Source organism: Rutidosis leptorrhynchoides, chromosome 3 (assembly GCF_046630445.1).
Source record: "Rutidosis leptorrhynchoides isolate AG116_Rl617_1_P2 chromosome 3, CSIRO_AGI_Rlap_v1, whole genome shotgun sequence".
Lineage (NCBI taxonomy): Eukaryota > Viridiplantae > Streptophyta > Magnoliopsida > Asterales > Asteraceae > Rutidosis > Rutidosis leptorrhynchoides.
Window position 1 is genome coordinate 254,331,414 of NC_092335.1, and position 144,179 is coordinate 254,475,592.

At 34.2% G+C, this 144,179-nt stretch overlaps 4 non-coding genes across 4 annotated transcripts; all 4 read right to left on the reverse strand.

Annotated features, from left to right (window-relative positions):
- Positions 1-56,148: 56,148 nt before the first annotated feature.
- On the reverse strand, positions 56,149-56,230 carry LOC139903678 (small nucleolar RNA SNOR75). The gene has a single exon (XR_011778484.1). It is a non-coding gene; the product is annotated as a small nucleolar RNA SNOR75 (small nucleolar RNA).
- A 48-nt stretch (positions 56,231-56,278) lies between these two features.
- LOC139903706 (small nucleolar RNA SNORD14) lies at positions 56,279-56,402 on the reverse strand. Its single transcript, XR_011778506.1, has one exon. It is a non-coding gene; the product is annotated as a small nucleolar RNA SNORD14 (small nucleolar RNA).
- Positions 56,403-56,430: 28 nt separating this feature from the next.
- On the reverse strand, positions 56,431-56,556 carry LOC139903666 (small nucleolar RNA snoR99). The gene has a single exon (XR_011778474.1). It is a non-coding gene; the product is annotated as a small nucleolar RNA snoR99 (small nucleolar RNA).
- An 84-nt stretch (positions 56,557-56,640) lies between these two features.
- Positions 56,641-56,764, reverse strand: LOC139903705 (small nucleolar RNA SNORD14). The gene has a single exon (XR_011778505.1). It is a non-coding gene; the product is annotated as a small nucleolar RNA SNORD14 (small nucleolar RNA).
- Between the last annotated feature and the right edge of the window lie 87,415 nt (positions 56,765-144,179).

Sequence of the window (144,179 nt, forward strand, 5' to 3'; positions counted from 1 at the left end):
ATATTTATAATTACTAAGATGACATTATGATAAAACGATAATTCTAATTATGATAACTTTAATATTTACGATAATTTTTAATATTATCTTTAAAATAATAATTCTATTTAAAATAATAATAATAATAATAATGATATTTTATAGTAACATTGACATTTCTATTAAAATGATAATTTTGTTAAAATGATAGTTTTAATACTAACGATACTTTTAATAATAATAGTAATGATAAAAATAATAAGAAAGATAATTTTATCTAAATCAATATCTTATAATATTTTAATTTCATCATGATACTCTTACTCATTATTTCCTAATCGTTTCGTTTAATAGCTTTTAATCATCTTTTATATCGTTTTCATAATAATGATAATAATAGTAATCAAAATAATTAGGTGTTACAAATATTTGTTTTAATTACACTAATATTAACAATGATATTTACTATAACATTATTAACGATAATACTAATAATTATCTTAATGATAATATAGTAATAATAATAATAACAATAACAATAACCATTTTTAAATAATGATATATATATTAATAATGATAATAATGATAATAATAAAAATACTAATACTAATACTAATAATAATAATAATAATAATAATAATAATAATAATAATAATAATAATAATAATAATAATAATAATAATAATAATAATAATAATAATAATAATAATAATAATAATAATAATAATAATAATTGGATAATAATAATAATACTAATTATAACTTTAACGATAATAACGATAGTAATAATAAAAAAATAACAATTTTTAATGATAAATCTCTTTTATTGATAGAGATAATAATAATGATAATAATAAGATAAAACTAGAACGACGATAATAATAATCATTTTTAATAAAAATATCAAAAATTCAATTGATTATAACTTCTAATCCGTTCATCGAAACCATTCGATATCTAAAGGAAAAGTTCTTAATTTTTCGCTAGCTTTCTAAGGACATGCATATCTTATACCTTATCTCAACCGCAAGTGTAACTAATTCAAGATTCAACCTAACCTGTCTAAGGGCAATATCAAAAGTACAAGCATGCATAATCCTAAATACTCGAGCACTAGTCAGGGATACACTATTAGTATGTAAAAGTTAAATTATGAGTACTCACGTATCAATATTGAGATTCAATATTGCAGGAAAGGTACGTAGACGCAACGGAAATGATAAACACTATATTGACCTCACGAGCATACCCATGAACCATACTTAATCACCTCCATAGCTATAACCCATAATTTCCTTAATCCTATCCTACTCGAAAAACAATTTCGAAATCACTCGGACAGCACTCCGTCGTAATATTTTATGTATACTAATAATATCTTGAAATAATACGGAGTAAATATATATATGTAAATCGATTGAGAGAGTTTAGAGAAAAATATTTTCAAGTTTCTATGAAATAATGAAACCTATTGAATTCTATTTATAATAGATTTTTGAATTATTAAAGTGAATTATTAAAGTATGAATTATTAAAGTGAATTATTAAAGTATGAATTATTAAAGTGAATTATTAAAGTATGAATTATTAAAGTGAATTATTAAAGTTAAAGTAAAGTAAAAATAAAGTAAAGGTAAAGTTTAAGTATAGTAAAAGTATAAAACTATGTACGTATAATACGCGTATAAATATATATAATATTAATTTAAATCGTTATATATATTTAATAAAATAAAATATAAATATCGTTATCTTTATCATACTAGTTAAGTAATGGGTTGTCAAAAGTGGTTCTAGATATTTATAAAAGTTATATACATTTTAATAATAAAGTTCTTTTTAAACTGAAAACGTTTTTGTACGTTTGAAACTAAATAGATCAATCGAGTCTTTATGAGATTCAATCTTCCACTATCCTTTGTCTAGTTCTCAATGATTGACAATTTGTTCTTATTTATAAATCACTTTACCATTTTCCGAATATTGTTAAAATGGAAAGATTTCTCAAATCAACGTGGGCCTTTCAACAGAGACTTGTAATCATAATTCAATATATCTGATAATTCAATCATTTGATCTTATCTTCTAATTCCATTGATAAACATTTTGAAACAGATACAATCATATAAAGTATTTAATCTAATATTTTGTTTATGTTTCAAGTTATAATATATATATATATATACACATATACATATATAATCATATTTGTTTAATGGTTCGTGAATCGTTGGAACTTGGTCGAGGTTGAATGAATGTATGAACATAGTTTAAAATTCTTGAAATTTAACTTAACAAATATTGCTTATCGTGTCGGAAACATATAAAGATTAAAGTTTAAATTTGGTTGGAAATTTCCGGGTTGTCACAATATAGACAATTGACCACCCAAGTTGACCGGTGATTCACAAACGTTAAAAATTGAAAAAACTATATGATGACATATATATGGATATATATATATAGTTAACATGATACTATGATAAGTAAACATATCATTAAGTATATTAACAATGAACTACATATGTAAAAACAAGACTACTAACTTAATGATTTTTAAACGAGACATATATGTAACGATTATCGTTGTAAAGACATTTAATGTATATATATCATATTAAGAGATATTCATACATGATAATATCATGATAATATAATAATTTAAAATCTCATTTGATATTATAAACATTGGGTTAACAACATTTAACAAGATCGTTAACCTAAAGGTTTCAAAACAACACTTACATGTAACGACTAACGATGACTTAACGACTCAGTTAAAATGTATATACATGTAGTGTTTTAATATGTATTTATACACTTTTGAAAGACTTCAATACACTTATCAAAATACTTCTACTTAACAAAAATGCTTACAATTACATCCTCGTTTAGTTTCATCAACAATTCTACTCGTATGCACCCGTATTCGTACTCGTACAATACACAGCTTTTAAATGTATGTACTATTGGTATATACACTCCAATGATCAGCTCTTAGTAGCCCATGTGAGTCACCTAACACATGTGGGAACCATCATTTGGCAACTAGCATGAAATATCTCATAAAATTACAAAAATATGAGTAATCATTCATGACTTATTTACATGAAAATAAAATTTCATATCCTTTATATCTAATCCATACACCAACGACCAAAAACACCTACAAACACTTTCATTCTTCAATTTTCTTCATCTAATTGATCTCTCTCAAGTTCTATCTTCAAGTTTTAAGTGTTCTTCATATATTCTACAAGTTCTAGTTACATAAAATCAAGAATACTTTCAAGTTTGCTAGCTCACTTCCAATCTTGTAAGGTGATCATTCAACCTCAAGAAATCTTTGTTTCTTACAGTAGGTTATCATTCTAATACAAGGTAATAATCATATTCAAACTTTGGTTCAATTTCTATAACTATAACAATCTTATTTCAAGTGATGATCTTACTTGAACTTGTTTTCGTGTCATGATTCTGCTTCAAGAACTTCGAGCCATCCAAGGATCCGTTGAAGCTTGATCCATTTTTCTCTTTTCCAGTAGGTTTATCCAAGGAACTTAAGGTAGTAATGATGTTCATAACATCATTCAATTCATACATATAAAGCTATCTTATTCGAAGGTTTAAACTTGTAATCACTAGAACATAGTTTAGTTAATTCTAAACTTGTTCGCAAACAAAAGTTAATTCTTCTAACTTGACTTTTAAAATCAACTAAACACATGTTCTATATCTATATGATATGCTAACTTAATGATTTAAAACCTGGAAACACGAAAAACACCGTAAAACCGGATTTACGCCGTCGTAGTAACACCGCTGGCTGTTTTGGGTTAGTTAATTAAAAACTATGATAAACTTTGATTTAAAAGTTGTTATTCTGAGAAAATTATTTTTATTATGAACATGAAACTATATCCAAAAATTATGGTTAAACTCAAAGTGGAAGTATGTTTCCTAAAATGGTCATCTAGACGTCGTTCTTTCGACTGAAATGACTACCTTTACAAAAATGACTTTTAACTTATTTTTCCTACTATAAACCTATACTTTTTTTGTTTAGATTCATATAATAGAGTTCAATATGAAACCATAGCAATTTGATTCACTCAAAACGGATTTAAAATGAAGAAGTTATGGATAAAACAAGATTGGATAATTTTTCTCATTTTAGCTACGTGAAAATTGGTAACAAATCTATTCCAACCATAACTTAATCAACTTGTATTGTATATTATGTAATCTTGAGATACCATAGACACGTATACAATGTTTCGACCTATCATGTCGACACATCTATATATATTTCGGAACAACCATAGACACTCTATATGTGAATGTTGGAGTTAGCTATACAGGGTTGAGGTTGATTCCAAAATATATATAGTTTGAGTTATGATCAATACTGAGATACGTATACACTGGGTCGTGGATTGATTCAAGATAATATTTATCGATTTATTTCTGTACATCTAACTGTGGACAACTAGTTGTAGGTTACTAACGAGGACAGCTGACTTAATAAACTTAAAACATCAAAATATATCAAAAGTGTTGTAAATATATTTTGAACATACTTTGATATATATGTATATATTGTTATAGGTTCGTGAATCAACCAGTGGCCAAGTCTTACTTCCCGACGAAGTAAAAATCTGTGAAAGTGAGTTATAGTCCCACTTTTAAAATCTAATATTTTTGGGATGAGAATACATGCAGGTTTTATAAATGATTTACAAAATAGACACAAGTACATGAAACTACATTCTATGGTTGAATTATTGAAATCGAATATGCCCCTTTTTATTAAGTCTGGTAATCTAAGAATTAGGGAACAGATACCCTAATTGACGCGAATCCTAAAGATAGATCTATTGGGCCTAACAAACCCCATCCAAAGTACCGGATGCTTTAGTACTTCGAAATTTATATCATATCCGAAGGGTGTCCCGAAATGATGGGGATATTCTTATATATGCATCTTGTTAATGTCGGTTACCAGGTGTTCACCATATGAATGATTTTTATCTCTATGTATGGGATGTGTATTGAAATATGAAATCTTGTGGTCTATTATTATGATTTGATATATATAGGTTAAACCTATAACTCACCAACATTTTTGTTGACGTTTTAAGCATGTTTATTCTCAGGTGATTATTAAGAGCTTCCGCTGTCGCATACTTAAATAAGGACGAGATTTGGAGTCCATGCTTGTATGATATTGTGTAAAAACTGCATTCAAGAAACTTATTTTGTTGTAACATATTTGTATTGTAAACCATTATGTAATGGTCGTGTGTAAACAGGATATTTTAGATTATCATTATTTGATAATCTACGTAAAGCTTTTTAAAACCTTTATCTATGAAATAAAGGTTATGGTTTGTTTTAAAAATGAATGCAGTCTTTGAAAAATGTCTCATATAGAGGTCAAACCTCGCAACGAAATCAATTAATATGGAACGTTTTTAATCAATAAGAACGGGACATTTTACATAACGTGTCCTAAAAGCAGTTTTTGGAATATCATCCTCCTTTACTCGCATTTGATGATATCCAGAACGTAAATCGATCTTCGAATAAACCGACGAGCCTTGTAGTTGATCAAATAAGTCGTCAATTCTCGGCAGTGGATAACGGTTTTTGATGGTAAGTTTGTTCAACTCTCTGTAGTCAATACACAACCTAAATGTACCATCTTTCTTCTTGACAAACAAAACAGGAGCTCCCCATGGTGATGTGCTTGGTCAAATAAAACTACGTTCTAATAGTTCTTGCAGTTGGCTTTGCAGTTCTTTCATCTCGCTGGGTGCGAGTCTATAAGGAGCACGAGCTATTGGTGCAGCTCCTGGTACAAGATCTATTTGAAATTCAACAGATCGATGTGGAGGTAGTCCCGGTAATTCTTTCGGAAATACATCGGGAAATTCTTTTGCGATGGGAACATCATTGATGCTCTTTTTTTCAGTTTGTACTTTCTCGACGTGTGCTAGAACAGCATAGCAACCTTTTCTTATTAGTTTTTGTGCCTTCAAATTACTAATAAGATGTAGCTTCGTGTTGCCCTTTTCTCCGTACACCATTAAGGGTTCTCCTTCTTCTCGTACAATGCGAATTGTATTTTTGTAACATACGATCTCTGCTTTCATCTCCTTCAGCCAGTCCATGCAAACTATTACATCAAAACTCCCTAACCCTACTGGTATCAAATCAATCTTAAATATTTCGCTACCCATTTTAATTTCTCGATTCCAGCATATATAATCTGCTGAAATTAATTTACCGTTTGCTAATTCGAGTAAACATTTACTATCCAACGGCGTCAATGGACAACTTAATTTAGCACAAAAATCTCTACTCATATAGCTTCTATCCGCACCCGAATCAAATAAAACGTAAGCAGATTTATTGTCAATAAGAAACGTATCCGTAACAAGCTCCGGGTCTTCCTGTGCCTCTGCCGCATTAATATTGAAAACTCTTCCGCGGCCTTGTCCATTCGTGTTCTCCTGGTTCGGGAAATTTCTAATAATGTGGCCCGGTTTTCCACATTTATAACAAACTACATTGGCACAACTTGCTCTGACACTACTTGCTCCGCCATTACTCGTTCCGACACCATTTGTTCCTTTCGTTCTGTTAACCCCTGGTCCGTAGACCTCACACTTCACCGCGCTATGACCATTTCTTTTACACTTGTTGCAAAATTTGGTGCAGAACCCTGAGTGATACTTTTCACACCTTTAGCATAGCTGCTTCTGATTGTTGTTGTTGTTGCGGTTGTTATTGTTGTTGGGATGATTGTTGTTGGGATGATTGTTGTAGTTGCTGTTGTTGTTGTTGTTGTTGTTGTTATTGTTGTTGTTGTTGTTGTTGTTGTTGTTGTTGGGCCGTTTGTTGTAGTTGCGATTGATGTTGCGATTGTTGAGATAATTGTTGCGATTATTATTGTAATTGCTATTGTTGTTGTATTGGTGATTCTTATCACCGTTTTCCTCCCACTTTTTTTTGACTTGCTTCACATTGGCCTCTTCAGCCGTCTGTTATTTAATTCTTTCCTCAATCTGGTTCACTAGTTTGTGAGCCATTCTACATGCCTGTTGTATGGAGGCGGGCTCGTGTGAACTTATATCTTCTTGGATTCTTTCCAGTAATCCTTTCACAAACGCGTCGATCTTCTCTTCCTCATCTTCGAAGGCTCCCGGACACAATAGGCACAATTCTGTGAATCGTCTTTCGTACGTGGTAATATCAAATCCTTGGGTTCGTAACCCTCTAAGTTCTGTCTTGAGCTTATTGACCTCGGTTCTGGGACGGTACTTCTCGTTCATCAAGTGCTTGAATGCTGACCACGGTAGTGCGTACGCATCATCTTGTCCCACTTGCTCTAGATAGGTATTCCACCATGTTAACGCAGAACCTGTGAAGGTATGCGTAGCGTACTTCACTTTGTCCTCTTCAGTACACTTACTTATGGCAAACACCGATTCGACCTTCTCGGTCCACCGTTTCAATCCGATCGGTCCTTCGGTTCCATCAAATTCCAAAGGTTTGCAGGCAGTGAATTCTTTGTAGGTACATCCTACACGATTTCCTGTACTGCTAGATCCAAGGTTATTGTTGGTATGTAGCACAGCCTGTACTGCGGCTATGTTTGAAGCTAGAAAAGTACGGAATTCCTCTTCATTCATATTCACGGTGTGTCGAGTAGTCGGTGCCATTTCTTTCAAAATACTCAAATGGAACAAGTTAATCATACAGAATATTAAGAGTAGTCAATAGTATTTCGTAGCATAATATGAACTCATTTATAAAAGCTTTTTCTTCATATTAGCGTTTTATAAGTTTAAATTCGGGTAGTACCTACCCGTTAAGTTCATACTTAGTAGCTAATATACAATTCAACTACTATAATTCTATATGAAAAACTGATTATAATAATATTTCGCGTTCAAACTTTTATACAATATTTTACAAACTTACAATTCCGCTTATTTTACATAAAGCATGAAATATAGCACACAATAACTTTGATACAAGATAGTTGTGAAGATAATTCTAGCTAGTACACAAGTCATTCAGCAAAGGCAATAAAGACACGTAATTCATACGTCCATAAACAAGTCATGCATTCTGGTTTTACTAGGACTACTTCCCATCCTTGGTCTTGTGGAACATAACCGTTATGGCCGTTGATAAGACAACGTGTTGTAACGTCGTCAAAGGGACGAGGGTTTCGTAATGTCCAACAGTCCTGTAACAATCTAAAAACCTCATTTCTTACCCCAATTACCGATTCCGTCACTAGTGGAAACGTTTTGTTTAATTGTTGTAGCCCGATGTTCTTTTTCTCACTTTGGTGAGAAGCGAACATTACTAACCCGTAATCATAGCATGCTTCTTTATGTTGCATGTTAGCCGCTTTTTCTAAATCATGAAGTCCTATATTCGGATACATTGAGTCAAAATAATTTCTTAACCCGTTGCGTAAAATAGCATTTGGGTTCCCCGCAATATATGTGTCAAAGTAAACACATCGTAACTTATGGGTTTCCCAATGTGATATCCCCCATCTTTCAAACGAAAGTCTCTTATAAACCAAGACATTCTTGAAACGTTCTTCGAATGTCTTACAAACTGATTTCACCGTAAATAGTTGTGCCGAAGAATTCTGACCGACTCTAGACAAGATTTCATCAATCATGTCTCCGGGTAGGTCTCTTAAAATATTGGGTGGTCTATCTATTTTGTGTTTTTATACTGTAAAATAGACAAGAGTTAGATTCATAAAAAAAATACTTATTAATACAAGCAATTTTTACATATATAATAAAGCATAAGCACACTATATTACATATATTACACCACACGAATACAACTATCTTATTCCGACTCGCTCGTTTCTTCTTCTTCTTCGGTTTTGGTTCGTTTTGCCAAGTTTCTAGGGATATATGATGTTCCCCTAATACGAGCTGTCGTTTTCCACAACGGTTTAGAAAAACCTGGTGGTTTAGAGGTTCCCGGGTCATTGTTACAACTTAAGGGCTTCGGGGGTTGACGATACATATAAAGTTCATCGGGGTTGGAATTAGATTTCTCTATTTTTATGCCCTTTCCCTTATTATTTTCTTTTGCCTTTTTAAATTCAGTTGGGATAATTTCTATAACATCATCGGAATTCTCGTCGGAATCCGATTCATCGGAGAATTGGTAATCCTCCCAATATTTTGCTTCCTTGGCGAAAACACCATTGACCATAATTAACCTTGGTCGGTTGGTTGAGGATTTTCTTTTACTTAACCGTTTTATTATTTCCCCCACTGGTTCTATTTCCTCCTCCGGTTCCTCCTCTTCCGGTTCTGATTCTTCTTCCGGTTCTGATTCTTCTTCCGGTTCTTCTTCGGGAACTTGTGAATCAGTCCAATATATATTCGACTCTTCGTTATTATTAGGTGAGTCAATGGGATTTGTGCTAGAGGTAGACATCTATCACACAATATCAAACATGTTAAGAGATTAATATATCACATAATATATACATGTTAATAATATATAGTTTCCAACAAAAATATTATGCAATCATTTTTAAAGAAAACACGGTCGAAGTCCAGACTCACTAATGCATCCTAACAAACTCGATAAGACACACTAATGCAAATTTTCTGGTTCTCTAAGACCAACGCTCGGATACCAACTGAAATGTCCCGTTCTTATTGATTAAAAATGTTCCATATTAATTGATTTCGTTGCGAGGTTTTGACCTCTATATGAGACGTTTTTCAAAGACTGCATTCATTTTTAAAACAAACCATAACCTTTATTTCATAAATAAAGGTTTAAAAAGCTTTACGTAGATTATCAAATAATGATAATCTAAAATATCCTGTTTACACACGACCATTACATAATGGTTTACAATACAAATATGTTACATCGAAATCAGTTTCTTGAATGCAGTTTTTACACAATATCATACAAACTTGGACTCCAAATCTTGTCCTTATTTTAGTATGCAACAGCGGAAGCTCTTAGTATTCACCTGAGAATAAACATGTTTTAAACGTCAACAAAAATGTTGGTGAGTTATAGGTTTAACCTATATATATCAAATCGTAACAATAGACCACAAGATTTAATATTTCAATACACATCCCATACATAGAGATAAAAATCATTCATATGGTGAACACCTGGTAACCGACATTAACAAGATGCATATATAAGAATATCCCCATCATTCCGGGACACCCTTCGGATATGATATAAATTTCGAAGTACTAAAGCATCCGATACTTTGGATGGGGTTTGTTAGGCCCAATAGATCTATCTTTAGGATTCGCGTCAATTAGGGTGTCTATTCCCTAATTCTTAGATTACCAGACTTAATAAAAAGGGGCATATTCGATTTTGATAATTCAACCATAGAATGTAGTTTCACGTACTTGTGTCTATTTTGTAAATCATTTATAAAACCTGCATGTATTCTCATCCCAAAAATATTAGATTTTAAAAGTGGGACTATAACTCACTTTCACAGATTTTTACTTCATCGGGAAGTAAGACTTGACCACTGGTTGATTCACGAACCTATAACAATATATACATATATATCAAAGTATGTTCAAAATATATTTACAATACTTTTAATATATTTTTATGTTTTAAGTTTATTAAGTCAGCTGTCCTCGTTAGTAACCTACAACTAGTTGTCCACAGTTAGATATACAGAAATAAATCGATAAATATTATCTTGAATCAATCCACGACCCAGTGTATACGTATCTCAGTATTGATCACAACTCAAACTATATATATTTTGGAATCAACCTCAACCCTGTATAGCTAACTCCAACATTCACATATAGAGTGTCTATGGTTGTTCCGAAATATATATAGATGTGTCGACATGATAGGTCGAAACATTGTATACGTGTCTATGGTATATCAAGATTACATAATATACAATACAAGTTGATTAAGTTATGGTTGGAATAGATTTGTTACCAATTTTCACGTAGCTAAAATGAGAAATATTATCCAATCTTGTTTTACCCATAACTTCTTCATTTTAAATCCGTTTTGAGTGAATCAAATTGCTATGGTTTCATATTGAACTATATTTTATGAATCTAAACAGAAAAATTATATGTTTATAGTCATAAAAATAAGTTACAAGTCATTTTTGTAAAGGTAGTCATTTCAGTCGAAAGAACGACGTCTAGATGACCATTTTAGAAAACATACTTCCACTTTGAGTTTAACCATAATTTTTGGATATAGTTTCATGTTCATAATAAAAATCATTTTCCCAGAATAACAACTTTTAAATCAAAGTTTATCATAGTTTTTAATTAACTAACCCAAAACAGCCCGCGGTGTTACTACGACGGCGTAAATCCGATTTTACGGTGTTTTTCGTGTTTCCAGGTTTTAAATCATTAAGTTAGCATATCATATAGATATATAACATGTGTTTAGTTGATTTTAAAAGTCAAGTTAGAAGGATTAACTTTTATTTGCGAACAAGTTTAGAATTAACTAAACTATGTTCTAGTGATTACAAGTTTAAACCTTCGAATAAGATAGCTTTATATGTATGAATCGAATGATGTTATGAACATCATTACTACCTCAAGTTCCTTGGATAAACCTACTGGAAATGAGAAAAATAGATATAGCTTCAAAGGATCCTTGGATGGCTTGAAAGTTCTTGAAGCAGAATCATGACACGAAAACAATTTCAAGTAAGATTTCCACTCGAAATAAGATTGTTATAGTTATAGAAATTGAATTAAAGTTTGAATATGATTATTACCTTGTATTAGAAATATAACCTACTGTAAGTAACAAAGGTTTCTTGATCTTGGATGATTACTTGGAATGGATTTAGAAAACTTGGAAGTAAACTTGCAATCTTGGAAGTATTCTTGATTTTATGAAACTAGAACTTTTGGAATTTATGAAGAACACTTAGAACTTGAAGATAGAACTTGAGAGAGATCAATTAGATGAAGAAAATTGAAGAATGAAAGTGTTTGTAGGTGTTTTTAGTCGTTGGTGTATGGATTAGATATAAAGGATATGTAATTTTGTTTTCATGTAAATAAGTCATGAATGATTACTCATATTTTGGTAATTTTATGAGATATTTCATGCTAGTTGCCAAATGATGGTTCCCACATGTGTTAGGTGACTAACATGGGCTGCTAAGAGCTGATCATTGGAGTGTATATACCAATAGTACATACATCTAAAAGTTGTGTATTGTACGAGTACGAATACGGGTGCATACGAGTAGAATTGTTGATGAAACTGAACGAGGATGTAATTGTAAGCATTTTTGTTAAGTAGAAGTATTTTTATAAGTATCTTGAAGTCTTTAAAAAGTGTATGAATACATATTAAAACACTACATGTATATACATTTTAACTGAGTCGTTAAGTCATCGTTAGTCGTTACATGTAAATGTTGTTTTGAAACCTTTAGGTTAACGATCTTGTTGAATGTTGTTAACCCATTGTTTATTATAACAAATGAGATGTTAATTTGTTATATTATCATGATATTATGATATATAATATATCTTAGTATGATATATATACAGTTAAATGTCGTTACAACGATAATCGTTACATATATGTCTCGTTTCGAAATCATTAAGTTAGTAGTCTTATTTTTACATATGTATTTCATTGTTAATACACTTAGTAATATATTTACTTATCATTTAACATAATTAACCAAGTGTATCAATATCTTAATATGATTCATATGTACCTAGTAAGACGTTGTTATAACGATAATCGTTATATATATCGTTTTCGAGTTTCTTAAATTAATAGTCTCATTTTTATGTATATAACTCATTGTTAAAATACCTAATGAGATACATACTTATAATAAAATCATGTTAACTATATATATAACCATATATATGTCATCGTATAGTTTTTACAAGTTTTAACGTTCGTGAATCACCGGTCAACTTGGGTGGTCAATTGTCTATATGAAACCTATTTCAATTAATCAAGTCTTAACAAGTTTGATTGCTTAACATGTTGGAAACACTTAATCATGTAAATAACAATTTCATTTAATATATATATATAAACATGGAAAAGTTCGGGTCACTACAGCAGGTGGTACATCCGACATCTGAACAAGGAAAAATAAATTTTCCATGTCAGTAAGTCATAAAGCAAGCACGTATTAGGCCAACAGTTTAAATCATGTATAATAATAAATAGCATGGAAATAATAACGAATTGTACGGAAGTAGCATGCAATCGAAAGCAAGTAATATCATACAGTAGTGAAATCAGGTAGTAGCGTATGGCATATAGCAGTAAAAGTAAGCAGCAGCATGCAGTAAGTTTAGTGGAATCAAGTAAACTAGCAAGTTGTAGATTAGTCCTATTAGTGAATCCTAATCGGGTAGGTCTTAGACTCACTAATGCAACCTAATTCCCTAAAACTAATGCTCTGATACCAAATGTGATGCCCCGTACAAAACCATCGTGTACGAATCATTAACAACAGGATCATTACAAGGTTAAGTACTATATGCGTTTTCAAAAAGAGTTTGCATTCATTAATAAAGTGATGTCTAAATCAACATCGAATGTTTTACAATCCAAAAGCATGCTTCACTAAGTAGAAGCAAATAATAAGTGTATGTGACCACAATGGTCGTTATAAGTCATAGTTCAAAAGTACTAATATTTGAATGCAAAATAAAGTAATTCATGCGATAACAACTCTAAGCAGCGGGTGTCTACAGCACGACTAGTACACAGGGGAAGCTAGCCTCAAGCACCTGAGAAAAACATGCTTAAAAACGTCAACACAAAGGTTGGTGAGCTATAGTTTAAGTATAACAGTAAGTAAGGTAGGCCACGAGATTTCAGTGCTACAAAGAGCGTTTCAAAACAGTATGATAATGTATATGTTAACCGTGGGCACTTGGTAACTAACTTAACGTTTATACCCCCTGAAAGTACACTTGACAAGTGCGTATGTTTACGAAGTATTAAACACTCATTAAATGCTAGCGCTACTAGCCCGAGTGGAGATGTCAAACCCTATGGATCCATATCTAAGATTCGCGTTCACGGTTCAAAAACCAATGATTAAACGTTACCGAGCTAAAGGGAATGTTTCTGCCATTATATAACCCACACATATATAAGTTTAAGTACTCTTGCCTAGTATGTAAAACATAAAATCCGCATGTATTCTCAGTTCCCAAAATAAGTTAAAGTAAAAAGAGAATGCTATAACTCACAATGATAAAGTAGCGGTAAAAGTCGAGTTGGGAAAAGTGTGCAAGTAATCGGTTTGAAAGTCCTCAACCTAAGTCAAATAGTACTAAGTCAGTAAATCGTTTTAATAGGTTTAAAAGTATGTAAATAAGGTCTTAAGGGTCATCATCATTCATCATCAAATATAAGGCGTAAAGTAAGTTTCGTTTATGAAAGTAGTTTAAAACAAAGGCTAACTTCAGTCAGTCACCACGGCCTCTACCCTTACTGAATTAAGGTGAGAACAGTGGACATGGCTCTGTATATGAGTCCTTTAAGTGTGGTAAAATTTACAGAAGCAAAATCGTCTTTGTTTGACCGTGGCGACGGTCTAAGTGCGAGTAGGTCAGAAATTTCTGCACAACGTTAAAAGGACATAGTGACGATCGGAGGGCCATAAATCCTAAACCGTAACTCGGATTGAGACGAGTCCTATATGAAAAGTTATCTACTCGAAAATATCTATTTGAAAATAATAATCACAACAGCCCAGGTCTACTGGTCTGTTACAGAAACCATAAAACAGTAGGTAGCAGACAGAAAGCAGAAAAATAATGGGTTCCGGTGAGTTTGATGCTTGATGCTTATCACGGTTCTCATCCTTGATGCGTATAGCTTCAAGTGTACAACTAGTTGATGTGTTTGCATCATCTTGACCAAGATTTGACCATCATAACCCAAGTGCAAGTCTAAGACATGAAGCACAACTCACTGAAGTGTTGCAAGTGTTTTGATGAGCCAAAGTTACATCAAAGTCTTAGATCTAACACATACATGAACTTTAAGACTAATAATAAGTTACAAACTTGAAAGTAAACTAACTAATCAAGATCTTAAGATGTAGAACATAATTCTTAGTTAGATCTTGAAGATCCAAGACCCAAAAGTCTAGATCAAGCATAAGTATACAAAGTTATATTTAAAGAAAACTTATTTACATGTTCTTGAACTTTTAAGTTAACTTTTAGTTCCAAGAGATATGAGATCAAGACTAACTTGTAGTACTTGACCAACAACAACCAAAATCATAAAATTAAAGTGCAAGTAAAACTAAATAAACAAGTAAAAGGTTCATGGTTATTCATACTTTTAAAGATTCAACCAAGGTTTGATCTTTAAGTAAAGTAAACTTTAAGTTTACTTCAAGAACTACAAGTATGAGTTACAACACAAGAACTTTCTTTCTTTAACAAGTATTGGAGATCATAAACTAAGAAGTTTATGTCTTGTGTGTTCTTGTTAGAACAAGATAGATGAAGAATCAAACTAATAAGTTTGCTTCTTAGAAGATCATAAGTAAATAACAAAAACAACTAGTAATTACAAGTAATCAAAGATAAGTAACAAGTAAACAAAAGAATGATGATGATGAATGATCTTGGTTCGGTTTTACAAAGAGAAAAAGAAGGAAGAAAATATTCAAGTTTACTTACAAGAACTAGAGAAAAATGAGAGGAAAGTTGAGAGGATTTTTGCAAGTAAGTGTGTGTGTGTGTGTGTTTGAATGAGGTTTACAAGTAATGAAGTAATACAAGGAAATGAACCAAAAACTCCCTCCAAGTCCCTCTAGGCCTACGGCCTGCAGCAGAAACAAAAGGGGGAAGGGAAGAATTCAAGGGTCACTATAATGTAAAGCTCATAAAAGTTGGATAATAAGTGTTAGTTCATGGGGATTATGGACAAACTAGATTCCAAGTCAAGTTAACTAACTAGTTTCCATTTAACTTGATACTTACAAGTAGTGTTGGGCTAATAAGTCCATTAATAATGTAGGGTGGGCTTCTAAAGTCCAATAACACTAGTAAAGGCCCAAGTTCAAATAAAAGCCCAAGTATGAATGTAATTAACAAGTTAATCCAATTAAAAGTCCAAGTAACTAACTAACAACCTTAGTTAATTAAAATGATTAATAAAATTAATCATGAATGCAAATAATATCTAAAAATATTATTCGTGAAAGTTCTGGGTGTCACAAAGACGTTTCGGGCAATTAAAGTCAAGTTCGGGCAATCATGGCAACATGTAAATGTAATAACATACATTCGTTTTATCACACGTATTAATAATAACAATTATTAATAAATAAACGTTGGAAAATCCAGGGTCGTTACAAAGGTATTCGCTAAAGATTTCATCAGAAACAGAATCATCCGGACTCTTTATGTACAAGTTTAGTCCTTGTAATTTGTTCAGTGTCTCCTTCATAGTTTGCTCAATTCGCAGTTTCAAACTTTTTCTGAGCTTTGTCAACACACTAATCTTTATTATCAAACTTTTGACTGTTTTGGTTGTCTACAGTTTCTGCTGCTTCATTAAGCTTTTTTCAAAATTCAATGTATTGATTCGTAGACTGGGTGCTTTTCAGAATTTCAGAATGGAAGATCATAGTTCTAAGAGATAAATGTTATATGTATACATATAACTGTTGATGTAGAAACGCTGCGAGATTTGAAATACTGTTTGCTAATTCTCGGTAATTGATATGACAATTCTCGTTATAAGATGCCGATGAGTTCATAATAAGACTTCAATACATAATTATAGTGATTTATCGGAGAGATTTAAGCCAAGAAGCAACGAGGTTGTTGGTACGTCTGCTGGTATTATGGTGGAATATAAAAGGTTCTCTGGTAACAATAAAAGAGCATGCATATAAATCAAGGTGATAATAAGGTTATTTTGAACGAAAAGTCGAAGTTGACTTGCCGGAGCTGTGACAAAATTGGCTAATTTGGAAAGAGATTGGAAAGTTATTTTCGGTAATAATAACGCTAAAGGAAATTAGCACAGCTATGCGTTAAACGTTTACTCAGTTTCCGAGAGTTTTCAGGTGCATAACTATACGCATCAATATTTTCTTCTGTAGAAGAAGTGCGGTTAGTTCATCCTCCCGATTGAGGTGTTTTCAAGATTTATGAAAGGTTTGAACGCAGATTGTAATCGTCAATATACAAATGAGGTTTAAGATGAAATCAAGTGGCAAACTTGAAGAATTGTTTAGTTTCATATGTTATAATAATTATTTTAATTCATTTTAATTGTCCAATGTTGGCAGTCCACTGTCGATAGTCCACAGTTAACAGTCCAATAATTCATATATAGTTTAATATATAATATTCGAATTAATTAATACGTATCGTGACCCGTGTATATGTCTCAGACTCGATCACAACTCAAAGTATATATATTATTGTAGAATCAACCTCAACCCTGTATAGCTAACTCCAGCATTACTGCATATAGAGTGTCTATGGTGATTCCAAATAATATATATAGATGCATCGATATGATATGTCAAAACCTTGTACACGTGTCCCGATATTTAAATGCGTAAATAACAGTATTTAAATGACGATAAATAAAGTGCGTAAAATAAATAACAGAAATTAAATGACGATAAATAAAATTGCGATAATTAAAATTGCGATAATTAAATTGCGATAAATAAAATGTAATCAGTTAGCTAGGAACAGTTAGCTAGGAATAGTTAGTGTGGATTCTTAACAAAATTTCTCATAGTTAATTTATTTGTTTCTAACAAATTTTATTTTGTCCAATGTTTTCTTCATTATGCCACTTGTTGGATTCTGATAGGTCAAAATCCAAATATGAAATTGAATGAAAATGGTTATTTTGTGGTGAACAGATACGTATATCTGTGGGTGTAAGTAGGATAGTAAATGACCATTGAATCAGATTCGAAGAATGTACAGTGTAACTTATTAATGTGAAATCTAAATATTCCTCGGGTATTACCTACCCGTTAAAATATTTTCACCATTAACAGTTTGTACAAAAGAATTTTTAATTACAATTTTGATGAAAATATATAAACATATATATTTTCTTCAGATGTAATCTTGGATTTGATGAATTCATATGATATTAATATCATCTGATTTATTGTTAGAACTAGAATACATAATCTCTAAAACATTAGAGATTACACAATTCGCCAGGTAGAACGAAGATAAATGATGTAAAACGATATGTAGAACGTTGATTATACTCGAGGTACATAATGAGATGTTGAGGCATGGATTGTGGATGGTACTGTTGCTGTTATTGATGGTACTGTTGGTGCCGATGATTTTGCTGAAGCTGGTAAATTTTACACCATATTCTCCAAAAATCATTACTCAGGCGCGAAGCTCGTTGACTTCTTCGATTACTCCAGAATGATTGTCGGTAAGAACGATCGAACGTATAAGGTTTAGAATCTGAGATATTATGTAATCATGACGAGATATTCGGGAAATGAGGGTGAAAATGATATTTCAGACTGGTTCACCGGTAAGTGCTTCAGGTTCTTCGTCAAGAGGTGAATTCGGTTGATGGAAAGGATTGCCTTCTTCGTGTCTCCCTTGATTAAGTCGACTACGAACCCATCAGATGAATTGGGGATGGATGATTGGTTGGTTCATTCTGGTGAGACTGCTTTAGGAGCTTAGGCGAAATTTCATATCGAAATAGCTATCGGAATCTGAGGAATTCGAACTGGTTGAGGGATTCATCTAGTACGATCAGATGAAGGATTTTCGATAAGAAATAGATTATAGGATGTAGATTAGTACCCTGCAATACATAATTTACATATGCATATGTAATACTAAAATCCCAAAAGTTACGGATGTATCTACGAAAGCTGTTAGGTAAAGTCTACAGTAATAGATACGCTAAGATATGAATTTTGTCTATACACTATCAATGCATTAAATGCAGTAAGACGTGTCTAGACTTTAAGGATGATAAGCAGTTGATTTCCGACTAAAAATGATAAGCAAAACTTTTGACACGCAGACACGATCAAAGTCCGGACTCACTAATGCATCCTAACAACTATCAGTTAGACACACTAATGCAATACCTGGTTCGCTAAGACCACCGCTCTGATACCACATGTCGTGGCCCGTCCTAATCTATAAGAACGAATACAATAACATATGATGGTACTTGACCTCTATATGATACATTTTACAAACATTGCATTCGTTTTTAAAAGGCAAACTTTCATCACATCGAAAGTTGACAGCATGCATACCATTTCATAATATATCCAACTATAATTAACTTAATAATAATCTTGATGAACTCAACGACTCGAATGCAACGTCTTTTGAAATATGTCATGAATGACTCCAAGTAATATCTTTAAAATGAGCAAATGCACAGCGGAAGATTTCTTTCATACCTGAGAATAAACATGCTTTAAAGTGTCAACCAAAAGGTTGGTGAGTTCATTAGTTTATCATACACAATCATTTTCAATAATATAATAGACCACAAGATACTCATAAATATACGTCCCATACATAGAGACAAAAATCATTCATATGGTGAACACCTGGCAACCGACCTTAACAAGATGCATATAGAATATCCCCATCATTCCGAGACTCCCTTCGGACATGATAAATTCTAAGTACTAAAGCATTCAGTACTTTGGATGGGGCTTGTTGGGCCCAATAGATCTATCTTTAGGATTCGCGTCAATTAGGGTGTCTGTTCCCTAATTCTTAGATTATCAGACTAAAAAGGGGCATATTCGGTTTAATAATCCAGCCATAGAATATAGTTTTAAGTACTTGTGTCTATTTCGTCAAACATTTATAAAGCAGCGCATGTATTCTCAGTCCCAAAAATATATATTTCAAAATCATTTAAAAAGGGAGCAAATGAAACTCACAATACGATATTTGTAGTAAAAATACATATGACGACATTGAACAAGTGTGGGTTGACCTCGGATTCACGAACCTATATCAAGTGTGTGTATATATATATATATATATATATATATATATATATATATATATATATATATATATATTAACACATATACATGATATCGAACAACTAAATTTACATATTATTAGTGATATAATTGTTATTTTATTAAATTATATGTTTCATTAATAAGTAATTTAAATATTTCTATTTTATGTACTTTAACTAAATAATTAGTATTTATTATAAAATGTTAATATAGATATGTTATATATATTAACTATAGTGTTGTATAACTAAAAATCTTTTGATAAAATAATATTAATAATAATAAATAATAAATTGTATTATTTTATAATAATAACGTTAGTAAATATACTTAATAATGATAATAATAATAATTATGATTCTAAAAATAATAATACTTATATTGATAATAATATTAGTAGTAATATTGATAGTAATAATAATGATAGTTTTTATGATAATAATACTTAGAATAATAATATAAATGATAATTTTAATATAAATACTTTTGTTTATAATAATAATTTTAAAAATGATAATACTAATAATGGCATTAATAATAATAATAATGATAGTAATGATAATGTAACGACCCAGGTTTTTCCAACGTCTAATTAATAATGTTTATTATTAATGCTTGTGATTTAACGAATGTATGTTATTACATTTACTTGTTACCGTACTTGACTTTTAAACGCCTGAAACGTCTTTGTGACACACGTACATTACACGAATAATATTTTTAAATATTATTTGCATTCATGATTAAGTTTTATTAATTATTTTAATTAACTAAGGTTATTGGTTAATTACTTGGGCTTTTGTTGGATTAACTTGTAAATTACATACATACTTGGGCTTTTAATTGTACATGGGCTTAGGAGCCCACCCTACCCATATTAATGGACTTGTTAGCCCACTCTACTTAACTAGATGGATTATTTAGCCCAACACATGCAAGTATTACATTTAAGATGAACTAGTTAGTTTAATACTTGTAAGAATCTAGTTACATCTACTTCCCATGCAAATGCACCTATTAACCAACTTTTAAACCTTTACCATCCAAGAACTAGTGGACTTTTCTCCTCCTCTTGAGGCTTCCCCAAACCGTTGGCTTGCTCACACAAGGGAGAGTTCAAAATATATTTTTTTTTTACTTATCACTTGTATCTCTCATTTCACTCTTTCATTTTTACACACACACCTCATATTACTTACAACTTGTCTCTCATTTGCTCTCTACCTTGTGAGTTCCTTTCAAGGTTTCTTCTCCTTTTTTTTCTTTAGAAAAACCGAAACCTTATACATATACATCATCATCATTCACTTGTTTAAGACACTTGTTCTTTGTTATGATTTACTTACTTGTTGTTGTAGTTACTACTTCTAGTTAATTAAGAATCAAACTCTTTAGTTTGATTTTTCATATCAACTTGTTCTTACAAGACATACAAGAACACAAACTTACTAGTTTATGATTCTACCTTTATTGTTTTAAAAGATTTAAGGTTCATGTGTTGTAAATCATACTTGTAAGTCATGTTTGTAAACTTAAAGTTTACATTCTTAAAGATCAAACTTTGGTTTGAATCTCTAAAGTATGAACAACCCATGAACTAGTTACTTGTTTTCTTAGTTTATTACTTCATATTATGCACTTTAAAATTCATGTTTGTTGGTTAAAATTGGTCAAGTGTTACTAGTTAACTTTGATCTCATTTATCTTGAACAAAAGTTAACTTTACAACTTCAAGAACATAGAAGTATAACTCTTTAGTTATAACTTCACATACTTTTGAAAGATCTAAGTTCTATAGCTTATGGTCTACTTAATTTGTTATAAACAAAAGCTTGAAAGCTTACATACACTTTACAAGATGATAATCTAAGTTTTGTAACTTTTGGTTTCGTTAAAGTAAAGATTCATGTGTTAATACTTAGGATATAACTTAATAACTTTAGATCAAGACTTTTGAGTCTTGGATCTTCAAGATCAAACTAAGAACTATGTTCTACAACTTATGATCTTGATTAGTTAGTTTATTTTCAAGTTTGAAGTTCTACATTTCTTTTATATTTCATGTGTGTGTTAAATCTAAGACTTTGATGTAACTTTGGTTCATCAAAACACTTACAACACTTGATTGTGTTGTGCTCCACCTCTTAGACTTGCACTTGGGTTATGATGGTAAAAACTTGGTAAAGATGATGTAAACCCATCAACGAGTTGTACACTTGAAGCTATATGCATCAAGGATGAGAACCGTGATGAACATCAAGCACCAAAACTCACCAGAACCTACTGTTTTTCTGTTTCTGGGTCTGATCAGTACGACCTAGGCTGCTGTAATGTTGATTTTCAAATAGCTCTATTTGAGTAGATAACTTTTCATATAGGACTCGTCTTCATCCGAGTTACGGTTTAGGATTTATGGCCCTCCGATCGTCACTATGTCCATTTAACATTGTGCTGAAAATTCTGACCTACTCGCACTTCGACCGTCGCCACGGTCAAACTAAGACGAGTTTGCTTCTGGAAATTTTACCACAACTAGAGGACTCATATACGGAGCCATGTCCACTGGTCTCACCTCTGTTCAGTTTGTTTAGAGGTCGTGGCGACTGACCGAAGTCAGCCTTCGTTTTAAACTCTTTCCTTGAACAAAACTTACTTTATACCTTTCGTTTGATGATGAATGATGATGACCTTTAAGACCTATTTTACATACTTATAAACCTATTGGGACGATTTACTGACTTAGTAATATTTGACTTAGGTTGAGGACTTTCGGACCGATTACTTGCTTACTTTCCCGCACCAACGTTACTACTACTTTACCACTACTTATCATTGTGAGTTATAGCATTCCCTTTTTACTTTAACTTATTTTGGGAACTGAGAATACATGCGGATTTTATGTTTTACATACTAGGCATGAGTACTTAAACTTTATATATGTGTGGGTTATATAACGGCAGAAACATTCCCTTTAGCTCGGTAACGTTTAGTCATTGGTTTTTGAACCGGTGAACGCGAATCTTAGATATGGATCCATAGGGTTTGACATCCCCACTCGGGTTAGTCGCGCTAGCAGTCAACGAGTGTTTAATACTTCGTAAACATACGCACTTGCCAAGTGTACTTTCAGGGGGTGATATATTATTAAACGTTAAGTTAGTTACCGAGTGCCCACGGATGAGCATATACTTAAACATACTGATTTGGATTACTGTTTTGAAACGCTCTTTGTAGCACTGAAATCTCGTGGCCTACCTTACATTACTGTTATACTTAAACTATAGCTCACCAACCTTTGTGTAGACATTTTTAAGCATGTTTTTCTCAGGTGCTTAAGGTTGCTTCCGCTGTTGTACTAGTCTTGCTGTAGACAACCCGCTGCTTTAGAGATGTCCTGCATGAACGTTTACTTTTGCATACAAACTTTATTACAATTGAAACATGATTTGTAATGACCATAGGGGTCACGTACAATTACTAATTGCTTCTGTTCATAGAAGCGTACTTTTGTTGTAAAATATTCGATGTTGGTTAAAACATCACTTTTGTTATGAATGCAAACTCTTTTTGAAATCGCATATAGTGCTTAACCATGTAATGATCCTGTCGTTGATGGTCCGTACATGATGATTTAGTACGGGGCATCACATTTGGTATCAGAGCATTGGTTGTAGGGAATTAGGTTGCATTAGTGAGTCTAAGACCGACCCGAGTAGGATTCACTAACAGGACTAATCTACAACTTGCTAGTTTACTTATTTCCGCTGAACTTACTGCATACTGCTGCTTGCTTTTACTACTATATATCGTATGCTGCTACTTGTTTACACTACTGCATGATATTACCTACTTTCAATTGCATGCTACTGTGTTATATTACTGCATGCTACTATCTGCCTTTAGCATGTTACCTCCGTATGATACTGTTACTATTGCCATACTACGTGCTGCTGTAAACGATCTAGACTGCTGTAGTTGTTATGCCCGATTACGCTCATGCTACCTGTCTACTATCCGCTATACCGACTTGGAGAACTTATCCTTCCCGGTTCAGATGTTTTTCTGAACTACTTTCCCACTCGTCTAACCCTAAGAACTAGTAGTATAATCCACCTGTTACCACTGTTCCACCATTCCAGAGATCAAAACATTACTTTACGCAATCTAGAAGATTGTTCAGTTGACACATACACTGTACGCTTTCATGGCCGTCACTTAACTCTTTCATTCTTCACGACTGCTCAACGATCTAACGACACTTCTGCACTTAGGTCCCTACCACTCCTAGACATTGGAGAAGTCGGGAAGGCATTCCCTTTAATGAGGTCATAGTGTCTTCTACTAATACTCAGCCATACCCAAGACTTGCGAGTCGCCTCGAGACATATCATATCACTACTTGCTACACGTACAACCCGACGCGAGACCCGGAATGAATATCTAGAAGGAACCTAACAACGTTACTTGAATCTGAACCTTTGAAGAAACTTCGGGACACTTAGGCATTAATACATGATCTACAGAACCTACGCACTCACATCGAGAAACTGTGAGATTAGTTATGTCGATTCCGTTTTGAGATGACATAGATAAAGCAGCGTTAGATGAAATTGTGTATAATTGGAAGTGATCCCGTTACATTGACCATATGAAATGATATTGGAATGAACGTACGATTTAGTACAATATAATGACGCCAGGCCAGCGTGATTATATTGAAGTAAATCATGCAGAAGTTCCAATGTTACTACATGAGGAATATGGGGTGATCTAGGGAAAATTTTGGCAGGGATCATTTGAGCATATGCATTATAGTCTGTTAAAGGTAGGGAAGGAATAACCACGTAGCCCAGATACTATACAAGAAGGGCTTTGATTGCAGAACTGATAACCCGAAAATTTGTTATAAATATCGACACCCTGGACATTTAAGGAGAAAGTTCTCATATAGGAAAAAAAAAACTTTAGACTTACTGCGGTAAAGAAATCATTATGGAAACTTGCATGGATCCTGATTCTTGTTAGGGTACGTTTTGGCACAACGTTTTATTATTTCGGAGTTGTTTAATACTAGAATGATAGAAACCTTACATCTAAGAACCTTAGCATTATCATGAATAATAAACCATCCACAACCATGGAAATTAAGTATTCTATAGGACACAAGCAAATGGTAAACTGAGGAAGATATAGGAATAATTTAAAGTAATATTTTAAGATTAACAGGTGGGTCATTTGGAGATGACCTCATATTAACCAAACTTGGGAGTTTTAATGTAGTAGTTGAAAAGGATTAGTTACCTACGTACAGGCATATGTTATTTGAGAAGATTGATAGAATTTTTCACAGTAGTACAGTAAGATTTGATTTGGGATGAACTTTAAGATTAACCTAATACTCATCAAGTTAGGAAGCTTTGATGAAATTATTGGAACGAACTGACTTTCAAGGATGAAAGCAAAGGATATTTATAGTGAGAAAAAAAAATTCGTATACCTCGCAAGAATGGTGAAACTATTATGGGAATAGATGTAGCCCGAAAACTGAACCTTATTAGTTACATGACAACAACCCAAAATCCCACAATGGAAATGAGAAGAAATTCATCACTAAACTACCAAAGACGGTAAGGCGGTTAGGACATCATCCGGATTATTATTGACCATCTCGCCAAATCTGCTCACTTTCTACCCACAAGAGAAACCGATACAATGGACAAACTTGCACAACGATACTTAAAGGAAATCCTATTCCGTTACTTCAGCAATTCAAATTCTATATTAAAGATTACCCAAAAATCTTATTTGATACTAATTCTTATGCAACTCTAAATCCTAGCTTATTACGAGGAATTTTTATTCGATGATAACCACGACATCATCCTTCTTACCTCGATGTTACTCATACCAGCTCGAATTTTCCAAAAATCAATGAGTGGTTAGCTCTCATCCTCATGCCCTCCCATTCATATCTCACTTATAAGCAACAACTTCACACTTAAGCATTTTTGGTCAAAGGACTTATGCCCTACTAATAGTCGTCAATCACATATAAATTCAATGGTTTTTATTACCTCAAACACCACTCGAAATTTTTAAAAGTCTTTTACTCGATTCTCATCAATCTTTTCCAACTTGTAACCTCCGAAATATGAAAAATTTGTTTGCCAAAATTTTACACACACTATTTTACTATGCTATCCTCTCAAAGCTTTATAAAAATAAATTTATTCTGTTTGCCATTCATACAAATTTTTGAAATCGTACCCGTTATATAAAATAAAGTAAATGATTACTTTTGACAAATACATATGAAACTTTACCTTCACTTTTACAAACCAAGTCTTTCATTTAAAAGATATTATACTTTGAACGGTACGTGTTGTACATAACCCTAATTTACTAAGAACTTCGTTTCTTCTCTTACATTGTCACCATGAACAATTTCTATAAAACTTTCGTTGCTTATTATATAAAACTTTTCGTGTTATTCGTATCCAAGTCATCATAAAGGCTTTATAACAGTCGAAATCAAGAGATTCATGCGTATGTGATAAAGGCACTGACTACCACGTCATGCAAGGCCTTCGGGCATCCGCTAACACTTAAACCATTCAAAACTATTATGTTACCCCATGGATTTATTTCACCATACCTGTTGGAACAATGCTCTTTCTTACATAACTTTAAGTCCTGACACCTTCCAAGAAACTCTCATTTAGTGATATTAACACCATCAGTATTCTGACCTTATTATTAGCCATCACCTGTTTGGCACTTTGCAAATTCAAGAAGCAATTAACTTCTCATCCTCGTGCTCTATCCTTCGTACCACACTTTTAGCAACGGCTTCGCACGTAAATATTTTTGGCCCAAAGACTTGTGTCCTGATAATTACCAAAACTACACATATGTCATTAGCTTTCATTACCTAGTAACTGGTCACCCGATGATTCAAAACTTTTCCACCCAATCTTTTCCAACCCGTAACCTTTGCAATACGAAAAACTATGTTTATCAAAAATTTTACACGTTGTTTATTGTGCGGTGCTCACAAGGTTTACAGACAATGAAAGTACTAAAACTTTTCTGTCACTTATACGATTTATAAAATCATATATGTATAAATTCATACTTACTTATTTTGATACTAAATTATATCTTCAAATTATTTAAAAACCGCTCCTTTACCGAGTTATTCAACTTAAGTCAAATAGTTTTGTGCAAAATGGTACACGTTGTACCTACTTCTAAAGTTACTAGGAACTTCGCTCCGTTTACATTGTCAAAACAAACGGTTAAAGGTTTTGTTTTTCAAAACTCCCTTAGTTGATTTTATTAAAAGTTTTCATATTAGACTACACCATGTATGGATCACACTTTTTCTCGCCCTCTGTTAGGAATGAAATTTACTATTAAGATCTTTGTCAAAAACTCTTGAGCCACTTTGGGTGGCGGTTTTATAAAATTTGTCAGAAAATCTCTGCACCCATAAAATATTCTTTTTAAAGTTAGACATGATAAAAACGCGGGCCGATAAATCAGTTTTCCAGGGTACACTCAGTAGTCACCCCATCGTAGGACAGGCACTAGGTGAGTTCCTACTCTCAAAATTTCACGGCTAAACGCAACACCCTCGTAAACATCATCTCTATGAATCAGCATGTTGAGATACAAGAATCATTTTGGAGATTCTTGTCACTCGGAATAAACCATTCTTTAGGACCAAGAGTTCACGTATCTTCTCATCCACTCGTCCCCTTAAGTACACAGATAAATTCAGAACGAACCACTCGAAGAGTTCACTCTCACGCCTTTCGTGCGACTTTCTTTTGGAAATGTAATATAAGATACTTTGAGAACCTATGAATCTCGTTATCCCTTTTGAGAAGAGACTGCTTAAAACATCTACGACACTGATGTGATTACTCTACACATTCCTTCCTTCATTGGTTGCAACTTTATGTTGCTCTGGTTAACGTTAACCCTAACTTCAACATGTAACTGAAAGGATGAAGTTACATTACATAACTGTGCTTTCTTTTCATCTAAGGATAAGTTCACCTGCTGCATGGTAAAAATAGGTGATACCCTTCATTTTCCGTTCCGACCATCCTGAAGACACTACAAATAATTATGGCTTGCAAGTCCGGTTGGTCACTTTCAGCTAAAACTTCGATTCACTTACTCGAATGAAATGTTCTTAAATATCGGATTCCCTATGCTTATGGTCTCCTTTTGAAATCAAGGGGTTGGTAAAACCCGTGGCTAACGCTATCCAGACATCAAATCGCATGGTTGTAATCACTATGTTTTCCATTCTACCTGTCAGCTTATATTACGACATACACGCTCAATGTTTTAGATGAGCTTAGAATCATTCATGATGCATTTCACGCATCCAACTTACCGAGGATGCCTGTAAGGCTAAACACACCATCTTTCCTTTTGCGGATATACATTCAGATGACATACTCAGGTTAATCGAAAACGAAATCAATTTGTAGATCTGCTAGGACAAGAGACTTCATTAATGGCATGTACCTATTCTTACTTCATACGCCAAAGTACCTTTCAAGGTAAATGACTCATTTCTGAGCCTACTAGTCTCAGGGAACTTTGATACGCTCCTTCTTATTTAAATGCAGTACCATTGTTGGTCACTTCTTAAAATTTCGGGACGAAATTTTCTTTAACAGGTGGGTAATGTAACAACCCAGGTTTTTCCAACGTCTAATTAATAATGTTTATTATTAATGCTTGTGATTTAACGAATGTATGTTATTACATTTACTTGTTACCGTACTTGACTTTTAAACGCCCGAAACGTCTTTGTGACACACGTACATTACACGAATAATATTTTTAAATATTATTTGCATTCATGATTAAGTTTTATTAATCATTTTAATTAACTAAGGTTATTGGTTAATTACTTGGGCTTTTGTTGGATTAACTTGTAAATTACATACATACTTGGGCTTTTAATTGTACATGGGCTTAGGAGCCCACCCTACCCATATTAATGGACTTGTTAGCCCACTCTACTTAACTAGATGGATTATTTAGCCCAACACATGCAAGTATTACATTTAAGATGAACTAGTTAGTTTAATACTTGTAAGAATCTAGTTACATCTACTTCCCATTCAAATGCACCTATTAACCAACTTTTAAACCTTTACCATCCAAGAACTAGTGGACTTTTCTCCTCCTCTTGAGGCTTCCCCAAACCGTTGGCTTGCTCACACAAGGGAGAGTTCAAAATATATTTTTTTTTACTTATCACTTGTATCTCTCATTTCACTCTTTCATTTTTACACACACACCTCATATTACTTACAACTTTTCTCTCATTTTCTCTCTACCTTGTGAGTTCCTTTCAAGGTTTCTTCTCCTTTTTTTTCTTTAGAAAAACTGAAACCTTATACATATACATCATCATCATTCACTTGTTTAAGACACTTGTTCTTTGTTATGATTTACTTACTTGTTGTTGTAGTTACTACTTCTAGTTAATTAAGAATCAAACTCTTTAGTTTGATTTTTCATATCAACTTGTTCTTACAAGACATACAAGAACACAAACTTACTAGTTTATGATTCTACCTTTATTGTTTTAAAAGATTTAAGGTTCATGTCTTGTAAATCATACTTGTAAGTCATGTTTATAAACTTAAAGTTTACATTCTTAAAGATCAAACTTTGGTTTGAATCTCTAAAGTATGAACAACCCATGAACTAGTTACTTGTTTTCTTAGTTTATTACTTCATATTATGCACTTTAAAATTCATGTTTGTTGGTTAAAATTGGTCAAGTGTTACTAGTTAACTTTGATCTCATTTATCTTGAACAAAAGTTAACTTTACAACTTCAAGAACATAGAAGTATAACTCTTTAGTTATAACTTCACATACTTTTGAAAGATCTAAGTTCTATAGCTTATGGTCTACTTAATTTGTTATAAACAAAAGCTTGAAAGCTTACATACACTTTACAAGATGATAATCTAAGTTTTGTAACTTTTGGTTTCGTTAAAGTAAAGATTCATGTGTTAATACTTAGGATATAACTTAATAACTTTAGATCAAGACTTTTGAGTCTTGGATCTTCAAGATCAAACTAAGAACTATGTTCTACAACTTATGATCTTGATTAGTTAGTTTATTTTCAAGTTTGAAGTTCTACATTTCTTTTATATTTCATGTGTGTGTTAAATCTAAGACTTTGATGTAACTTTGGTTCATCAAAACACTTGCAACACTTGATTGTGTTGTGCTCCACCTCTTAGACTTGAACTTGGGTTATGATGGTCAAAACCTGGTAAAGATGATGTAAACCCATCAACGAGTTGTACACTTGAAGCTATATGCATCAAGGATGAGAACCGTGATGAACATCAAGCACCAAAACTCACCAGAACCTACTGTTTTTCTGTTTCTGGGTCTGATCAGTAAGACCTGGGCTGCTGTAATGTTGATTTTAAAATAGCTCTATTCGAGTAGATAACTTTTCATATATGACTCATCTTAATCCGAGTTACGTTTTAGGATTTATGGCCCTCTGATCGTCACTATGTCCATTTAACACTGTGCTGAAAATTCTGACCTACTCGCACTTCGACCGTCGCCACGGTCAAACTAAGACGAGTTTGCTTCTGGAAATTTTACCACAACTAGAGGACTCATATACGGAGCCATATCCACTAGTCTCACCTCTGTTCAGTTTGTTTAGAGGTCGTGGCGACTGACCGAAGTCAGCCTTCGTTTTAAACTCTTTCCTTGAACAAAACTTACTTTATACCTTTCGTTTGATGATGAATGATGATGACCTTTAAGACCTATTTTACATACTTATAAACCTATTGGGATGATTTACTGACTTAGTAATATTTGACTTAGGTTGAGGGAGGACTTTCGGACCGATTACTTGCTTACTTTCCCGCACCAACGTTACTACTACTTTACCACTACTTATCATTGTGAGTTATAGCATTCCCTTTTTACTTTAACTTATTTTGGGAACTGAGAATACATACGGATTTTATGTTTTACATACTAGGCACGAGTACTTAAACTTTATATATGTGTGGGTTATATAACGGCAGAAACATTCCCTTTAGCTCGGTAACGTTTAGTCATTGGTTTTTGAACCGGTGAACGCGAATCTTAGATATGGATCCATAGGGTTTGACATCCCCACTCGGGCTAGTCGCGCTAGCAGTCAACGAGTGTTTAATACTTCGTAAACATACGCACTTGCCAAGTGTACTTTCAGGGGGTGATATATTATTAAACGTTAAGTTAGTTACCGAGTGCCCACGGATGAGTATATACTTAAACATACTGATTTGGATTACTGTTTTGAAATGCTCTTTGTAGCACTGACATCTCGTGGCCTAACTTACATTACTGTTATACTTAAACTATAGCTCACCAACTTTTGTGTTGCCATTTTTAAGCATGTTTTTCTCAGGTGCTTAAGGTTGCTTCCGCTGTTGTACTAGTCTTGCTGTAGACAACCCGCTGCTTTAGAGATGTCCTGCATGAACATTTACTTTTGCATACAAACTTTATTACAATTGAAACATGATTTGTAACGACCATAGGGGTCACGTACAATTACTAATTGCTTCTGTTCATAGAAGCATACTTTTGTTGTAAAACATTCGATGTTGGTTAAAACATCACTTTTGTTATGAATGCAAACTCTTTTTGAAATCGCATATAGTGCTTAACCATGTAATGATCCTGTCGTTGATGGTCCGTACATAATGATTTAGTACGGGGCATCACAGATAATCCTAATATTCATTTTAATTATAATAATAATGATAGTAAGTATAATATTTATATTAGTATAGTAATAATAATATAATAATAATTATAATAATAATAATATTAATAATAATAATAATAATAATAATAATAATAATAATAATAATAATAATAATAATAATAATAATAATAATAATAATAATAATAATAATAATAATAATAATAATAATGATAATAATAATAATAAGAGTGTATACCCTCTAAGAAGCTTTTCCTAAAAAGAAATGCCCTGGACCGGGCTCGAACCTGTGACCTCCCGTTCACCCATAACACCCTTAAACTAGCGAGCTAACTCGTTTTTCTGATTTAATTCGTGAACCAACACTATTTAACTCATTTTTTTCTGTTTCACTTCTTCTTTTGTTAAATCCAAAAACCCCATCGATTATCATTCTTAAAATTGTATCATCTTCATTTTCCTTAATCACTAAATCATCATTACTCTTTTCCTTCATCACCAATATTTATTATTTCATGTATTAATTTTTCATTATCATATATCATATTAATTATTATTAACATTAAAATCATAATTACCATCATCATCATCTATTACCATCAATATTAACATAGATTCACCATCATTAATATCATCAAACTAAATTATCATCATCTAACCATTATCATCACTACATCCGTAACTCTTATCATCCTCCTACACAATCGCCTCATCTCTATACATCACGTAACCATCATCTTTATTGTTCACGTATTACACCAATCGGCCCAACATAAAACATAATTTGGATATCGGTCTAACATGTTCATGACCCAAATAATCGATTTAAAACTAAAAGGAATCCAACAATATATCAAGTGGTAGGGTAACAAGTAGCAGGGAATTGTTGGTTGTTCATGGCGATTTTGCGACGGGTTATGGTGATTTCATTTGAAGTAAAAATAAATAAATAACAGCGGCTGCAGAAGTGGTGGAAGTTTAGTGATATAAAAGTTTCATGATTTGTGTTGGTGTTTGAATAAAAACAGAAGTAGATATAAGTAGTGTGGTGGTGTTTGAGCTCGATGGGGGGTGAGTTTGGAGTTGGAACCGTAAACACAAGTATAAGGTGGTGATAATTGGTTTTCTATTGGAGGTGGTTCTTGCGAGTAATACAGGAAGCATACGGCATCAATAGCAACAAACATTGTTGTGATGTTGGTGACTTAAGGTTGTGGTGATCGAATGGGTGTGCTTTAAATGGGTATTACAATTGGGTTAGTAATAGAAAAAGATTGCGTGGTGTACGAAACTTATATCAAAAACAATTTCAAAAGTGGTGGGTTTGAGGTGACAACGGGTGTGGTTCATAGGGGATTCAAGGTGTCTGTGGTGTTTGTAGTATTTAAAGATGGTGAATGTTGAGTTCATGATTAAAACCAAACATAAAAGTAGTAATGAAGTATGGTGATGGTATTGAGTTAAGATGAAACGAATAAGAATAGCAGAATATAGTATAGAATGAGTAATAGAATTCTTAGTTATCGCCGTTCTTTGAATAAGAATATGAGTGAGAGATAGTAAGAGAGAGTTAAGTGGTTTATGCCTCATAATGTACGTATATAAAGTATGTATATAGAATTAGAGAATTTATAGTTAAATTATGATGCTCAAAAGGAATAAAAAGAAACAGTAAGTCACAGTATTTTGTCTCCAATTAATTCTAATCAATTCAAGGTTCGTCCAAATGAGAAAAGAAATGTATAGAATATAATATTAATTAATAAACGTGTGAATTAAAATTAGCAGCCACTTAATTTGTACTCTCCTACCGACAGTTTTTACGGACTGCAATATCGTACTCCGTTGATAAATCAGTGGCGGATAAAAGTGTTCAGAAAAATTCCATATTTATAAATTAAGTATATTTATTTATTTTGGTCATTATGGTATAAAATTCGAGCATTAACTATTAAATAAAAATTACATTAATTATTCACTCCCAACCCCAAGTAAAATATAAAAAGTTTTGAAATTCAACAAATAGTTTCTAAATAAGCCTATAATTTATAGAACTCATTTTCTTATCACCGTTTATTTTAAAATTACATAAGTTTGAATTTAACTTGTTTAACATCAATCAAAACATCAAACTAGTATTACAATCATTTAATATTTATTTTTAATATACTTTATTTATATATAGAGATATATTTTTAATAATAATTATTATAATATCCTATTTTTATTTTATTAAGTTTTTATAAAAACAACATATAATACTTCAAATTATATTTCAGATTATTATTTATATATACATACATGCATATCTATTTATAATTAATTGTTTGTGAATCGTCGGGAGTAGTCAAAATTCAAATGAATACATAAACACAGTTCACAGTTTTTGAGATTCAATTAAATAGACTTCGCTTATCGTGTCAAAACCATATTAAGATTAAGTTTTAAATTTGGTCGGAAATTTCCGGGTCGTCACAGTATGTAATTATTAATATCATTAATAGAATTATTAGTATTATTATCTCATTAGTAATATTAAGTATTATAATTACTATCATTTTTACCACTATTAATATTATTTTTACTTTTATTATAAATACTATTATTAACGTACAAATGATATATATATATATCTATATATATATATATATATATATATATATATATATATATATATATATATATATATATATATATATATATATATATATATATATGTGTGTGTGTGTGTGTGTGTGTGTGTGTGTGTGTATGTGTGTGTGTGTGTGTGTGTGTGTGTGTTAAAAATATATTTAATACATATAACATACCGAAAATTTATATTTTATATAACAACATGAATATATGAAACATATATATTATTAATATAAAAAGTATACAACTAATAAATTTATATATATTTGTTCGAATTACCATTACAAGTATTAATATACATGATTGAATAATAGGTTCGTGAATCCAAGGCTAACCCTGCATTGTTCAATGTCGTCATATGTATTTTTACTACAAAATACATTATCGTGAGTTTCATTTGCTCCCTTTTTAAATGCTTTTGCAATATATATTTTTGAGACTGAGAATACATGCGCTACTTTTATAAATGTTTTACGAAATAGACACAAGTAATCGAAACTACATTATATGGTTGAATGATCGAAGCCGAATATGCCCCTTTTTGCTTGGTAACCTAAGAATTAGTAAACCGATCTACTAATTGACGCGAATCCTAAAGATATATATATTAGGCCTAACGAACCCCATCCAAAGTACCGGATGCTTTAGTACTTCGATGTCGTTTTATCATGTCCGAAGGATTTCCCGAAATGATAGGGGATATTCTTATATGCATCTTGTTAATGTCGGTTACCAAGTGTTCAATCCATATGAATGATTTTTGTCTCTATGCATGGGACGTGTATTTATGAGAAACTGAAAATGAAATTTTTGTGGTCTATTAAAAGATGGAAATGATTATTTATGTTAAACTAATGAACTCACCAATCTTTTAGTTGACACTTTAAAGCATGTTTATTCTCAAGTGTTAAAGAAATCTTCCGCTGTGCATTTGCTCATTATAAAGATATCACTTGGAGTCATTCATGGCATATTTCAAAAGGTGTTGCATTCGAGTCGTTGAGTTCATCAAGATTATTATTAAGTCATTTATAGTTGGATATATTATGAAATAGTATGCATGCCGTCAACTTTCGATGAAATGAAAGTTTGTCTTTTAAAAACGAATGCAATGTTTGTAAAATGTATCATATAGAGGTCAAGTACCTCGCGATGAAATCAACTATTGTGAATCGTTTATAATGTATATGAACGGGTCCTTTCACACGAGAGCAAACAAAAGTTGTATACAAAGAGCAAAACTCGGTAGATTTTTGATCCCCGAGTCATTTGTGTGGAGACCCGTCCTAATCCATCCGGACGAAGTCCATATTGATTATAAACAATTCACAACAGTTGATTACATCGCGAGGTACTTGACCTCTATATGATACATTTTTACAAACATTTCATTCGTTTTTGAAAAGACAAACTTTCATTACATCGAAAGTTGACGGCAGGCATACCATTTCATAATATATATAAATATAATTGACTTAATAATAATCTTGATGAACTCGACGACTCGAATGCAACGTCTTTTGAAATATGCCATGAATGACTCCAAGTAATGTCTCTAATATGAGCTAATGCACAGCGGAAGATTTCTTTCATACCTGAGAATAAACATGCTTTAAAATTTTAACCAAAAGGTTGGTGAGTTCATTAGTTTAGCATAAATAATCATTTCGTATTTTTAATAGACCACAAGATTTCATATTTCCATTTCTCATAAACATACGTCCCATGCATAGAGACAAAATCTCATTCATATAGATTGAACACTTGGTAACCGACATTCACAATATACATATAAGAATATCCCCATCATTCCGGGATCCTCCTTCGGACATGATATAAATTTCCAAGTACTAAAGCATCCGGTACTTTGGATGGGGTTTGTTAGGCCCAATAGATCTATCTTTATGATCCGCGTCAATTAGGGTGTCTGTTCTCTAATTCTTAGATTACCAGACTTAATAAAAAGGGGCATATTCGATTTCGATAATTCAACCATAGAATGTAGTTTCACGTACTTGTGTCTATTTTGTAAATCATTTATAAAACCTGCATGTATTCTCATCCCAAAAATATTAGATTTTAAAAGTGGGACTATAACTCACGCATATAAATATTGTAAATCAGTTAATAAAGCAATTGCATGTATTCTCAGCCCCAAAAATGTAAAGAGTAAAAGGGGCAAATGAAACTCACCTAATGTATTTTGTAGTAAAAATACATAGAACCACATTGAACAAGTATAGGGTTGGCCTCAGATTCACGAACCTATATCATTTGTATATCTATTAAAACATATAATCGTAATTGAACACTTTCATATATTATAACTTATGTTATATATTATGTATATATCTAATTTGTGTATATAATTAAAATAGTTAATATTTTAAAGTTATGTATATATATATGATTAATATTATATTGAAAATCAATAATTTATTATATGTAAATATTTATATAAATAATCTTAATGTAGATAATTATATGTAATGTCATGGTAGTGTAATAAGTATGCTCTTATATAGGAAATACTTATTTGTTATAGTAATATTATTACTAATGACAATCTATATGGTAATTTTATAAATTTTGATAGAAATGATAATAATAATAATAATAATAATAATAATAATAATAATAATAATAATAATAATAATAATAATAATAATAATAATAATAATAATAATAATAATAATAATAATAATAATAATAATAATAATAATAATAATAATAATAATAATAATAATAATAATAATAATAATAGTAATAGTAATAGTAATAATAATAATAATTATATTAACTATATTAATAATGGTCTTTCTAATAATGATCATAATAATGATATTAAGAATAATGATAATGACAATATTAAAAATAATACTTACGCTAATGATAATGATAGTAATACTAATAATTATAAAAGGATTCTAATACTAATATTAATGATAATAAAACTAGTTTGCCTTATTTTCACGGTAATGATAATAATGATAATACTAGTATGATAATAATATAAATGATAGTTTTTGTAAGGATAATACTAATAATGATTATAATCTTAATATCGATAATAATAATAATAACCCTAATATTAATAATACTAATAATAACAATTATTAGTAATAATCATAGTAATAACAATAATATAATAATAATCATAATAATAAAAATAACAACAACAATAATAATAATGATAATAATAATAAAAATTTTAAGAAAAGAAAACTACCTTAATAAGCTTTTACAAAAAGAATTGCACCAAACCGGGCTCGAACACTCGACCTCTAGCTCATCGACCCAAGACTCAAACCATTTCGCTGTATGTAATTTTCTGTTTTATATTGAGTTCTAAATATATTAAACCCGTATCCTATTTCTATCTCCTCTTCTTCTTCTCAGTTAGTTCGACCAGGGCACGTACCCTTTAACTTGTTTGTGTTAAAATCGTAAATAAAAAAATAGAAAACGATTTTATAAACATGTTTTATTTTAACTGATTTCGAAAAAGAAGAACAAAAAAAAATAATAAATAAAAAAGCCTACTGCAGCTACGCTGCTAGGAAATAAAAAAAAAATTTGTTTTCGCAATTGATTTTGTTATAGGTAATGTTTATAACACGAAATAGTTTTCTAAACATGTATAAGAACTACAGGAATCGTCAATTGATCTTGAATTGTAACACAGAGCTCGAATTTGATTGAAGAAAAATATTTGACTTTTTGTTTCAAAAACTTTGACTCGCGAATTCGAGTTTGATTTTAAGAATTGAAATTCGAAACTTTACAGGAAGTCTACTTGTAAGATTCCTAATACAATGGCATTAATGGATTTTGAAAATCGATTCAATTTCAATTTTTGCCAAAAAAGTGATGATACAGGGACGTGAAGAAAAAGGAAAAAAAAAATAATATATAACTTCTTCTGCTTTTTTTTTTACTGAATTCAGAAGACTAGTTATAGCACAATTTGTAGTTGCCCATTCCAAATAGAACAAGCCAAAAATTAAAAAGTAGAAGATGAAAGGTAACCAGATTTCGTACGAATTGATTCTAATATCTATTATTTTTGTTTTATTCTTTTGTAGGTTAGTAATAAATGTAATTAATTAATAAATCTATTAAAAGAAAAGAATTATAATAATACAAATAATTATAATTATAATAATAATCAAAATCTCTAATAATACTCATAATAATATTAATGTTAAAAAAAATGATATTAATAATAATTTATAATAATACAAATAATTAATGATAATGGTATTTATAAAAAGGGTAATAATAATAATTTTAATCATGATTTTTCTATTCATTATAATAATATAGTAATGATATTAATAATGATAATAATAATTTTAGTACTAATAATACTATCACAAGTTATGTGTATCAACTTCATATATATATAACTATTGAAAATAATAAAAGTAGTATTATTATTAATGGTACAAATAATATTGTTAGTTATAATAATATTAACAATAATAATAATATAACAAGTTATATTTACCTAATTTTATATAGATATATATAATTTATATAATATGTTGAATCCTTATCATTTATATTTATATATTACATTATATAGTTTTACCTTAACAACCATAATTTATAATTATACTTATTATATTAACTAATAATGTTACATATTTATTAATTATGTAATATATACATATGTATGCTAACATACATCACATATTTGATATTCTAACAATAACACATAGAATTTATATATAAATTCATTTTAAATTACACTTAATTATTTTGTATCATATTTCACACCTTAAATTTTAATGTTTAGATTATATTTTATAATTTCAAATTATATATATATATATATATATATATATATATATATATATATATATATATATATATATATATATATATATATATATATATATATATATATATATACACACATATTTAATTAACAATATTTGTTCGTGAATCATCGGGATTAGTCAAAGGGTAATTTGATATATGAAACAGTTCAAACTTTTTGAGACTTAACATTACAGACTTTGCTTATCATATCGAAATCGTATAAAGATTAAGTTTAAATTTGGTCGGAAATTTCCGGGTCATCACAGTACCTACCCGTTAAAGAAATTTCGTCCCGAAATTTGATTGAGGTGGTCATGGCCAACAATAAAAATGTTTTCATGACGAATATGAGTTGGTAAATAGAGTTTTATCATTAATGAGTAATACGAAGAAGACAATTCAGTTACTCGAAGGGTACAAGTGAAGCTATCACGAAAGAGTGAAAAGCTTCGTCCTAACTTTTGACGTGGCCAATATTGAATTCTGGGATTCATGGGATTTAAAAGAAAATCTTGGAAATCTATAAGATCTGATACTTCGAGATTTATAGAATATTAGGATCCTCTTTAATTTAATGCGATTATCTGTCTCGATTGCCTTGTCTGGTATCTTCTCTATAAATGAACTTCTTTCGTTCTATTATTTTCACCACTCAAATTCTTTCTTTCCCGATCCATACTCTCAAACGATTGTGAAAATGCTTAATCCAGTTTTGATCCTTATCCTCATTCTTACTATCGCAACCTTCATTCTCCTTTTCCAACTTCCACTAGAGGAATCTGCTTTCTTCTACTTCGCCCTTGGGGTTATAGTATTTTTAATTCTCCCGTATCTTTATGTTGCGATAAATATTGATATACATGGTTTGTAATTTTATGTGTTGTTATCGAGCTTTATATTCCCCCTCATCTTTCAATGTCCCTGCTTCCGTCTCCTATAATTATTGTCATCCATAGTTAATGTGCTCTCTAATTTGCTGCGATTTATATCCCTTTTCTATTTCGGAGTTTCATGCTTTTGTTTACTTTTCGCAAGTAATGGTCCAGAATTCATAGGTATGGAGTTTCGAATTATCATAATATACAAGGTAGAAAGGAAAGGTAGTAACACGATTTGTTTTGTCAAATTACTTGGATCACCCAGAATAGAACTATCAAGAATATATTTTCTTGATATGTTCAGAAGTTAAGCAGAATGAAAGAGTTATGTAACATGGCACATGATGACGTTATGATCTGTGAATCATCACGTCCCATTAGAAACTCAGCATGACTTACTGTAATATAATCACGTTGATCAAGTGTCATTATATTATACTAACTCATGCATCAGTTCCCAACACTACTTCAATAACATTCATATTTTAAGCTTGAAAGTTTACAGAATATAGAAACTATCAGTTTCTATATGATGTAACACTGATAGCACAAAGAGATTAATGATTTCTGATAAGAGTAGTTATGAAAATATCTTCAGAAATATGAAGGATATTTATAATGAAAAATATGATAATATCTCAGAATATCTAAGATTAGAGGATAATAGAAACTATTATCTACAAGGGTCTAGAGTAAGGAGCAAGATATTCACTAAAGACTTTAGCAGACATTGAATCGTTTAGATTCTTTGAAGTCAAACTTATTCTTTGTGATTTGTCCACGGCTTTCTTCCTAGTTTCGCATAATCTGCTTTTCGGTACTAAATTTTCTATTGAATGTTTCCAACATAATGATACACAGGAAGCATGAGGAGGTATATAATTTCGGACGAGAATATTTATGAAAATATCCTCAGAAATATCGAAGATATTGATGATGATATTTTGGAAATTTCTAAGTTCTATGGTTGATGGAGAAAGATTTTCCGCAAGATTTTAACATGACTTCGGGGCAAGATATTCTCTAAAGATTTCAACAGATCCAGAATTATCTGGATTCTTTGAATATAGGGTATGGTCCTTGTATTTGTCCTTGGTCTCCTTCATAGTTAGCTCAATCCGTTTTTCAGTTCCAACTTTTCTGAGCTTTTCCAACATACTATTCATTATCATTAAACTTCTGACGATTAAGGTCTCTTACGGTTGTCTACAGTTTCTGCTGCTTCATTCAGCTTTTTCAACATTCAGAGTACTGATTTGTAGACTGTGTGCTGGTCAGAATTTCAGAATGAAAGACCATAATTCAAAAAGATAAATGTTATACATATAACTGTTGATATAGATATGCTGTGAGTTTTCAAAGTACTGATTGCCGATTCCTCTACATTTACTGCTACCATATCTGAATCATTAGTTATCGATCCTAGGTGATTTCAAGAGAATTGTGTTTTTAGATGATTAAACGCTGACGGTAATATGGTGAAATATAAAAGGTTCCCCGGTAACACTAAAAGAACATACATATAAGTCAAGCTGATAATAAGGTTGTTTCGAACGAAAAGTCGAAGTTGATTTGCTGAAGCTGTGACAAAATTTGCTACCTTGAAAAGGGATCGCAAAATTATTTTTTTGCTAATAAATGCCAAAGGATCTGACGCGGCTACGTGTTAAACTTTTACTCAGTTGCCGAGAGTTTCTCAGGTGCATAACTATATGCACAAATCTTTCCTTCTGTAGATGAAGTGCGGTTGACTCATCCTATCGATTGAGGTATTTTCAAGAATTATGAAAGTTTGAATGCAGATTGGAATCGTCATGGTACAATTAAGGTTTAAGGTGAAATCAAGTGGTAACTTGAAGAATTGTTTAGTTTCATAAGTTATAATCAATATTTTAATTCATTTTAATTGTCCAAAGTTGATAGTCCACAGTTAGCAATTCAATAATTCATATATAATTATATATATAATATTCGAATTAATACGTATCGTGACCCGTATACGTCTCAGACTCGATCACAACTCAAACTATATATATATATATATATATATATATATATATATATATATATATATATATATATATGGGTCGATATGATATGTCAAAATATTGTATACGTGTCCCGATATTTAAAGTGCATAAAATAAATAACAGAAATTAAATAACGATAAATAAAGTTGCGAGAATGTAAATTGCGATAAAATAAATTGCGATAAATAAAAATGTAATCAGTTAGCTAGGAGCAGTTAGCTGGAACAGTTAGCGTGGATTCTTAACAAAGTTTTTCGTAGTTAATTTGTTTGTTTCTATCATATTTTTATTTCGTCAAATGTTTTCTTCATTATGCCACTTGTTGGATTCTGATAGGTCAAAATCCAAATATGAAATTAAATGAAAATGGTTATTCTGTGGTGAATGGATTTGTATATCAGTGGATGTAAGTAGGATAGTATATGACTGTTGAAACAGATTCGAAGAACGTACAATGTAACTTATTAATGTGAATTTTAAATATTCCTCGGGTATTACCTACCCGTTAAAATATTTTCACCATTAACAGTTTGTACAAGAGAATTTTTAATTACAATCTTTATGAAAACATATATACATATATATTTTCTTCAGATGTAATCAAGGATTTAATGAGTTAATATGATATTAAACTCATTTACTTTTCGGTTGGAACTAGAATAAATAATCTCTAAAACTTTAGAGATTACATATTCGTCATGTCGAACGAAGAAAATGAGGTAGAACGATACGTAGAACGAAGATCATACTCAAAGTACAGATGATGATATTGAAGCATGGATTGTTGATGCTACTGGTGCTGTTATTGATGGTACTGTTGGTGCCGGTGATGTTGTTGAAGCTGGTACATTTTGCACCATATTCTCAGAATTGATTATTCGAGCGCGAAGTTCATTGACTTATTACTTCAGGATGATTGTCGGCCGGAACGAGCGGATGAATAAGGTTTAGAATTGTGGATAGAATATAATCTTGTCGAGTTACCCTGGAAATGATACTGAAAATGGTGTCTCGAACAGGTTCGCCGGTAAACGCTTCAGGTTCATTGTCAAGAGGTGAATTCGATTGGTGGAAGGGATTGCCTCCTGCGCGTTTTCATTAATTAAGTTGACTACGAACCCATCAGATTAATTGATAATGGCTGATTGGTTGGTTCAAGCCGATGACGCTGTTTTCGGAGCTTAGGTGAACACCTATGTCAGAATAGCTGTCGGAATAACTATCAGAATAGCTATCGGTATCTGAAGGACTTGAACTGGTTGCAGGATTCATCTCGTACGATCAGATGGAGGATTTTCGATAAGAAATAGATTATAGGATGTAGATTAGTACCCTGCAATACATAATTTACATATGCATATATAATACTAAAATCCCATAAGTTACGGAGGAATCTACGGAAGTTGTCAGGCAAAGTTACAGTAACCGATACGCTAAGATATAAAGTAGCAGATACGCTAAGATATGAATTTTGTCTATACACTATTCATGCAGTCAATGCAGTAAAACGTGTCTAGACTAAGAATGATAAGCAAGTGATTCCCTAAGAATGATAAGCAGGAAATTTTTGACACGAAATGATAAGCAAACTTTTGACATGCAGACACGGTCAGAGTCCAGACTCACTAATGCATCCTAACGACTTATCAGTTAGACACACTAATGCAGACCTGGTTCGCTAAGACCACCGCTCTGATGCCAACTGTGGAGACCCGTCCTAATCCATCTGGACGAAGTCCATATTGATTATAAACAATTCACAACAGTTGATTACATCGCGAGGTACTTGACCTCTATATGATACATTTTTACAAACATTGTAACACCCTAGGCAAATCCCACATCGCCCACGAACATGAGTGATCATGGGATTATAAGGTAATACTCACGCTTAAATGACACAACGCGTTTTGGGATCACAGGTTGAGTAGAAGTGCGAGTACGTTGTGGTTAAGCGTGCCCGGGCGAGAGCACTACCAGGATGGGTGACCTCCTGGGAAAGTGTTCCTCGTGTGTGGTCGCCAAGAAAAATCCGTGCGCCTGCGGGCAAAGCGGACAATATTGTGGTCATGTTAAGCTGGGGTGTTACAGAATGGTATCAGAGCCACTCATGTGCCGTTGGGGGTGGTGGGGCAAACCTCATCGAGGACGATGAGTCCCTAAGGGGGGGTGAATGTAACACCCTAGGCAAATCCCACATCGCCCACGAACATGAGTGATCATGGGATTATAAGGTAATACTCACGCTTAAATGACACAACGCGTTTTGGGATCACAGGTTGAGTAGAAGTGCGAGTACGTTGTGGTTAAGCGTGCTCGGGCGAGAGCACTACCAGGATGGGTGACCTCCTGGGAAAGTGTTCCTCGTGTGTGGTCGCCAAGAAAAATCCGTGCGCCTGCGGGCAAAGCGGACAATATTGTGGTCATGTTAAGCTGGGGTGTTACAAACATTGCATTCGTTTTTGAAAAGACAAACTTTCATTACATCGAAAGTTGACGGCAGGCATACCATTTCATAATATATAATATATATAAATATAATGGACTTAATAATAATCTTGATGAACTTGACGACTCGAATGCAACGTCTTTTGAAATATGCCATGAATGACTCTAAGTAATGTCTCTAATATGAGCTAATGCACAGCGGAAGATTTCTTTCATACCTGAGAATAAACATGCTTTAAAATGTCAACCAAAAGGTTGGTGAGTTCATTAGTTTAGCATAAATAATCATTTCGTATTTTTAATAGACCACAAGATTTCATATTTCCATTTCTCATAAACATACGTCCCATGCATAGAGACAAAATATCATTCATATAGATTGAACACCTGGTAACCGACATTCACAATATACATATAAGAATATCCCCATCATTCCGGAATCCTCCTTCGGACATGATATAAATTTCGAAGTACAAAAGCATCCGGTACTTTGGATGGGGTTTGTTAGGCCCAATAGATCTATCTTTAGGATTCGCGTCAATTAGGGTGTCTGTTCCCTAATTCTTAGATTACCAGACTTAATAAAAAAGAGGCATATTCGATTTCGATAATTCAACCATAGAATGTAGTTTCACGTACTTGTGTCTATTTTGTAAATCATTTATAAAACCTGCATGTATTCTCATCCCAAAAATATTAGATTTTAAAAGTGGGACTATAACTCACGCATATAAATATTGTAAATCAGTTAATAAAGCATTTGCATGTATTCTCAGCCCCAAAAATGTAAAGAGTAAAAGGGGCAAATGAAACTCACCTAATGTATTTTGTAGTAAAAATACATAGAACCACATTGAACAAGTATAGGGTTGGCCTCAGATTCACGAACCTATATCATTTGTATATCTATTAAAACATATAATCGTAATTGAACACTTTCATATATTATAACTTATGTTATATATTATGTATATATCTAATTTGTGTATATAATTAAAATAGTTAATATTTTTACAGTTATGTATATATATATGATTAATATTATATTGAAAATCAATAATTTGTTATATGTAAATATTTATATAAATAATCTTAATGTAGATAATTATATGTAATGTCATGGTAGTGTAATAAGTATGCTCTTATATAGGAAATACTTATTTGTTATAGTAATATTATTACTAATGACAATCTATATGGTAATTTTATAAATTTTGATAGAAATGATGATAATAATAATAATAATAATAATAATAATAATAATAATAATAATAATAATAATAATAATAATAATAATAATAATAATAATAATAATAATAATAATAATAATAATAATAATAATAATAATAATAATAATAATAATAATAATAATAATTATTATTATTATTATTATTATTATTATATTAACTATAATAATAATGGTCTTTCTAATAATGATCATAATAATGATATTAAGAATAATGATAATGACAATATTAAAAATAATACTTACGCTAATGATAATGATAGTAATACTAATAATTATAAGAGGATTCTAATACTAATATTAATGATAATAAAACTAGTTTGCCTTATTTTCACGGTAATGATAATAATGATAATACTAGTATGATAATTATATAAATGATAGTTTTTGTAAGGATAATACTAATAATGATTATAATCTTAATATCGATAATAATAATAACTCTAATATTAATAATACTAATAATAACAATTATTAGTAATAATCATAGTAATAACAATAATAATAATCATAATAATAAAAATAACAACAACAATAATAATAATAATGATAATAATAAAAATTTTAAGAAAAGAAAACTACCTTAATAAGCTTTTACAAAAAGAATTGCACCAAACCGGGCTCGAACCCTCGACCTCTCGCTCATCGACCCAAGACTCAAACCATTTCGCTGTATGTAATTTTCTGTTTTATATTGAGTTCTAAATATATTAAACCCGTATCCTATTTCTATCTCCTCTTCTTCTTCTCAGTTAGTTCGACCAGGGTACGTACCCTTTAACTTGTTTCTGTTAAAATCGTAAATAAAAAAAAATAAAAAACAATTTTATAAACATGTTTTATTTTAACTGATTTCGAAAAAGAAGAACAAAAAAAAAAAAAAAAAAGCCTACTGCAGCGACGCTGCTAGGAAATAAAAAAAAAATTTGTTTTCGAAATTGATTTCGTTATAGGTAATGTTTATAACACGAAATAGTTTTCTAAACATGTATAAGAACTACAGAAATCGTCAATTGATCTTGAATTGTAACACAGAGCTCGAATTTAGTTGAAGAAAAATATTAGACTTTTTGTTTCAAAAACTTTGACTCGCGAATTCGAGTTTGATTTTAAGAATTGAAATTCGAAACTTTACAGGAAGTTTACTTGTAAGATTCCTAACACAATGGCATTAATGGATTTTGAAAATCGATTCAATTTCAATTTTTGCCAAAAAAGTGATGATACAGGGACGGAATAAAAAGAAAAAAAATAATATATAACTTCTTCTGCTTTTTTTTTTTTTTGACTGAATTCAGAAGACTAGTTATAGCACAATTTGTAGTAGCCCATTCCAAATAGAACAAGCCAAAAATTAAAAAGTAGAAGATGAAAGGTAACCAGATTTCGTACGAATTGATTCTAATATCTATTATTTTTGTTTTATTCTTTTGTAGGTTAGTAATAAATGTAATTAATTAATAAATCTATTAAAAGAAAAGAATTATAATAATAAAAATAATTATAATTATAATAAAAATCAAAATCTCTAATAATACTCATAATAATATTAATGTTAAAAAAAATGATATTAATAATAATTTATAATAATACAAATAATTAATGATAATGGTATTTATAAAAAGGGTAATAATAATAATTTTAATCATGATTTTTCTATTCATTATAATAATATAGTAATGATATTAATAATGATAATAATAATTTTAGTACTAATAATACTATCACAAGTTATGTGTATCAACTTCATATATATATAACTATTGAAAATAATAAAAGTAGTATTATTATTAATGGTACAAATAATATTGTTAGTTATAATAATATTAACAATAATAATAATATAACAAGTTATATTTACCTAATTTTATATAGATATATATAATTTATATAATATGTTGAATACTTATCATTTATATTTATATATTACATTATATAGTTTTATCTTAACAACCATAATTTATAATTATACTTATTATATTAACTAATAATGTTACATATTTATTAATTATGTAATATATACATATGTATACTAACATACATCACATATTTGATATTCTAACAATAACACATAGAATTTATATATAAATTCATTTTAAATTACACTTAATTATTTTGTATCATATTTCACACCTTAAATTTTAATGTTTAGATTATATTTTATAATTTTAAATTATATATATATATATATATATATATATATATATATATATATATATATATATATACACATTTAATTAACAATATTTGTTCGTGAATCGTCGGGATTAGTCAAAGGGTAATTTGATATATGAAACAGTTCAAACTTTTTGAGACTTAACATTACAGACTTTGCTTATCATATCGAAATCGTATAAAGATTAAGTTTAAATTTGGTCGGAAATTTTCGGGTCATCACAATTTGTGAGAGATTTCTATATTGTGTTGGGTGTATCATACTAAGCAAATACCGAAGGAAGGAGTTACGAATGTCTTCATACGAAGCTAAGGTCCAGCAACGAAACAATCTAATGCCTTAATAACCTCAGTCAAACCTGATTCAAAGTCTTTAAGACCTCCTTTACTTAATGCATAAGATATATCTATGGAAGGGAATAACTTTACTTCCCAAATGCGTAAGTACCTATTTTAGGAAAGTAAATGAATCTTTTCATAAAACTCAGTTTTTCCTCTATAAGGAAAGGAACTAGTTTGCTTTCACTTTGTAAGTACCCATATTAAGAAAGTCAAAGATGCTTCCCTTAATGCATAAAGAACTATGCTAAAAGGGGACATGACAATAAAGTGAGCCACAAAGCTCTAGAAGGGGTAGGCAGAACTCATAAAATACACCCCCCTATATCTCTTCATGGCGTAAAGCAAGTCACACATACCTTCGGGAAATCACCAACAAGAGTATAAACTTTTTACATTCACCCTTGTTGTATACCTTCGTAATTAGAACTACCTAACTCTATCGCTTCGATTAAGCTCGCTGGAAAATGTACAAACAATATGGTTACAGGTTAAATAAGGAGCCTCCAACTCTGGCACAAGAGTACTTAGCGCCACAACCATCTCTTGACATTCAGAATAAAAGACAAGGGTGGGATTAATTTCACATCAACAGTGGCTGATACACGTCCGCACCTTGATACGGTGAAGGCAATATACAGCCAGCGAATTTGAAATACATAATGCTGATGCCACAACTGATGATCTCATCGATATTATTGAAGGGAGTAGGACCTATACACCTTGTATGTAACTATGTTGTCAACAAAATATATATCAAATTACAATTGAAGAGCTGGAAATATTGGATAAACATCCTCACTACTCTCTTATTAGGTACTTAATCTGTAATACAATAAATATCTTATTAGCATGCCGTTTTCAATTAATGTTAAGTATCTTTAGATATGTTTTTTTCATTTTTTTTTTTTTTTTAATATTTTGTTACGGTAATGGAGTTGTGTTTCTTTCGTCCAAAAGAAAAACTGTCGAGGATTTCTGCTATCTAATTCACAAGGACATGTTTAAGCAATTTAAGTGGCAAGTGACCTCTTACATACTTATATATTGATCTTTCTAGTTATGATAAAAAATCATAATTCAAGAAAAGAATAAATATTAGTAGTAAGAAGTCGTGAAATTTCACAATTTTAGGTTTTGTAAGTGATTTTATTTTATTCTTCATGCAGTTCACTAGTTTGGTCCGTATGTTACATGTGTTTATTTAACAAAAGAATGTATCATGTTTGTAAAGATTTTCAAATTCTTATGTAACTATTTTTTTAGTTATAAATACGAATGGCAGGATCCATGTGTTAAAATACAATGCAAATTTGGTATTAGTAGATGTATATATGTAAAATATCTAGATATTAATAGTAATATGTATAAGAAAATATCTAGAATTTAGAATATGGTAGGAAAAATCTAGAAATATTTGATAGAAAAAATCTAGATATTTGTATGTGTAGAAAATATCTAGATATTTATCCATGAAAATATCTAGTTTCTAGAATGTTCCATGGGATAGTATAAATATGAGTGATGAGTAGTTCATTTGTGTAAGGTGTGAGTAAGTAAAGTGTGAAGTAGAGAAGAAGTAAGAAGTGAAGAAGAGTTGGAAGTAGAAGTTGTGAAGAAGTAAGAGTGTAAGTTGAGTCAATAATATTGTAATTGTTTCTTTGTATTAATAAAAGTGTTCTTCGTTAAGTTTCTCATTTAAGCCTCAGTTTGTGTTTAAGTTTTTAGTGCACTTGTGTTGTATCTATTATATGGTCGGCTCTGCCGCCTAAGTGATATATGGTCAGTTATACCGCCTGAATGATATATGGTCGACACTGTCGCCTAAACATTATTGTGCACTAAGGATTCATAAAATTAAAGGCTAACCAACGTCAAGTGTTGGTGTAGTGAGTGTAGTATAATCTAGGTCCTCTGTAGTGGGTGTGTTGGGCTCGTCGAAGCTTCCAACAATTGGTATCAGAGCGGGTCGTTCGGGACCATTGCTAGTGGAGGTACTCATCGGTAAACGTTGGACGTTTACATCGACTTGTTTTCACCAAGGCTCTAAGGGAGATTCTGTCGGAGCACAGTTAGGAACTGTGAAAGCTCATCGGTCAGGGACCAAGCTTATTGGACGTTGGACGTCCTGATGACAGATCTTGCAAGTACGAGCAGTGGAATCAAGAGTCTCAATAACCACAACTATGGTTATTGGCGAACTTGTATAGAATCCTACCTACAAGGACAGGATTTATGGGAAATAGTTGCTGGCAGTGACACAACGCCTCCACCGAAAGAAAAAGCCGAAGCCTTGAGAAAATGGAACATCAAGGCCGGGAAGGCATTATTTAAATTGAAGACTACAATCGAGGATGATCTATTGGAGCACATTCGTGACGAGAAAACACTAAAGGCCGCTTGGGAAACTTTTGAAAAATTATTTTCAAAGAAGAATGAAGCACGCCTCCAGCTCTTGGAAAATGAGCTTGCGGGTATCTCACAAGGAAGTCTATCTATTTCTCAATATTTTACCAAGGTGAAATCTATTTGTCGTGAGATATCTCAACTTGCTCCTGAAGAGAAAGTGAGTGATGCAAGGATGAAGAGAATTATCATCCACGGCTTAAGATCCGAGTATAATGGATTTATAGCCGCTGTGAGAGGATGGCCTACTCAACCATCATTAATAGAGCTGGAGAATTTATTGGCTAATCAAGAGGCATTAGCCAAGCAGATGAATGAAGTAACCATAAAAGACGGAGAAAATGCACTCTTCACCAATAAGAAGAAAGCAACATCTCGAAGACAAGAGGCGATGAAAGAAAGTAAGACATATGGGTGGAAGGGTCACCCAAAATCAAAAGGCAACGCTTCAGGGGGAGCTCAACAAGGAAGAAGAGATCATCGCCAACAATACGGGGAAAATGATAAGAGAAAGAATGGTGAATGCTTCAATTGTGGCAAGAAGGGTCATTTTGCTCGAGATTGTAGATTCCCCAGAAGGCAAACTTTTGAAGGAAATGTGGCCGCCGCAAGAAATGAGAAGAAAGAGGTCACATTCGAAGCAACCATTAATGAGGAAACATGGGATGCAGAAGTTGGACTCTCTATTGAAGCTGACATAGATGAGCAAGCTCTTACAACAACTTTAAAGTCAAAAATAAACTACAAAGATGATTGGATCATCGATTCTGGGTGCTCAAATCATATGAGCAACGATGGGACGAAGCTGCAAGAAATGGAGGATTACAAAGGAAAGAGATTCGTGTTGACAGCCGACAATTCAAGGTTGTCAATTTCTCACATTGGAAAGACAATAATTCCAAATGAAGGCGACTCTCATAAGCTCCAACTCGAGAAGGTGTATGTTGTCCCTGGCCTAAAGAAGAATTTACTGTCAGTACCACAAATGACAGCAGAAGGGAATTATGTGCTCTTTGGACCAGAAGATGTGTCCGTATTCAAGAGAGTGAAGGTGGTTGGCAATCCAATTATGCAAGGAAGAAGAATAGAGTCGGTCTATGTACTATCTGCTGAAACAGCATATGTGGATAAGACTCGAAAGAATGAGACGGCTGATCTTTGGCATGAACGTCTTGGGCATGTGGGCTACAACAAGTTAAAGGAGATGATGGTGAAACACATAGTAAATGGGCTTCCTCAAATTGATATCCGAACAGATACAATATGTGATGGATGTCAATTTGGCAAAGCTCACCAATTGCCATTCAAGGAGTCAGAGCACCAGTCCAAGACACCACTAGAGCTCATACACTCAGATGTCTTTGGCCCAGTGAAACAAACATCACTTGGAGGAATGAAGTATATGGTGACATTCATTGATGACTTCTCAAGGTAAGTGTGGGTTTACTTCATAAAGAAAAAGTCGAAGACTTTTCAGAAGTTTAAAGATTTCAAGAAGAAGATAGAAAGTGAGCTTAATAATAAGATTAGGTGCTTACGCACAGATAATGGAGGAGAATATTTATCGACTGAGTTCAATATCTATCTTGAGAAGCACAATATTAGAAGACAATTAACTTGTCCCAATACTCCACAACAGAATGGAGTCGCTGAACGCAAGAATCGCCACCTTGCCGAAACTTGTAGAAGTATGCTTCATGGTAAGAATGTGCCAGGAAGATTTTGGGCTGAATGTATGAGAACGACATCATATGTGATTAATAGGCTTCCACAAACCAATTTGGGGTATATCTCACCATATGAAAGATTATGGAAGATCAAGCCGACCGTCAACCATCTCAAGGTTTTTGGATGTGTATGCTACGTCTTCGTTCCAGATCATCTACGAAGTAAATTTGATAAGAAAGCAATTCGGTGCATTTTTGTCGCTTATGATGAATCAAGAAAAGGATGGAGATGTTGTGATCCAAATACTGGAAAGTGTCAGACTTCAAGAAATGTGGTATTTGATGAAGCTTCTTCATGGTGGTCACCTCAAAAGATAGAGCTTCCAGAATCTCATGGATTAGAAGAAATTCAAGAAGTTCAAGAAGAACGTAAAGAGCAAATAGTAGATCCAACTAAAGAAGGAGAAGAGTCGTACTCTAAGGAAACGAGTCCATGGAAAACTGGTGTGCATCAATCTATATCCAAGGAGGTTCATCCAAGCCAAATGGATGTCGAGGAGCATGTACAAGAATTACGGAGATCAACAAGACCGAGACAACCTAATCCGAGGTATGCCAATGCTGCTCATGTGGATGAATCAATACCTATTGAGCCTTCTACTTATGAAGAAGCAGTACAACGTCGAGAATGGCAGAAAGCGATGGATGAAGAAATTAATGCACTAAAAGAAAACCAGACATGGAGTTTAGTTCCAAAGCCAAAAGATGTAAAACCAATATCTTGTAAATGGGTTTACAAGGTGAAGACTCGATCAGATGGCTCCATTGAAAGGTATAAAGCTCGACTTGTTGCTAGAGGTTTTTCTCAACAATATGGGCTGGATTATGAAGAAACGTTTAGTCCAGTGGCGAAGATCACAACAATTCGAGCTCTACTAGCTTTAGCCGCTAGCAAATCTTGGAAGTTGTGGCAGATGGATGTCAAGAACGCTTTCTTACATGGAGAACTTGACAAAGAAATTTATATGGAGCAACCAAGAGGTTTTGAGAACAAGTTCCATCCTGACCATGTCTGCAAATTAAAGAAAGCACTATACGGCTTGAAGCAGGCTCCAAGAGCTTGGTACGGGAAGATTGGCGAGTTCTTGGTACAAAGTGATTTCACAGTTGCTCCTTCAGATTCTAGTTTATTTGTGAAACAAGATCAAGGAAAATTAGCCATAGTGCTAGTATATGTGGATGACTTAATCATTACGGGAGATCATTATGAGGAGATCCAAAGAACAAGAGAGAATATGTCTATCAGATTTCATATGAAGGAGCTTGGAGAACTCAAACATTTTCTTGGACTCGAAATAGAGCAGAAAAGAGAAGGATTATTTCTGGGACAACAAAAATATGGGCGAGATCTTTTACAAAAGTACGGGATGCTTAATTGCAAACCTATCTCAAATCCGATGGATTCGAATACAAAACTACGAGCAGATGAAGGAAAAAGTCTTCAAGATGTTACCATGTATCGAAATATGGTCGGAAGTCTTATTTATCTCACGCTAAGCCGGCCAGACATATCTTATGCAGTTGGAGTGGTTAGTCGATACATGAGCAATCCGAAGAAGCCTCACCTTGATGCTGTACGACGCATCTTAAGGTATGTCAAAGGCACTATTAACTTTGGTATTTTATACAAGAAAATAAAAGAATGTCACGTGACTGGATATTGTGACGCCGATTACGCTGGAGACTATGATACACGATGGTCAACAACTGGATACATGTTCAGTCTTGGATCAGGAGTAATATCATGGTGCAGCAAGAGACAACCAACAGTATCCTTGTCAAGCACTGAAGCAGAATATCGATCGGCATCATCAGCAACACAAGAAATTACATGGTTGAAACAACTAATGGAAGATCTTCATCAATCAACAGATTATCAAGTAAATCTTCTTTGCGATAACCTATCAGCTATACGACTAGCAGAGAATCCAGTCTTTCATGCAAGAACAAAACATATAGAAGTGCACTATCATTATGTTCGCGAGAAGGTCCTTGAAGGGAAAATCAAGATGATGCCAACAAAGACAGATGAACATGTTGCAGATATATTCACCAATAGCCTAAGTAAACCGAAGTTTACAAAATTCAGAGAAGCACTTGGAATGGTCTGCAAGACATCGTTGGAAGAAAATTTGCATTGAGGGAGAGTGTTAAAATACAATGCAAATTTGGTATTAGTAGATGTATATATGTAAAATATCTAGATATTAATATTAATATGTATAAGAAAATATCTATAATTTAGAATATGGTAGGAAAAATCTAAAAATATTTGATAGGAAAAATCTAGATATTTGTATGTGTAGAAAATATCTAGATATTTATCCATGGAAATATCTAGTTTCTAGAATATTCTATGTGGTAGTATAAATATGGGTGATGAGTAGTTCATTTGTGTAAGGTGTGAGTAAGTAAAGTGTGAAGTAGAGAAGAAGTAAGAAGTGAAGAAGAGTTGGAAGTAGAAGTTGTGAAGAAGTAAGAGTGTGAGTTGAGTTCATAATATTGTAATTGTTTCTTTGTATTAATAAAAGTGTTCTTCGTTAAGTTTTGCATTTAAGCCTCAGTTTGTGTTTAAGTAAGTGATATATGGTCGGTTATACCGCCTGAATGATATATGGTCGATACTGTCGCCTAAACATTATTATGCACTAAAGATTCATAAAATTAAAGGCTAACCAACGTCAAGTGTTGGTGTAGTGAGTGTAGTATAATATAGTATAATATAGGTCCTCTGTAGTGGGTGTGTTGTGGGCTCGTCGAAGCTTCCAACACCATGTGCTTGAAGATGTGATTATTATTAGTAGAATGTTGGGGTTTAGAGGCGTTGGCTGGTGTCTTTATCATCGCTGATGTGTTTTTCAAAGTTGGGCTAAAGAAAACAATCGCAAATTAAGCAAATACGTCTGGTCTGTCCAATTTTTTGGTTTATGGCTCTTGATTTGTGTTGCTGTTTCATAGGTTGCCTGTTTTGGAAAGTGTTGAGATAACAAAACTATAAATACATTCTTTGAATACAATAAATCCTAACTAGGTGCGTTGAAAGCGTCACTCAAACAACAACTAAACAACCAATTCACACACGTAAACAAGTGTTCCAGCTAAAACTTTTATTAAAGGCAAAATTACACCGTTGATAGTTATGATCAGAATTTGAGTTTAGCCTCCACACGATTACCCTGAAAATAATATTCGTGAACCCTCAATAACACGTGCCCCCTTTATGTGATTGTAAACAAACAGTTTTTAAACATGTCTAAAACTTGTGTCTGATGATAAACCATCTCACAAAATCATTAAATTCAAAATACTTTAAGAAGAGATCATATTAGCCTATTAAATAGATACATTAGCCATACAGACAAACACATCTCAAACCCCTTAAATTCCAGCTCACGTGAATCCAACATACCATAAAATTAGAATTGTACATGAAAACAAAACTACTCCGTACTTCTTTAGCACCAAAGACTCGCAAGGCACTTGAATTCATCAGTTGGCTATCTAAAACCTGCAAAAAAACAATTATAACACCCAAACACAAATAAACAATACAAAGTATAATTTTTTTTAAAAGGGGAATTCTCTCAGACAAATGCCTCGAATAGTCCTCATATTTAATGGATTTCTCAGACTCGTCATCTATATGAAATCATCACTGAGAATTAAACCCCAAAACATATTTTTTAGCATTAAATTAAATAAATAAATAAACTTCAGACATCCAAGGAAGGATAAAACAGCACTATCTCTCAAGCCCGGCAAAAGGCGAAAGATCTTAGGCGGCCACTGCGAATGTCTCTGAGAAACAAGCCTTCAATTCATCATCACAAGTTCATGTATAAAATTAATTAAACTAATTTGAAATCTGTCACTCATAAATGATCAGCTACTTGTAAAACTAGTTTATAAAAACTAATAAAGTAGCTGACAAAGTGAAGAGAGTGAATTTGAATATTAGGGGATATAATAATTCCATCCCTAAAGCAACTCAATGTTATGCAAAAGAGGGCAGACAATCCCCAATTTATCAATTAAAATAAAAAAATAAATCGAAAATTATTAGTAATTATTAATCTCAGACATCCAAGGAAGGATAAAACAGCATAAACTCTCAAGCCCGGCGAAAGGCGAAAGTTCTTAGGCGGCCACTGCGAATGTCTCTGAGAAACAAGCCTTCAATTTATCATCATCGATTAATAAACAATTACTCTCAATCAAATACGAAAAATATCAATCAATTGAGACTATAAAATATAAGAGCTGCTGTTGGGGATTAGGGTTTAGTGGACTGTGATAGTGAATGATAGAATGGTTAACTTATATAGTTGAAAAGAGAAGGGTTATAAATTAGGGTTTTGTGGAATGTTTACGGCGGCTACCTCATGTTTCATTTCTTTCATCCTATGAGCCCAATTAGGATGGCGATATGGATCCTGCAAACTCATATTTAAATTTAATTTGATTTTTTTTTTTTGTGAAAATATTTAAATTATTATTATTAACTAGTTATTGAACCCTCGCTTCGCGCCCGGGGTTCGATTTTTAATGTATTTTATTGCGTTTAGTAAAATTATTTTGTGGCTAACGATGATGTCGTTGAAGCGCAACTCGAGTCGAACTAAAAGGTATAACCCGTGAGAGATTTAAATGTTATTTTAAATTAACAATATATGTGCATCTCCGCGTTTCGCTATGGAATTGTCGACTTTTAAAAATTTAACGCAAAATCAACGTGTATGAAAAGTACCCCAAATATTTAGCGTTTTTTAAAAAGCGTCCGTTTTGCGTATAGCTAGTGTAGTGACCCGAACTTTTTCATGTTTATATATATTAATTGAGATTGATATTTACATGACTAAATGTTTCCAACGTGTTAAGCAATCAAACTTGTTAAGACTTGATTAATTGAAATAAGTTTCATATAGACAATTGATCACCCAAGTTGACCGGCGATTCACGAACGTTACAAAATTGTAAAAACTACATGTTGTGGTATATATAGACATATATATATGGTTGACATAAGATTATGATGAGTAAGTATCTCACTAAGTATATTAACAATGTGTGATATATATAAGAAATGAGATTACTAAGTTAAGAAACTCGAAATGATATATATAACGATTATCGTTATGATAACGTCTACTAAATACATATGTATCATATTAAGATATTGATACACTATATTTAACATGATAAAATGATATTTAAATATATCATTAAGTGTGTTAACAATGAACTACATATGTAAAAACAAGACTACTAAATCAAGAATTACGAAACGAGACTTATATGTAACGATTATCATTGTAACGATATTTTAATGTATATATCATATTAAGAGATATTCATACATCATAATATCATGATAATATAATAATTTAACATCTCAATTGATATAATAAACATTGGGTTAACAACATTAATTGAGATCGTTAACTTAAAGGTTTCAAAACAACACTTACATGTAACGACTAACGAAGACTTAGCGACTCCATTAGAATGTATATACATGTTGTGTTTTGATATGTATTCTTACACTTTTGAAAGACTTCAAGACACATATCAAAGTACTTCTACTTAACAAAAATGCTTACAATTACATCCTCGTTCAGTTTCATCAACAATTCTACTCGTATGCACCCGTATTCGTACTTGTACAATACACAGCTTTTAGATGTATGTACTATTGGTATATACACTCCAATGATCAGCTCTTAGCAGCCCATGTGAGTCACCTAACACATGTGGGAACCATCATTTGGCAACTAGCATGAAATATCTCATAAAATTACAAAAATATTAGTAATCATTCATGACTTATTTACATGAAAACAAAATTACATATCCTTTATATCTAATCCATATACCAACGACCAAAAACACCTACAAACACTTTCATTCTTCAATTTTCTTCATCTAATTGATCTCTCTCAAGTTCCATCTTCAAGTTCTAAATGTTCTTCATAAATTCCATAAGTATAGTTTCATAAAAATCAAGAATACTTCCAAGTTTGCAAGTCTACTTCCAAGCTTTCTAATCCATTCCAAGTAATCATCTAAGATCAGAGAACCTTTGTTATTTACAGTAGGTTATCTTTTTAATTCAAGGTAATATTCATATTCAAACTTTGATTCAATTTCTACAACTATAACAATCTTATTTCGAGTGAAAATCTTACTTAAACTGTTTTCGTGTCATGATTCTGTTTCAAGAACTTTCAAGCCATCCAAGGATCCTTTGAAGCTAGATCCATTTTTCTCATTTCCAGTAGTTTTATCCAGAAAACTTGAGGTAGTAATGATGTTCATAACATCATTCGATTCATACATATAAAGCTATCTTATCCGAAGGTTTAAACTTGTAATCACTAGAACATAGTTTAGTTAATTCTAAACTTGTTCGCAAACAAAAGTTAATCCTTCTAACTTGACTTTTAAAATCAACTAAACACATGTTCTATATCTATATGATATGCTAACTTAATGATTTAAAACCTGGAAACACGATGAACACCATAAAATCGAATATACGCCGTCGTAGTGAAACCGGGGGCTGTTTTGGTTTGGATAATTAAAAACTATGATAAACTTTGCTTTAAAAGTTGTTCTTTTGGGAAAATGATTTTTCATATGAACATGAAACTATATCCAAAAATCTTGGTTAAACTCAAAGTGAAAGTATGTTTTTCAAAATGGTCATCAAGATGTCGTTCTTTCGATGGAAATGACTACCTCTTTAGTAATTGACATGTAACTTAAATTTCCAACTATAAACCTATACTTTTTCTGGTTGGATTCTTAAATTAGAGTTCAATATGAAACCATAGCAATTTGATTCACTCAAAACAGATTTAAAATGAAGAAGTTATGGGTAAAACAAGATTGGATATTTTTGATCTTTTTAGCTACGGGAAATGTTTAACAAATCTATACAAATCATATCCTAGCTAACTTATATTGTATTATACATGTATTCTAATATATTATGTAATCTTTGGATACCATAGACACGTATGCAAATGTTTTGACATATCATATCGACCCATGTATATATATTATTTGGAACAACCATAGACACTCTATATGCAGTAATGTTAGAGTTAGCTATACAGGGTTGAGGTTGATTCCAAAAATATATATACTTTGAGTTGTGATCTAGCCTGAGACGTGTATACACTGGGTCGTTGATTGATTCAAGATAATATTGTAACATCCCGCATTTTTTTTCCGTTAAATTTATTTTAACACCGTCTTTTTTTTTTTTTTTAATAATATCTTCCGTCATTTAATTTGGTATCTTTAGTTAACTAACGTTCATAATATCCTCGTTATTTAATTATAACGTCACCCGTTTACTCGAGCGTTTTAAAATATTCGTTTGGTTAATTCACGCACCCGCACCCGAACTAGAGGGACCATTTTTGCCAAGTGATCAAAGGTGTGACTAGGTCAACTAGTCAACACCCTTTCTCCTCCATTCATTTATTTTCATTTCATTTTCATTTTTCCTTTAACACTTTCAACTTTTCTTTCAATCTTCATCATCAAGAATCATCATCTACTTACAATCGATCAAGCTTCAATCAAAACAAATTATATATTCGTGATCCTCTCTTCATCCTCTTCGATTTGGTACCAACTTCATCACATTTGGGTAACATTTCTAAAACACTAGATTTCTTTAAATTCGTGTTCTTGACTTATAAAGTTGTTAATTAGTGTCTATGGCTCATTGTGATGTCGTGTATGTAATTTGTATGCTCGATTCGTTGTTTTTGGTGTAACTAGTTCAATATGAAAATTACTTGCTAAATCCTTGATTTTGGATGATCAAATGTTGTTAGATTGTTAAAGTGCATGTTTTAAAAGTGTTACTAGTATCATTAGCTTCGTTTTGATGTATAGGTTGATTAAGGAAACTCCAAGAACATGATTAGTGATTTTGTGAACTTGGATTAGGGTTTGATAAGCTTTAGATGAACTTTTGATGCACCAAATGCTATGAAATATTGTAGATAAGAATTTTGTTGCAATGTGTGTATGATTACCTTCGAAACGGCATATCATACATGTAAATTGGTTGCCCGAATCATAAAATGCGTTTTAGAACTTGAAACTTTGATTATGAACGTTTAATGCGGTTTTTGGTTGTTGTTAGTGATGAATTGCTTGATGAAATGTGCTTAGTTGTTTTCCTTGTCAAATTACCTTTCTAATGATATAGGTTATGCGTTTTAAGTGTTTTCGGTGCATGAAATGTGTTATATTGTATTTTGGTTCGTGACTTGGACCATTTTTTTCTGCAAACTGCATGATTCCCAGGTATTGCGCGCCGCGCATTTACCCGCGCGCCGCGCAGAATCAGAGATCCTAGATGTTTGCCTTCTTGGTTGAGTTCTGACCAGAAATTGCACTTGGGTGCGCGCCGCGCAACCCAGTGCGCGCCGCGCAAAAGCCCCAGGCCACTCTCTTTTGTTTTTAAATGTCACAAAAATGTTTCCGCTTAACTAAAACTCCGTTTAACATGAAACTTGACTATTAGGCTCTTATATGACTTCTCGTCTTGGGAAAATTGTCGGATACCCGACCCGACCCCGTTGACTTTGACTTTGACCAAGTTTGACTTTTAGTCAAACTTAACCAAACGATTATACAATCGTTCTAACATACTTAACTACTTGTATCGTGCATGAAACTTGACAAATTGATTCACATGCTATATTAATCGAGTCGTAACGAGCCATAGGACTAATTGAACATCTTTGACCCTTCGTGACTATCGTTATTGATACAACCTAATTGTTTAGGTCGAGACTAGCATTGTTCTTTGCACGTTTACTTGTTGAAGTACTATTTCACTCTTGCAATCAAAGGTGAGATCATAGTCCCACTTTTTACTCTTTTGAACTTACTTTTGGGATGAGAAAACATAAACGATTCTTTTGAACTAAGTGAACACAAGAACGGGAAAACAAACATTCTACATACGAGTTTAGAACGAAAATCCTCAATCCGATTATCATTAGTTACATCAGATGGTGTAAGCGAGAACTTATGTTATATGGCCATATGGGTTTGACAACCCTCATCTTTGACGGTTCGCTACCGTCTACGGATGAAATATATTTTCGAGAATCAGTGTTTGTTCTAGCACTATGGATGGGGTATACAATGGATGGAATGTTAAGCTTTGATAATTGGGTGCTCGTGAATATTAACTTTTAGAATGTATTACTATTATTTCAATTTTGCAAACCTTGTGGTTCGACTTACTTACTTTTACTCACTTACTTACTTAAACCTATGATTTCACCAACGTTTTCGTTGACAGATTTCTATGTTTTTCTCAGGTCTTGCACGATATGTGATACATGCTTCCGCTCACTATTTGATACTTGCATTGGATGTCGAGTATACATGCATTATTTGGAGCGTCTTTTGACTTTACTTTAAACCGTGTCGCCTAGATTTCAAATGTACTTATAACCTTGTAACTTAACTTTTGGTTGAACAATTCTTGTAAACTTTGAAAACAATCTTTATTTTGAAATGAGGGTGACATATTTTGGTCAAACATTGTCATAAAGACTTATGACCAGGTAATGGGACCCACGTAGTCGACGCCGTCACTTGACGATTTGTCGGGGTCGCTACAAGTGGTATCAGAGCCTTGGTTGTAGGGATTTAGAGTTCATTTGTGTTCACCCCGAGTCATAGGGTACATAGGTGAATCTAGACTACAACCGGCATATAGACTGAAGTAGGAATTATTTGACTAATTGTGCATTTATACTCGAACTCTTCTATCATATCTAACTCGTATTCGATCTTGATCTTACGTTGATAAATTTTGTTGATGCGCCACCTTGACTTTATGAAGTAATGTTAAATGCACATGAGAATCAGGGTAATATAATTTCCGGGATTATATTACGGTGATTCACATGGACGTTCCGACATTATGACATAGAGAATTTAAGGCGAGTCAAGGAAAATTTTCTCTCTATCCTTATTCCATGCCACGGTTAGTATTGTTGAAAATACTAACCAACGATATTCTTGTCTCATGAAGGAACAATGGCTCACCAAGGTCAACACAACACTCCTCTCGAAACTCTAGAACAAGCTCTTCAACGAATGATAACCACCGCCGTGGGTACGGCCGTGGCCAATCACTTTTCTAACAACAACAATCATGGAGCCGGTAATCCAAGCGAAGGTTGCTCCTACAAGAACTTCATGAAGTACAACCCTCCCACTTTCGATGGAACCGGAGGACCGATTACTCTCACCCGATGGTTTGAACAAATGGAGACCATTTTTAACACAAGCGGTTGTCGAGACCAAGATAAGGTCATGTTTTCCACCCTCACTTTCACCGGCATTGCTCTTTCGTGGTGGAACAAGTACGTACAATCGGTGGGTATCGATGAAGCCCACACACTCTCATGGACCGAATTAAGAGAGAGAATGATCACCGAATATTTTCTGCGCGACGAGACTCGAAGGCTCGAACAGGGTCTAAGGAATTTAAGAACGGTCGGGAATGACCTCGGAGCTTATAATCAACGGTTTACCGAACTAGTCTCAATGTGTCCAAATCTCATGACTCCCGAATCCCTAAGGGTCGAACTTTACATGGATGGCCTCCCTAAGAGCATTCAACAAGGGGTAATAATATCCCAACCCCCTAACCTACAAGAGGCTTTAACAAAGGCCCACCAAACTTTAGAAACGGTGAATGAAATGGAAGCACCGGTACGAATGGTCGAGAACCACCCGGGTAACAACAAAAGAAAATGGGAAGCCTCGCAACCAAGCAACCACAACAATAACAACATCTCCAAGAAGCCTTTCACCCCCGGCGGCAAGAAGGGGTATGCCGGAACCCTACCTCACTGTAACAAGTGTCGCAAACATCATTTTGGTGAATGTGGCAAACCATTTTGCGTCAAGTGTCAAAGAAGTGGCCATGTGGCCCATGTCTGTAAGGGTACCGTTACCGTCGCTCGAAGGGTGCCCAACGCACACAGGACGGGTGCATGCTTTGAGTGTGGCCAACTAGGTCATTTTAGGAATGTGTGCCCAAAGAAGAAATCAACCTCAACGCACGCCATTGAACTTTCAACATCGACACCTAGGATGCCCGAGACGACGATGGACTAGTCACGGGTACGTTTCTTCACAACAAACCGTATACTTCATACTTGTTCGATTCGATTACCGCTAGACGTTTTACAACCAAGACTTTGACTTGTACTCATTACCTTCCATCTTTTCCCCTAGATACTATTTAGGCGATTTAAGCGACCAACGGAAAAATATTGTGTGCCTATAAATATTATCGGAGGATATACGTTAAGAAATTGAACTCGACACCAATAGAACTAAGGAACTCAAAACCTATTCATTAAGGAGAAATTGTTGCCCTACATTTATGTATAGATTATTGTGAACTAAGAAATTTTCGGTTGGAAACCGATACCCTCTCCCTCGCATCCATGACCTCATGATTATTTGCACGAATCCCGTATGTTCCAAATCGACCTCCGTTCCGGTTATCATCAATTGGGGGTTAAGTGAGACGATGTCTCCTAAGCCACTTTCCGAACTCGCAACGTTAGTTGTAAATCTCTCTTAGTACCGTTTGATTTATTTAGGGCTCGCCCGTATCCATAAACCTCTTGAACCGCTTATGCAAATTCATATAGACTAATCTGTTATCGTATTTATAGATGACATCTTAACTTATTCAAGTAAAGAAGGAAAACGAACAACATCACCATCTTAAGCTCGAACTTTTGAGAAAAGAGCAACTCTATACCAAATTCTCCGAGTGAGAATTTCTGTTGAACGAAGTCCAATTTTCTAGACCATGATGTTAATGGTCAAGGCATTACAATCAATCTCGAAATCAAGCCACATGTAATCAGGAAACTCTCCCAACTCAGACTTGTATTCGTAAAATCTCAGATCTCGTCTGTTATTACCGAAGATTCATTTCTGACTTTTCTCGTGTTACACGACTTTTAAACTCGTTAACTCACTAAGGAAAACTTTAAACCTCCCCGTGTTCGAACCTTGAGCGTGATTCTTCACACCAACATTTCTAGTTAAATTCGTATAGCAACAGATGGAACTCAAACATGAAAATATTTCTACTTGAACGCCGAAAGGCATACTCTCTCGACTCAAAAATCAACGTAACTAAAATTCGTTATTTTGCACGAAGAATTCGAATACTAAATTGTGGATCCGATCAATTTTCTCGTCATCACGTACCACACTACATACCTCTGTTATTTCACCGTTACTGTCTGATATTACTGGGATTTAAGATAACACACAATCCAATGATACTTCACTCTTCTTTGACTTAACGCCCTTATGTTTCTGATAATCGGTCAACTATTATTCAACCCCGAACTATACAACTACATGTACTATCTCGTTTCTCTTTCAGACTTCAACTTTTGACAACTAGAGGCACGTTATGGCAACCTCGAGATGTAAGATCATCCTATTCTAAGTCCTCATTTCACTACTATCTTTACCGTTCGCATTTCCGTTTAAAGAAACTCCTTGTAACATTTCTCCATGGATAGAGAAACTCCTCATATTACATAAGTATTCGCCACGAGGGTGAATAGTCCTAACGAACATTTTTCGAACCCTAACTAACTTGTTCAAACGTATCTTAAGAGATTCTATTCCAACATGGTGTATCTTTGTCAATTATTCCGTATCGAAATACTCGTTTCACTTCTAGTTTTACAAGGAACCTTGGGAACCCGCTTAGACATGAGTACCGCGTACCACCCACAAACTGACGAACCGAGCAAACGAACAATTTACGTCTTGGAAAGACATGTCACAAACTCGTATTGTCACCTTTAGTAGATCACTCTTACAACAGTAGTTACCACTCGTGTGTTCACGCGCACTTTCCGAAACCCTATATGACCGCTAATGTCATACCCCTGTTCATTTAACCAAAGCATCAACCACCGAAATCTGAACTCCATCAAGAAACAACAATTGAAATCATTCAAATCCGAGGAGGGCTCGAGATGACCCGTAGTCGCCAGAAGAGTTATACCAAACTTAGATGAAAACCTCACAAATCCCAGCGTGTCACCGCGTAATATTGAGAAACCGCACCTTGGAAAGGTGTAATCCATTTTGGAAAATCGAGAAAGGCTATATCCGCAATATCGAACCTTTTGAAACCTTGGAGCGTATTGGAACCGCTTCCTATCGTTTATAACTTCCGACTAAATTAAGTTTCCGTTTACCCTACATTTCGTGTAACAAACTTAGAAACGTGTCCTGCGGAACAGGAACGTGCAATCCTTCTAGATGCACCAACTATTGATGACAAACTCCTCCTCGTAGGGAAAACCGGCTGAACTTGTGGATCGTAAAACCAAGCCCTAATACAACGTAACACCCCGACTATCCGGATTCGTGGAATGTCCAAGAAAGTACCTTCAATCATTCGTAGAGTTACTACACTAGGTCTCGAGTAAGAGACATCGACTATTACTTCCAACTAAATTTCGGGACGAAATTTCTTTTGAGGTGTGGATAATGTAACATCCCGCATTTTTTTCCGTTAAATTTATTTTAACACCGTCTTTTTTTTTTTTTTTTTTTTAATAATATCTTCCGTCATTTAATTTGGTATCTTTCGTTAACTAACGTTCATAATATCCTCGTTATTTAATTATAACGTCACCCGTTTACTCGAGCGTTTTAAAATATTCGTTTGGTTAATTCACGCACCCGCACCCGAACTAGAGGGACCATTTTTGCCAAGTGATCAAAGGTGTGACTAGGTCAACTAGTCAACACCCTTTCTCCTCCATTCATTTATTTTCATTTCATTTTCATTTTTCCTTTAACACTTTCAACTTTTCTTTCAATCTTCATCATCAAGAATCATCATCTACTTACAATCGATCAAGCTTCAATCAAAACAAATTATATATTCGTGATCCTCTCTTCATCCTCTTCGATTTGGTACCAACTTCATCACATTTGGGTAACATTTCTAAAACACTAGATTTCTTTAAATTCGTGTTCTTGACTTATAAAGTTGTTAATTAGTGTCTATGGCTCATTGTGATGTCGTGTATGTAATTTGTATGCTCGATTCGTTGTTTTTGGTGTAACTAGTTCAATATGAAAATTACTTGCTAAATCCTTGATTTTGGATGATCAAATGTTGTTAGATTGTTAAAGTGCATGTTTTAAAAGTGTTACTAGTATCATTAGCTTCGTTTTGATGTATAGGTTGATTAAGGAAACTCCAAGAACATGATTAGTGATTTTGTGAACTTGGATTAGGGTTTGATAAGCTTTAGATGAACTTTTGATGCACCAAATGCTATGAAATATTGTAGATAAGAATTTTGTTGCAATGTGTGTATGATTACCTTCGAAACGGCATATCATACATGTAAATTGGTTGCCCGAATCATAAAATGCGTTTTAGAACTTGAAACTTTGATTATGAACGTTTAATGCGGTTTTTGGTTGTTGTTAGTGATGAATTGCTTGATGAAATGTGCTTAGTTGTTTTCCTTGTCAAATTACCTTTCTAATGATATAGGTTATGCGTTTTAAGTGTTTTCGGTGCATGAAATGTGTTATATTGTATTTTGGTTCGTGACTTGGACCATTTTTTTCTGCAAACTGCATGATTCCCAGGTATTGCGCGCCGCGCATTTACCCGCGCGCCGCGCAGAATCAGAGATCCCAGATGTTTGCCTTCTTGGTTGAGTTCTGACCAGAAATTGCACTTGGGTGCGCGCCGCGCAAAAGCCCCAGGCCACTCTCTTTTGTTTTTAAATGTCACAAAAATGTTTCCGCTTAACTAAAACTCCGTTTAACATGAAACTTGACTATTAGGCTCTTATATGACTTCTCGTCTTGGGAAAATTGTCGGATACCCGACCCGACCCCGTTGACTTTGACTTTGACCAAGTTTGACTTTTAGTCAAACTTAACCAAACGATTATACAATCGTTCTAACATACTTAACTACTTGTATCGTGCATGAAACTTGACAAATTGATTCACATGCTATATTAATCGAGTCGTAACGAGCCATAGGACTAATTGAACATCTTTGACCCTTCGTGACTATCGTTATTGATACAACCTAATTGTTTAGGTCGAGACTAGCATTGTTCTTTGCACGTTTACTTGTTGAAGTACTATTTCACTCTTGCAATCAAAGGTGAGATCATAGTCCCACTTTTTACTCTTTTGAACTTACTTTTGGGATGAGAAAACATAAACGATTCTTTTGAACTAAGTGAACACAAGAACGGGAAAACAAACATTCTACATACGAGTTTAGAACGAAAATCCTCAATCCAATTATCATTAGTTACATCAGATGGTGTAAGCGAGAACTTATGTTATATGGCCATATGGGTTTGACAACCCTCATCTTTGACGGTTCGCTACCGTCTACGGATGAAATATATTTTCGAGAATCAGTGTTTGTTCTAGCACTATGGATGGGGTATACAATGGATGGAATGTTAAGCTTTGATAATTGGGTGCTCGTGAATATTAACTTTTAGAATGTATTACTATTATTTCACTTTTGCAAACCTTGTGGTTCGACTTACTTACTTTTACTCACTTACTTACTTAAACCTATGATTTCACCAACGTTTTCGTTGACAGATTTCTATGTTTTTCTCAGGTCTTGCACGATATGTGATACATGCTTCCGCTCACTATTTGATACTTGCATTGGATGTCGAGTATACATGCATTATTTGGAGCGTCTTTTGACTTTACTTTAAACCGTGTCGCCTAGATTTCAAATGTACTTATAACCTTGTAACTTAACTTTTGGTTGAACAATTCTTGTAAACTTTGAAAACAATCTTTATTTTGAAATGAGGGTGACATATTTTGGTCAAACATTGTCATAAAGACTTATGACCAGGTAATGGGACCCACGTAGTCGACGCCGTCACTTGACGATTTGTCGGGGTCGCTACAAATATATATCGATTTATTTCTGTACATCTAACTGTGGACAACTAGTTGTAGGTTACTAACGAGGACAGCTGACTTAATACACTCAAATCTTTAAAACATAATAAAAATGGTTGTAATTATTTTTTTGATCATACTTTGATATATATGTACATATTTGTATAGGTTCGTGAATCGATCCGTGGCCAAGTCTTATTTCCGAGGAAGGAAATATCTGTGAAAGTGAGTTATAGTCCCACTTTTAAAATCTAATATTTTTGGGATGAGAATACATGTAGGTTTTATAAATGATTTACAAAATAGACACAAGTACGTGAAACTACATTCTATGGTTGAATTATCGAAATCGAATATGCCCCTTTTTATTAAGTCTGTTAACCTAAGAATTAGGGAACAGACACCCTAATTGACGCGAATCCTAAAGATAGATATATTGGGCCTAACAAACCCCATCCAAAGTACCGGATGCTTTAGTACTTCGAAATTTATATCATATCCGAAGGGTGTCCCGGAATGAAGGGGATATTCTTATATATGCATCTTGTTAATGTCGGTTATCAGGTGTTCACCATATGAATGATTTTTATCTCTATGTATGGGATGTGTATTGAAATATGAAATCTTGTGGTCTATTGTTACGATTTGATATATATAGGTTAAACCTATAACTCACCAACATTTTTGTTGACGTTTAAAGCATGTTTATTCTCAGGTGAATACTAAGAGCTTCCGCTGTTGCATACTAAAATAAGGACAAGATTTGGAGTCCATGTTTGTATGATATTGTGTAAAAACTGCATTCAAGAAACATATGTCGATGTAATATATTTCTATTGTAAACCATTATGTAATGGTCGTGTGTAAACAGTATATTTTAGATTATCATTATTTGATAATCTACGTAATTTTTTTAAAACCTTTATTGATAAAATAAAGGTTATGATTGTTTTAAAAATGAATGCAGTCTTTGAAAAACGTCTAATATAGAGGTCAAAACCTCGCAACGAAATCAATTAATATGGAATGTTTATAATCAATATGAACGGGACATTTCAGTTGGTATTCGAGCGTTGGTCTTAGAGAACCAGAAAATTTGCATTAGTGTGTCTTATCGAGTTTGTTAGGATGCATTAATGAGTCTGGACTTCGACCGTGTTTTCTTTAAATATGATTGCTTAACATTTTTGTTGGAAACTATATATTATTAACATGTAAATATTATGTGATATATTAATCTCTTAACATGTTTGATATTGTGTGATAGATGTCTACCTCTAGCACAAATCCCATTGACTCACCTAATAATAACGAAGAGTCGAATATATATTGGCAAGATTCACAAGTTTCCGAAGAACCGGAAGAAGAGGAAACGGAACTGGAAGAAGAGGAACCGGAAGAAGAGGAACCAGAAGAAGAGGAACCGGAAGAAGAAGAGGTTCTGGAGGGGAGAATAGTAGGAACCATAAAAAACCGGTCAAATAAAAGAAAATTCTCAACCAATGGACCAAAGTTAATAATGGTCAATGGTGTTTCCGCTAAGGAAGCAAAATATTGGGAAAATTACCAATTTTTCGATGAATCGGATCCTGATGAGGATTCCGATGATGTTATAGAAATTACCCCGACCCAATTTAATGAGGCAAAAGAAAATAATAAGGGAAAAGGCATCAAAATAGAGAAATCTGATTCCGACCCCGATGAACTTTATATGTACCGTCAACACCCGTATTTTCAATATCGTGACAATAACCCGGGAATCTCTAAGCCACCAGGTTTTTCTAAACCAATGTGGAAAATGACGACTCGTATTAGAGGAACATCATATATCCCTAGAAGACTAGGAAAAAGAACCAAGTCCGAAGAAGAAGAAACTAGTGATTCAGATTAAAGGGGTGTGAGCATGTTGTGTAATAAATGTATTGTAGTGTGCTTGTACTTTTATGTTCTATGTAAAAATTGCTTGTATTGTTTGTTATTACGAATCTAATCCTTGTCTATTTTACAGTATAAAAAGTAAATGGACATTAAGGGTAGACAACCGAATATTTTAGAAGACCTACCAGAGGATATGATTGAGGAAATCTTGTCTAGAGTCGGTCAGAATTCATCAGCACATTTAGTTATGGCGAAATTAACTTGTCAAACATTTGAAAGACTTTCCAGAAATGCCTTAGTTTATAAAAGGCTTTCCTTTGATAGGTGAGGTATATCACATTGGGGAGACTTTAAGTTACGTCGTGTTTTCTTTAAAGCGTTAAATGCGGGGAACCCAAATGCAAATTTACACTACGGGTTAAGAACCTATTTTGACTCAACATATCCCAACATAGGATTTCGTGAATTAGAAAGAGCTTCTAACATGCAACATAAAGAAGCATGTTATGCTTACGGGTTAGTGAGGTTCGCTTCTTACCAATGTGAGAAAAAGAACATCGGATTGCAGCTTTTAAATAAAACTTTCCCACAAGTGACGGATTTAGTAGTTGGGGTGAGAAACAAGGTTTTTAGATTATTACGAGGCTGTTGGACATTACGAAACCCTCGTCCTTTTGACGATATTACAACATGCTGCCTAGCTAATGGTCATAATGGTTATTTTCCACAAGACCAAGGATGAGAAGTCGTCTTAGTAAAACCAGAATGCATGACTTGTTTCTGGACTTATGAATTACGTGTCTTTATTTTCTTTGCTGAACAACTTGCGTATTAACTAGATTTATCTTCAAAACTGTCCTGTATCATAGTGTACTATATTTCATGTTATATGCAATATAGCGAAGTTGTAAGTTTGAAGAATATTTGTATGTGATATATTATTATAATCAGTTTTTCATATGGAATTGTAGTAGTTGAATTGTATATTAGCTACTAAGTATGAACTTAACGGGTAGGTAGTACCCGAATTTAAAATTATAAAACGCTAATATGAAGAAAAAGCTTTTATAAATGAGTTCATATTATGCTACGAGATACTATTGACTACTCTTAATATTCTGTATGATTAAATTGTTTCATTTGACTATTTTGAAGGAAATGGCACCGACTACTCGACACACCTTGAATATGAGCGAAGAGGAATTTCGTGCCTTTCATGCTTCAAACATAGCCGCAGTACAGGCCGCGCTACATACCAACAATAACTCTGAATCTAGCAATACAGCTAACGGCGCAAGAAATCATGTAGGATGCTCCTACAAGGAACTCACTGCTTGCAAACCTTCAGAATTTGATGGGACCGAAGGACCAATCGGATTGAAATGGTGGACCGAGAAAGTTGAATCGGTGTTTGCCATAAGTAAGTGTGCTGAAGGAGACAAAGTGAAGTACGCTACGCCTACCTTCACAGGTATTACGTTAACATGGTGGAATACCTATCTAGAGCAAGTGGGACAACATGCTGCTTACGCGCTACCGTGGTCAGCATTCAAGCACTTGATAAACGAGAAGTACCGTCCCAGAACCGAGGTCAATAAGCTCAAGTCAGAACTTAGAGGGTTACGAACACAGGGATTCGATATTACTTCGTTCGAAAGACGATTCACAGAATTGTGCCTATTGTGTCCGAGAGCGTTCGAAGATGAGGAAGAGAAGATCGACGCGTTTGTGAAAGGGTTACTGTAGAGAATCCAAGAAGATATAAGTTCACACGAGCCTACCACCATACAAAAGGCATGTAGAATGGCTCACAAACTAGTGAACCAGATTGAGGGAAGAATTAAAGAACAGGCGGTCGAAGAGGCCAACGTGAAGTTAGTCAAAAGAAAGTGGGAGGAAAACGGTGATAAGAGTCACCAAAACAACAACAACTATCCCAACAATCGCAACATCAATCGCAACTACAACAAACGGCACAACAACAACAACAACAACAACTACAACAATCATCTCAACAACAATAACAACCGCAATAACAACAACAATTAGAAGCAGCTATGCCAAAGGTGTGAAAAGTATCACTCGGGGTTCTGCACCAAATTTTTCAACAAGTGTAAAAGAAATGGTCTTAGCGCGGCGAAGTGTGAGGTCTACGGACCAGAGGTTAACAGAACGAAAGGAACAAATGGTGTCGGAACGAGTAATGGCGGAGCAAGTAGTGTCGGAGCAAGTTATGCCAATGTAGTTTGTTATAAATATGGAAAACCGGGACCCATTATTAGAAATTGCCCGAACCAAGAGAACACGAATGGACAAGGCTGCGGAAGAGTTTTCAATATTAATGCAGCAGAGGCACAGGAAGACCCGGAGCTTGTTACGGGTACATTTCTTATTGACAATAAATCTGCTTATGTTTTATTTGATTCGGGTGCGGATAGAAGCTATATGGGTAGAGATTTTTGTGCTAAATTAAGTTGTCCATTGACGCCGTTGGATAGTAAATTTTTACTCGAATTAGCAAATGGTAAATTAATTTCAGCAGATTATATATGCTGGAATCGAGAAATTAAACTGGGTAGCGAAATATTTAAGATTGATTTGATACCAGTAGGGTTAGGGAGTTTTGATGTAATAGTTGGCATGGACTGGCTGAAGGAGATGAAAGTAGAGATCGTATGTTACAAAAATGCAATTTGCATTGTACGAGAAGAAGGAGAACCCATAATGGTGTACGGAGAAAAGGGCAACACGAAGCTACATCTTATTAGTAATTTGAAGGCACAAAAACTAATAAGAAAAGGTTGCTATGCTGTTCTAGCACACGTCAAGAAAGTACAAACTGAAGAAAAGAGCATCAATGATGTTCCCGTCGCAAAAGAATTTCCTGATGTATTTCCGAAAGAATTACCGGGACTACCTCCACATCGATCTGTTGAATTTCAAATAGATCTTGTACCAGGAGCTGCACCAATAGCTCGTGCTCCTTACAGATTTGCACCCAGCGAGATGAAAGAACTGCAAAGCCAACTGCAAGAACTATTAGAACGTGGTTTCATTCGACCAAGCACATCACCATGGGGAGCTCCTGTTTTGTTTGTCAAGAAGAAGGATGGTACATTTAGGTTGTGTACTGACTACAGAGAGTTGAATAAACTTATCATCAAAAACCGTTATCCACTGCCGAGAATTGACGACTTATTTGATCAACTACAAGGCTCGTCGGTTTACTCAAAAATCGATTTACGTTCTGGATATCATCAAATGCGAGTAAAGGAGGATGATATTCCAAAAACTGCTTTTAGGACGCGTTATGGTCATTACGAGTTTATGGTTATGCCGTTTGGATTGACTAACACACCAACTGTGTTCATGGACCTTATGAACCGAGTGTGTGGGCTATATCTTGACAAGTTTGTTATTGTTTTCATCGATGACATACTTATTTACTCAAAGAATGATCAAGAGCACGAAGAACATTTGAGAAAAGTGCTAGAAGTATTGAGGAAAGAAAAACTGTACGCTAAGTTTTCAAAGTGTGCATTTTGGTTAGAAGAAGTTCAATTCCTCGGTCACATAGTGAACAAAGAAGGTATCCAGGTGGACCCGGCAAAGATCGAAACCGTTGAAAAGTGGGAAACCCCAAAAACTCCGAAGCATATACGTCAATTTTTAGGATTGGTTGGTTACTACAGAAGATTCATCCAAGATTTCTCCAAAATAGCAAAAACCTTGACTGCATTAACGCATAAAGGGAAGAAATTTGAATGGAAGGATGAACAAGAGAAGGCGTTTCAGTTATTGAAGAAAAAGCTAACTACGGCACCTATATTGTCATTGCCTGAAGGGAATGATGATTTTGTGATTTATTGTGACGCATCAAAGCAAGGTCTCGGTTGTGTATTAATGCAACGAACGAAGGTAATTGCTTATGCATCTAGACAATTGAAGATTCACGAGCAAAATTATACAACTCACGATTTGGAATTGGGTGCTGTTGTTTTTGCATTAAAGACTTGGAGGCATTATTTATATGGGGTCAAAAGTATTATATATACCGATCACAAAAGTCTCAAACATATATTTAATCAGAAGCAATCAAACTTGTTAAGACTTGATTAAATGAAATAAGTCTCATATAGACAATTGATCACCCAAGTTGACCAGCGATTCACGAACGTTACAAAATTGTAAAAACTACATGTTGTGGTATATATTGTAGCGACCCGACCAAAAACGTCATTGACAGCGTCGCTAACTGAGGTCCCGTTACGTGGTCGTAGTCCCTATAAGAGACCCGTTTGACCAAAATTATGTCGCATTCATTTGAAATGTACAAAACTTGCAAGGTTTAGTTTACCAAACGGATCGACAATATGTTTAAGTTTAAAAAGTTATAAAGAATGAATGAAATAACTCGCAACATAATTAGTTTAAAATCCCAGTTGCTATAAATAGCGTAAGTATGTAGACAAAAGTTTGAATCCAAAAGTGCTATCCCTAGCGTATGCATGCATGGTTGACTCCAATTAAGTAATCAAAGAGAGCGGAAGCATGTAACAAGTAACCAAGTATGAACCTGAGAAAACATATAGAAAACTGTCAACGAAAACGTTGGTGAAATCATAGGTTTAAGTAAGTAAGTGAGTAAAAGTAAGTCGAACCACAAGATTTGCAACATTGATAAAATAGTAATACATTCTAAAAGTTAATATTCACGAGCACCCAATTATCAAGGCTTAACATTCCGTCCGTTGATACCCCATTAATAGTGCTAGAATAACACTGTTTCCCGAAAATATATTTCATCCGTAGACGGTAGCGAACCGTCCTAGATGAGGGTTTGTCAAACCCATATGGCCATACAACATAAGTTCACGCCTACACTTACACACTGCAAGAGTAACTAATGATAATCGAATTGAGGATTTCGTTCTAAACTCGTATGTAGAATGTTTGTTTTCCTCTACTTGTGTTCACTTAGTTTAAAAGTAATGTTTATGTTTTCTCATCCCAAATGTAAGTTCAAAAGAGTAAAAGTGGGACTAAGATCTCACCTCGAGTGCACGAGTATAAAAGTACTTCACAAAGTAAACGTATGCATGATTGTTGCTTAGCCTTGACCTAAACAAGTAAGTTGTATCAATTAACCGGTTACGACACAAGGTCGGGAAAAATGTGTTCAATTAGTCCTATGGCTCGTTACGACTCGATTATATAGCATGTGAATCACGTTGTCAAGTTTCATGCAAGAAACAAGTATAAAAGAAGATTAGAAGGATTGCATAAGTGTTTGGTTAAGTTTGACTAAAGGTCAAACTTTGGTCAAAGTCAACGAAAAAGTCAACCTGTTCGGGTCGGGTCTCGGACAATTTTTCTAAGCTTAGAATCCATATATAAGCATGTTGGCCAAGTTTCATGTCAATCGGAGTTGCGTAGCATAGTTAGATTTTTACGAAAATTGGAAATTTTGGACAGCCACATTTCCACGCTTTAAGCCGCGCCGTGGCTAGAGGAGCCGCGCCGCAGCTTAACACTAGACAGAATACCTGGGCAGTTTCATGTATATGCTCGAACCAAACTTCAAACAAACGTAACTTATGAACCGTAAACATTCAAAACACGTATCTTATATCGTTGGAAAGGTAATTTAACAAGGAATACAACTAAACACATTTCATGAATCAAATCCATCATTAACAACAATGAAAACCTCAATAAATGATCGTTAAATGTTCAAAATCGAAGTTTCAAGTTCATAAAACGCATTTCTAGACTCGGGAATCCAATTTACACATACGATATGCCGTTTTGAAGGTAATGAAACATACAATACAACTAAACACTTGCTAACAACATTTCATAGAATTCAATGCATCAAAAGTTCGTTTTAAAGTTTATCAAACCCTAACCAAAATCATGAATTCAACCATTTTGCAAATGAAGCTTTTCTAAATCAACCAACACATCAAATTGAAGCTAATGATGCTAGTAACACATTTAATACATGAAATTTATCATTTAAACAACATTTAATCACTCAAAACTCAAGATTAAACAAACCCATTTCAAGTTCATGCTAGTTTATACAAAACAACAAGATCGAGCAATTAAATCATATATTCATGCTAGACACGAGCCATAGATACTAACTAACACCATTTCAAGTCAAAAACATGAATTTAGAGAAATCTAGAGTTTTAGAAATGTTACCCAAACGAGATGAAGTTGGTATCAAATTGTAGAGGATGAAGAGATGATTCCAAATATGTAATTTGTTTTGTTGTAAGCTTCCTAGATCGAATTTGGATGATGAATTTGTGAATTTGGTGTTTGAGTTCCAATAATGGAAGTAGAGAGAAAAAGAGAAAGAGAGGTGGGATTGAATGAGTGGTGGAAGTGGTGGGTTGACTAGTTGACCTAGTCAACTAGTTTGCCCACTAGCCAAATTTGGTCCCTCAAGTTTCAAAGCGGTTGCGGGAATTAATCAAACGAATATTTTAAAAAACGCTCGAGTAAACGAGTGATGTTATAATTAAATAATGGGAATATTATGAACGTTAGTTAATGGAAACCACGAATTTAAATAACGAAAGATATTATTTAAAAAAAAAGACAGTGTTAAAAATAAATTTAACGGAAAAACGCGGGATGTTACATTACCTACACCTTAAAAGAAATTTCGTCCCGAAATTTAGTTGGAGATAGTAGTTGTTGTATCTTCTTTGAAACTTTTGCGTTGTAAATTCTACGAATAAATGAAGGTACTCCCTTGTGTAGTGACCCGAACTTTTCCATGTTTATATACATTAATTGAGATTGATGTTTACATGATTAAATGTTTCCAACATGTTAAGCAATCAAACTTGTTAAGACTTGATTAATTGAAATAGGTTTCATATAGACAATTGACCACCCAAGTTGACCGGTGATTCACGAACGTTAAAACTTGTAAAAAAACTATATGATGACATATATATGGTTATATATATAGTTAACATGATATTATGATAAGTAAACATATCATTAATTATATTAACAATGAACTACATATGTAAAAACAAGACTACTAACTTAATGATTTTGAAACGAGACATATATGTAACGTTTATCGTTGTAACGACATTTAATGCATATATATCATATTAAGAGATATTCGTACATCATAATATCATGATAATATAATAATTTAAAATCTCTTTTGATATTATAAACATTGGGTTAAAAACATTTAACAAGATCGTTAACCTAAAGGTTTCAAAACAACACTTACATGTAACGACTAACGATGACTTAACGACTCAGTTAAAATGTATATACATGTAGTGTTTTAATATGTATTTATACACTTTTGAAAGACTTCAATACACTTATCAAAATACTTCTACTTAACAAAAATGCTTACAATTACATTCTCGTTCAGTTTCATCAACAATTCTACTCGTATGCACCCGTATTCGTACTCGTACAATACACAGCTTTTAGATGTATGTACTATTGGTATATACACTCCAATGATCAGCTCTTAGCAGCCCATGTGAGTCACCTAACACATGTGGGAACCATCATTTGGCAACTAGCATGAAATATCTCATAAGATTACAAAAATATGAGTAATCATTCATGACTTATTTACATGAAAACAAAATTACATATCCTTTATATCTAATCCATACACCAACGACCAAAAACACCTACAAACACTTTCATTCTTCAATTTTCTTCATCTAATTGAACTCTCTCAAGTTCTATCTTCAAGTTCTAAGTGTTCTTCATAAATTCCAAAAGTTCTAGTTTCATAAAATCAAGAATACTTTCAAGTTTGCTAGCTCACTTCCAATCTTGTAAGGTGATCATCCAACCTCAAGAAATCTTTGTTTCTTACAGTAGGTTATCATTCTAATACAAGGTAATAATCATATTCAAACTTTGGTTCAATTTCTATAACTATAACAATCTTATTTCAAGTGATGATCTTACTTGAACTTGTTTTCGTGTCATGATTTTGCTTCAAGAACTTTGAGCCATCCAAGGATCCATTGAAGCTAGATCCATTTTTCTCTTTTCCAGTAGGTTCATCCAAGGAACTTAAGGTAGTAATGATGTTCATAACATCATTCGATTCATACATATAAAGCTATCTTATTCGAAGGTTTAAACTTGTAATCACTAGAACATAGTTTAGTTAATTCTAAACTTGTTCGCAAACAAAAGTTAATCCTTCTAACTTGACTTTTAAAATCAACTAAACACATGTTCTATATCTATATGATATGCTAACTTAATGATTTAAAACCTGGAAACACGAAAAACACCGTAAAACCGGATTTACGCCGTCGTAGTAACACCGCGGGCTGTTTTGGGTTAGTTAATTAAAAACTATGATAAACTTTGATTTAAAAGTTGTTATTCTGAGAAAATAATTTTTATTATGAACATGAAACTATATCCAAAAATTATGGTTAAACTCAAAGTGGAAGTATGTTTTCTAAAATGGTCATCTAGACGTCGTTCTTTCGACTGAAATGACTACCTTTACAAAAACGACTTGTAACTTATTTTTCCGACTAGAAACCTATACTTTTTTGTTTATATTCATAAAATAGAGTTCAATATGAAACCATAGCAATTTGATTCACTCAAAACGGATTTAAAATGAAGAAGTTATGGGTAAAACAAGATTGGATAATTTTTCTCATTTTAGCTACGTGAAAATTGGTAACAAATCTATTCCAACCATAACTTAATCAACTTGTATTATATATTATGTAATCTTGAGATACCATAGACACGTATACAATGTTTCGACCTATCATGTCGACACATCTATATATATTTCGGAACAACCATAGACACTCTATATGTGAATGTTGGAGTTAGCTATACAGGGTTGAGGTTGATTCCAAAATATATATAGTTTGAGTTGTGATCAATACTGAGATACGTATACACTGGGTCGTGGATTGATTCAAGATAATATTTATCGATTTATTTCTGTACATCTAACTGTGGACAACTAGTTGTAGGTTACTAACGAGGACAGCTGACTTAATAAACTTAAAACATCAAAATATATTAAAAGTGTTGTAAATATATTTTGAACATACTTTGATATATATGTATATATTGTTATAGGTTCGTGAATCAACCAGTGGCCAAGTCTTACTTCCCGACGAAGTAAAAATCTGTGAAAGTGAGTTATAGTCCCACTTTTAAAATCTAATATTTTTGGGATGAGAATACATGCAGGTTTTATAAATGATTTACAAAATAGACACAAGTACGTGAAACTACATTCTATGGTTGAATTATCGAAATCGAATATGCCCCTTTTTATTAAGTCTGGTAATCTAAGAATTAGGGAACAGACACCCTAATTGACGCGAATCCTAAAGATAGATCTATTGGGCCTAACAAACCCCATCCAAAGTACCGGATGCTTTAGTACTTCGAAATTTATATCATATCCGAAGGGTGTCCCGGAATGATGGGGATATTCTTATATATGCATCTTGTTATTGTCGGTTACCAGGTGTTCACCATATGAATGATTTTTATCTCTATGTATGGGATGTGTATTGAAATATGAAATCTTGTGGTCTATTGTTACGATTTGATATATATAGGTTAAACCTATAACTCACCAACATTTTTGTTGACGTTTTAAGCATGTTTATTCTCAGGTGATTATTAAGAGCTTCCGCTGTCGCATACTTAAATAAGGACAAGATTTGGAGTCCATGCTTGTATGATATTGTGTAAAAACTGCATTCAAGAAACTTATTTTGTTGTAACATATTTGTATTGTAAACCATTATGTAATGGTCGTGTGTAAACAGGATATTTTAGATTATCATTATTTGATAATCTACGTAAAGCTTTTTAAACCTTTATTGATGAAATAAAGGTTATGGTTTGTTTAAAAATGAATGCAGTCTTTGAAAAACGTCTCATATAGAGGTCAAAACCTCGCAACGAAATCAATTAATATGGAACGTTTTTAATCAATAAGAACGGGACATTTCAGTTGGTATCAGAGCGTTGGTCTTAGAGAACCAGAAAATTTGCATTAGTGTGTCTTATCGAGTTTGTTAGGATGCATTAGTGAGTCTGGACTTCGACCGTGTTTTCTTTAAAAATGATTGCTTAACATTTTTGTTGGAAACTATATATTTTTAACATATGAATATTATGTGATATATTAATCTCTTAACGTGTTTGATATTATGTGATAGATGTCTACCTCTAGAACAAGTCCCATTGACTCACCTAATAATAATGAAGAGTCAAATGTAAATTGGAATGATTTGTGGACTGATTCACAAGTTCCCGAAGAGGAACCGGAAGAAGAGTCGGAACCGGAAGAAGAATCGGAACCGGAAGAAGAATCGGAACCGGATGAAGAAATAGAACCGGTGGGGGAAATAATAAAACGGTTAAGTAAAAGAAAATCCTCAACCAACCGACCAAAGTTAATTATGGTCAATGGTGTTTCCGCCAAGGAAGCAAAATATTGGGAGGATTATCAATTCTCCGATGAATCGGATTTCGACGAGAATTCCGATGATGTTATAGAAATTACCCCAACTGAATTTAAAAAGGCAAAAGAAAATAATAAGGGAAAGGGCATAAAAATAGAGAAATCTAATTCCAACCCCGATGAACTTTATATGTATCGTCAACCCCCGAAGTCCTTAAGTTGTAACAATGACCCGGGAACCTCTAAACCACCAGGTTTTTCTAAACCAATGTGGACAACGACGGCTCGTATTAGGGGAACATCATATATCCCTAGAAACTTGGCAAAACGAACCAAAACCGAAGAAGAAGAAACGAGCAAGTCGGAATAAGATAGTTGTATTCGTGTGGTGTAATATATGGAATATAGTGTTCTTATGCTTTATGATATATGTAAAAATTGCTTGTATTAATAAGTATTTTTTTTATGAATCTAACTCTTGTCTATTTTACAGTTTAAAAACACAAAATGGATAGACAACCCAATATTTTAAGAGACCTACCCGGAGACATGATTGATGAAATCTTGTCTAGAGTCGGCCAGAATTCTTCGGCACAACTATTTAAGGCGAGATCAGTTTGTAAGACATTCGAAGAACGTTCCAAGAATGTCTTGGTTTATAAGAGACTTTCGTTTGAAAGATGGGGGATATCACATTGGGAAACCCATAAATTACGATGTGTTTACTTTGACGCATATATTGCGGGGAACCCAAATGCTATTTTACGCAACGGGTTAAGAAATTATTTTGACTCAATATATCCGAATATTGGACTTCGTGATTTAGAAAAAGCGGCTAACATGCAACATAAAGAAGCATGTTATGCTTACGGATTAGTAATGTTCGCTTCTCACCAAAGTGAGAACAAGAACATCGGGCTACAACTATTAAACAAAACGTTTCCACAAGTGACGGAGTCGGTAATTGGGGTAAGAAATGAGGTTTTTAGATTATTACGGGACTGTTGAACATTACGTAACCCTCGTCCCTTTGATGACGTTACAACACGCTGTCTTATCAACGGCCATAACGGTTATGTTGCACAAGACCAAGGATGGGAAGTAGTCCTAGTAAAACCAGAATGCATGACTTGTTTCTGGACGTATGAATTACGTGTCTTTATTGCCTTTGCCGAACGACTTGTGTACTAGCTAGAATTGTCTTCACAACTATCTTGTATCAAAGTTATTGTGTGCTATATTTCATGCTTTATGTAAAATAAGCGGTATTGTAAGTTTGTAAAATATTGTATAAAAGTTTGAACGCAAAATATTATTACAATCAGTTTTTCATATAGAATTGTAGTAGTTGAATTGTATATTAGCTACTAAGTATGAACTTAACGGGTAGGTACTACCCGAATTTAAACTTATAAAACGCTAATATGAAGAAAAAGCTTTTATAAATGAGTTCATATTATGCTACGAAATACTATTAACTACTCTTAATATTCTGTATGATTAACTTGTTCCATTTAACTATTTTGAAGGAAATGGCACCGACTACTCGACACACCGTGAATATGAATGAAGAGGAATTCCGTACTTTTCTAGCTTCAAACATAGCCGCAGTACAGGCTGCGCTACATACCAACAATAACCTTGGATCTAGCAGTACAGGAAATCGTGTAGGATGCACCTACAAAGAATTCACTGCCTGCAAACCTTTGGAATTTGATGGAACCGAAGGACCGATCGGATTGAAACGTTGGACCGAGAAGGTTGAATCGGTGTTTGCCATAAGTAAGTGTACTGAAGAGGACAAAGTGAAGTACGCTACGCATACCTTCACAGGTTCTGCGTTAACATGGTGGAATACCTATCTAGAGCAAGTGGGACAAGATGATACGTACGCACTACCGTGGTCAGCATTCAAGCACTTGATGAACGAGAAGTACCGTCCCAGAACCGAGGTCAATAAGCTCAAGACAGAACTTAGAGGGTTACGAACCCAAGGATTTGATATTACCACGTACGAAAGACGATTCACAGAATTGTGCCTATTGTGTCCGGGAGCATTCGAAGATGATGAAGAGAAGATCGACGCGTTTGTGAAAGGATTACCGGAAAGAATCCAAGAAGATATAAGTTCACACGAGCCCGCCTCCATACAACAGGCATGTAGAATGGCTCACAAACTAGTGAACCAGATTGAAGAAAGAATTAAAGAACAGACTGCTGAAGAGGCCAATGTGAAGCAAGTCAAAAGAAAGTGGGAGGAAAACGGTGATAAGAATCACCAATACAACAACAACAGCAATTACAACAATAATCGCAACAATTATCCCAACAATCGCAACATCAATCGCAACTACAACAAACGGCCCAACAACAACAACAACAACAACAACAACAGCAACTACAACAATCATCCCAACAACAATAATAACCGCAACAACAACAACAATCAGAAGCAACTATGCCAAAGGTGTGAAAAGAATCACTCGGGGTTCTGCACCAAATTTTGCAACAAGTGTAAAAGAAATGGTCATAGCGCGGCGAAGTGTGAGGTCTACGGACCAGGGGTTAATAGAACGAAAGGAACAAATGGTGTCGGAACGAGTAATGGCGGAGCAAGTAGTGTCGGAGCAAGTTATGCCAATGTAGTTTGTTATAAATGTGGAAAACCAGGCCACATTATTAGAAATTGCCCGAACCAGGAGAACACGAATGGACAAGGCCGTGGAAGAGTTTTCAATATTAATGCGGTAGAGGCACAGGAAGACCCGGAGCTTGTTACGGGTACGTTTCTTATTGACAATAAATCTGCTTACGTTTTATTTGATTCGGGTGCGGATAGAAGCTATATGAGTAGAGATTTTTGTGCTAAATTAAGTTGTCCATTGACGCCTTTGGATAGTAAATTTTTACTCGAATTAGCAAATGGTAAATTAATTTCAGCAGATAATATATGTCGGAATCGAGAAATTAAACTGGTTAGCGAAACATTTAAGATTGATTTGATACCAGTAGAGTTAGGGAGTTTTGATGTGATAATCGGTATGGACTGGTTGAAAGAAGTGAAAGCGGAGATCGTTTGTTACAAAAATGCAATTCGCATTATACGAGAAAAAGGAAAACCCTTAATGGTGTACGGAGAAAAGGGCAACACGAAGCTACATCTTATTAGTAATTTGAAGGCACAAAAACTAATAAGAAAAGGTTGCTATGCTGTTCTAGCACACGTCGAGAAAGTACAAACTGAAGAAAAGAGCATCAATGATGTTCCCATTGCAAAAGAATTTCCCGATGTATTTCCGAAAGAATTACCGGGATTACCCCCACATCGATCCGTTGAATTTCAAATAGATCTTGTACCAGGAGCTGCACCAATAGCTCGTGCTCCTTACAGACTCGCACCCAGCGAGATGAAAGAACTACAAAGCCAATTACAAGAACTTTTAGAGCGTGGTTTCATTCGACCAAGCACATCACCGTGGGGAGCTCCTGTTTTGTTTGTCAAGAAGAAAGATGGTACATTCAGGTTGTGTATCGACTACCGAGAGTTGAACAAACTTACCATCAAGAACCGCTACCCACTACCGAGAATCGACGACTTATTTGATCAACTACAAGGCTCGTCTGTTTATTCAAAGATTGACTTACGTTCCGGGTATCATCAAATGCGGGTGAAAGAAGATGATATTCCAAAGACTGCTTTCAGAACACGTTACGGTCATTACGAGTTTATGGTCATGCCGTTTGGTTTAACTAATGCACCAGCTGTGTTCATGGACCTTATGAACCGAGTGTGTGGACCATACCTTGACAAGTTTGTCATTGTTTTCATTGATGACATACTTATTTACTCAAAGAATGACCAAGAACACGGTGAACATTTGAGAAAGGTGTTAGAAGTATTGAGGAAGGAAGAATTGTACGCTAAGTTTTCAAAGTGTGCATTTTGGTTGGAAGAAGTTCAATTCCTCGGTCACATAGTGAATAAAGAAGGTATTAAGGTGGATCCGGCAAAGATAGAAACTGTTGAAAAGTGGGAAACCCCGAAAACTCCGAAACACATACGCCAGTTTTTAGGACTAGCTGGTTACTACAGAAGGTTCATCCAAGACTTTTCCAGAATAGCAAAACCCTTGACTGCATTAACGCATAAAGGGAAGAAATTTGAATGGAATGATGAACAAGAGAAAGCGTTTCAGTTATTGAAGAAAAAGCTAACTACGGCACCTATATTGTCATTGCCTGAAGGGAATGATGATTTTGTGATTTATTGTGATGCATCAAAGCAAGGTCTCGGTTGTGTATTAATGCAACGAACGAAGGTGATTGCTTATGCGTCTAGACAATTGAAGATTCACGAACAAAATTATACGACGCATGATTTGGAATTAGGCGCGGTTGTTTTTGCATTAAAGACTTGGAGGCACTACTTATATGGGGTCAAAAGTATTATATATACCGACCACAAAAGTCTTCAACACATATTTAATCAGAAACAACTGAATATGAGGCAGCGTAGGTGGATTGAATTATTGAATGATTACGATTTTGAGATTCGTTACCACCCGGGGAAGGAAAATGTGGTAGCCGATGCCTTGAGCAGGAAGGATAGAGAACCCATTCGAGTAAAATCTATGAATATAATGATTCATAATAACATTATTACTCAAATAAAGGAGGCGCAACAAGGAGTTTTAAAAGAGGGAAATTTAAAGGATGAAATACCCAAAGGATCGGAGAAGCATCTTAATATTCGGGAAGATGGAACCCGGTATAGGGCTGAAAGGATTTGGGTACCAAAATTTGGAGATATGAGAGAAATGGTACTTAGAGAAGCTCATAAAACCAGATACTCAATACATCCTGGAATGGGGAAGATGTACAAGGATCTCAAGAAACATTTTTGGTGGCCGGGTATGAAAGCCGATGTTGCTAAATACGTAGGAGAATGTTTGACGTGTTCTAAGGTCAAAGCTGAGCATCAGAAACCATCAGGTCTACTTCAACAACCCGAAATCCCGGAATGGAAATGGGAAAACATTACCATGGATTTCATCACTAAATTGCCAAGGACTGCAAGTGGTTTTGATACTATTTGGGTAATAGTTGATCGTCTCACCAAATCAGCACACTTCCTACCAATAAGAGAAGATGACAAGATGGAGAAGTTAGCACGACTGTATTTGAAGGAAGTCATCTCCAGACATGGAATACCAATCTCTATTATCTCTGATAGGGATGGCAGATTTATTTCAAGATTCTGGCAGACATTACAGCAAGCATTAGGAACTCGTCTAGACATGAGTACTGCCTATCATCCACAAACTGATGGGCAGAGCGAAAGGACGATACAATCGCTTGAAGACATGCTACGAGCATGTGTTATTGATTTCAGAAACAGTTGGGATCGACATCTACCGTTAGCAGAATTTTCCTACAACAACAGCTACCATTCAAGCATTGAGATGGCGCCGTTTGAAGCACTTTATGGTAGAAAGTGCAGGTCTCCGATTTGTTGGAGTGAGGTGGGGGATAGACAGATTACGGGTCCGGAGATTATACAAGAAACTACCGAGAAGATCATCCAAATTCAACAACGGTTGAAAACCGCCCAAAGTCGACAAAAGAGCTACGCTGACATTAAAAGAAAAGATATAGAATTTGAAATTGGAGAGATGGTCATGCTTAAAGTTTCACCTTGGAAAGGCGTTGTTCGATTTGGTAAACGAGGGAAATTAAATCCAAGGTATATTGGACCATTCAAGATTATTGATCGTGTCTGACCAGTAGCTTACCGACTTGAGTTACCTCAACAACTCGCGGCTGTACATAACACTTTCCACGTCTCGAATTTGAAGAAATGTTTTGCTAAAGAAGATCTCACTATTCCGTTAGATGAAATCCAAATCAACGAAAAACTCCAATTCATCGAAGAACCCGTCGAAATAATGGATCGTGAGGTTAAAAGACTTAAGCAAAACAAGATACCAATTGTAAAGGTTCGATGGAATGCTCGTAGAGGACCCGAGTTCACCTGGGAGCGTGAAGATCAGATGAAGAAGAAATACCCGCATCTATTTCCAGAAGATTCGTCAACACCTTCAACAGCTTAAAATTTCGGGACGAAATTTATTTAACGGGTAGGTACTGTAGTGACCCGAACTTTTCCATGTTTATATACATTAATTGAGATTGATGTTTACATGATTAAATGTTTCCAACATGTTAAGCAATCAAACTTGTTAAGACTTGATTAATTGAAATAGGTTTCATATAGACAATTGACCACCCAAGTTGACCGGTGATTCACGAACGTTAAAACTTGTAAAAAAACTATATGATGACATATATATGGTTATATATATAGTTAACATGATATTATGATAAGTAAACATATCATTAATTATATTAACAATGAACTACATATGTAAAAACAAGACTACTAACTTAATGATTTTGAAACGAGACATATATGTAACGTTTATCGTTGTAACGACATTTAATGTATATATATCATATTAAGAGATATTCGTACATCATAATATCATGATAATATAATAATTTAAAATCTCTTTTGATATTATAAACATTGGGTTAACAACATTTAACAAGATCGTTAACCTAATGGTTTCAAAACAACACTTACATGTAACGACTAACGATGACTTAACGACTCAGTTAAAATGTATATACATGTAGTGTTTTAATATGTATTTATACACTTTTGAAAGACTTCAATACACTTATCAAAATACTTCTACTTAACAAAAATGCTTACAATTACATTCTCGTTCAGTTTCATCAACAATTCTACTCGTATGCACCCGTATTCGTACTCGTACAATACACAGCTTTTAGATGTATGTACTATTGGTATATACACTCCAATGATCAGCTCTTAGCAGCCCATGTGAGTCACCTAACACATGTGGGAACCATCATTTGGCAACTAGCATGAAATATCTCATAAGATTACAAAAATATGAGTAATCATTCATGACTTATTTACATGAAAACAAAATTACATATCCTTTATATCTAATCCATACACCAACGACCAAAAACACCTACAAACACTTTCATTCTTCAATTTTCTTCATCTAATTGAACTCTCTCAAGTTCTATCTTCAAGTTCTAAGTGTTCTTCATAAATTCCAAAAGTTCTAGTTTCATAAAATCAAGAATACTTTCAAGTTTGCTAGCTCACTTCCAATCTTGTAAGGTGATCATCCAACCTCAAGAAATCTTTGTTTCTTACAGTAGGTTATCATTCTAATATAAGGTAATAATCATATTCAAACTTTGGTTCAATTTCTATAACTATAACAATCTTATTTCAAGTGATGATCTTACTTGAACTTGTTTTCGTGTCATGATTTTGCTTCAAGAACTTTGAGCCATCCAAGGATCCATTGAAGCTAGATCCATTTTTCTCTTTTCCAGTAGGTTCATCCAAGGAACTTAAGGTAGTAATGATGTTCATAACATCATTCGATTCATACATATAAAGCTATCTTATTCGAAGGTTTAAACTTGTAATCACTAGAACATAGTTTAGTTAATTCTAAACTTGTTCGCAAACAAAAGTTAATCCTTCTAACTTGACTTTTAAAATCAACTAAACACATGTTCTATATCTATATGATATGCTAACTTAATGATTTAAAACCTGGAAACACGAAAAACACCGTAAAACCGGATTTACGCCGTCGTAGTAACACCGCGGGCTGTTTTGGGTTAGTTAATTAAAAACTATGATAAACTTTGATTTAAAAGTTGTTATTCTGAGAAAATGATTTTTATTATGAACATGAAACTATATCCAAAAATTATGGTTAAACTCAAAGTGGAAGTATGTTTTCTAAAATGGTTATCTAGACGTCGTTCTTTCGACTGAAATGACTACCTTTACAAAAACGACTTGTAACTTATTTTTCCAACTAGAAACCTATACTTTTTTGTTTAGATTCATAAAATAGAGTTCAATATGAAACCATAGCAATTTGATTCACTCAAAACGGATTTAAAATGAAGAAGTTATGGGTAAAACAAGATTGGATAATTTTTCTCATTTTAGCTACGTGAAAATTGGTAACAAATCTATTCCAACCATAACTTAATCAACTTGTATTATATATTATGTAATCTTGAGATACCATAGACACGTATACAATGTTTCGACCTATCATGTCGACACATCTATATATATTTCGGAACAACCATAGACACTCTATATGTGAATGTTGGAGTTAGCTATACAGGGTTGAGGTTGATTCCAAAATATATATAGTTTGAGTTGTGATCAATACTGAGATACGTATACACTGGGTCGTGGATTGATTCAAGATAATATTTATCGATTTATTTCTGTACATCTAACTGTGGACAACTAGTTGTAGGTTACTAACGAGGACAGCTGACTTAATAAACTTAAAACATCAAAATATATTAAAAGTGTTGTAAATATATTTTGAACATACTTTGATATATATGTATATATTGTTATAGGTTCGTGAATCAACCAGTGGCCAAGTCTTACTTCCCGACGAAGTAAAAATCTGTGAAAGTGAGTTATAGTCCCACTTTTAAAATCTAATATTTTTGGGATGAGAATACATGCAGGTTTTATAAATGATTTACAAAATAGACACAAGTACGTGAAACTACATTCTATGGTTGAATTATCGAAATCGAATATGCCCCTTTTTATTAAGTCTGGTAATCTAAGAATTAGGGAACAGACACCCTAATTGACGCGAATCCTAAAGATAGATCTATTGGGCCTAACAAACCCCATCCAAAGTACCGGATGCTTTAGTACTTCGAAATTTATATCATATCCGAAGGGTGTCCCGGAATGATGGGGATATTCTTATATATGCATCTTGTTATTGTCGGTTACCAGGTGTTCACCATATGAATGATTTTTATCTCTATGTATGGGATGTGTATTGAAATATGAAATCTTGTGGTCTATTGTTACGATTTGATATATATAGGTTAAACCTATAACTCACCAACATTTTTGTTGACGTTTTAAGCATGTTTATTCTCAGGTGATTATTAAGAGCTTCCGCTGTCGCATACTTAAATAAGGACAAGATTTGGAGTCCATGCTTGTATGATATTGTGTAAAAACTGCATTCAAGAAACTTATTTTGTTGTAACATATTTGTATTGTAAACCATTATGTAATGGTCGTGTGTAAACAGGATATTTTAGATTATCATTATTTGATAATCTACGTAAAACTTTTTAAACCTTTATTGATGAAATAAAGGTTATGGTTTGTTTAAAAATGAATGCAGTCTTTGAAAAACGTCTCATATAGAGGTCAAAACCTCGCAACGAAATCAATTAATATGGAACGTTTTTAATCAATAAGAACGGGACATTTCACCTTGGGCATTTCAACGAACTTTGACGGTCGGGATTTTACGTTGTATTGGAGTTTGGTTTCACGATTCATAGTTTCAACCGGTCCTCCTAGGAAATGAAGTTTATTGTCGTTAGTAAGCTCATCGAAAAGGAATAACAAGTTCTTGTTTCGCAAAACACGTCTTTAAGTTGATACATAGAATGTAGGATGAACGGAGACTCAAATGAGTCAGAAATTCTAAACGGCAAGCAACGGGTCCAAAACGCTCCAAGATTTCAAAAGGATCAAAATATCACGGATTTAGCTTTATTTGTTTCCCGAAATGGATTACACCTTTCCAAGGTGCGGCTTTTAATGTTACACGGTTACCCACTTGGAATCCGAAATGTTTACGTCTAACATCGGCATAGCTCCCTTGGCGACTACGGGCCGTCTCAAGACTTTCTAGGATTTGAATAATTTTCTCGGTCGTTCCTAAATAAACTCAGGCCCGGTGAATTGATCATTGTTTACGTGGTTCGACAAAGGAGAATGACGTTTCCGGTCTTATAAGATTTCAAAAGGTGTGACGTTAAGACTCGAATGATAACCATCATTGTAAGGGGAATCGTCTAAAGGATAAAAATACAAGTTCGTGGTATGTTTTCCCAAGGTTGGAATCATGTGTTTGTTGGGTCCGTCGGGTTGTGGATGATATGCGGTACTCATGTCTAAACGTGGTCCCGAGGCTTTTTGTAAGGCACTCCGAAATCTATAAGTGAAACGAGAATCTCGATCTGAAACGAGGTACATTTCTGTAAGGTATGTTTGACCAAGTCCATTAGGACTCGAAAACGTTAGTTAGAACAAATTTCTCAAGAATTTCGCGTCGCGGAAGATTTATCGGTTTCCAAAAACGTTCGTCGGGACTATTCACCCTAGAGGCGAATACTAGTATAACGTGGAGAGTCTCTCTCTCCATTGAGAGTTTAGAATAAAAGATTTCCTGAACCGGAATTATGAGGGTGATGCAAGAGAAGTTTCCGCCCCGATGTGAGCATAACGAGTAAATTGTAGTTAATCAATAAGCCTGTGCGAGGACGAGATAGTATACACGTGTAATATATGGTTGAAGTCGAACGAATTCGTCATTCATTCGGAAGCATAAATATAGTTTGACAATAATCGAAGGTGTGTCCCCGGTATGGTTGTCAGTACTTTCAGAGTTTTCAGATGTCCAAACATGAAAAGATGAAGTCATGTACATGGCACATGGTGGTGATTAGGTTGATCGAGTCCAATCACCATCACGAGTCATTAGAACTTTGGTATGACTTACCGTAATATAACCACATTGATCGAGTGTCATTATATTACGCTAACTCATACCTCCATTCCCACATCACTCCATAGATTCAAGTTCGTGTAATCGTGAAGTTTTAAAATGAACAAAGTGTAACGACGTCTCTAACGTGACTAGTATTAATCGAAAGAATTAGTGCAACTCTAAAGAAGCGTTCCCCGAGGGAAGTGTATAAATGATTGTTCACGTCAAAGCGGTTCAAGTCAAACAATAATGTATTCCGGTACGAGAAGTGTAACGAATCATGATAACGAATAGTACGCAACCGTAGTGATAAAATGGTGATGACGATACTCACCTCGAGTAGTGATGGTAGTAACAAGAAGTGGTAGATAGTAAGGAACACCGGTGTGACACCGATAGTAAGTTGAAACGGTGGCAAATAACAATCTGGGAAACAGAGTTCCCGAACAAGTATGACTAATGAAGTCGTCGTCGTCCTTACGCGTATGAATCTTAAGTTTACGAGTGTTACTCGAAAGTGGTAGATTACAGATTCGTATGATGAAAACCTGGTACCATTAAAAAGTTTTCCTAAGAATGATTCAAGTATAATGCACAAGTAGTCAAGTAAGTGCTATCTATAGCAAATGTATGTCAGAATGCAATGATTAACTATCCAGTTGTAGTCTAGATTCACTAATGCGTCCTAACGACTCTGTTAGACACACTAATGCACATCCTAGATCCCTACAACCAACGCTCTGATACCATCTGTAGCAACAGATGGGGTAGAAACCCACCCAGTGCCTTTCCAGCTAACCGCTTGGTGACCACTGAGTGTACCTCAGACACTGATTTTACGGCCCGCATTTCGGCCAAACTGCCAACCCTCCTACAAAGGGATCGCAAGGGGTAAGAGCCAGTGCTTCGTCACAGGTAACACTGTGAGAACCCCCTTGATAATGCTAAAAACGAACATATATTTCATAGCATTATTCCTCAAGAAAGACAAGCTTTTAGTTGCAATTGTTCTATTTACAAGTGATATTCGTTTAAATAATAAAAGGTGAAGACAAAAGGCAGATTCGATGAATTAAAGACGCAAACGACCAAAAAGCTCAAAAGTACAAAAGACAATCAAAGAGGTTCCAATTATTGATAAGAAACATATCAAAATTACAAGAGTACAAGATTCAAAACGCAAAGTACAAGATATTAAATTGTACGCAAGGACGTTCGAAAATCCGGAACCGGGACCAGAGTCAACTCTCAACGCTTGACGCAACGGACTAAAAGTTACAAGTCAACTAAGCACATAAATATAATATAATATTTAAATAATTCTTATAATTATTTATATATTATATATTATATTATTAAAAACCGTCGGCAGAAAAAACAAAGGCATGTGAGCCTCTCCAGCTGGCCATGCGATCGCATGGCCTTGAAGGGTAAAGCTCATGCGATCGCATGAGCCACTTTTCCAGCCCACATGCCTATAAAAATCGAGCTTTGGTGTAACACAAAACACATCTTTTTCTTCTCCTCATTCATACGTAGTATATATTTATATTTATATTTTAATTTTAATTTTAATTCTAATAGTAAGGGTATGTTAGCGAATGTTGTAAGGGTGTAAGTCGAAATTCTGTCCGTGTAACGCTACGCTATTTTTAATCATTGTAAGTTATGTTCAACCTTTTTAATTTAATGTCTCGTAGCTAAGTTATTATTATGCTTATTTAAAATGAAGTAATCATGATGTTAGGCTAATTACTAAAATTGGGTAATTGGGCTTTGTACCATAATTGGGGTTTGGACAAAAGAACGACACTTGTGGAAATTAGACTATGGGCTATTAATGGGCTTTATATTTGTTTAACTAAATGATAGTTGAAGGTTTTCGTATGCCCGAGAGACATATTTAATTAATGTGGCTAATATGTTATGATCCAAGTCGGGTCATACCCAATAACAAGCTTACCAACACCTTAATCGTATTTGATCTTAATGAATGGATCATTAAATCAATACGCGACACTTGGATTTTTGAAAATCGGTTTTCTAAAATATTATTACTTGAGATAAATTATTTGGATAATTTGTAAATTAAGGACTTAATTGTTTATAAGGATAAATAATACATTGTGTTATATTTTATAAAAGGTTTATAAAATAAATATGTATGTAACTTAACAAGTCATGTTTTTTTATACAAGTTTTATAAAAATAAAAGGGTTATTTTATATAAAACCCATGTGAAGTGGAATGCAGATTTTGGGACTCCAAGACAAGCATCCCATGCTTGTTTTGTTACTTTTAACATAACACAAGTATTAAGGTACATGGGTATCAAGTCCTTGACTCAAGAAAGAATACATAATACATCCATACATGCAAAAACACTCTCTTTTTCAAACTTGCTGCATTCTGGCCGAATTTTGGAGCTAGAATAGAGAGTCCTTGAGCTTGTTTGGAAGCTTATCTTCAAGTGTCAATAAATCCTAACCATAGTATTAGGTGTTGGGTAAAAGTTTGGGGTATTATCTCTTGAGGTTTCATAGTTTTGAGGCTCCATTCACCATCATCTTTCTAGTTGCTGCTGATCAGAATTTTGGGTGCAAATAAAAGGGTTTTAAGCTTGGTTAATTAGCTAGTTAAGTGTCTAAATCTTAACTAACTTAAAGGGTGGTGTTGGTTCATCAAAGGATTAGGGTATTGCACACTTGAGGGTTCATTTTAAAGCTCCATTCTTCAACATCTTCATCATCACTTACAAGCTTGGAGTAGGTATAAACTCTTTACTTGCTTGTAGTTTGTAAGCATACTTCATAACTTGATCCTAATTGGGATTTAACTTTAATTGGTTAAAGATTAACAAGTTTAAATGGTAATAACAACATGCTTCCGCTTTAATTTGATTCTTAAAAGGTTTTATGTATCATGAAACTTGTTAAATCCCAACAATGGTATCTAGAGCCGAAGTTGTTGAAATATGCTTCGAGATGTTTTTTTAAACCCGCTAGATTTTTGCATTTTATGAAGATGCATGATAGTAGAATGCAAAAATTTTCGGTTTTGGGTGGGTGTATGTTTTGGCCGAATTTGGGAGACCCAAAAGTGGGTTTGGGTTCTTCCATTTTGGTCATATTTTGGTTGTATGTAAATGTTCACAATCTAAGCCTTGACCTTGTGTTTGGTTGCATGCGTATTTGGTTGATTAATTATTCATTTGGTATGTAATATTAATTATTCTTTTGGCATGTAATTTATTCATTCATTTGTTATGTAATTTATTTTATATTTGGTATGTAAAATAGATTAGGTTGTATTTCATTTTCTAGAGAAAAATGTATTAGGATATATTTTTTGTAAAGAGAATGAAGATGCACAAGATGGAGCAAAGGAAGAACACATGCATTTGGATGCAAGATTAAGTGGGAGATTTGAAATCTCCTACTTTATGTTATAACCCTTACCGGTGGCATTTGTTTTCAGCTAAACAAATGTCTACCAAATTGGCTTGATTGTGAACATATTTGTTTTGCATGCATGGTTGTTTTTTGTATGATTGTGAATTGCATGTTTGTGTGCTACAAGTTAATCACACAAGTAAAACAACAAGCAAAATGGCAATTTAATTGGTTAAATTAAACATTATTAACAACATGCAAAACGACAATTTAAATGGTTAAATTGAAATGGCAAAAGGAAATTAATAAACGGTTAATAAGAATACATAATAAATGGTTATTAAAACACATATAAAATGGTTTATATCAAATCATGTAATTGGCTTAATTAAAAGACATGAAAATGGATTTTCATACAAACCATACACTAAATGCATGTTGGTGTATGGTGTAAAAGTTTTCTCAAACTAGAATTAATGAAAACTTAAAATCCCTTATTAACAAGGCAAACAAGTTAAACGCCATCCTTTTGTGTGACACTTAAAAATATTAGGGAACTCATAATGGGATAAAGGTCACCTAACCGTTATGAGCAAACTAATATGATTAAGGTAAATTTGGCACACTTGTGGGATAAAGGTCACCTAACCACTTGTATGTTAGATTTACACGTTTACACAAGTAGGATGACTTGATTTGGGAATCATGAACTTAGGGTCACCGAAGCATGAGGAACAAATAGGCGTTGATGGGATAAATATGCCATGCAAAAGGATTGCATGATTCCATAACTTAGAAGTTGCAAAAGGATGGCAATTGTCATACAATGACTACCTAGCTAAATCAAATGACGGATAAAGGTCACCTAACCAAAATTTGGTTTACCGTTGGTTTCTAAAATTTAATAAATATCAATTGGATTTAAAGGGTATTGATTGTTAAATTAAAATTGATACTTAAACAACTTTGTTAAATTTTGTAGATGGCCGCCAATAACAACAACATTCCAAACGCACCAATCAACTTTAACAACCTATCGTTGAGGTCAATCCTCGAAAAAGAAAAACTTAACCCTATGAACTTCATGGATTGGTTCCGCAATCTAAGAATTGTCCTCAAACTTGAGGATAGGGCGTATGTGTTGGAAGACCCCATTCCCGATCAACCGGACGAGGATGATACGGAAGGCATGGCCTATTGGGAGAAATATTGCACCGATTCGTTGCAAGTTTCTTGCCTCATGCTTGGGACTATGATACCCAAACTCCAAAAGGACTTCGAGCATCATAGTGCATATGACATGATCACACAGTTGAAGGAGATGTTCCTTCAACAAGCTCGTGTCGAGCGCTTTGAAACGGTCCGAGCGCTTCATGCATGTCGGATGGATGACTCCCAATCCATTTCATCTTATGTCCTTAAGATGAAAAGCCTTATTGATCGAGCAAACCGTCTAAATTGCAACGTGTCTAATGAATTAGCCACAGACCTTATTCTCAACTCATTGTCAAAAAGGTTTGACACATTTGTAATGAATTACAACATGAATGGTTGGGATAAAAGCATTGGCGAATTACATGCCATGCTTAAGACGGCCGAAGCTAGCATGGGTAAAAGGGCTTCACCCATGAATATGATCAATGAAGGCGGGTCCAAAAAACAATAACACTTCTAAGCCGAAGGCGGCTAAGAGGAAAGGACCCACCTACCAAGGCAAGGGCAAGGGAAAGGGGAAGATGGTTACCCCAACCAATAACAACAAGAAGCAAAAGGTTACCGGAAAGGCTAACCCCAAGGAAGATCCGTGCTTTGGTTGCGGTGAAATGGGTCACTGGAAACGCAATTGCCCGGTCTACCTAAAAGAGTTGAAAGAAAAAAGGGATGCAGGGCAAACCTCAGGTAATGTATATATGGTATACATTGAGCTTAGTATTACTTCTTCTAATACATGGGTATTAGACACAGGATGTGGAACTCATATTTGCAATTCTTTGCAGGGGTTCAAAAGAAGTGATCAAGAAGCGGGAACAACAAGTCTCTTCATGGGAAATGGAGCAAGGGTGCAAGTGAAAGCTCAAGGAGACTTTGTTTTGAAGCTACTAAGTGGTTTGGAGCTTATTTTGAAAAATGTTTTGTATGCACCCGATTTATCTCGAAACATTATTTCTGTATCCCGTTTGAAACAATATGGTTTTAATCTTAATTTCATTAATGATGATATCCATGTTTCTTTAGATAATGTGTTCTATTTTAAGGCTTCACCTTCGAATGGTATTTATGAATTGGTTCATGATGACCCATCATACAATAGCTCAATGTTCCATGCAAACACCAAGAAACTCAAAAGGGATTTGAGTGATTCCTACTTATGGCATTGTCGCCTTGGTCACATAAACAAGAATCGAATGCATACACTTCAAAAGAATGGCCTTTTGAAATCAAATGAACTAGACTCGTTTGATGTATGTGAATCTTGTTTACAAGGCAAAATGACTAAAGCACCTTTCAAAGGGACCTATGAAAGGGCTAAGGACTTATTGGGATTAATACATTCGGATGTATGTGGACCCTTTAAGCCCATAACTAGGAACGGTGAAAGTTACTTCGTTACTTTCATTGATGACTTCAGTTGTTTCGAATATGTCTACTTATTAAGACACAAGGACGAAACTTTTGAAGCATTCAAGGAATATCAAAACGAAGTACAAAATCAACTCAATAAGACAATCAAGGTACTTCGTACCGATAGAGGAGGTGAATACCTAAGCGATGCTTTCCAAGATCATCTTAAAAGTTGTGGGATTATCTCGCAACTTACTCCTCCTGGAACACCCCAACTTAATAGAGTTTCCGAAAGGAGGAACCGAACCCTAATGGATATGGTTCGATCTATGATGGCTAGAAGCTCATTACCTCTATCATTTTGGGGTTATTGTCTATGCTCCGCGGCTCGTATTTTAAATATGGTCCCAACCAAGAAAGTGGAACGAACTCCTCATGAGATGTGGTTTGGAAAACCTCCATCTCTATCATACTTAAAGGTATGGGGATGTGAAGCTTATCCTAAGCGTTACATCCCTAATAAGTTGAATGCTCGATCCACGAAGTGTATCTTCATAGGATATCCCAAGGATGATATGGGATATTATTTCTATGATCCTTCCGAGCAGAATGTATTTATTGCTCGGAAGGCGGAATTCCTTGAAACTAAGTTCCTAATGGAAGGTAATAGTGAAAGGAAGATAGATCTTGAAGAGGTTCAAGATCAAGTAGATGATACACAATTGGTTGACACTAGCACTCAACATGAAAATGTTGAGAATGATCAAATGGATGATCAAAGTATACAAGACGTCCGCAAATCTGGTAGGATTGGTAATCCTCCTGAGAGATATGGGTTTCTCATGGATGATTGCTATGTGGTTGATTTGGATGAACCAACTAACTACCAAGATGCTTTATCAAGGATTGATAAAGATAAATGGCAGGAAGCCATGAACGCTGAGATGCAATCCATGTATGACAACCAAGTTTGGGAACTAGTTGTACAACCTGCTAGCTCCAAGTTAGTTGATTGTAAATGGATTTTCAAGATGAAAACCGACATGCATGGAAACTTAAATACATATAAAGCCAGACTTGTAGCAAAAGGTTTCACTCAAACTCAAGGGGTTGACTATGATGAAACCTTTTCGCCTTTGGCAATGCTAAAGTCTATTAGGATATTATTTGCCATTGCTGCTCATTATGATTATGAAATTTGGCAAATGGATATCAAAACCGCTTTCCTAAATGGATATCTTGAGGAAGATGTCTATATGGTTCAGCCTGAGGGTTTTGTCGATCCGAAACATCCTAACAAAGTATGTAAGTTAAAGAAATCAATCTACGGATTGAAACAAGCATCTAGAATGTGGAATCATCGTTTTAATGAGGAAGCCAAGAAATTTGGCTTCATTAAAAATGGTGATGAAGCATGTGTATACAAGAAAGCTAGTGGGAGCACTATCATGTTCCTTGTATTATATGTGGATGATATATTGTTATTTGGAAACGATATTCGGACAATGCAAGGTGTTAAGACTTGGCTGAAAAGCTGCTTCTCCATTAAGGATCTTGAAGAAGCACAATACATTTTGGGGATTAGGATCTACAGGGATAGATCCAAGAAATTGATAGGTTTGAATCAAAGTGCATACATTGAAAAGATCTTGAAAAGGTTCAAGATGGAGAACTCTAAGAAAGGTTTGGTACCTATTCAAAGAGGAACGCTCCTTAGTTCATCTCAGTGTCCCACCACAAAAGATGAACAGGAAAGAATGAAGAAAGTCCCATATGCATCTGCTATTGGGTCAATCATGTATGCAATGATATGCACAAGACCGGATGTGTCATGCGCTCTTAGCCTGACAAGTAGATACCAGAATAACCCAGGAAACAGTCATTGGATTGCTGTTAAAAGTATATTGAAATACCTTAGGAGGACTAAGGATATGTTTCTAATATATGGGTCTGGTGAGGAGGAGCTCACTGTGAAAGGTTACATGGACGCGAGTTTCCAAACTGATCGTGATGATTCTCGATCACAATCCGGTTATGTCTTCACATTAAATGGAGGTGCGGTCTCTTGGAAGAGTTCAAAACAGGATGTTGTTGCATTATCCACTACAGAGTTGGAGTACATTGCCGCCTCATTGGCAGCTCAGGAAGCTGCATGGATGAAGAAATTCATCGATGACTTAGGAGTAGTCCCTTCCATTCAGGACCCTCTTGAGATCTTTTGTGACAACGAGGGTGCGATTGCTCAAATCAAGGAACCTCGTGCTCACCAAAAGACCCGTCACATTGAGCGGAGATTAAACTACATAAGGGATGAAGTTGAAAAGGGAAAGATATGTATTCGCAAAGTTCACACAGATCTTAATATAGCGGATCCTCTCACGAAGCTCTTACATGGAGCAAAACATGCAGGACATGTTTGTGCATTAGGGCTTCGATATTCTAGTGATTGGTCATGATCTGTTTTAAGTATTGTAACGGAACGAAATTTGTTCAAACTCATTAATATAATTATGGTGTTAATTTATTAATCATGAGTCAGGTTCCTATTTTGCATATTTTATCCATGAATAAGCTATTATTCTAAATTCCGTAGTCGATCACATTTGTGGGAGCAAGTGTGAGGTTTAGACTATTATGAAGTTGGATTGGTATACATTCACGGAATGAATGTGGGGCAAGGTTGCAACCAAGGTTCATAGATATTTGTGGGATACAAATATTGGAAGACCCGTCCTCAAGATTTACTGAATGGAGCCTTTGTGGTTGATCACGTGTAATCTTGAGTAAAGGCAAATATCATTGTATCCTCTGACCTGAGATACATATTGGGTTCGGATATTTATCGAGTATTATGCCTTGATTCTTTCCTTCGCTATTCTGAAATATGGTAGTTCATAAGGAAGAGCTCAGGTATAATGCAAGGTATATATTTAGGACGTATGTAGTCAAGATGGAATTTATCCCTCTTATTCGTTGAGTGTCAGATGTCTAAGGCCTGATAAAGTTAAATCTAAAAGAGAGTGATCACTCTGTATCTCTTGGATTTAACATGACATCTAGGACGAAAGGATGTGATGAAAGATTCACCTATTCATATTCGATATGGGAACTCGAAAGGGATGATGTTATTGAATGTCACAAAGTCATAACATATTGGGGGTGATGGACGGTCGTTAGGTGGTATCCATCACTTGCATTAATTTCTTATGTTTCTCGTGCAAGTGAGAGATTGAAGGTTTTCGTATGCCCGAGAGACATATTTAATTAATGTGGCTAATATGTTATGATCCAAGTCGGGTCATACCCAATAACAAGCTTACCAACACCTTAATCGTATTTGATCTTAATGAATGGATCATTAAATCAATACGCGACACTTGGATTTTTGAAAATCGGTTTTCTAAAATATTATTACTTGAGATAAATTATTTGGATAATTTGTAAATTAAGGACTTAATTGTTTATAAGGATAAATAATACATTGTGTTATATTTTATAAAAGGTTTATAAAATAAATATGTATGTAACTTAACAAGTCATGTTTTTTTATACAAGTTTTATAAAAATAAAAGGGTTATTTTATATAAAACCCATGTGAAGTGGAATGCAGATTTTGGGACTCCAAGACAAGCATCCCATGCTTGTTTTGTTACTTTTAACATAACACAAGTATTAAGGTACATGGGTATCAAGTCCTTGACTCAAGAAAGAATACATAATACATCCATACATGCAAAAACACTCTCTTTTTCAAACTTGCTGCATTCTGGCCGAATTTTGGAGCTAGAATAGAGAGTCCTTGAGCTTGTTTGGAAGCTTATCTTCAAGTGTCAATAAATCCTAACCATAGTATTAGGTGTTGGGTAAAAGTTTGGGGTATTATCTCTTGAGGTTTCATAGTTTTGAGGCTCCATTCACCATCATCTTTCTAGTTGCTGCTGATCAGAATTTTGGGTGCAAATAAAAGGGTTTTAAGCTTGGTTAATTAGCTAGTTAAGTGTCTAAATCTTAACTAACTTAAAGGGTGGTGTTGGTTCATCAAAGGATTAGGGTATTGCACACTTGAGGGTTCATTTTAAAGCTCCATTCTTCAACATCTTCATCATCACTTACAAGCTTGGAGTAGGTATAAACTCTTTACTTGCTTGTAGTTTGTAAGCATACTTCATAACTTGATCCTAATTGGGATTTAACTTTAATTGGTTAAAGATTAACAAGTTTAAATGGTAATAACAACATGCTTCCGCTTTAATTTGATTCTTAAAAGGTTTTATGTATCATGAAACTTGTTAAATCCCAACAATGGTATCTAGAGCCGAAGTTGTTGAAATATGCTTCGAGATGTTTTTTTAAACCCGCTAGATTTTTGCATTTTATGAAGATGCATGATAGTAGAATGCAAAAATTTTCGGTTTTGGGTGGGTGTATGTTTTGGCCGAATTTGGGAGACCCAAAAGTGGGTTTGGGTTCTTCCATTTTGGTCATATTTTGGTTGTATGTAAATGTTCACAATCTAAGCCTTGACCTTGTGTTTGGTTGCATGCGTATTTGGTTGATTAATTATTCATTTGGTATGTAATATTAATTATTCTTTTGGCATGTAATTTATTCATTCATTTGTTATGTAATTTATTTTATATTTGGTATGTAAAATAGATTAGGTTGTATTTCATTTTCTAGAGAAAAATGTATTAGGATATATTTTTTGTAAAGAGAATGAAGATGCACAAGATGGAGCAAAGGAAGAACACATGCATTTGGATGCAAGATTAAGTGGGAGATTTGAAATCTCCTACTTTATGTTATAACCCTTACCGGTGGCATTTGTTTTCAGCTAAACAAATGTCTACCAAATTGGCTTGATTGTGAACATATTTGTTTTGCATGCATGGTTGTTTTTTGTATGATTGTGAATTGCATGTTTGTGTGCTACAAGTTAATCACACAAGTAAAAAAACAAGCAAAATGGCAATTTAATTGGTTAAATTAAACATTATTAACAACATGCAAAACGACAATTTAAATGGTTAAATTGAAATGGCAAAAGGAAATTAATAAACGGTTAATAAGAATACATAATAAATGGTTATTAAAACACATATAAAATGGTTTATATCAAATCATGTAATTGGCTTAATTAAAAGACATGAAAATGGATTTTCATACAAACCATACACTAAATGCATGTTGGTGTATGGTGTAAAAGTTTTCTCAAACTAGAATTAATGAAAACTTAAAATCCCTTATTAACAAGGCAAACAAGTTAAACGCCATCCTTTTGTGTGACACTTAAAAATATTAGGGAACTCATAATGGGATAAAGGTCACCTAACCGTTATGAGCAAACTAATATGATTAAGGTAAATTTGGCACACTTGTGGGATAAAGGTCACCTAACCACTTGTATGTTAGATTTACACGTTTACACAAGTAGGATGACTTGATTTGGGAATCATGAACTTAGGGTCACCGAAGCATGAGGAACAAATAGGCGTTGATGGGATAAATATGCCATGCAAAAGGATTGCATGATTCCATAACTTAGAAGTTGCAAAAGGATGGCAATTGTCATACAATGACTACCTAGCTAAATCAAATGACGGATAAAGGTCACCTAACCGAAATTTGGTTTACCGTTGGTTTCTAAAATTTAATAAATATCAATTGGATTTAAAGGGTATTGATTGTTAAATTAAAATTGATACTTAAACAACTTTGTTAAATTTTGTAGATGGCCGCCAATAACAACAACATTCCAAACGCACCAATCAACTTTAACAACCTATCGTTGAGGTCAATCCTCGAAAAAGAAAAACTTAACCATATGAACTTCATGGATTGGTTCCGCAATCTAAGAATTGTCCTCAAACTTGAGGATAGGGCGTATGTGTTGGAAGACCCCATTCCCGATCAACCGGACGAGGATGATACGGAAGGCATGGCCTATTGGGAGAAATATTGCACCGATTCGTTGCAAGTTTCTTGCCTCATGCTTGGGACTATGATACCCAAACTCCAAAAGGACTTCGAGCATCATAGTGCGTATGACATGATCACACAGTTGAAGGAGATGTTCCTTCAACAAGCTCGTGTCGAGCGCTTTGAAACGGTCCGAGCGCTTCATGCATGTCGGATGGATGACTCCCAATCCATTTCATCTTATGTCCTTAAGATGAAAAGCCTTATTGATCGAGCAAACCGTCTAAATTGCAACGTGTCTAATGAATTAGCCACGGACCTTATTCTCAACTCATTGTCAAAAAGGTTTGACACATTTGTAATGAATTACAACATGAATGGTTGGGATAAAAGCATTGGCGAATTACATGCCATGCTTAAGACGGCCGAAGCTAGCATGGGTAAAAGGGCTTCACCCATGTAAATGATCAATGAAGGCGGGTCCAAAAAACAATAACACTTCTAAGCCGAAGGCGGCTAAGAGGAAAGGACCCACCTACCAAGGCAAGGGCAAGGGAAAGGGGAAGATGGTTACCCCAACCAATAACAACAAGAAGCAAAAGGTTACCGGAAAGGCTAACCCCAAGGAAGATCCGTGCTTTGGTTGCGGTGAAATGGGTCACTGGAAACGCAATTGCCCGGTCTACCTAAAAGAGTTGAAAGAAAAAAGGGATGCAGGGCAAACCTCAGGTAATGTATATATGGTATACATTGAGCTTAGTATTACTTCTTCTAATACATGGGTATTAGACACAGGATGTGGAACTCATATTTGCAATTCTTTGCAGGGGTTCAAAAGAAGTGATCAAGAAGCGGGAACAACAAGTCTCTTCATGGGAAATGGAGCAAGGGTGCAAGTGAAAGCTCAAGGAGACTTTGTTTTGAAGCTACTAAGTGGTTTGGAGCTTATTTTGAAAAATGTTTTGTATGCACCCGATTTATCTCGAAACATTATTTCTGTATCCCGTTTGAAACAATATGGTTTTAATCTTAATTTCATTAATGATGATATCCATGTTTCTTTAGATAATGTGTTCTATTTTAAGGCTTCACCTTCGAATGGTATTTATGAATTGGTTCATGATGACCCATCATACAATAGCTCAATGTTCCATGCAAACACCAAGAAACTCAAAAGGGATTTGAGTGATTCCTACTTATGGCATTGTCGCCTTGGTCACATAAACAAGAATCGAATGCATACACTTCAAAAGAATGGCCTTTTGAAATCAAATGAACTAGACTCATTTGATGTATGTGAATCTTGTTTACAAGGCAAAATGACTAAAGCACCTTTCAAAGGGACCTATGAAAGGGCTAAGGACTTATTGGGATTAATACATTCGAAACCTAAGACAATTAATGAAGCTATAACCATGGCAAACGAGCTAATGGATCAGGTCATCATGGATAAGAAAGTATCCAATACTGATGTGAAGGTATCAGGTAACAAAAGAAAGTGGAATGGAAATTATGATCGAGGTAACCAACAACAATCTTTTAAGAAACAAGAAATCACGCAAGGTGCGGGTAGTGGTTTAAGCTTTGGTTACAAAGGACAAAATCCTTTATGTAACCGATGCCACAAACATCACTCTGGCTACTGTAATGTGGTATGCAACAAATGTAATCGAAAGGGTCATCTTGCTGAAGATTGTAGGGCCCTCGTTACAAATACAAATGGTACCAAGACTCCTGCCACCAATGCAAATAGAACTGCTTTGGCTACCATTACTTGTTATGGGTGTGGAAAACAAGGTCACTATAAGAGCCAGTGTCCGAATCCAGAGAAGAATAATGGATCTGCACGTGGAAGAGCATTTGTTATTAATGCTAGAGAGGCGTGTGAAGACCCGGAGCTTGTTACGGGTACGTTTACCATTAATAACTTATCCGCATCTATTATATTTGATACTGGTGCCGATAGAAGTTACGTGAGTAGAGGCTTTTACGCTAAATTGAATTGTTCATCATTACCTCTAGATGCTAAGTACATGATTGAGTTAGCTAATGGTAAACTAATTAAAGCCGATAAAATTTGCCTTGATTGTAAAATAAATTTAGCCGGAGAAACATTTAAAATTGACTTAATACCCGTAGAATTAGGAAGTTTTGATGTAATAGTCGGCATGGACTGGATGTCCAAAGTAGGAGCTGAAGTTGTGTGTGCCAAGAAGGCAATTCGCATTCCTGGTAAGGATAAAATGCCGGTGATGATTTATGGAGAGAATGGTAATTCAAAGCTAAAACTCATTAGCTGTTTGAAAGCCAAGAAGTGTTTAGAAAAGGGATGTTATGCTATTCTAGCACATGTTAATAAAGTCGAAAAGAAATAAAAAGAGAAGTGCATCAACGACGTGCCTGTGGCAAGAGATTTTCCTGAAGTTTTTCCGGAAGAGTTGCCGGGATTACCTCCATTTAGATCTGTAGAATTTCAAATAGATTTAGTACCAGGAGCTGCACCAGTTGCCCGTGCTCCATATAGACTTGCACCGTCCGAGTTAAAAGAACTTCAGAGTCAGTTAAAAGAATTACTGGATCGTGGATTCATACGACCAAGTACTTCACCGTGGGGAGCTCCGATTCTATTTGTTAAAAAGAAAGATGGATCTTTTAGGATGTGTATAGATTATCGTGAATTAAATAAGTTAACTATCAAAAATCGGTATCCACTACCGAGAATTGACGACTTATTTGATCAACTCCAAGGATCATGTGTGTACTCGAAAATTGACCTAAGATCGGGCTATCATCAATTACGCGTCAAAGAAGAAGATATACCGAAAACTGCTTTTCGGACACGTTATGGTCATTACGAATTTTTGGTCATGCCGTTTGGGTTGACAAATGCGCCAGCTGTATTCATGGACCTCATGAATCGAGTTTGTAGTCCATATTTAGATAAGTTTGTTATTGTTTTCATTGATGACATTCTTATCTATTCCAAGAGTGAGCAAGAGCATGAGCAGCATTTAAGGTTGATATTAGATTTGTTGAGAAAAGAACAGCTATACGCTAAATTTTCTAAGTGTGCTTTCTGGTTGAAAGAAGTGCAATTTCTTGGTCACGTTGTTAGTAGCAAAGGAATTCAGGTTGATCCAGCTAAAATTGAGGCCATTGAAAAATGGGAGACTCCTAAAGCACCAATGCAGATACGCCAATTTTTGGGTTTAGCCGGTTATTATAGAAGGTTTATTCAAGATTTTTCCCGAATTGCTAAGCCGTTGACAGCATTAACGCAAAAAGGGAAGAAATACGAATGGACCTCGGAGCAGGAGAACGCATTTCAATTACTGAAGAAGAAGTTAACTACGGCGCCTATTTTATCGTTACCTGAAGGGAACGATGATTTTGAAATATATTGTGACGCTTCGCGACAAGGTTTTGGTTGTGTTCTTATGCAACGAAAGAAAGTTATTGCATACGCATCTCGACAATTGAAGATTCACGAGCAGAATTATACGACGCATGATCTAGAACTGGGAGCAGTCGTGTTTGCGTTAAAGATATGGAGACACTACTTATATGGGGTTAGATGCACTGTGTTTACTGATCATAAAAGTCTTCAACATATTTTCGATCAGAAACAGCTGAACATGAGGCAACGTAGGTGGGTCGAGCTGATAAACGACTACGATTGTGAGATTCGCTATCATCCCGGGAAAGCGAATGTAGTGGCTGACGCTTTAAGCAGAAAGGAACGAGAACCAATTCGAGTACGAGCAATGAACATAAAAATTCGCATGAATCTCAACACACAAATCAAAGAGGCTCAACGAGAAGCTCTTACTAAAGAAAACATAGGAAATGAAATAATGAAGAAGTATGGGAAACAACTCATTATGCGGGAAGATGGAATTCGATATTTTGCAAACCGTATTTGGGTACCAAAGTTGGGTGGATTAAGGAAGTTAATATTGAATGAGGCACATAAGACAAGATACTCGATACATCCTGGAGTTGGAAAGATGTATCAAGATCTTAAGACGCATTATTGGTGGCCTAATTTAAAGACAGACGTTGCAACATATGTTGGGGAATGTTTAACTTGTTCCAAAGTCAAAGCAGAACACCAGAAGCCGTCAGGGTTACTTCAACAACCAGAAATTCCAGAATGGAAATGGGACGGTATTACCATGGATTTCATCACAAAGTTACCAAAGACTGCCTGGGGATACGACACCATTTGTGTAATTGTTGATCGTCTTACCAAATCTGCACATTTCTTGCCTATAAAGGAAACGGATAGAATGGAGAAATTATTACGATTATATATAAAGGAAATTGTTTCAAGGCATGGAATACCTATTTCCATTATATCCGATCGTGATAGTAGATTTACCTCAAAGTTCTGGCAATCACTACAGGAGGCACTAGGAACTCGTTTGGATATGAGTACCGCATATCATCCGCAAACTGACGGGCAGAGTGAAAGAACAATTCAGACTCTTGAAGACATGCTCAGGGCATGTGTGATCGATTTTGGAAACGGATGGGATAAGTATTTACCGTTAGCAGAATTCTCGTATAATAATAGTTATCATGCGAGCATTAAAGCTGCACCATTCGAAGCACTGTATGGAAGGAAGTGTAGATCTCCTATTTGTTGGAATGAAGTAGGAGATCGACAATTAACTAGTCCCGAGATCATACATGAAACTACTGAAAAGATAGTACAAATTAAGGAGAGATTGAAAACAGCCCGTAGTCGCCAAAAGAGCTACGCTGATGTTCGAAGGAAACCATTAGAGTTTCAGATCGGTGACATGGTTATGTTAAAGGTATCACCATGGAAAGGTGTAATACGTTTCAGCAAAAGGGGTAAACTGAACCCAAGGTACGTAGGCCCGTTCAAGATCATCGAACGCATTGGACCGGTAGCTTATCGACTCGAGTTACCACAACAACTCGCCGGAGTACATAATACATTTCACGTCTCAAACCTTAAAAAGTGTCTTGCAAAGGAAGACCTCACCATTCCTCTTGAAGAAATCCATGTCGACGAGAAACTACAATTCATCGAAGAACCAATCGAAATCATGGATCGTGAAATTAAACGGCTCAAACAGAGCAATATACTGATCGTTAAGGTTCGTTGGAATGCTCGAAGAGGTCCTGAGTTTACTTGGGAACGAGAGGATCAGATGAAACAAAAGTATCCACACTTGTTTCCCGATGACGCAAAATAGGTACAATTTTAAAATTTCGGGACGAAATTTATTTAACGGGTAGGTACTGTAATGACCCGGACTTTTTCGATCAATTTATACTTATAAGATTAATATTTACATAAATTAAACCTTACCAACATGATAAGCAATCCAAATTATTGAAACTTATGTTTTCGAAAAGAGTTTTACACAACGTTTGACCGTCTAGTTTGACCGATGATATCACGAACTATATAATATATGATAATTATACGTTTGTGTATATATATGTATATATACATATTTAACATGATTTATGGATGTTTTAATATCTCATTTTGTATTAATAACAATAAGTTATAAGTATATTTTGAAACTACTAACTTAAGTTTTCAAAACGATAACCATACGTAACGTTATTTGACATAAATACTTATGACCTATAATGTTTATACATATATCGTATATATAATGTATTTAATCACTTTTTAAGGACTTAAATACATAAAACCATATAAGTATATTCACAAAAGATAGCTATATTTGAATTCTCATTCCGTTTTCACAAGATTTCTATACGTATATCTAGAGTATATGTACTCGTATCATACCTAGCTTCTATACGTATTTACTATTGGTAAATACACATCAAATCACCACCAACCAGCCCTTGTTCATGCCTTATGTATAAGGTAATTAGAAATTGGATGCTAGCATTGAAAGTCATACAAAATAACAAAAGGAAAACTTGTCCATGTCCCCCCCATTCACGTTTTTATATGGCCTTCCCCATATCAATTCTAGTTCACCATTATCACTTCCAAATTACTCTCTAACACACCTACTTGAAAGCCATAAGAAACCCTCATCAATTCAGCAAGAAACCATGAAGATCTAGCCATAGAAACAAGCCTTAATCACCATAGGAAAACCGTTACAAAAACACTTCAAGAATCCTTCCAAGAACACAAGTTTACTTCCAATCTTTCATCCAATTCCATCACTCTTTTGGTTCTAGGTTTTTACTTCTCTTTTATAGCAATCTTGTCCAAGTAACTTGAGGTAGTAACTTTGTTCATAACCTTATTCGATTCATATATATATAGCTATCTTATTTTATGGTATAAAATTTTAACAACAAGAACATAGTTTGAATGTTTTCAAACTTGTTTGCAAACTAAATAGATCCTTCTAACTTAACTTTTAAAATACTTCAAGACCTGTAATATATCATAAATATATGCTAATTTAACAAGGTATAACTTGGTTTTTCAAAGAACACCTTAAAAACTGAATTTACGACGTCGGAATGCAACCGGGGGCTGTTTTGGGTTGGATAATTAAAAATCATCTTGAACTTTGAATTGGAGGTTTATATTCTGGAAAAATGATATTTCTTTTGAATATGTTAACACATAAAAATTTCATGATTTAACTCAAAGTATAAGTATTTTTAGAAAAATAATCATTTAAGGTTGTTTACATGATGGAAAATGATCAACTTCATAAGTTTCACCAAAGTTTGACCTATGACCTGTGATTTCGAATACAAACTAAGGTATTTACAGTTCATATTCTTAAAGAGGGACTCGATCCAAGGAAGTGGCAAGTTGAACCAATGAAAACGGAGTTGTAACGAAGAAACTATGACCAAAACAAAATCGGATATCCAAAACAAGTTTAGCCACGAAAATAATTGGAGAAAAATTAAATAAATCACATCTTTCTAAAATAACATGATATTTTATATATATGTACTCATAATTTAATTTTATATATTTCAGGATCACCCGTAAACAATACGAGAAGATTAATCATAAGATCCCATGATTGTACGCAACACGTCATTTGACAACACCGGTACTTTATGTACGCAACACGTCATTTGACAACACCGGTACCGTGGGTCAAGATTAATCCCGACCAATACGAATACGATGGGGTTTTATTTATTTCGATGGGGGTTTTATTTATTTATTAAACACCTAAATATGAACCATTAAAATTGAATTACTAACATCGGACTGCTAACTACGGACTAAGGAATTATTAAAAGTATTAAAAGTATTATAAGTATATATATGTGACGATTGTTTAAAAAGAAAAGGTATTGATATATTATATATGGATAGGTTCGTGATATCAATCGGAGACCAAGTCGAAATTACATATCTTCAAGACAAAAGTGAGTATATAGTCCCACTTTTAAACTCTAAGTATTTCGGGATGAGAATACATGTATTTTATGTTTTACGTTATGGACACAAGTAACTGAAAAATATATTCTACGTTGAGTTGTACCACTGGCATACTTCCCTGTAGCTTGGTAACTATTATTTACAGCGGTATTGTAAACGCGAATCCTGTTGATAGATCTATCGGGCCTGACAACCCCAACCGGACTGGACGACCAGTATTCAACGGTTGCACAGTACTTCGTTTCGTGACTACACTTGGTACGGTGTAGTAAGATTTCATAATAAAGGGAATATACGACGTGATTAAATGTTAAGTATGGTTACCAAGTGCTCAACCACTTAGAATATTTTTATTAAAATGTTTATATATGAAATCTTGTGGTCTATATATATATATTGCTGCCGGCATTAAACCTATATCTCACCAACTTTATGTTGACGTTTTAAACATGTCTATTCTCAGGTGATAACTAAAAGCTTCCGCTGCAACATGTTGAATTTAAACAAGATCTTGAGTATGCATATTTGTGTCAAAAATAAAACTGCATATCGGAGGATTTGTAATGTAAAATATGCTAGAAATCGTATTGTTATCATCACATGTAAAGTTTGTAAGTCTAAGATTATCGCTAAACGATAATCATCTTTATATTGTCTAAAGCTTGTATTATCATAAGAGTTATGGTTTGTAATGTAAAATAAATGCAGTTGTTCTTTTAAAAATGTCACATATAGAGGTCAATACCTCGCAATGAAATCATACGTTATCTAACTTGTTCTTATGGTTAAGGACGGGTTATGACATGTGGTATCAGAGCGGTGGTCTTAGCGAACCAGGTTTGCATTAGTGTGTCTAACTGATAAGTCGTTAGGATACATTAGTAAGTCTGGACTTTGACCGGGTTTGATTTAAAAACCATTGCTTATCATTGTTGGTTAAAATTTATATGTAAATATTATGTAGTACTAATGGGTTAGTTGTTGTGTGATAGATGTCGGGCTCAAAACTTGTTATCACATTCAGCGACTCCGAACCAAAATCTTCAGATGGTGTTCCAGTCATTAACCTATCCGATGACGAAAATAATATCTTTGGGGAAGACTCACAAATTCCGGATGAACCGACTATAGAGAACCCGGAAAGTGAACCCGAGGAGGAAAGTGAACCCGAGGAGGAAAGTGAACCCGAGGAGGAAAGTGAACCCGAGGAAGAAATACAGGAAATTACAAAAGACAAGTTCGAACTAGGAAAGAAACGAAAGGCTAATGAATTAGAAAATTCAAATCCCGAGTTTAGTAAGGATGATTTGGCACCAACTCCACTAGACACTACCACCCCTATTCCCGCTATTCCTATTCGTTCTATCCCGGCATCCAGTTCTTCAGCCCCACAGCCAAAATATAGGCAGACACCTAGGATAAGCGTTAGGCCATTCCTTGAACCTAAACGTCCTAGAAAATAGACCAAACGATGCGCTGCCGTATTAAACCATGGGATCATATAATGTTTTGTATAATATTATTAGTGTGGTTTGCTTAATGTTCGATGTAAGATAAGCATATGTAAAATAGTGAAGTATGAAATGCAATAATTTTCCATGGTTAAGTATTATTTAGATTGTAGTAATTGGTTCTGTACTAAGCTATTAAGTATGAACATTAACGGGTAGGTACTACCCTAGATATAATTATAAAATGCTAATAAGAAGAAAAGGCTTTTATAATAATACCTGGTTCATATTGTTAACAAGCTATAATGTACTATAAATACACACTACATCTATAATATTCCATGTGAATAATTATTTTCTTTCATTAGGAAATGGCGCGATTGAATCGAATGACGGAACAAGAAGTCGAGGAATTCATCAACCAGCGAGTGAACGACAGAATGTTATGGGTCGAAGCTGCAAGAGCTGCTGCAGTTAACCCAAATCCTCGTGTAGGATGTACCTACAAGACTTTTCAAGCTTGCAAGCCCTCATCATTCAGTGGAACGGAAGGACCGATCGGTTTAACCCGGTGGATAGAAAAGATGGAGACTTTGTTTAAAATCAGTGGTTGTGTTGAAAAGGACATGACCAAGTATGCATCGTGCACTTTACAAGATAGTGCACTCACGTGGTGGAAAAATTTTGTGAAGGCTGTAGGAGGAGATGTAGCTTATGATACTCCATGGGAAGAATTCAAAACAATGTTAATCAACAAATATTGTCCAAGGAACGAGGTTAGGAAGTTGGAAGATGAATTACGAAGTCTGAAGGTTATTGGTACTGAAATCACCAACTACAATCAGCGATTCATGGAATTAGTTTTGCTATGTCCTGAATTGGTCCCAACCGAAGAACGGAAGATTGAAATGTACAAAGATGGTTTGCCCAAAAAGGTCAAGGCAAATGTTACAGCATCGAAACCTAAGACAATTCATGAAGCTATAACCATGGCAAACGAGCTAATGGATCAGGTCATCATGGATAAGAAAGTATCCAATACTGATGTGAAGGTATCAGGTAACAAAAGAAAGTGGAATGGAAATTATGATCGAGGTAACCAACAACAATCTTTTAAGAAACAAGAAATCACGCAAGGTGCGGGTAGTGGTTTAAGCTTTGGTTACAAAGGACAAAATCCTTTATGTAACCGATGCCACAAACATCACTCTGGCTACTGTAATGTGGTATGCAACAAATGTAATCGAAAGGGTCATCTTGCTGAAGATTGTAGGGCCCTCGTTACAAATACAAATGGTACCAAGACTCCTGCCACCAATGCAAATAGAACTGCTTTGGCTACCATTACTTGTTATAGGTGTGGAAAACAAGGTCACTATAAGAGCCAGTGTCCGAATCCAGAGAAGAATAATGGATCTGCACGTGGAAGAGCATTTGTTATTAATGCTAGAGAGGCGTGTGAAGACCCGGAGCTTGTTACGGGTACGTTTACCATTAATAACTTATCTGCATCTATTATATTTGATACTGGTGCCGATAGAAGTTACGTGAGTAGAGGCTTTTACGCTAAATTGAATTGTTCATCATTACCTCTAGATGCTAAGTACATGATTGAGTTAGCTAATGGTAAACTAATTAAAGCCGATAAAATTTGCCGTGATTGTAAAATAAATTTAGCCGGAGAAACATTTAAAATTGACTTAATACCCGTAGAATTAGGAAGTTTTGATGTAATAGTCGGCATGGACTGGATGTCCAAAGTAGGAGCTGAAGTTGTGTGTGCCAAGAAGGCAATTCGCATTCCTGGTAAGGATAAAATGCCGGTGATGATTTATGGAGAGAATGGTAATTCAAAGCTAAAACTCATTAGCTGTTTGAAAGCCAAGAAGTGTTTAGAAAAGGGATGTTATGCTATTCTAGCACATGTTAATAAAGTCGAAAAGAAAGAAAAAGAGAAGTGCATCAACGACGTGCCTGTGGCAAGAGATTTTCCTGAAGTTTTTCCGGAAGAGTTGCCGGGATTACCTCCATTTAGATCTGTAGAATTTCAAATAGATTTAGTACCAGGAGCTGCACCAGTTGCCCGTGCTCCATATAGACTTGCACCGTCCGAGTTAAAAGAACTTCAGAGTCTGTTAAAAGAATTACTAGATCGTGGATTCATACGACCAAGTACTTCACCGTGGGGAGCTCCGATTCTATTTGTTAAAAAGAAAGATGGATCTTTTAGGATGTGTATAGATTATCGTGAATTAAATAAGTTAACTATCAAAAATCGGTATCCACTACCGAGAATTGACGACTTATTTGATCAACTCCAAGGATCATGTGTGTACTCGAAAATTGACCTAAGATCGGGCTATCATCAATTACGCGTCAAAGAAGAAGATATACCGAAAACTGCTTTTCGGACACGTTATGGTCATTACGAATTTTTGGTCATGCCGTTTGGGTTGACAAATGCGCCAGCTGTATTCATGGACCTCATGAATCGAGTTTGTAGTCCATATTTAGATAAGTTTGTTATTGTTTTCATTGATGACATTCTTATCTATTCCAAGAGTGAGCAAGAGCATGAGCAGCATTTAAGGTTGATATTAGATTTGTTGAGAAAAGAACAGCTATACGCTAAATTTTCTAAGTGTGCTTTCTGGTTGAAAGAAGTGCAATTTCTTGGTCACGTTGTTAGTAGCAAAGGAATTCAGGTTGATCCAGCTAAAATTGAGGCCATTGAAAAATGGGAGACTCCTAAAGCACCAATGCAGATACGCCAATTTTTGGGTTTAGCCGGTTATTATAGAAGGTTTATTCAAGATTTTTCCCGAATAGCTAAGCCGTTGACAGCATTAACGCAAAAAGGGAAGAAATACGAATGGACCTCGGAGCAGGAGAACGCATTTCAATTACTGAAGAAGAAGTTAACTACGGCGCCTATTTTATCGTTACCTGAAGGGAACGATGATTTTGAAATATATTGTGACGCTTCGCGACAAGGTTTTGGTTGTGTTCTTATGCAACGAAAGAAAGTTATTGCATACGCATCTCGACAATTGAAGATTCACGAGCGGAATTATACGACGCATGATCTAGAACTGGGAGCAGTCGTGTTTGCGTTAAAGATATGGAGACACTACTTATATGGGGTTAGATGCACTGTGTTTACTGATCATAAAAGTCTTCAACATATTTTCGATCAGAAACAGCTGAACATGAGGCAACGTAGGTGGGTCGAGCTGATAAACGACTACGATTGTGAGATTCGCTATCATCCCGGGAAAGCGAATGTAGTGGCTGACGCTTTAAGCAGAAAGGAACGAGAACCAATTCGAGTACGAGCAATGAACATAAAAATTCGCATGAATCTCAACACACAAATCAAAGAGGCTCAACGAGAAGCTCTTACTAAAGAAAACATAGGAAATGAAATAATGAAGAAGTATGGGAAACAACTCATTATGCGGGAAGATGGAATTCGATATTTTGCAAACCGTATTTGGGTACCAAAGTTGGGTGGATTAAGGAAGTTAATATTGAATGAGGCACATAAGACAAGATACTCGATACATCCTGGAGTTGGAAAGATGTATCAAGATCTTAAGACGCATTATTGGTGGCCTAATTTAAAGACAGACGTTGCAACATATGTTGGGGAATGTTTAACTTGTTCCAAAGTCAAAGCAGAACACCAGAAGCCGTCAGGGTTACTTCAACAACCAGAAATTCCAGAATGGAAATGGGACGGTATTACCATGGATTTCATCACAAAGTTACCAAAGACTGCCTGGGGATACGACACCATTTGGGTAATTGTTGATCGTCTTACCAAATCTGCACATTTCTTGCCTATAAAGGAAACGGATAGAATGGAGAAATTATTACGATTATATATAAAGGAAATTGTTTCAAGGCATGGAATACCTATTTCCATTATATCCGATCGTGATAGTAGATTTACCTCAAAGTTCTGGCAATCACTACAGGAGGCACTAGGAACTCGTTTGGATATGAGTACCGCATATCATCCGCAAACTGACGGGCAGAGTGAAAGAACAATTCAGACTCTTGAAGACATGCTCAGGGCATGTGTGATCGATTTTGGAAACGGATGGGATAAGTATTTACCGTTAGCAGAATTCTCGTATAATAATAGTTATCATGCGAGCATTAAAGCTGCACCATTCGAAGCACTGTATGGAAGGAAGTGTAGATCTCCTATTTGTTGGAATGAAGTAGGAGATCGACAATTAACTGGTCCCGAGATCATACATGAAACTACTGAAAAGATAGTACAAATTAAGGAGAGATTGAAAACAGCCCGTAGTCGCCAAAAGAGCTACGCTGATGTTCGAAGGAAACCATTAGAGTTTCAGATCGGTGACATGGTTATGTTAAAGGTATCACCATGGAAAGGTGTAATACATTTCGGCAAAAGGGGTAAACTGAACCCAAGGTACGTAGGCCCGTTCAAGATCATCGAACGCATTGGACCGGTAGCTTATCGACTCGAGTTACCACAACAACTCGCCGGAGTACATAATACATTTCACGTCTCAAACCTTAAAAAGTGTCTTGCAAAGGAAGACCTCACCATTCCTCTTGAAGAAATCCATGTCGACGAGAAACTACAATTCATCGAAGAACCAATCGAAATCATGGATCGTGAAATTAAACGGCTCAAACAGAGCAATATACCGATCGTTAAGGTTCGTTGGAATGCTCGAAGAGGTCCTGAGTTTACTTGGGAACGAGAGGATCAGATGAAACAAAAGTATCCACACTTGTTTCCCGATGACGCAAAATAGGTACAATTTTAAAATTTCGGGACGAAATTTATTTAACGGGTAGGTACTGTAATGACCCGGACTTTTTCGATCAATTTATACTTATAAGATTAATATTTACATAAATTAAACCTTACCAACATGATAAGCAATCCAAATTATTGAAACTTATGTTTTCAAAAAGAGTTTTACACAACGTTTGACCGTCTAGTTTGACCGATGATATCACGAACTATATAATATATGATAATTATACGTTTGTGTATATATATGTATATATACATATTTAACATGATTTATGGATGTTTTAATATCTCATTTTGTATTAATAACAATAAGTTATAAGTATATTTTGAAACTACTAACTTAAGTTTTCAAAACGATAACCATACGTAACGTTATTTGACATAAATACTTATGACCTATAATGTTTATACATATATCGTATATATAATGTATTTAATCACTTTTTAAGGACTTAAATACATAAAACCATATAAGTATATTCACAAAAGATAGCTATATTTGAATTCTCATTCCGTTTTCACAAGATTTCTATACGTATATCTAGAGTATATGTACTCGTATCATACCTAGCTTCTATACGTATTTACTATTGGTAAATACACATCAAATCACCACCAACCAGCCCTTGTTCATGCCTTATGTATAAGGTAATTAGAAATTGGATGCTAGCATTGAAAGTCATACAAAATAACAAAAGGAAAACTTGTCCATGTCCCCCCCATTCACGTTTTTATATGGCCTTCCCCATATCAATTCTAGTTCACCATTATCACTTCCAAATTACTCTCTAACACACCTACTTGAAAGCCATAAGAAACCCTCATCAATTCAGCAAGAAACCATGAAGATCTAGCCATAGAAACAAGCCTTAATCACCATAGGAAAACCCTTACAAAAACACTTCAAGAATCCTTCCAAGAACACAAGTTTACTTCCAATCTTTCATCCAATTCCATCACTCTTTTGGTTCTAGGTTTTTACTTCTCTTTTATAGCAATCTTGTCCAAGTAACTTGAGGTAGTAACTTTGTTCATAACCTTATTCGATTCATATATATATAGCTATCTTATTTTATGGTATAAAATTTTAACAACAAGAACATAGTTTGAATGTTTTCAAACTTGTTTGCAAACTAAATAGATCCTTCTAACTTAACTTTTAAAATACTTCAAGACCTATAATATATCATAAATATATGCTAATTTAACAAGGTATAACTTGGTTTTTCAAAGAACACCTTAAAAACTGAATTTACGACGTCGGAATGCAACCGGGGGCTGTTTTGGGTTGGATAATTAAAAACCATCTTGAACTTTGAATTGGAGGTTTATATTCTGGAAAAATGATATTTCTTTTGAATATGTTAACACATAAAAATTTCATGATTTAACTCAAAGTATAAGTATTTTTAGAAAAATAATCATTTAAGGTTGTTTACATGATGGAAAATGATCAACTTCATAAGTTTCACCAAAGTTTGACCTATGACCTGTGATTTCGAATACAAACTAAGGTATTTACAGTTCATATTCTTAAAGAGGGACTCGATCCAAGGAAGTGGCAAGTTGAACCAACGAAAACGGAGTTGTAACGAAGAAACTATGACCAAAACAAAATCGGATATCCAAAACTAGTTTAGCCACGAAAATAATTGGAGAAAAATTAAATAAATCACATCTTTCTAAAATAACATGATATTTTATATATATGTACTCATAATTTAATTTTATATATTTCAGGATCACCCGTAAACAATACGAGAAGATTAATCATAAGATCCCATGATTGTACGCAACACGTCATTTGACAACACCGGTACTTTATGTACGCAACACGTCATTTGACAACACCGGTACCGTGGGTCAAGATTAATCCCGACCAATACGAATACGATGGGGTTTTATTTATTTCGATGGGGGTTTTATTTATTTATTAAACACCTAAATATGAACCATTAAAATTGAATTACTAACATCGGACTGCTAACTACGGACTAAGGAATTATTAAAAGTATTAAAAGTATTATAAGTATATATATGTGACGATTGTTTAAAAAGAAAAGGTATTGATATATTATATATGGATAGGTTCGTGATATCAATCGGAGACCAAGTCGAAATTACATATCTTCAAGACAAAAGTGAGTATATAGTCCCACTTTTAAACTCTAAGTATTTCGGGATGAGAATACATGTATTTTATGTTTTACGTTATGGACACAAGTAACTGAAAAATATATTCTATGTTGAGTTGTACCACTGGCATACTTCCCTGTAGCTTGGTAACTATTATTTACAGCGGTATTGTAAACGCGAATCCTGTTGATAGATCTATCGGGCCTGACAACCCCAACCGGACTGGACGACCAGTATTCAACGGTTGCACAGTACTTCGTTTCGTGACTACACTTGGTACGGTGTAGTAAGATTTCATAATAAAGGGAATATGCGACGTGATTAAATGTTAAGTATGGTTACCAAGTGCTCAACCACTTAGAATATTTTTATTAAAATGTTTATATATGAAATCTTGTGGTCTATATATATATATTGCCGCCGGCATTAAACCTATATCTCACCAAATTTATGTTGACGTTTTAAACATGTCTATTCTCAGGTGATAACTAAAAGCTTCCGCTGCAACATGTTGAATTTAAACAAGATCTTGAGTATGCATATTTGTGTCAAAAATAAAACTGCATATCGGAGGATTTGTAATGTAAAATATGCTAGAAATCGTATTGTTATCATCACATGTAAAGTTTGTAAGTCTAAGATTATCGCTAAACGATAATCATCTTTATATTGTCTAAAGCTTGTATTATCATAAGAGTTATGGTTTGTAATGTAAAATAAATGCAGTTGTTCTTTTAAAAATGTCGCATATAGAGGTCAATACCTCGCAATGAAATCATACGTTATCTAACTTGTTCTTATGGTTAAGGACGGGTTATGACACTATTCAAAGAGGAACGCTCCTTAGTTCATCTCAGTGTCCCACCACAAAAGATGAACATGAAAGAATGAAGAAAGTCCCATATGCATCTGCTATTGGGTCAATCATGTATGCAATGATATGCACTAGACCGGATGTGTCATGCGCTCTTAGCCTGATAAGTAGATACCAGAATAACCCAGGAAACAGTCATTGGATTGCTGTTAAAAGTATATTGAAATACCTTAGGAGGACTAAGGATATGTTTCTAATATATGGGTCTGGTGAGGAGGAGCTCACTGTGAAAGGTTACGTGGACGCGAGTTTCCAAACTGATCGTGATGATTCTCGATCACAATCTGGTTATGTCTTCACATTAAATGGAGGTGCGGTCTCATGGAAGAGTTCAAAACAGGATGTTGTTGCATTATCCACTACAGAGTCGGAGTACATTGCTGCCTCATTGGCAGCTCAGGAAGCTGCATGGATGAAGAAATTCATCGATGACTTAGGAGTAGTCCCTTCCATTCAGGACCCTCTTGAGATCTTTTGTGACAACGAGGGTGCGATTGCTCAAATCAAGGAACCTCGTGCTCACCAAAAGACCCGTCACATTGAGCGGAGATTCAACTACATAAGGGATGAAGTTGAAAAGGGAAAGATATGTATTCGCAAAGTTCACACAGATCTTAATATAGCGGATCCTCTCACGAAGCTCTTACATGGAGCAAAACATGCAGGACATGTTTGTGCATTAGGGCTGCGATATTCTAGTGATTGGTCATGATCTGTTTTAAGTATTGTAACGGAACGAAATTTGTTCAAACTCATTAATATAATTATGGTGTTAATTTATTAATCATGAGTCAGGTTCCTATTTTGCATATTTTATCCATGAATAAGCTATTATTCTAAATTCCGTAGTCGATCACATTTGTGGGAGCAAGTGTGAGGTTTAGACTATTATGAACTTGGATTGGTATACATTCACGGAATGAATGTGGGGCAAGGTTGCAACCAAGGTTCATAGATATTTGTGGGATACAAATATTGGAAGACCCGCCCTCAAGATTTACTGAATGGAGCCTTTGTGGTTGATCACGTGTAATCTTGAGTAAAGGCAAATATCATTGTATCCTCTGACCTGAGATACATATTGGGTTCGGATATTTATCGAGTATTGTGCCTTGATTCTTTCCTTCGCTATTCTGAAATATGGTAGTTCATAAGGAAGAGCTCAGGTATAATGCAAGGTATATATTTAGGACGTATGTAGTCAAGATGGAATTTGTCCCTCTTATTCGTTGAGTGTCAGATGTCTAAGGCCTGATAAAGTTAAATCTAAAAGAGAGTGATCACTCTGTATCTCTTGGATTTAACATGACATCTAGGACGAAAGGATGTGATGAAAGATTCACCTATTCATATTCGATATGGGAACTCGAAAGGGATGATGTTATTGAATGGCACAAAGTCATAACATATTGGGGGTGATGGACGGTCGTTAGGTGGTATCCATCACTTGCATTAATTTCTTATGTTTCTCGTGCAAGTGGGAGATTGAAGGTTTTCGTATGCCCGAGAGACATATTTAATTAATGTGGCTAATATGTTATGATCCAAGTCGGGTCATACCCAATAACAAGCTTACCAACACCTTAATCGTATTTGATCTTAATGAATAGATCATTAAATCAATACGCGACACTTGGATTTTTGAAAATCGGTTTTCTAAAATATTATTACTTGAGATAAATTATTTGGATAATTTGTAAATTAAGGACTTAATTGTTTATAAGGATAAACAATACATTGTGTTATATTTTATAAAAGGTTTATAAAATAAATATGTATGTAACTTAACAAGTCATGTTTTTTTTATACAAGTTTTATAAAAATAAAAGGGTTATTTTATATAAAACCCATGTGAAGTTGAATGCAGATTTTGGGACTCCAAGACAAGCATCCCATGCTTGTTTTGTTACTTTTAACATAACACAAGTATTAAGGTACATGGGTATCAAGTCCTTGACTCAAGAAAGAATACATAATACATCCATACATGCAAAAACACTCTCTTTTTCAAACTTGCTGCATTCTGGCCGAATTTTGGAGCTAGAATAGAGAGTCCTTGAGCTTGTTTGGAAGCTTATCTTCAAGTGTCAATAAATCCTAACCATAGTATTAAGTGTTGGGTAAAAGTTTGGGGTATTATCTCTTGAGGTTTCATAGTTTTGAGGCTCCATTCACCATCATCTTTCTAGTTGCTGCTGATCAGAATTTTGGGTGCAAATAAAAGGGTTTTAAGCTTGGTTAATTAGCTAGTTAAGTGTCTAAATCTTAACTAACTTAAAGGGTGGTGTTGGTTCATCAAAGGATTAGGGTATTGCACACTTGAGGGTTCATTTTAAAGCTCCATTCTTCAACATCTTCATCATCACTTACAAGCTTGGAGTAGGTATAAACTCTTTACTTGCTTGTAGTTTGTAAGAATACTTCATAACTTGATCCTAATTGGGATTTAACTTTAATTGGTTAAAGATTAACAAGTTTAAATGGTAATAACAACATGCTTCCGCTTTAATTTGATTCTTAAAAGGTTTTATGTATCATGAAACTTGTTAAATCCCAACAATAGTTTGTTAATTTTAATATAAAGATTCACAATTGGACGTCCCTATAAATAACCATATACACTTGATCGGATACGATGGGCAGGGTATTTATATGTACGAATAATCGTTCATTTAACCGGACACGGGAATGGATTAATAGTCACTAGAATTATTAAAACAGGGGTGAAATTATGTACAAGGACACTTGGCATAATTGATAACAAAGTATTAAAACCTTGGGTTACATTCAGTCGACATCCTGGTGTAATTATTAAACAAAGTATTAAAATCTTGTTACAGTTTAAGTCCCCAATTAGTTGGAATATTTAACTTCGGGTATAAGGATAATTTGACGAGGACACTCGCACTTTATATTTATGACTGATGGACTGTTATGGACAAAAACTAGACGGACATATTAAATAATCCAGGACAAAGGACAATTAACCCATGGGCATAAAACTAAAATCAACACGTCAAACATCATAATTACGGAAGTTTAAATAAGCATAATTCTTTTATTTCATATTTAATTTCCTTTATTTTATATTTAATTGCACTTCTAATTATAGCACTTTTATTTATTGCTATTGTATTTAATTGCACTTTTAATTATCGTACTTTTTAATTATCGCAAGTTTATTTTATCGCAATTTTATTTATCGCAATTTCATTATCGTTATTTACTTTACGCTTTAAATTAAGTCTTTTATTTATTTAATATTTTACATTTTGTTTTAACTGCGACTAAAGTTTTAAAATCGACAAAGCGGTCATTAAACGGTAAAAACCCCCCTTTATAATAATAATATTACTTATATATATTTGTATTTTTATAAATTTAAACTAATATAGCGTTAAACTTTGTTTAAAGATTTTCCCTGTGGAACGAACCGGACTTACTAAAAACTACACTACTGTACGATTAGGTACACTGCCTATAAGTGTTGTAGCAAGGTTTAAGTATATCCATTCAATAAATAAATAAATATCTTGAGTAAAATTGTATCGTATTTAATAGTATTTCCTTGTAAAATTTAATAGTATTTTATACCCCTTAGCTTTAACTATCAAGTATTTTTGGCGCCGCTGCCGGGGAACATATAGCTTAAAAGCCGGAAGCGCAACGCTAATATATATAAAAAACAAAAAGATTTTTATTTTTAGTTTACTTTTATTAAAATACGCTTTTGTAAAAATACGTTTTAAAATATTCGAAAATATAAAAAGAAAAACAAAAATATAAATATTTTTAAGAGTTTGTTAAATATTTAAGTTCTATAAAAGTTTCTTTATATTTATTTTATAAAAATATAAGTTTTATTTAATTTATAAAAATATATTATATAAATATTTAAAACAGAAAAAATAAACACAGCAAAAAAAAAAAAACATTCGGCCTGCTACTGTAGCAGCCCGTAACCTGGCCCAAAATCCTGGCTCATGCGATCGCATGAGCCCGAAGGCATAAACTCATGCGATCGCATGAGATCGTCTGACACGCCACAGTTTACCCTAATTCAGCATTTATTACGGGTATTATTTATTATTATTAATTTAAAACCCTAATTAGGTTATACATATTATATTATTTAGTTTAGTTATTTTATTATTTGTATTATTTAGTTTAATTAGTTTAATTAATTTATAAAATTAATAGTTTTATAAAATAAATAATATAAAAATAATATTTTTATAAAAATTGTAATTTTTGCAACTTTTAGTATATTTCTATATTTTGTCCCTTTTTAATTGTTTTAGCGTAATATTTGTATTTTTCGCTCGTATTTAGTTATTAATTCATAGTTTTTGCCATAGTTATTTTTATTTCTAGATTTTTAGGCTTTGCCGTAAAATCTCTTAAGTGCTTTTTCTTTAGACTAAGATTTAGGTGCTTTAGAATTTTGCGACGCCTTTTTAAGTTTTAGTTCCTTTTTAAGATATTGCCATTTGGGATACTGTTTTACTTGTAAGCTTTAATATTTTTAGACGCCTTTTACCTATGTATCAATTATCATTCCAATTAGTAATCTCAATTTGCGATTATAATTTTAAGTTAGTGATAGTAACAAGGTTGGGTTAGTCAAGTATTTTTAAGTTTTATAAGTCACTCTTTTTCTTTCTTATTTTTCGACGCCTTTTATTTTTCGACCTTTTTCGACGCGCTCTTTTTCTTTCTTATTTCTCGCTATTCTAGTTTTAGGACATAGATTTTTATTCTACTTCTTATCTAAATTTCTTAAAATTACGAAAATTTATTTTAAGTGGTTAAATTGATAGACATCAAAATTTTCTGGTTCGTAGTAATAGTTGGATTTGTACGTGGATAGGGTTATTGGAGCCAAACAGTCCTCAATTATATTGAGACCAAACGAATCCTGCCCCTCTGCTGCATCTTTTGGCTATTCGAAGCGTGGGCAAAATCAGAAAAGTCTATTAATTGGATAACTTATATAATTTTTCTTTCCTTTTAAAAAACCAATAGGATATTCAGTGAATGCACCGAGCAAGACGTTCACCACCTTTTGTACGTTCACCACCTGTAACTAGATCAAGACATCTAGCAAATATTACCGCCGTTAATTTTTCTTTAGAATCGTCATCCAGTCAACCAAGTACTCCAGTTCAAATTTCCGATAATCCATTTTTTGAACCCGACCTCACAATTGAGAATTCGGATAATATTCAGGGACAATTCATAGATCCTGAACCATTAATTTTTCCTCCGGAACCACCAATCATTCAAACAGAGATTGTTGAGGAACGAACCATTAAATCAAAATCCTCTAGTGATTCGGATTCAACAAATTCAATCATGAAAAATCTGGAACCTTTAAGTATGGAAGACTGAATGAGAGCTAAACGCACTGGCCAAGGTCACGCAATTACTCATCCAGACATTAATGCGCCAGATTATGAAATCAAAGGACAAATTCTACACATGGTGACTAATCAATGCCAATTTAGTGGTGCGCCGAAGGAAGATCCAAATGAACATCTTCGTACCTTTAATAGGATCTGCACTCTATTTAAAATCCGAGAAGTGGAGGATGAACAGATATATCTCATGTTATTTCCCTGAACTTTAAAGGGAGAAGCCAAAGATTGGTTGGAATCGTTACCTGAAGGGGCGATTGATACATGGGACGTTTTAGTTGAAAAATTTCTTAAACAATTCTTTCCGGCATCTAAAGCCGTAAGACTTCAAGGAGAAATTGTTACGTTCACACAGAAGCCGAATGAAACTCTATATGAGGCGTGGACAAGATTTGGAAAATTATTAAGAGGATGTCCGCAACATGGTTTAGACACCTGTCAAATAGTACAAATATTCTACCAAGGATGCGACATCACTACAAGAAAAGACATAGATATAGCAGCTGGTGGTTCTATTATGAAGAAAACCAAAACTGATGCTTACAAAATTATTGATAACACTGCTTCCCACTCACATGAGTGGCACCAAGAAAAAGATATCGTTAGATCATCTAAAGCAGCTAGAGCCGATCCTAGCCATGACTTAGATTCCATTTCCGCAAAGATCGATGCTGTCGAGAGACGAATGGAAAAGATGACTAAGGATATACACTCAATACGAATTAGTTGTGAGCAGTGTGGAGGACCACATTTGACAAAAGATTGTCTCAGTATTGAATTAACAATGGAACAAAGAGTGAATGTTTCATATCTAAACCAAAGGCCTGGAAATAATTATCAGAATAATTATCAACCGCCAAGACCGATTTACAATCAAAACCAGAATTATAACCAAAATATTCCATACAACAACCAACAAGGTCCTAGCAATCAACAAGTATCCAATAATACTTACAATCAGCAAAGACCTAATTTTCAAAATAAACCACCACAAACCGATGATAAAAAGTCGAATTTAGAAGATATGATGACGAAGCTAGTTGAAACTCAAACGCAGGTTTTCACATCTCAAAAACAAACTAATGAACAAAATGCTCAAGCATTTAGAAATCAACAAGCTTCTATTCAAAACTTGGAACAAGAAGTAAGTAACCTAGCAAGGTTAATAGGTGAAAGAAAACCGGGAAGTTTACCTAGTGATACAAATGCAAACCCCCGGAATGAAACAGCTAAAGCCATTACCACAAGAAGTGGTACAACACTTAAACCACCTGAAATACCTGTAACTTCTGATGAAACTATTCCTACTCCACAAGAACCACAACCTGAACAAGATAAGGAAAAAGAACCGGTAGTTAAAAAGGTTAATGAAGATAACACATCTAAGGATAAACCTTATGTTAAACCATACCAACCACCACTTCCTTACCCGAGTAAAATGAAGAAAGAGAAACTTGAAGCCGAGCAATTAAAATTCTTGGATATGTTTAAACAGATAAATGTAAATCTTCCTTTCATTGATGTGATTTCAAGAATGCCTAGATATGCTAAATTCTTGAAAGATCTAATCTCAAATAGAAAGAAAATGGAAGAACTCTCGGCTGTTACTATGAATGCTAATTGTTCAGCAGTGCTGTTGAATAAGATACCAGAAAAACTATCTGATCCAGGAAGTTTCACAATTCCATGTTTTCTGGGTAGTCTTAGTTCAATAGAAGCATTGGCAGACTTAGGTGCTAGTATAAATTTAATGCCGTATTCATTATACACTAAACTAGACCTTGGAGAATTGAAACCAACAAGAATAAGTATACAACTAGCCGATAGATCAATAAAATATCCTAGAGGGATAATGGAGAAAATGCTAGTTAAAGTTGGTACTTTAGTATTTCCAGTAGATTTTGTTGTTCTGGACATGGAAGAAGATTCTCAAGTTCCTCTCATATTAGGAAGACCATTCTTAAACACGGCTAAAGCAATGATAGACGTGTTCGGTAAGAAATTGACCCTAAGTATAGAGGATGAGAGTGTTACCTTTTCAGTTGATAGAGCAATGCAACAACCGCAATCTGCAGATGATACATGTTATTATATTCAAACTATAGATTCACATGCAGAATTGTTAGAAGAATTTCTAGAATTACAAGGAACAGGAGAATGTTCTTTAGGAGAAGGTAATGAACCAATTGATGAAGCTGAAATGTTAGCTACACTAATAGCTAATGGATATGAACCAACAACAGAAGAAATTCAAATGCTAAAAGAAGAAGACAGATATCGATATAAATCATCGATAGAAGAACCTCCGACATTAGAGTTAAAGCCACTTCCAAACCATTTGGAATACACTTATTTACATGGTGAATCTGAATTACCTGTAATAATATCGTTTTCTCTTACTGAAAATGAAAAATCTCAACTCATTTCTGTGTTGAAAGCTCATAAACCAGCCATTGCATGGAAGATTCATGATATAAAAGGAATAAGTCCTTCGTATTGCACACATAAAATCCTTATGGAAGAAGGTCATAAAACGTATGTGCAACGCCAACGAAGACTAAATCCGAATATGCAAGATGTAGTTAAAAAGAAATTATTAAACTGCTAGATGCAGGTTTAATTTATCCAATCTCTGATAGTCCATGGGTAAGCCCAGTTCAATGCGTGCCTAAGAAGGGTGGCATGACTGTCATTACAAATGAAAAAAATGAGCTTATTCCTACTAGGACTGTAACAGGATGGCGTGTGTGTATTGATTATAGAAAATTAAATGACGCCACCAGAAAAGACCACTTTCCCTTACCTTTTATTGATCAAATGTTGGAAAGATTAGCCGGAAACAGTTACTATTATTTTCTTGATGGTTTTTCCGGATATTTTCAAATTCCAATAGCACCCGAAGATCAAGAGAAAACCACGTTCACGTGCCCTTATGGTACTTTTGCTTACAAACGCATGCCATTTGGACTTTGCAATGCCCCTGCAACCTTTCAAAGGTGCATGATGGCGATTTTTCACGACATGATAGAAGAATGCATGGAAGTTTTCATGGATGACTTTTCAGTCTTCGGTGATACATTTGAATCATGCCTAGTTAATCTGGAACGAATGCTTATTAGATACGAACAATCAAATCTAGTTCTTAATTGGGAGAAATGCCATTTCATGGTTAAAGAAGGCATCGTTCTTGGACATAAAATTTCAAAAGAAGGAATTGAAGTGGATAGAGCTAAAGTAGATGTAATTGCTAAACTTCCACATCCCACCAATGTTAGAGGAGTTAGGAGTTTTCTAAGGCATGCCGGTTTTTACCGACGTTTCATAAAAGATTTTTCTAAAATTGCCACTCCTATGAATAAACTCCTAGAAAAGGATGCTCCATTCATCTTTTCAGATGAATGATTCAAATCTTTTAATATTCTTAAAGAGAAACTCACTAATGCACCGATCATGATAACACCAAATTGGAATCTACCGTTTGAACTAATGTGCGATGCAAGTGATTTTGCAATGGGAGCCGTTTTAGGACAAAGGATTGAAAAACGATTTCAACCTATATATTATGCTAGTAAGACGTTACAAGGAGCACAAACGAACTATACAACTACCGAAAAAGAACTCCTTGCTATTGTCTTTGCTTTTGACAAATTTCGTTCATATCTCGTTCTAGCAAAAACGGTGGTCTATACCGACCATTCTGCTCTTAGGTACCTATTTTCGAAACAAGATGCCAAACCAAGATTAATCCGTTGGATCTTACTCTTATAAGAGTTCGATATTGAAATCCGAGATAAAAGAGGAGCAGAAAATCTCGCCGCTGATCATCTTTCTCGTCTTGAAAATCCCGAATTAGAAGTTCTAAATGAATCGGCCATACAAGACAACTTTCCTGATGAATATCTATTGAAGATAGATTATAATGAAATTCCATGGTTTGCAGACTATGCAAACTACTTAGTATGTGGATTCCTTGAAAAAGGATTAACGTACCAAAAACGAAAGAAATTCTTCAGTGATATAAAACACTATTTCTGGGAAGATCCACATTTGTTTAAAAGTTATCCCGATGGAATAATACGCCGATGTGTATTTGGAGATGAAGCTAGTAAAATTTTAAACGATTGTCACACAGGACCAACAGGAGGGCACTATGGGCCTCAACTAACAGCAAGAAAAGTTTATGATGCTGGATTCTATTGGCCTACAATTTACAAAGACGCACACCTTCTTTGCAAATTCTGTGATGCTTGTCAAAGGGCCGGAAAAATAAGTCAACCCAAAATGTCATTCAAGTATGCGAAGTATTTGACATTTGGGGTATTGACTTTATGGGTCCATTTCCAAAATCTCATAATAATCTCTACATTCTCGTAGCCATTGATTATGTATCTAAATGGGCGGAAGCACAAGCTCTCCCAACTAACGATGCACGAGTTGTAGTCAACTTTTTAAAACGTCTTTTTGCAAGGTTTGGAACCCCGAAAGCTTTAATAAGTGATCGGGGTACTCATTTCTGTAATAATCAACTTGAGAAAGTTCTCAAAAGATATGGAGTAACTCATAAAATCTCCCCCGCATATCATCCACAAACAAGTGGACAAGTTGAAAATGCCAACCGAGCTTTAAAACGTATTCTAGAAAAAACCGTAGGATCAAATCCGAAGGAATCGTCCATTAAATTGGAGGATGCACTCTGGGCTTTTAGAACAGCCTACAAAACTCTAATTGGAACCACACCTTTTAGACTCGTTTATGGAAAAGCATGTCATCTTCCAGTAGAAATTGAACACAAAGCATTTTGGGCTTTGAAGACATGTAATCTTGATTTACATGAAGCTGGACGTCTACGGTTAAGTCAACTAAATGAATTAGAAGAATTAAGAAATGAAGCATACGAAAATTCGTTAATCTATAAGGAAATAACGAAGAAATGGCATGATAAAAGAATCAGAAGTTCAAAAGAATTTAAAGAAGGAGACAGAGTTCTTCTTTTCAATTCACGATTCAAGCTATTTCCTGGAAAATTAAAATCGAGATGGTCTGGACCATTCATAGTCAAAAGAGTTTTCCTATACGGAACGATAGAATTAATAAATTCAAATGGAATTGAATTTAAAGTTAATGGTCACAGAGTTAAACATTACATAGATAGTCCGATGGAAGTCGACAACGAAGTTAATCAAAATTTCGATACCACAGCTAACTAAGTGTGGGGAGAATCAAGTCTTTTAAGGATTTTATGTATTTCTGTTAGAGTTAGATTGTCTGTTTTCGTGTAGTTCTCGAAAATGGAACCCGAATGGTCTTTCCCTAGCAGACCCTAAAGAACTAGTCTTCTCCCCCCATTCTGAATTTTTATTTTTTTTAGGAAATGAAGACTTCCTGTGAACTAAACCATGGTATAATGCTACACGCTTTGATCACTAAACGTAATAATGACACACTTCCGAGTAAAATAGTATCAGTAATCAGAGAAAGATTGGACGGAGTAAGAAAAGAATCCAGATGCGAAGATAATAAGTTACAATTTGGTAAAGGAAAATCAAAATACGCAGCGAAAAGAAGAGCACGACACCTAGAAAGATGTCACAAATGCGGAAAATGGTCACATGGAGGTAAATGTTCAAATAATCAAACCTATTCAAACACCGAATTTGTTACTTTATGCAGAGACGGACCGTTCATATGTTTAGAAGAAAAAACACTGAATGCTCGCGGTTACGCCTATGTAGCCATGGAAAATCAATTAAACCGACTATCTTATGAATGGGATAGATCGTATCACTAAGAATACTATCTCACAGGAAAGTCTGTACAGTTTTTATTTTTTATTTTTATTTTTAACCTTTTGATAATAAACGCTAATTTGTTCGCTATAAAGTATTAAATTGGTATTGAATAAAATTAGGTTTGGCGACCGAAATTATTGATATCATACAAAAATTTATTACATCACTGCGAAATTTAACGTTTATTCTTAAGGTATAAATATCTTTAATCAATCAACCCAAAATATTTCAAAAATTCGTCATGAGTTAAATTAGGTCATGGAACCGAAATTACTTTACCGAAAAGAGGGGCGTATATTTTTGATAATATTTGATTGATTAAAGTGGGATAAAAGCCAAAAAGATTTTTAATTTTATTTTTACCATGTTTTAAAATTAATATATAAAAATTAAAATAATATTTTAAACTTTTTAAAATTAATATATTAAAAATTGTAAATATTTGAAAAATTAATCTTTTTAATATAAGTTTGTATGTATAAAAATAAAAATATAATATAAGTTTGGTGAGAATTTATAATATAAATTTTTAATTAAGTTTGCTGTGAATTTTTAATTTTATGCATTTTAAATTTAAGATTGGTGTGAATTTAAAAACAAAAATTTACTTTATTTCGCTAAGTTAAAAATATGTTTTTTAAAATTCGTCGTGAGTTGAAGACTAGGTCGTTGAACCGAAATTGCTTTACCCGAGGGAGGGACGAGAACTTTTATTATCATTATTTTTAATCTTATTGAATTAAAGTATGCCAAAAACATTAAAAAACCCAAAAATATTTACTTTTAAAAACCGCGCTTTGATTTGATAAATTTTAAAATTTTGTCGAGGGACAGACTAGGACATCGATCCAAAACGCCCTCATCCTAAAAAGAAACAAATTTTTAAAATTTTATTAATTTTATGTTTTATTAAGAATAAGGTTTTATATAAAAAAAAAAAAAACCTGAAAGTACTGTACCCGGAACCCCATGCGATCGCATGGGGTTTACTCTTCAACCTCATGCGATCGCATGAGGCTGGATTCCAGGCCAGTTTGATAAAAAGAACAGTTCGCTGTTCTGCACAAAAAACACACACACATATACGAACCAACCCCAAAATCACCTCTAAAATTCGCAATTTTCTACCGTAATTCGTCATTTTTCTTACTCTAATCATGCCTAGATTCTCATTCTTCAGCAAAATGGTAAAAATTACACCCCTAAACTCTATAAATTCCTAGTTTTTGTGATAATTACCAATTTTTTACCTAATGCAATTTTGTTAATTTCTAGTGTAATTAGTGTTAAATTGTTAGTATTTTATGCATGTATAACCTAGATTGATGCTATTTAATATGATTTGAAGCCAAAAACTTCAAAATTTTTAGAAATCTAGGGTTTGTGTTCTTGAGCAATTTGGGGCTTTTTGATATAGACCGGTTATGGCCGATTTTTGTCATGAATTATTGCTAAATTGAGTAGTGTAACATGTTTAGATAGTTAAATGATCCAAACATTGATCCTAAACATGATTTTTGGAGATTAAAGTGGACTTTTTAAGTCCAAAATTCATGAACTTGATTAATTTGATATATTTGCCATTTGAGACTTGTTTAATTATTAGTAATGACTATTTGGACATGTTATTTGAGTTAAATGCTTATGAATTTTGTATACATTTTCATATGTGCTTATTTGAAAAGTGTAGAATTGTGAAAAATTGTGAAAATGTGTATAAGTTTAATTTTGATTTAACATGTTATAGTGATTGTTTTAAGTTGTTATTTTGCTAACACTAATGCATATTTGGATACACAAATTTTGTGTTTAATGTGTTTTGCAGAAAGCCGATACCGGAAGTTCAGGAGCATCATCATCTAGACGACCAGCACCAGCACCAGAACCAGAAATGCAACACGAACAACAACCACAACAGGAACAACAACAACAGTCTGATCAGCACGTACCTTATTATGATCCGGTACAGTTTGTTGATGAATTCATAGTATTCCCAATGAGGCCGCCAGTAGAATTCCCAACGATTCCTGAGCACACTCTGCATCCTAATCTAAGATTTGATAGGAGATGGAGAGATTACGAGACATATCAAAGGAACAAATTCAAATTGGTAACAAAAAATGTAGAGGTGCCAAGGGTAATCGATTGGGCCCCTTTGGAAATGGTCCATCTAGCTGACCGTGTTAGACAGCTTTTGGTACAAAGGTATGGCAGTTCTTCTTTTACAGATTGGGAACGTCTTTTCACCATTCGTAGACCTGTATATAAGGAATGGTGTGTTGAGTTGATGAGTACTGTATCACTTGATACAAATATAGTTAGAATAGATGATAGAAGATTTCTTAGGTTTATCCTTGGCGGTAGTATGTACAGAATGTCCATGCTGGACATGGCCAGGGCCTTACAGATATATACTCCTGGTGAGTTGCTATTACCTGATTGTACAAATTTGATTCATTATGGTGAAAGGGTAGATAGTAACTTTGACGCTGACGCCATTTGGAGGCGTATGTCACATTTTGATGTTTTTACACGAGCAGGAGGACACTCCTATACACATATTGACAGAGCCGAGCTTCGTATTATTCATAGATTTTTGGGTAACTCAATTACACAGAGAGGTCACAATAAAGAAAAAATTACCTTACATGATTTATTCTACCTAAAGTGTATTCGGGATCCTAGAAGCTTTGTCAATATCCCTTACTGTGTTGCTTTTTATTTATCTAAAATGGTAGAGGGAATGCAGGAGGGGAGTATAATAGGAGGAGGTATTTTTGTTACGCTCATTGGAGAGTATTTAGGTGTTGATAGGAACCAAGGGTGTCCATTACAGCTTTGTAGAGAACAGGTTGAGCCCTTAGGATTGAAAGTTTATGTGGGTGCTAAGGTATTGAAAAGTAGACGTAACCAGGCAGTACCCTATGAGGGATCTCATCCTCAGGTAGAGAGAGGCTCAGACGAGGAAATGGAGGAGGCGGAAGACATTAGGGATGTCTTTCGAGATGCTATTCTTGACGTCCACGTTCGTATAGATGAGGAAGCAATGACGAACGCGGCCAGACATAGTATGTATGAGCAGTGGAACTCCGAGCGAGTATACGAGGATTATAGGCGACGCCAACACGATAGATGGGTAGTTCATCAGCACCAAATCATGATCCAGCTATCATATCAGGTACCAAATAACTATGTACCTACTCGACCTGCTCATTTTCCACCACACAGCCCCGATATCCGACCACCCTTTAACCGGTATGACTATAACCAAGCCTATCAGAACACCTATAACCAACAATGGAACCCACCTGATGAGATGAACTGGAACCCCTATCCAGACTGATTTGGTTCTATTTGGTTATTTATATGATTTTTATGTTTTTATCTTTTTTACTTATTCATGTTTAAACTTATGTTATTGAATATACTTATGTAATTTTTATAATTTTTATTATTATTGTGTACTAATATTTCACATTTAGGATTTGAAAGTGGGATATTAAGTCCCATTTCAAATTGTCATGCATGTTTATATTTGTATGTATGTATATTGTAAATTGTACAAAACAGGGTAAAACAGCGCATTTTCAAAGACTGGCATTAAGTTCAGCAAAAGCTACTAATTTTGACGACAAGATAAATGTGATGTAACAAAAGACGGAATGAACAAATGATATGCACCATTTATCATTCAGCAAACAAACGCCAATATGTTTGGAAACTTTGGTAAAATTTAATCATTTTTCTACGCTAATCACCCTCAATAATTTAAATTGTTACTGATTTCTTGCAAATGAGGGCATTGCAAGATCTTAAGTGTGAGAAGGGGTTAAATTCTTTCGGATTTTAAAATTTTTACTTTATACACTTGGTTACCATTAGAAATACTAGTAAAGTAGTAGTTGTATTAGAATCTAGTGCTCTCTGATAATAAAGAACAGCCCTAGTCTTATATACTGACTACCTAATTCTAGTAAAATTTTTCAAAATTTTCAATTAAATGAACTCAAAATCATGTTTATACATATTTATGAACAATAAAACTAGGTGTTAACACCGAAATTATTGTTACCTCAGAAAGGACATAAATTGAGAAACAAACCAAAATGTTAAAATTCATTTAAAATGGAATAGAGGACAATAAAAAGGAAAATAAAAGCCAAGTGTGGGAAAAATTACCAAGTTATCTTAAACATATATCACATAATTCTGTAACAAATAATTGAAGACACTTTTGCTTTGGACTAAACTAAACAGTTTTACCCGATTTACTGTAATATATTTGAAAGAAAGATGGATCTACACGATGAATCAATTCCATCATTAAAAGGAAGTAAAGTCTTCCGAAAAAGACACGCGCTTCTTGATTTAGGTCATGAAGTTGTCGTCCAGACCAGCTGTAGGTTGACGAAAAACCTAGAAAAGTCATCACTAAAATCAGCAGGAAATCCACGGACCTCAGCATCAAACAGGGTCGCCAAGTGGTCAGACTTATCTTAACCATGAGAGGATCTGTCTCGTACAATGGGGGGGCACCGTGCAAATTAGCTTGATAAGACTAATAAATCAGATCCCCAGAAAGGATAATCTCCTTTTAAGATTAAAAATCAGCTTTTAAGACTGATATTACTCAATCCTAGAGATTGACCTTAAAGATTGAGAATTACAAACTCATGGAATTAAATGATATCTAAACTCGAGCTTGAACGAGAAAATATTTTGATAAAATTACAAACCGATTTGTTTTCTGAAAACCCATTTTCAATGCGTTCATTACCATTGAACGTAAAATCCTAGGAATTCATATGGAATTCATTAGGTCACCTAAACCAAATCGGGTGTCAACCGTAAGAACGGTGGTTGCATAGCATGGTCGAAGACAGGACCTTGTGCCAGACCGAAAAATTATAGGATGATCATTACTATTGCTCCTACCAAGGATAGTAATTGCGTCCGACACGTTATAGACCATAATTAAAAGCATGTCAGGGGACATTGCCTTAACAGTTGCTTGTTCAACGCTTTCCTTTACAACCGGACGGTAGTTTATCAAAAGGTAATATACGGAGCAAGTAAACTGGACGTGTTACTTTCCCAATACAAGGTTAGCAAGTGGGTGACACAAAACCGCAAGTTTTGAGCTAAAATTTTCAAATCTGAAACCCACCAAACCCACAAAAATATTTTGCAAACACCGGTGAAGGGTTATTCCGGAAAACTTATCTAGGGTAAAAGCTAGATTTAATTTTCAAAAAAAAAAAAAAAAATCAAATGTTTTCATAAAGATCCAATTTCCTAAAGGATCTAAATTTTCATAAGTCATGTGAGACTGTAAACCACATCGTTACTACCATTGTTTATACCGCCGTATTGAAATCACTGATGTACAAAGTGTGAAGAATAAAGAAGTGATTCTAGTATTTCAAGACGATATTGCTTGAGGACAAGCAACGCTCAAGTGTGGGAATATTTGATAATGCTAAAAACGAACATATATTTCATAGCATTATTCCTCAAGAAAGACAAGCTTTTAGTTGCAATTGTTTTATTTACAAGTGATATTCGTTTAAATAATAAAAGGTGAAGACAAAAGGCAGATTCGACGAATTGAAGACGCAAACGACCAAAAAGCTCAAAAGTACAAAAGACAATTAAAGAGGTTCCAATTATTGATCAGAAACGTCTCAAAATTACAAGAGTACAAGATTCAAAACCCAAAGTACAAGATATTAAGTTGTACGCAAGGACGTTCGAAAATCTGGAACCGGGACTAGAGTCAACTCTCAACGCTTGACGCAACGGACTAAAAATTACAAGTCAACTATGCACATAAATATAATATAATATTTAAATAATTCTTATAATTATTTATATATTATATATTATATTATTAAAAACCGTCGGCAGAAAAAACAAAGGCATGTGAGCCTCTCCAGCTGGCCATGCGATCGCATGGCCTTGAAGGGTAAAGCTCATGCGATCGCATGAGCCACTTTTCCAGCCCACATGCCTATAAAAATCGAGCTTTGGTGTAACACAAAACACATCTTTTTCTTCTCCTCATTCATACGTAGTATATATTTATATTTATATTTTAATTTTAATTTTAATTCTAATAGTAAGGGTATGTTAGCGAATGTTGTAAGGGTGTAAGTCGAAATTCTGTCCGTATAACGCTACGCTATTTTTAATCATTGTAAGTTATGTTCAACCTTTTTAATTAAATGTCTCGTAGCTAAGTTATTATTATGCTTATTTAAAACGAAGTAATCATGATGTTGGTCTAATTACTAAAATTGGGTAATTGGGCTTTGTACCATAATTGAGGTTTGGACAAAAGAACGACACTTGTGGAAATTAGACTATGGGCTATTAATGGGCTTTATATTTGTTTAACTAAATGATAGTTTGTTAATTTTAATATAAAGATTCACAATTGGACATCCCTATAAATAACCATATACACTTGATCGGATACGATGGGCAGGGTATTTATATGTACGAATAATCGTTCATTTAACCGGACTAGGGAATGGATTAATAGTCACTAGAATTATTAAAACAGGGGTGAAATTATGTACAAGGACACTTGGCATAATTGATAACAAAGTATTAAAACCTTGGGTTACATTCAGTCGACATCCTGGTGTAATTATTAAACAAAGTATTAAAATCTTGTTACAGTTTAAGTCCCCAATTAGTTGGAATATTTAACTTCGGGTATAAGGATAATTTGACGAGGACACTCGCACTTTATATTTATGACTGATGGACTGTTATGGATAAAAACTAGACGGACATATTAAATAATCCAGGACAAAGGACAATTAACCCATGGGCATAAAACTAAAATCAACACGTCAAACATCATAATTACGGAAGTTTAAATAAGCATAATTCTTTTATTTCATATTTAATTTCCTTTATTTTATATTTAATTGCACTTCTAATTATAGCACTTTTATTTATTGTTATTGTATTTAATTGCACTTTTAATTATCGTACTTTTTAATTATCGCAAGTTTATTTTATCGCAATTTTATTTATCGCAATTTCATTATCGTTATTTACTTTACGCTTTAAATTAAGTCTTTTATTTATTTAATATTTTACATTTTGTTTTAACTGCGACTAAAGTTTTAAAATCGACAAACCGGTCATTAAATGGTAAAAACCCCCCTTTATAATAATAATATTACTTATATATATTTGTATTTTTATAAATTTAAACTAATATAGCGTTAAGCTTTGTTTAAAGATTTTCCCTGTGGAACGAACCGAACTTACTAAAAACTACACTACTGTACGATTAGGTACACTGCCTATAAGTGTTGTAGCAAGGTTTAAGTATATCCATTCAATAAATAAATAAATATCTTGAGTAAAATTGTATCGTATTTAATAGTATTTCCTTGTAAAATTTAATAGTATTTTATACCCCTTAGCTTTAACTATCACCCCTCTACGATTAACCCGCCAAAAAGCATAGTCCGTATGGGTGCCCGGCCTGAAAGCCGGTGCGCGACTACCTTTACGGCTAAGGTTAAACCAGCTCTGATACCATCCGTAGACGGTAGCGAACCGTCCTAGATGAGGGTTTGTCAAACCCATATGGCCATACAACATAAGTTCACGCCTACACTTACACACTGCAAGAGTAACTAATGATAATCGAATTGAGGATTTCGTTCTAAACTCGTATGTAGAATGTTTGTTTTCCTCTACTTGTGTTCACTTAGTTTAAAAGCAATGTTTATGTTTTCTCATCCCAAATGTAAGTTCAAAAGAGTAAAAGTGGGACTATGATCTCACCTCGAGTGCACGAGTATAAAAGTACTTCACAAAGTAAACGTATGCATGATTGTTGCTTAGCCTTGACCTAAACAAGTAAGTTGTATCAATTAACCGGTTACGACACAAGGTCGGGAAAAATGTGTTCAATTAGTCCTATGGCTCGTTACGACTCGATTATATAGCATGTGAATCACGTTGTCAAGTTTCATGCAAGAAACAAGTATAAAAGAAGATTAGAAGGATTGCATAAGTGTTTGGTTAAGTTTGACTAAATGTCAAACTTTGGTCAAAGTCAACGAAAAAGTCAACGTGTTCGGGTCGGGTCTCGGACAATTTTTCTAAGCTTAGAATCCATATATAAGCATGTTGGCCAAGTTTCATGTCAATCGGAGTTGCGTAGCATAGTTAGATTTTTACGAAAATTGGAAATTTTGGACAGCCACATTTCCACGCTTTAAGCCGCGCCGTGGCTAGAGGAGCCGCGCCGCAGCTTAACACTAGACAGAATACCTGGGCAGTTTCATGTATATGCTCGAACCAAACTTCAAACAAACGTAACTTATGAACCGTAAACATTCAAAACACGTATCTTATATCGTTGGAAAGGTAATTTAACAAGGAATAAAACTAAACACATTTCATGAATCAAATCCATCATTAACAACAATGAAAACCTCAATAAATGATCGTTAAATGTTCAAAATCGAAGTTTCAAGTTCATAAAACGCATTTCTAGACTCGGGAATCCAATTTACACATACGATATGCCGTTTTGAAGGTAATGAAACATACAATACAACTAAACACTTACTAACAACATTTCATAGCATTCAATGCGTCAAAAGTTCGTTTTAAAGTTCATCAAACCCTAACCAAAATCATGAATTCAACCATTTTGCAAATGAAGCTTTTCTAAATCAACCAACACATCAAATTGAAGCTAATGATGCTAGTAACACATTTAATACATGAACTTTATCATTTAAATAACATTTAATCACTCAAAACTCAAGATTAAACAAACCCATTTCAAGTTCATGCTAGTTTATGCAAAACAACAAGATCGAGCAATTAAATCATATATTCATGCTAGACACGAGCCATAGACACTAACTAACACCATTTCAAGTCAAAAACACGAATTTAGAGAAATCTAGAGTTTTAGAAATGTTACCCAAACGAGATGAATTTGGTATCAAATTGTAGAGGATGAAGAGATGATTCCAAATATGTAATTTGTTTTGTTGTAAGCTTCCTAGATCGAATTTGGATGATGAATTTATGAATTTGGTGTTTAAGTTCCAATAATGGAAGTAGAGAGAAAAAGAGAAAGAGAGGTGGGATTGAATGAGTGGTGGTAGTGGTGGGTTGACTAGTTGACCTAGTCAACTAGTTTGCCCACTAGCCAACTTTGGTCCCTCAAGTTTCAAAGCGGGTGCGGGAATTAACCAAACGAATATTTTAAAAAATGCTCGAGTAAATGAGTGATGTTATAATTAAATAACGGGAATATTATGAACTTTAGTCAATGGAAACCACGAATTTAAATAACGAAAGATATTATTTAAAAAAAAAGACAGTGTTAAAAATAAATTTAACGGAAAAACGCGGGATGTTACATTACCTACACCTTAAAAGAAATTTCGTCCCAAAATTTAGTTGGAGATAGTAGTTGTTGTATCTTCTTCGAAACTTTTGTGTTGTAAATTCTACGAATAAGTGAAGGTACTCCCTTAGGCATTTCAACGAACTTTGACGGTCGGGATTTTACGTTGTATTGGAGTTTGGTTTCACGATTCATAGTTTCAACCGGTCCTCCTAGGAAATAAAGTTTATCGTCGTTAGTAAGCTCATCGAAAAGGAATAACAAGTTCTTGTTTCGCAAAACGCGTCTTTAAGTTGATACATAGAATGTAGGATGAACGGAGACTCAAATGAGTCAGAAATTCTAAACGGCAAGCAACGGGTCCAAAACACTCCAAGATTTCAAAAGGATCAAAATATCACGGATTTAGCTTTATACGTTTCCCGAAATGGATTACACCTTTCCAAGGTACGGCTTTTAACGTTACACGGTTACCCACTTGGAATCCGAAATGTTTACGTCTAACATCAGCATAGCTCCCTTGGCGACTACGGACCGTCTCGAGACTTTCTAGGATTTGAATAATTTTCTCGGTCGTTCCTGAATAAACTCGGGCCCGGTGAATTGATCATTGTTTGCGTGGTTCGACAAAGGAGAATGATGTTTCCGGTCATATAAGATTTCAAAAGGTGTGACGTTAAGACTCGAATGATAACCATCATTGTAAGGGGAATCGTCTAAAGGATAAAAATACAAGTTCGTGGTATGTTTTCCCAAGGTTGGAATCATGTGTTTGTTGGGTCCTTCGGGTTGTGGATGATATGCGGTACTCATGTCTAAACGTGGTCCCGAGGCTTTTTGTAAGGCACTCCGAAATCTAGAAGTGAAACGAGAATCTCGATATGAAACGAGGTACATTTCTGTAAGGTATGTTTGAACAAGTCCGTTAGGACTCGAAAACGTTAGTTAGAACAAATTTCTCAAGAATTTCGCGTCGCGGAAGATTTATCGGTTTCCAAAAACGTTCGTCGGGACTATTCACCCTCGAGGCGATTACTAGTATAACGTGGAGAGTCTCTCTCTCCATTGAGAGTTTAGAATAAAAGATTTCCTGAACCGGAATTATGAGGGTGATGCAAGAGAAGTTTTCGCCCCGATGTGAGCATAACGAGTAAATTGTAGTTAATCAATAAGACTGTGCGAGGACGAGATAGTATACACGTGTAATATATGGTTAAAGTCGAAAGAATTCGTCATTCATTCGGAAGCATAAATATAGTTCGACAATAATCGAAGGTGTGTCCCCGGTATGGTTGTTGTCAGTACTTTCGGAGTTTTCAGATGTCCAAACATGAAAAGATGAAGTCATGTACATGGCACATGGTGGTGATTAGGTTGATCGAGTCCAATCACCATCACGAGTCATTAGAACTTTGGTATGACTTACCGTAATATAACCACGTTGATCGAGTGTCATTATATTACGCTAACTCATACCTCCATTCCTACATCACTCCATAGATTCAAGTTCGTGTAATCGTGAAGTTTTAAAATGAACAAAGTGTAACGACGTCTCTAACGTGACTAGTATTAATCGAAAGAATTAGTGCAACTCTAAAGAAGCATTCCCCGAGGGAAGTGTATAAATGATTGTTCACGTCAAAGCGGTTCAAGTCAAACAATAATGTATTCCGGTACGAGAAGTGTAACGAATCATGATAACGAATAGTATGCAATCGTAGTGATAAAATGGTGATGACGATACTCACCTCGAGTAGTGATGGTAGTAACAAGAAGTGGTAGATAGTAAGGAACACCGGTGTGACACCGATAGTAAGTTGAAACGGTGGCAAATAACAATCTGGGAAACAGAGTTCCCGAACAAGTATGACTAATGAAGTCATCGTCGTCCTTACGCGTATGAATCTTAAGTTTACGAGTGTTACTCGAAAGTGGTAGATTACAGATTCGTATGATGAAAACCTGGTACCATTAAAAAGTTTTCCTAAGAATGATTCAAGTATAATGCACAAGTAGTCAAGTAAGTGCTATCTATAGAAAATGTATGTCAGAATGCAATGATTAACTATCTAGTTGTAGTCTAGATTCACTAATGCGTCCTAACGACTCTGTTAGACACACTAATGCACATCCTAGATCCCTACAACCAATGCTCTGATACCATCTGTAGCAATATATGGGGTAGAAACCCACCCAGTGCCTTTCCAGCTAACCACTTGGTGACCACTGAGTGTACCTCAGACACTGATTTTACGGCCCGCATTTCGGCCAAACTGCCAACCCTCCTACAAAGGGATCGCAAGGGGTAAGAGCCAATGCTTCGTCACAGGTAACACTGTGAGAACCCCCTCTACGATTAACCCGCCGAAAAGCATAGTCCGTATGGGTGCCCGGCCTGAAAGCCGGCGCGCGACTACCTTTACGGCTAAGGTTAAACCAGCTCTGATACCATCCGTAGACGGTAGCGAACCGTCCTAGATGAGGGTTTGTCAAACCCATATGGCCATACAACATAAGTTCACGCCTACACTTACACACTGCAAGAGTAACTAATGATAATCGAATTGAGGATTTCGTTCTAAACTCGTATGTAGAATGTTTGTTTTCCTCTACTTGTGTTCACTTAGTTTAAAAGTAATGTTTATGTTTTCTCATCCCAAATGTAAGTTCAAAAGAGTAAAAGTGGGACTATGATCTCACCTCGAGTGCACGAGTATAAAAGTACTTCACAAAGTAAACGTATGCATGATTGTTGCTTAGCCTTGACCTAAACAAGTAAGTTTTATCAATTAAACGGTTACGACACAAGGTCGGGAGAAATGTGTTCAATTAGTCCTATGGCTCGTTACGACTCGATTATATAGCATGTGAATCACGTTGTCAAGTTTCATGCAAGAAACAAGTATAAAAGAAGATTAGAAGGATTGCATAAGTGTTTGGTTAAGTTTGACTAAAAGTCAAACTTTGGTCAAAGTGAATGAAAAAGTCAACATGTTCGGGTCGGGTCTCGGACAATTTTTCTAAGCTTAGAATCCATATATAAGCATGTTGGCCAAGTTTCATGTCAATCGGAGTTGCGTACCATAGTTAGATTTTTACGAAAATTGGAAATTTTGGACAGCCACATTTCCACGCTTTAAGCAACGCCGTTGCTAGAGGAGCCGCGCCGCGGCTTAACACTAGACAGAATACCTGGGCAGTTTCATGTATATGCTCGAACTAAACTTCAAACAAACGTAACTTATGAACCGTAAACATTCAAAACACGTATCTTATATCGTTGGAAAGGTAATTTAACAAGGAATACAACTAAACACATTTCATGAATCAAATCCATCATTAACAACAATGAAAACCTCAATAAATGATCATTAAATGTTCAAAATCGAAGTTTCAAGTTCATAAAACGCATT